At 42.5% G+C, this 144,179-nt stretch overlaps 3 protein-coding genes across 10 annotated transcripts; all 3 read right to left on the bottom strand.

Annotated features, from left to right (window-relative positions):
• Positions 1-29,395: 29,395 nt before the first annotated feature.
• LOC139366520 (potassium channel tetramerisation domain containing 12b) lies at positions 29,396-83,255 on the bottom strand. 2 transcript variants are annotated; one of them, XM_071104099.1, is made up of 2 exons: positions 82,292-83,255; positions 29,396-29,895 (listed from the first exon to the last, which is right to left on the bottom strand). In XM_071104099.1, the coding sequence occupies exons 1-2, from the start codon at positions 83,133-83,135 to the stop codon at positions 29,396-29,398; spliced, it is 1,344 nt and encodes a 447-aa protein (XP_070960200.1). In that variant the 5' UTR covers positions 83,136-83,255. The 2 variants fall into 2 exon arrangements, with proteins under 2 accessions (XP_070960200.1, XP_070960201.1); XM_071104100.1 differs by lacking the exon at positions 29,396-29,895 and adding an exon at positions 80,728-81,476.
• A 5,426-nt stretch (positions 83,256-88,681) lies between these two features.
• On the bottom strand, positions 88,682-110,407 carry LOC139366518 (zinc finger protein 711-like). 2 transcript variants are annotated; one of them, XM_071104098.1, is made up of 10 exons: positions 110,185-110,407; positions 108,881-108,960; positions 108,531-108,630; positions 107,643-108,290; positions 104,659-104,808; positions 100,303-100,446; positions 99,884-100,021; positions 96,388-96,528; positions 94,195-94,361; positions 88,682-91,742 (listed from the first exon to the last, which is right to left on the bottom strand). In XM_071104098.1, the coding sequence occupies exons 3-10, from the start codon at positions 108,607-108,609 to the stop codon at positions 90,591-90,593; spliced, it is 2,619 nt and encodes an 872-aa protein (XP_070960199.1). In that variant the 5' UTR covers positions 108,610-108,630; positions 108,881-108,960; positions 110,185-110,407; the 3' UTR covers positions 88,682-90,590. The 2 variants fall into 2 exon arrangements, with proteins under 2 accessions (XP_070960199.1, XP_070960197.1); XM_071104096.1 differs by having other exon boundaries at positions 108,531-108,618; positions 110,185-110,400.
• Positions 110,408-110,842: 435 nt separating this feature from the next.
• LOC139366517 (SLAIN motif-containing protein-like) lies at positions 110,843-129,115 on the bottom strand. 6 transcript variants are annotated; one of them, XM_071104090.1, is made up of 9 exons: positions 128,898-129,115; positions 127,639-128,324; positions 119,964-120,118; positions 116,848-116,979; positions 113,983-114,123; positions 113,337-113,666; positions 112,989-113,132; positions 112,170-112,437; positions 110,843-111,964 (listed from the first exon to the last, which is right to left on the bottom strand). In XM_071104090.1, the coding sequence occupies exons 2-9, from the start codon at positions 128,307-128,309 to the stop codon at positions 111,898-111,900; spliced, it is 1,908 nt and encodes a 635-aa protein (XP_070960191.1). In that variant the 5' UTR covers positions 128,310-128,324; positions 128,898-129,115; the 3' UTR covers positions 110,843-111,897. The 6 variants fall into 6 exon arrangements, with proteins under 6 accessions (XP_070960191.1, XP_070960193.1, XP_070960194.1 ...); XM_071104092.1 differs by having other exon boundaries at positions 112,989-113,129; XM_071104093.1 differs by having other exon boundaries at positions 119,979-120,118.
• Between the last annotated feature and the right edge of the window lie 15,064 nt (positions 129,116-144,179).

Here is a 144,179-nt window from a genome sequence, read left to right as displayed (position 1 = left end):
TTGGCTACATACGGACGGTTAGTGAAATTCCCACAAGAGAGTAACAGTTATTGTGATTGGATGTTCATTATTTGACTAGGCTACCTGTATTTGACATTGTGTTGTTATTTTGCTGAACACTAGATGATTTAATTTTGTTTTCGGCAGTGAAACGAGGCTACTCAGGCGAGAAAAAAACCTGACCCAAATGTATAGCTCAGTTGGAAAATATAAATGGACTGTTTGAAAATGTGAAGAAATGTTTTATATATAAAAAATAATGTGAATCACATCTTTATTTAGCGTACCACCGACTGCATTGTGCGTACCCCTGGGGGTACCTTCTATAAAGCATAAGATTACCTGGAAAGAGCACCGAAAATCACACAAAACCTCATTAAATCATTTGCATGCATGAAAATGTTGCTGCGTCAAAGATGATGTTATATAAGTGAGTGGTTTAAGTTGTACAGCTCCAAAACAGCTGTGATATTTAGAATTCCACATCATATGTTCCTTCTGTGTGAGAAACCACAGTCCTTGACTGAGAGAGACGGATTGGGATTATGTTCCAAATGGCAGTCCATTCCCTATATAGTGCACTACTTTTTTTTGTTGCTATAGTGTCCTGGTCAAACATAGTGCACGATAAAGGGAATAGTTTGCGACTTTAGATGTAGCCAGGGTCTCTTTCATTCTTTGTGTTGCCAGAGGAACCTCAGTGTGAAGATAAAGAAAAGGAATGCTGCATCAAAGTCTGGATCTCAGGTATAGTTTGATCATGCCAAGAAGAGACATTAGGGTTGGATCCTGCCAAGAAGAGACATTAGGGTTGGATCCTGCCAAGAGGAAACATTAGGGTTGGATCCTTCCAAGAGAAAACATTAGGGTTGGATCCTGCCAAGAGGAAACATTAGGGTTGGATCCTGCTAAGAGGAAACATTAGGGTTGGATCCTGCCAAGAGGAGACATTAGGGTTGGATCCTGCTAAGAGGAAACATTAGGGTTGGATCCTTCCAAGAGAAAACATTAGGGTTGGATCCTGCCAAGAGGAAACATTAGGGTTGGATCCTGCCAAGAGAAAACATTAGGGTTGGATCCTGCCAAGAGAAAACATTAGGGTTGGATCCTGCCAAGAGAAAACATTAGGGTTGGATCCTGCCAAGAAGAGACATTAGGGTTGGATCATGCCAAGAAGAGATATTAGGGTTGGATCCTGCCAAGAAGAGATATTAGGGTTGGATCCTGCCAAGAGAAAACATTAGGGTTGGATCCTCCCAAGAAGAGACATTAGGGTTGGATCCTGCCAAGAAGAGACATTAGGGTTGGATCCTGCCAATAAGAGACATTAGGGTTGGATCCTGCCAAGAAGAGACATTAGGGTTGGATCCTGTCAAGACATGACATTAGGGTTGGATCCTGCCAAGAAGAAACATTAGGGTTGGATCCTGCCAAGAAGAGACATTAGGGTTGGATCCTGCCAAGAGGAAACATTAGGGTTGGATCCTGCCAAGAAGAGACATTAGGGTTGGATCCTGCCAAGAAGAGACATTAGGGTTGGATCCTGCCAAGAAGAGATATTAGGGTTGGATCCTGCCAAGAGAAAACATTAGGGTTGGATCCTACCAAGAAGAGACATTAGGGTTGGATCCTGCCAAGAGGAAACATTAGGGTTGGATCATGCCAAGAAGAGACTTTAGGGTTGGATCCTGTCAAGACATGACATTAGGGTTGGATCCTGCCAAGAAGAGATATTAGGGTTGGATCCTGCCAAGAGAGGACATTAGGGTTGGATCCTGCCAAGAAGAGACATTAGGGTTGGATCCTGCCAAGAAGAGACTTTAGGGTTGGATCCTGTCAATACATGACATTAGGGTTGGATCCTGCCAAGAAGAAACATTAGGGTTGGATCCTGCCAAGAAGAGACATTAGGGTTGGATCCTGCCAAGAGGAAACATTAGGGTTGGATCCTGCCAAGAAGAGACATTAGGGTTGGATCCTGCCAAGAAGAGACATTAGGGTTGGATCCTGCCAAGAAGAGACTTTAGGGTTGGATCCTGTCAATACATGACATTAGGGTTGGATCCTGCCAAGACGAGACATTAGGGTTGGATCCTGCCAAGACGAGACATTAGGGTTGGATACTTTCATTAAGAAACATTAGGGTTGGATCCTGCCAAGACGAGACATTAGGGTTGGATCCTGCCAAGACGAGACATTAGGGTTGGATCCTGCCAAGACGAGACATTAGGGTTGGATCCTGCCAAGAAGAAACATTAGGGTTGGATCTTGCCAAGAAGAAACATTAGGGTTGGATCCTGCCAAGAAGAAACATTAGGGTTGGATCCTGCCAAGACGAGACATTAGGGTTGGATCCTGCCAAGACGAGACATTAGGGTTGGATCCTGCCAAGAGGAAACATTAGGGTTGGATCCTGCCAAGACGAGACATTAGGGTTGGATCCTGCCAAGAGGAAACATTAGGGTTGGATCCTGCCAAGAGGAAACATTAGGGTTGGATCCTGCCAAGAAGAAACACTTTTCATCAGATTTTCACTTTCTTTTTTCTTGTTCTGTTTTTCAGCTCATTAAAAACCCTGACTATGACGACACCTCCTATTCCTCAAGGTGATTTCTCTCAGACTTGATGATGGTGACGAATAGGGATGAGTCCCAAATGGCACCCTTTTCCCTTTATAGTGCACTAGTTTGACCAGGACCCATGGTGGTTTGGTAGGGAATAGGGTGCCATTTCAGATACAACACCTTCATGGTTTTCTTGTGATTCAGTCTACTGGGTGTGTTCTGTTGTCCTCTGGGTTTGTGGTTCTATTTCAGTTTCAACAACAACAACAACAACATTAATTACTGTGTTCTGGAGGGGAGTATATCTGGGGGTCATACAAGTCACATTTTAAACTGTTATTTACACTTTTACAGTATGCTTCAGCTAACAGGGGAATGGGATACGTGTTTAATACACCATAGAGGTGAGGCTTGTCTGAATAGGATTACAGGTTGCTTGATGTTTGAAAAGCAGCTTTGCTTCAGACCCTTGGAGGTTTCCCTCAATGGTGCTCTCAACCAGAGGTGTTTACAATACAACTAACAGATTTTAAATAGAGACGTAGGATCTTAATTTGATCACCCTGTTAGAAGATAACTCTCCTGAAATGTTAAACTTCTAGTGTATTTGAGGTTTTAAAAGGCTTCTGAAGTTTTTAATTTCCACTTAGAAATGTCAGACTCCATTACGAAAAATGTATCAACCCCTACAAAATGTCCATTAATTATAATTCACATAATAATGACAATTCACATTTTCTATTGTTGCAGGATTCTTTTCCTGCAGTAGCAAACTGGCTCAAATGAAGATCTTACATCTTTAAGGGCCTTTTGGCAAACTCCAAGAGGGCTGTCTTGTGCCTTTTACTGAGGAGTGGCTTCCGTCTGGCCACTCTACCATAAAGGCCTGATTGGTGGAGTGCTGCTGAGATGGTTGTCCTTCCGGAAGGTTCTCCCATCTCTGCAGAGGAATTCTGGACCTCTCTCAGACCATCGGAGTCACCTATCTGACCAAGGCCCTTCACCGCGAATGCATAGTTTGACTGGCCAGCCAGCTCTACGAAGAGCCTTGGTGGTTCCAAACTTCTTCCATTTAAGAATGCTGGAGGCCTCTTGGGGACCTTCAATGCTGCAGACATTTTTGGGTACCCTTCCCCAGATCTGTGCCTCTACACAATCCTGTCTTGGAGCTCTACGGACAATTCCTTCAACCTCATGGCTTGCTTTTTGCTCTGACATGCACTGTCAACTATGAGACCTTATATAGACAGGTGTGTGCCTTTCCAAATCATGTCCAATCAATTGAATTTACCACAGGTGGACTTCCATCAAGTTGTAGATACATCTCAAGGATGATCAACGGAAACAGGATGCACCTGAGCTCAATTTAGAGTCTTATGTCAAAGGGCCTGAATACTTATGTAAATACGTTTTTACTGTTTAACATTTTATACATTAGCAAACATTTCTAGAAGCCTGTTTCCGCTTTGTCATTATTGGATATTGTGTGTAGATTGCTGAGGATTTTTATTTATTCTATCCATTTAGAATAAGGCTATAACTCAACAACATGTGGAAGCAGTCAAGGGGTTTGAATACTTTCAAAGGCACTGTATGGGCCCTGGTCAACATTACTGCACTGTATGGGCTCTGGTCAACAGTAGTACACCATATAGAGAACGTCATTATGGACACTGTACATAATACAGTAAACACAGCTGGTTAGATTAAACTATTAAAACCCTCTCCCCCCCGTTCCCTCCCCTCACCTCCTCCCATCCTCTCCCCTCCCTGCCCTCCTCCTCGTCTCTTTTCCTCTCCTCCTCTCCTCCTCTCCCCTCCCTTCCTCTCCTCTCCTCTCCTCCCCTCTTCTCAACTCCTCCTCTCCTCTCCTCTCCCCCCATTTCCTCCCCTCACCTCCTCTCCTCCCCTCTTCTCCCCCATTCCCTCTCCTCACCTCCTCCCCGCTTCTCCTCCCATCCTCACCTCCTCTCCCCTCCCTGCCCTCCTCCTCGTCTCTTTTCCTCTCGTCCTCTCGTCCTCTCCCCTCCCTTCCTCTCCTCCCCTCTTCTCCCCCATTCCCTCTCCTCACCTCCTCCCCGCTTCTCCTTCCCTCCTTTCCTCCTGACCCCTCTCCTCCCCTCCTCTCCTCCTCTCCCCTCCCCTCCTTCCTGCCCTCCTCCTCGTCTCTTCTCCTCTCATCCTCTCCTCCTCTCCCCTCCCTTCCTCTCCTCCCCTCTTCTCATCTCCTCCTCTCCTCTCCTCTCCCCCATTCCCTCCCCTCACCTCCTCTCCTCCTCTCCCCTCCTCCCTGCCCTCCTCCTCGTCTCTTTTCCTCTCGTCCTCTCCTCCTCTCCCCTCCCTTCCTCTCCTCTCCTCCCCTCTTCTCAACTCCTCCTCTCCTCTCCTCTCCCCCCATTTCCTCCCCTCACCTCCTCTCCTCCCCTCTTCTCCCCCATTCCCTCTCCTCACCTCCTCCCCGCTTCTCCTTCCCTCCTTTCCTCCTGACCCCTCTCCTCCCCTCCTCTCCTCCTCTCCCCTCCCCTCCTCCCTGCCCTCCTCCTCGTCTCTTCTCCTCTCCCCTCCCTTCCTCTCCTCCCCTCTTCTCATCTCCTCATCTCCTCTCCTCTCCTCTCCCCCATTCCCTCCCCTCACCTCCTCTCCTCCCCTCTTCTCCCCCATTCCCTCTCCTCACCTCCTCCCCGTTTCTCCTTTCCTCCTGACCCCTCTCCTCCCCTCCTCTCTCCTCTCCTCCTCACCAGTCCTGTCCACAGACAGCAGATGGCTCAGAGAGCTACATGTATCAGCAGGGAATGAATTGTTGTTCAGAAAGAAAGAAAGTCTGCAAATGGCAGAGGGTACAATCAGATGTAGAGACACATTTTAACGGGAGACTTGGGAAGGGAAAGTATATTTCAGAGACACTTTTCTGTAGAAAATGTGTTGTTTATGACTGTGTGAATGGTGATAGGAGAATGGGAGTTATCCAGTTGGAGTTATATTACTATTGCATAAACAACTTCTGTCCAGCTCTGTCTCAAACTCCTATCATCCATCTTGAAGGACCATGTAGGAGTTTGAGGAAGAGCCAATATGGACCTAATACAGTTTACTGTCATTTTATATGTGTTTGTGTATCAGACCAGATGGTTGACTATAGCACTGATATCTGGCTCAAGGCTGTGTTTGTGTATCAGACCAGATGGTCGACTATAGCACTGATATCTGGCTCAAGGCTGTGTTTGTGTATCAGACCAGATGGTCGACTGTAGCACTGATATCTGGCTCAAGGCTGTGTTTGTGTATCAGACCAGATGGTCGACTATAGCACTGATATCTGGCTCAAGGCTGTGTTTGTGTATCAGACCAGATGGTCGACTATAGCACTGATATCTGGCTCAAGGCTGTGCTTGTGTATCAGACCAGATGGTCGACTATAGCACTGATATCTGGCTCAAGGCTGTGTTTGTGTATCAGACCAGATGGTCGACTATAGCACTGATATCTGGCTCAAGGCTGTGTTTGTCTATCAGACCAGATGGTCGACTATAGCACTGATATCTGGCTCAATGCTGTGTCTGTCTATCAGACCACATGGTCGACTATAGCACTGATATCTGGCTCAAGGCTGTGTTTGTGTATCAGACCAGATGGTCGACTATAGCACTGATATCTGTCTCAAGGCTGTGTTTGTCTATCAGACCAGATGGTCGACTATAGCACTGATATCTGGCTCAATGCTGTGTCTGTCTATCAGACCACATGGTCGACTATAGCACTGATATCTGGCTCAAGGCTGTGTTTGTGTATCAGACCAGATGGTCGACTATAGCACTGATATCTGGCTCAAGGCTGTGTTTGTGTATCAGACCAGATGGTCGACTATAGCACTGATATCTGGCTCAATGCTGTGTCTGTCTATCAGACCAGATGGCTGCACTATAGCACTGATATCTGCCTCAATGCTGTGTCTGTCTATCAGACCAGATGGTCGACTATCCCTTTTAATCTCCCTCACTCTGCACTGAAGTCCTAATGTTTCCATGTGTTCCTCAGTAAAACTAATCTCTGTTTGCCTGCTTTTCTGTCATTACTGTAATGGCCTTAAAGAATACATGCAGTAAACAGTATATTACACTATATATCAGGGTTGGAATCAATTAAGAATTTTGGAATTGACTCCTATTCAACTCATTGAGTTGAAATTCAAATTCAATTGGCCACACCCCACAGGATGTAGAATTTGAGTTTGATTGACACGAAGTAGAATTTATTTCAGTGCAATTCAATGAAATTCCACTCAGTCATAGAACCGAGTCTCATTGAATCTGACAGGTCACACTTCCAGATAACAAAGAATAAAGGAGGTTAGTGTTTTTCGTAATGGATATTGTTCTGGAGGCAGCTCTGCAGAGTGGTCACTAGCTGGCACACGCAAAAAGCCATACAAGCTGATTTTAAACCTAACTCTAACCTTAAATTAAGACCAAAAAGCAAATGCATGTTTTCATGAATTTTTACAATATAGCCAAGACTCGTAACAATTAACATCAACCTGCAAGAATATATAACTTTTTCTCTGGAAACGATGTTCATATACTCTTTAACCTTAGTGCTTAGATTAACCTTGGTGCTTAGATTAACCTTAGTGCTTAGATTAACCTTAGTGCTTAGACTAACCTTGGTGCTTAGATTAACTTTGGTGCTTAGATTAACCTTAGTGCTTAGATTAACCTTAGTGCTTAGATTAACCTTAGTGCTTAGATTAACCTTGGTGCTTAGATTAACCTTAGTGCTTAGATTAACCTTAGTGCTTAGATTAACCTTAGTGCTTAGATTAACCTTAGTGCTTAGATTAACCTTAGTGCTTAGATTAACCTTAGTGCTTAGATTAACCTTGGTGCTTAGATTAACCTTGGTGCTTAGATTAACCTTGGTGCTTAGATTAACTTTAGTGCTTAGATTAACCTTGGTGCTTAGATTAACCTTAGTGCTTAGATTAACCTTGGTGCTTAGATTAACTTTAGTGCTTAGATTAACCTTGGTGCTTAGATTAACCTTGGTGCTTAGATTAACTTTAGTGCTTAGATTAACCTTGGTGCTTAGATTAACCTTGGTGCTTAGATTAACTTTAGTGCTTAGATTAACCTTAGTGCTTAGATTAACCTTGGTGCTTAGATTAACCTTAGTGCTTAGATTAACCTTGGTGCTTAGATTAACCTTAGTGCTTAGATTAACCTTGGTGCTTAGATTAACCTTAGTGCTTAGATTAACCTTAGTGCTTAGATTAACCTTGGTGCTTAGATTAACCTTAGTGCTTAGATTAACCTTAGTGCTTAGATTAACCTTAGTGCTTAGATTAACCTTAGTGCTTAGATTAACCTTAGTGCTTAGATTAACCTTAGTGCTTAGATTAACCTTGGTGCTTAGATTAACCTTAGTGCTTAGATTAACCTTGGTGCTTAGATTAACCTTAGTGCTTAGATTAACCTTGGTGCTTAGATTAACCTTAGTGCTTAGATTAACCTTGGTGCTTAGATTAACCTTAGTGCTTAGATTAACCTTAGTGCTTAGATTAACCTTGGTGCTTAGATTAACCTTGGTGCTTAGATTAACCTTAGTGCTTAGATTAACCTTAGTGCTTAGATTAACCTTAGTGCTTAGATTAACCTTAGTGCTTAGATTAACCTTGTTGCTTAGATTAACCTTGGTGCTTAGATTAACCTTAGTGCTTAGATTAACCTTAGTGCTTAGATTAACCTTGGTGCTTAGATTAACCTTAGTGCTTAGATTAACCTTAGTGCTTAGATTAACCTTAGTGCTTAGATTAACCTTAGTGCTTAGATTAACTTTAGTGCTTAGATTAACCTTAGTGCTTAGATTAACCTTGGTGCTTAGATTAACCTTGGTGCTTAGATTAACCTTGGTGCTTAGATTAACCTTGGTGCTTAGATTAACCTTAGTGCTTAGATTAACCTTAGTGCTTAGATTAACTTAGATTAACCTTAGTGCTTGGTGCTTAGATTAACCTTAGTGCTTAGATTAACCTTAGTGCTTAGATTAACCTTAGTGCTTAGATTAACCTTAGTGCTTAGACTAACCTTAGTGCTTAGATTAACCTTAGTGCTTAGATTAACCTTAGTGCTTAGATTAACCTTAGTGCTTAGATTAACTTTAGTGCTTAGATTAACCTTAGTGCTTAGATTAACCAATTATAGTTCCAGCAACCATTTAATTTGTTTGTCTTCTTTTTGAAGGCCTCGGGGTCGACATGAGGGTTAAACCATCCGTGAAGCGAAACAGAATGTAAGTAGTGAGATCAGGATGGTTCATACTGGACATTGTCTCCATATTTAACTAAATGTACAGTACTTTACTCATAACAATATTCTTTTAAAGGTTATGTTTTCCTTTATCATTCCTTCATTTTCATTGATCATCCTGAAAATCTATTTTTTCAACCACATTTGACATACTGTATATAACGACATGTTTGATGTTTTGTGTAAAGATGTATATTTATATAGACTACACCTAATATAAAGTAGAATAAAATAGGCATTTTGAATTTAATTGAATTTCAGTTCCTTCAATTGCAAATGTGTATCCTGTTTAGTCCTGCAATTCAAATTCTGTAGTTGGATTGGAATTTATGCGTTCTCAATTCAAATTCGAATTCAATTCTCAATTCTGAATTTAGCCCAACCCTGCAATAAATAGCCTTATATACTCTTATATTCCAGTATACCGTACATAGCCGTATATCCTCTTATATTCCAGTGTATATATAGCCTACTGTATATCTGTAATGAACTCGTTGGGAGACAGAGAGCTGGTTTCAAGCGCAGGGTGCAGCAGGTGTTTATTTGTATAGGACCACAGGAGGAGGCAGGTAGCTGGTTCCAGGGGCAGGCAGAAAGTCATACACAAGGGATCCTAAAATACAACAGTACAGGCAGGGAAAAGGCAAAAGGCATCATTAGTGGGGCAGACAAAAACGATCATACACGGGAGGATTAAATCATGGGAAAATCAGAGCTCCGAATAGAAGTGTGCCACAAAACAAACAATGCCTCACAGTGATGAGGTGCAAAGAACCTATGTAAGAACTATGTTTTTAATCCATTTTGAATTCAGGCTACAAAATAAGTCAAGAGGTATGAAAACTTTCTGAAGGCACTAGACCTACAGAGTTGATCCTCTTATAATCCAGTGTAAATAGCCTTACTGTATATCCTCTTATATTCCAGTATATATAGCCTTATATCCTCTTATATTCTACTATATATAGCCTTATATCCTCTTATATTCCAGTATATACAGTTGAAGTCGAAAGTTTACATACACCTTAGCCAAAAACATTTAAACTCAGTGTTTCACAATTCCTGACATTTAATCATAGTAAAAATCACTTTATTCCAGTATATATAGCCTTATATCCTCTTATATTCCACTATATATAGCCTTATATCCTCTTATATTCCAGTATATACTGTATAGCCTTATATCCTCTTATATTCCAGAATATACTGTATAGCCTTATATCCTCTTATATTTCAATTATTCCAACATACAGTGCCTTCGGAAAGTATTCAGACCCCTTCACCTTTTCCACATTTTGTTACGTTACAGCCTTATTCTAAAATGATTTAAATAGTTTTTCCCCCCTCATCAATCTACACACTATACCCCAAAAAAGCAAAAACAGGTTTTTATAATTGTTTGCAAATGTCACATTTACATAAGTATTCAGACCCTTTACTCAGTACTTTGATGAATTTTTTTTTGACAGCGATTACAACCTCGAGTCTTCTTGGGTTTGATGCTAAAAACGTGGCACACCTGTATTTGGGGAATTCCTCCCATTCTTCTCTGCAGATCCTCTCAAGCTCTGTCAGGTTGGATGGGGAGCGTTGCAGCACAGCTATTTTCAGGTCTCTCCAGAGATGTTTGATCGGGTTAAAATGGGACACTCTGGCTGGGTCACTCAAGGACATTCTGAGACTTGTCCCGAAGCCACTCTTGCATTGTCTTGGCTGTGTGCTTAGGGTCATTATCCTGTTGGAAAGTGAACCTTCTCCATAGTCTGAGGTTTTCATAAACGATCTCTCTGTACTTTGCTCTGTTCATCTTTCCCTCGATCCTAACTAGTCTCCCAGTCCCTGGCGCTGAAAAACATCCCCACAACATGATGCTGCCACCACCATGCTTCACCATAGGGATAGTATTGACCAGGTGATGAGTGGTGCCTGGTTTCCTCCAGATGTGACGCTTGGCATTCAGGCCAGTCCAATAGGGCGCCTATTGGTAGATTGGTAAACCGTTAAAAAGCAGACATTGAATATCCCACGTTGAAGTTTTTAATGACCGTTTGGATGGTATATCAATAAACCCAGTCACTAGAAAGATACAGGCATCCTTCCTAACTCACTTGGCAGGAGGGAAAGGAGACCGCTCTGGGATTTCACTATGGGACCAATGGTGTCTTTAAAACAGTTACAGAGTTTAATAGCTGTTATAGGAGAAAACTGTGGATGGATCAACATTGTAGTTACTCCACAATACTAACCTAATTGACAAAGTGAAAAGATGTAAGATTGTACAGAATACAAATAGTTTAAAAAATGCATCCTGTTTGCAACAAAGCATTAAAGGAATACTGCAAAGAACTTGTCAAAGGAATTCACTTTTTTTCCTGAATACAAATTATTATATTTGGGGAAGATCCAATACAACACATTACTGAGTACCAATTTCCATATTTTCAGTCATAGTGGTGGCTGCATTATGTTACGGGTATGCTTGCAATGGTTAGTTAAGGACTGGGGAGTTTTTCAGGATAAAACAGAAACGGAATGGAGCTAAACACAGGCAAAATCCTAGAGAAAAACCTGGTTCAGTCTGCTTTCCACCAGACATTGGGAGATTAATTCACTTTTCAGCAGTACAATAATCTAAAACACAAGTCCAAATATACACTGGAGTTGCTTACCAAGAAGACTGTGAATGTTCCTGGCTGAGTCACAGTTTTGACATAAATCTACTTGAAAAACTATGGCAAGATCTGGAAATGATTGTCTAGCAATGATTAACAACCAAGCTGACAGAGCTTGAAGAATTTTGAAAATAATAGTGGGCTAATGTTGCACAAGATAAGTGTGGAAGGCTCTTAGAGACTTACCCAGAAAGACTCACAGCTGTAATCACTGCCAAAGGTGCTTCTACAAAGTATTGATACAGGGGTGTGAATACTTATGTAAATTATATATTTCTGTATTTCATTTTCACTAAACATGTTTAGATGGGTGAAAATATATATGTATTTAATCCATTTTGAATTCAGGCTGTAAAATAAGTCAAGAGGTATGAATACTGTCTGAAGGCACTTGACCTACAAGGTATATCTTCTTATATTCCAGTATATATAGCCTTATATCATATTATATTCCAATATATTGTATGTAGCCTTAAATCCTATTATATTCCAGTATACTGTATATAGCCTTACATAAATTCAAATCAAATCCAATCAAATTGTATTAGTCACATGCGCCAAATACAACAGGTATAGGTAGACCTTACAGTGAAATGATTACTTACAAGCCCCTAACAATGCAGTGCCTTGCGGTCGGAGGCCGAGCAGTTGCAATACCAGGCAGTGATGCAACCAGCATTAAAGCTCTCAGTGGTGCAGCTGTAGAACCTTTTGAGGATCTGAGGACCCATGCCAAATCGTTTCAGTCTCCTGAAACATAGCTTTTGTCGTGCCCGCTTCACTACTGTCTTGGTGTGCTTGGACCATGTTAGTTTGTTGGTGATGTGGACACCAAGGAACTTGAAGCCCTCAACCTGTTCCACTGCAGCCCCGTCGATGAGAATGGGGGCGTGCTCGGTCCTCTTTTTCCTGTAGTCCACAATCATCTCCTTTCTTGATCACATTGAGGGAGAGGTTGTTGTCCTGTCACCACACGGCCAGGTTTCTGACTTCCTCCCTTTAGGCTGTCTCGTTGTTGTCGGTGATCAGGCCTACCACTGTTGTGTTATCAGCAAATTTAATGATGGTGTTGGAATCGTACCTGTCCGTGCAGTCATGAGTGAACAGGGAGTATAGGAAGAGACTGAGCACGCAGCCCTGAGGGGCCCCTGTGTTGGGGATCAGCATGGCGGATGTGTTGTTACCTACCCTCACCACATGGGGTCAGCCCGTCAGGAAGTCCAGGACCCAATTGCAGAGTGTTTTGTCCAGGGTCCTTAGATTATTGATGAATTTTGAGCTCACTATGGTGCTGAACGCTGAGCTGTAGTCAATGAATAGCATTCTCACATAGGTGTTCCTTTTGTCCAGTTGGGAAAGGGCAGTGTGGAGTGCAATAGAGATGGCATCATCTGTGGATCTGTTGGGGTGGTATGCAAATTGGAATGGGTCTAGGGTTTCTGGGATAATGGTGTTGATTCCTTTAATGGAACTTTTTTGACTTTTCGTCTGGACTTAGTGCCCGCGCTTTGTGCATTTGGATAAGTGAACTAAACACGCAAACAAAAAGGAGGTATTTGGACATAAATATGGACTTTATCGAACAAAACTAACATTTATTGTGGAACTGGGATTCCTGGGAGTGCATTCCGATGAAGATCATAGGTAAATGAATATTTATAATGCTATTTCTTACTTTTGTTGACTCCACAACATGGCGGGTATCTGCATAAACTTTGGTGTCTGAGCGCTGTACTCAGATTATCGCATGGTGTGCTTTCGCCGTAAAGCTGTTTTGAAATCCGAAACAGCGGTTGCATTAAGGAGCAGTTTATCTTTAATCCTATGTATAACGCTTGTATCTTTCATCAACGTTTATGATGAGTATTTCTGTAAATTGATGTGACACTCTGCAAAATCACTGGATGTTTTGGAGGCAAAACATTACTTTCACCGTAATGCCTTTTTGAAATTAGACACTGTAGTTGGATTAACAAGAAGTTTATCTTTAAAATGGTGTGTAATACTTGTATGTTTGAGGAATTTTAATTATGAGATTTCTGTTGTTTGAATTTGGCGCCCTGCAATTTCACTGGATGTTGGTCAGGTGGGACGCTACCGTCCCACGCACTCTAGAGAGGTTTTAATGGTCTTACTCCCACCGGCTGCGGAGAGTGTGATCACACAGTCTTCCGGAAAAGCTGGTGCTCTCATGCATGTTTCAGTGTTATTTGCCTCGAAGCGAGCATAGAAGTAGTTTAGCTCGTCTGGTATACTGGTGTCACTGGGCCGCTTCGGCTGTTCTTCCCTTTGTGGTCTTTAATGGTTTGCCAGCAGCAAAGTCTTTAATGGTTTGCCAGCAGTTTGCCAGCAGCATACCACCCTGCATCCCACTGCTGGCTTGCTTCTGAAGATAAGTAGGGTTGGTCCAGGTTGGTCCTTGGATGGGAGACCAGATACTGCTGGAAGTGGTGTTGGAGGGCCAGTAGGAGGCACTCTTTCCTCTGGTCTAAAAAATATTCCAATGCCCCAGGGCAGTGATTGGGGACACTGCTCTGTGTAGGGTGCAGTCTTTTGGCTGGGACGTTAATCGGGTGTCCTGACTCTCTGAGGTCATTAAAGATTCCATGGCACTTATTGTAAGAGTAGGGGTGTTAACCCGGGTATCCTGGCTAAATTCCCAATCTGTCTCTTAAACCATCACGGTCACCTAATCATCCCCAGCTTACAATTGATTCATTCATTCCCCTCCTCTTCCGTGTAACTATTCCCCGGGTCGTTGCTGTAAATGAGAATGTGTTCTCAGTCAACCTACCTGGTAAAATAAAAAACATAAACATGTCAGGAATTATGAATGGTTTGCAAGCCCTGCCACATCTGACGAGTTTTTAGAGGCGGTGTAGCACGATTCAATCTTAGTCCTGTATTGACGCTTTGGCTGTTTTTTTAAACACATTTTTTTACCCCCAATTTTCTCCCCAAATGGTAGTAGTTACAGTCTTGTCTCATCACTGCAACTCCCGTATGGACTCGGGAGAGGCGAAGGTCGAGAGCCATGCGTCTTCCGAAACACAACCAAACCTAGCCGCACTGCTTCTTGACACAATGCACATCCAACCCGGAAGCCAGCTACACCAATGTGTCGGAGGAAACACCGTACACCTGGCGACCTGGTCAGCGTGCACTGCACTCGGCCCGACACAGGAGTCATTAGTGTGCAATGAGACAAGGATATCCCTACCGGCCAAACCCTCCCTAACCCGGACGACGCTAGGCCAATTGTGCGTCGTCCCATGGACCTCTCGGTCGCAGCCGGCAGCGACAGAGCCTGAGCTTGAACCCAGAATCTCTGGTGGCACAGCTAGCACTGCAATGCTGTGCCTTAGACCATTGCCCCACCAGGGAGGCCCCAACGCTTTGCCTGTTTGATGGTTCGTCGGAGGGCATAGTGGAATTTTATAAGCTTCCAGGTTAGAAGCTTATAAGAAAGCTATGGGGTGGGGACTATGGGGTGGGGACGACGCCATAGATGCACTTATTGATGAAGCCAATGACTGATGTGGTGTACAGGGTAGCCTAGTGGTTAGAGCATTGGCCTTGTAACCGAAAGGTTGCAAGCTCAAATCCCCGAGCTGACAAGGTACAAAATCTGTCGTTCTGCCCCTGAACAGGCAGTTAACCCACTGTTCCTAGGCCGTCATTGAAAATAAGAATTTGTTCTTAACTGACTTGCCTAGTAAAATAAAGGTAAAATAAAAATAAAAAAACTCCTCAATGCCATCGGAGGAATCCCGGAACATATTCTAGTCTGTGCTAGAAAAACAGTCCTGTAGTTTAGCATCTGCTTCATCTGACCACTTTTTTATTGATCTATTCACTGGTGCTTCCTGCTTTAATTTTGGCTTGTAAGCAGGAATCAGGAGGATAGAATTATGGACAGTTTTGCCAAATGGAGGGCGAGGGAGAGCTTTGTTCGCGTCTCTGTTTGTGGAGCAAAGGTTTTGCACATTTAACATCCTCTTATATTCCAGTAATATAGCCTTTACATCCTCTTATATTCCAGTATATATAGCCTTTACATCCTCTTATATTCCAGTATACTGTATATAGCCTTGTATCCTATTATATTCCAGTATATATAGCCTTAAATCCTCTTATATTCCAGTATATATAGCCTTATATCCTCTTATATTCCAGTATATTGTATATAGCCTTATATCCTCTGATATTTCAGTGTACTGTATATAGCCTTATATCCTCTGATATTCCAGTATACTGTATATAGCCTTAGCCTTGAAAATCTTTATACTCTCTTTGGATAATTCATTCCAATCATTTAAAAGTTAACAGCAGGTATTTTGCATGTAAGTTTAAGTATTTTGATAAGTTCACAAATCTACAAAACAGCCAATTTACATCCTGGCATCCTGATATTCCAGTATACTGTATATAGCCTAACATCCTCTGATATTCCAGTATACTGTATATAGCCTTATGTCCTCTGATATTCCAGTATACTGTATATAACCTTATATCCTCTGATATTCCAGTATACTGTATATAGCCTTATGTCCTCTGATATTCCAATATACTGTATATAGCCTTATATCCTCTGATGTTCCAGTATACTGTATATAACCTTATATCCTCTGATATTCCAGTATACTGTATATAGCTTTATGTCCTCTGATATTCCAGTATACTGTATATAGCTTTATGTCCTCTGTATATAGCTTTATATCCTATTATATGTTACTGCTTTGCTGTTAGAATGCATGTTACAGGAGATAAAGGACATTTGTGTCAGAGTTGGTGGAGTTATCATTCTGTCATGTGACTGCACATACTGTATAAAGGATTTTAAGGCAAGTGACTTTGGCCCTATATGTGTGTGTGTGTGGTTGCCGTGGGAGCGAGGCTGGTAATGGAGGGATTCTGAAGTGGTAATGATGGAGCTGTCTGAATAAATAGGCGTGAGAGAGAGAGAGAGAGACATAGAAAGAGATTTAGCAATGGGTCCTCAGATCCTCAAAAGGTTTTACAGCTGCACCATCGAGAGCATCCTGACGGGTTGCATCACTGCCTGGTATGGCAACTGCTCGGCCTCCGACCGCAAGGCACTACAGAGGCTAGTGCGTACGGCCCTAAATAGCTTCTACCCCCAAACCATAAGACTCCTAAACAGCTAATGAAATGGCTACCTAGACTGCTTGCATTGTCTATGTCTCTCTCTGTGTCTCTCTCTGTGTCTCTCTCTGTGTCTCTCTCTGTGTCTCTCTCTCTCTCTCTCTCTCTCTCTCTCTCTCTCTGTCTATATCAAATTTGATTTGTGGAGAGGTAGAGGTAGAGGGAGGGGAGAGGTAGAGACAGAGCTGCATTTCCTATTACACTGTGACAAATACTCAGACCTAAGAGAATATTTTTTCCCCAAAATTATAATTCAATACAAAGAATTTGAAACTATAAAAGATGAAGAAAAAATCTAATATTTATTGGGTGAAAAGCCAAAATGTGCAGTTTTGGCAGCCAAATATGTGTCCTCCTGCCACAACCTGAGGGACAGCCAGTGAAAAGTGCAAAGTAATGTCGATAATATTTCACATCTTGTTTTGTTTTGTCTTTCATACCAGGTCATGTGTCTTCTCAGTCATGTTAACACTGGTCCACTACCATTGCTTTAATGTATTGTTGTTCTCATTAATATTGTTGTTGAAGTTGTTGTTAATGGTAATCCCATGTCCACTACTACTATTATTATTGCTGTTGGTCCCACCATTTATTTATATATACATATATATATATATATTTGATATATAAATATATATTTTTTATTTTATTTTTATTTTTTCGATATGTATGCCTTGACAATTTAAGTAATAATGAACTTGCCATGTCAATAAAGTCAATTGAATTGAGAGAGAGAGAGAGAGAGAGAGAGAGAGAGAGAGAGAGAGAGAGAGAGAGAGAGAGAGAGAGAGAGAGAGAGAGAGTGGGAGGTTAGCAGAGAATGTAGCTCTTTTCTCTGCTTTTCCATTCCCATCATTAAAACCTGCTCTCTAATCCTGCAGATACTTTAATCTCCAAATTCTGCATCCCCCTCCCCTCGTACATGTGCTTTGCCTTCTCTCTCTCTCTCTCTCTCTCTCTCTCTCTCTCTCTCTCTCTCTCTCTCTCTCTCCCATGCACTGCCTCTCTCTGTTTCTCCTCTCTCTCTCATTCTCCATCTTCTTATTTCTTTCCTCTCCCTCTCTGTCTCCCTCTATTCTCCCTCCCATCTCTCTCTCATCCTCTCTTTGTCTGTCTTCCCACCCACCCCCCCACCCCCCACTCTCTCTCTCTCTCTCTCTCTCCAGCCCTCTCTCCTCCTCCTATTCACTGATTCTCTCTCTGAGTAGTAGTGTGTCCCCTGCTGTTTGTAGTTAGGTCCTCTGGCTACAGCTTGCTCTGCCAAATCAGTGTTACAGTTAAATAACTTACATTTGTTTAGGGAACATCCGTGTGGTGTGCATCTAGAACATGTTTGCAGAAAGCACCGGCTGCCCTGGTTTCTGGGTTCTCTACAAATGTGGATTAAGTCAGAATCCTCTGTGTTTTGCATCTGTGTGCGTGCCTGTTCCAATTTCACAGATACATGCATGTAAACACACACACACACACACACACACGCAAACACACACGCACACACACACACATAAGCACGTATGCAAGGAATCATGTGCGTGCACACACACACATAGTTGGAAGTCTTCAGGCCTTTGATGAGTACTGGTAATAATGAGGAACATCATAAAGTAGCACCAGAGAGAGAGAGCAATTAGTGAAACTGGGTTTAGGTCAGAACAGGATGGTTAAATAGACCAAGGAGGAGGAAGACCCCTCATTAAAAATTACTGGTGTGATGATCGCTCAGCCCTTGTTCTGAAAAGGTGGGTTTGTCAGACAAATTGAACATGAATGACTGAACTTCTCTGTCCTCATGTTCTGAGTAATGTATTACCAGGTCAAGTCTTCAAGAAAAAGGCATCGACCCCCCTCTGCTCCCAGCTGTGCCCTGGACACCATTTGTGAATTGATCGCCCCCCATCTAGCTTCAGAGTTCGTTCTGTTAGGTGACCTAAACTGGGATATGCTTAACACCCCGGCAATCCTACAATCTAAGCTAGATGCCTTCAATCTCACACAAATCATCAAGGAACCTGTAACAGTTTGGGTCCAGGGTGTCTCCCCCTTTGAAGAGGGGGATGACTGCGGCAGCTTTCCAATCCTTGGGGATCTCAGACAATATGAAAGAGAGGTTGAACAGGCTGGTAATAGGGGTTGCGACAATGGCGGCGGATAGTTTCAGAAATAGAGGGTCCAGATTGTCAAGACCAGCTGATTTGTACGGGTCCAGGTTTTGCAGATTTTTTAGAACATCTGCTATCTGGATTTGGGTAAAGGAGAAGCTGGGGAGGCTTGGGCGAGTAGCTGCAGGGGGGCGGAGCTGTTGGCCGAGGTTGGAGTAGCCAGGAGGAAGGCATGGCCAGCTGTTGAGAAATGCTTGTTGAAGTTTTCGATTATCATGGATTTATCAGTGGTGACCGTGTTACCTAGCCTCAGTGCAGTGGGCAGCTGGGAGGAGGTGCTCTTGTTCTCCATGGACTTTACAGTGTCCCAGAACTTTTTGGAGTTAGAGCTACAGGATGCAAATTTCTGCTTGAAAAAGCTGGCCTTTGCTTTCCTGACTGACTGCGTGTATTGGTTCCTGACTTCCCTGAACAGTTGCATATCGCGGGGACTATTCGATGTTATTGCAGTCCGACACAGGATGTTTTTGTGATGGTCGAGGGCAGTCAGGTCTGGAGTGAACCAATGGCTATATCTGTTCTTAGTTCTGCATTTTTTGAACGGAGCATGCTTATCTAAGATGGTGAGGAAGTTACTTTTAAAGAATGACCAGGCATCCTCAACTGACGGGATGAGGTCAATATCCTTCCAGGATACCCGGGTCAGGTCGATTAGAAAGGCCTGTTCGCAGAAGTGTTTTAGGGAGCGTTTGACAGTGATGAGGGGTGGTCGTTTGACTGCGGACCCGTAGCGGATACAGGCAACGAGGCAGTGATCGCTGAGATCCTGATTGAAGACAGCGGAGGTGTATTTGGAGGGCCAGTTGGTCAGGATAACGTCTATGAGGGTTGCCTTGTTTACAGATTTAGGGTTGTACCTGGTGGGTTCCTTGATGATTTGTGTGAGATTGAGGGCATATAGCTTAGATTGTAGGACTGCCGGGTTTTTAAGCATATCCCAGTTTAGGTCACCTAAGAGAACAAACTCTGAAGCTAGATGGGGGGCGATCAATTCACAAATGGTGTCCAGGGCACAGCTGGGAGCTGAGGGGGGTCGGTAGCAGGCGGCAACAGTGAGAGATTTATTTCTGGAGAGAGTCATTTTTAAAATTAGTAGTTCGAACTGTTTGGGTATGGACCTGGAAAGTATGACATTACTTTGCATGCTATCTCTGCAGTAGACAGCAACTCCACCCCCTTTGGCAGTTCTATCTTGACGAAAAATGTTATAGTTGGGTATGGAAATCTCAGAATTTTTGGTGGCCTTCCTAAGCCAGTATTCAGACACGGCAAGGACATCAGGGTTGGCAGAGTGTGCTAAAGCAGTGAGTAAAACAAACTTAGGGAGGAGGCTTCTGATGTTGACATGCATGAAACCAAGGCTTTGTCGATCACAGAAGTCAACAAATGAGGGTGTCTGGGGACATGCAGGGCCTGGGTTTACCTCCACATCACCCGTGGAACAAAGGAGGAGTAGTATAAGGGTGCGGCTGAAGGCTATCAAAACTGGTCGCCTAGAGCGTTGGGGACAAAGAATAAATGGAGCAGATTTCTGGGAATGGTAGAATATATTTAGGGCATAATGCGCAGACAGGGGTATGGTGGGGTGCGGGTACAGCGGAGGTAAGCCCAGGCACAAGGCATATTGACATTTGAGAGAGACATACAGCGAGGCATAAAGTAATCGAAGGTGTTGATTGGAAGAGCTAGCTAAAACAACAGGTGAGACAACAACAGCTAATCAGCTAACACAACAACAGAAGGTAAAATGGCGATGACTAGGCAGAGAGGGTCAGATTAACTACACACAGAGCCTGAGTTCGCGGCTGGGGCCGACAGATAAAAAATAAATAAACAGAATGGAGTACCGTGATTAATGGACAGTCCAGCAGGCATCAGCTATGTAGCCAAGTGATCATAGTGTCCAGGGGGCAGCAGTAGATGGAGCAGGGAACCCGCCACTACGCTAGCACTCGGGCGACACGGCGTTTAAAGTTAGCAGCCCTCCGACGGAGGCCGGTTGAAGGCACAGCGGATGGAGTATCCGTCGGCAGACCAGTCGTGGTGGTGCGGCGGGGGGCCGTGTCGACCGAGAATCCAAGCCAGATGGCGAAAGAGGTATTGTAGAATTTAGTTTGCTAGCCGGGAGATGCGCCTGGCTCATGGCTAACTGGTGCTAGCTTCGTGGCAGTGGCGTTAGCCACTATAGCCAATCGGTAGCTGCAAGCTACCTAACCCACTAAAAGAGCTTCAATGCCATACAACACTCCTTCCGTGGCCTCCAACTGCTCTTTAACGCTAGTAAAAACCAAATGCATGCTTTTCAACCGTTCGCTGCCCACACCCGCCCGCCCGACTAGCATCACCACCCTGGACGGTTCCGACCTAGAATATGTGGACAACTATAAATACCTAGGTGTCTGGCTAGACTGTAAACTTTCCTTCCAGACTCATATTAAACATCTCCAATCCAAAATCAAATCTAGAATCGGCTTTCTATTTCGCAACAAAGCCTTCTTCACTCACGCCTTCAAACTTACCCTAGTAAAACACACTATCCTACCGATCCTCGACTTCGCCGATGTCATCTATAAAATAGCTTCCAACACTCTACTCAGCAAACTGGATGCAATCTATCACATTGCCATCCGTTTTGTTACCAAATCACCTTATACCACCCACCACTGCGACCTGTATGCTCTAGTCGGCTGGCCCTCGCTACGTATTCATCGCCAGACCCACTGACTCCAGGTTATCTATAAGTCTATGCTAGGTAAAGCTCCGCCTTATCTCAGTTCACTGGTTACGATAACAACACCCACCCGTAGCACACGTTCCAGCAGGTATATCTCACAGATCATCCCCAAAGCCAACACCTCATTTGGCTGCCTTTCCTTACAGTTCTCTGCTGCCAGTGACTGGAACGAATTTCAAAACTCGCTGAAGTTGGAGACTTTTATTTCCCTCACCAACTTTAAACATCATCTATCTGAGCAACTAACCGATCGCTGCAGCTGTACATAGTCCATCTGTACATAGCCCACCCAATCTGCCTACCTCATCCCCATACTGTTTTATTTGATTTACTTTTCTGCTCTTTTGCACATCAGTATCTCTACTTGCACATCATCGTCTGCTCATTTATCACTCCAGTGTTAATCTGCTAAATTGTAACTATTCGCTCCTATGGCCTATTTATTGCATACCTCCTCATGCCTTTTGCACACACTGTATATAGACTTTCTTTTCTCTACTATGTCATTGACTTGTTTGTGTTATTGGCTTGTTTATTGTTTACTCCATGTGTAACTCTGTGTTGTTGTCTGTTCACACTGCTTTGCTTTATTCTTGGCCAGGTCGCAGTTGTAAATGAGAACTTGTTCTCAACTAGCCTACCTGGTTAAATAAAGGTAAAATAAAAATCAAATCAAATCATGGATAGACAGGAGGACTTGCTATTGCTTTATGAATACTGGCCCAGAATCCAATGTGATGGGAAACCTTGGACAAGTTATGCCTCAGATCTCTAATATATGTCATCATTTCTAGAGCTTTCGGTCCAGTTTTAATTGGATTCTCTAAATAGTGCGCTACACCCTTCAGCCATCAGATTTGCCACCAATGCTCCTTACAGGACGCATCACAGCACTCTATACTCTTCTGTAAACTGGTCATCTCTATATACCTGTCACAAGACGCACTGGTTGTTGCTTATTCATAAAATCCTCTTCACCCTATCTGAGAAATCTACTGCCGCCCTCATCCTCCACATACAACACCCGTTCACTCCCTCCTATCTGAGAAATCTACTGCAGCCCTCATCCTCCACATACAACACCCGTTCACTCCCTCCTATCTGAGAAATCTACTGCAGCCCTCATCCCACACATACAACACCCGTTCTGCCAGTCACAGCCAGCGACTGGAATGAGCGGCAACAAACACTCAGCAACAAACAACTGGACAGTTTTATTTCAATCTCTTCATTCAAAGACTCAATTATGGACACTCTTACTGACAGTTGTGGCTGCTTTGTGTGATCTATTGTTATCTCTACCTTCTTGCCCTTTGTGCTGTTGTCTGTGACCAATAATGTTTGTACCCTGTTTTGTACTGCTACCATGTTGTGCTGCTGTCATGTTGTGTTGCTACCATGCTGTGTTGCCATGTGTTGCTGCCATTCTATGTTGTTGTCTTAGGTCTCTCTTTATGTAGTGTTGTGTTGTGTGATGTGTGTTTTGTCCTATATTTTTATGTTTAATCCCAGCCCCCGTCTCCACAGGAGGCCTTTTGCCTTTTGGTAGGCCATCATTGTAAGTAAGAATTTGTTCTTAACTGACTTGCCTAGTTAAATAAAGTTTACATTTACAATAAATAAAAGGAGAACCCTTTTTGGTTCCAGGTAGAACATTTTTGGTTACAGTAGAACCTTTTTGGTTCCAGGAAGAATCTTTTTAGTTCCAGACAGAACCATTTTGGGTTCCATGTAGAACCCTCTGTGGAAAGGGGTTCTACATGGAACTCAAAATTATTCTACTTGGAACCGAAAGGGAACTCGAACCAACAAGGGATCTTCAAAGGGTTCTCCTATGGAGGCAGGTTCTCGATAGCACTTTTTTTTTTTACCAAAGCCTTATGGGGTCTTTTCAAAAGTAGTGTACTATATAGGTAAGGTGCCATTTGGGATGCAGTAATTGTCTAGGGATAGATTGTACGGGCACTCAGCCAGGGTAGGGTGCTAAAGGTGAAAGAATTACTCACGTCCCTCCTAGAGAAATGAGATGCTAATATATGTCAGACTAGTCTAACTCAATGTTCCAGTTGCTTTCTCATGGTAATGTTCTGCTATTCACCGTGTCAGCAGTTTCAGCAGGATAACCCTGTTTTAACGAGACAGGATCCTGGACGAGGCCTTGGGTCATTATTCTCAAATGAAAGCTAGATGGCTGAAATACCTTGGTTTTTAATAATGAATAAGAAACATGTTCATCATCCATTCCTCCTCCTCTCTGGGAAAATAGATTCACATTCTCTCTTAAAGGGTAGGTATTGTCTTTGTTGCAAAGTAGCCCCCTCCCTCCAGTAGAAAGACAACAAGACCTGGATGACACTCAGAGTCAAAAGACCAGAGAGAGAGAGGCATGAGACAGAATAAATCCCCAGTGTCATAAAATCCTGAGAATCTGAGGCTTTCCTTTTCCATTTGTGAACAGATTGACTCAGATGCACTCTACTGACGTAGCACAGCTTTGGGGCTAGGACGTGGGCCAGCATTCAGACTAATACAAGCCAGTCTGCGTGTGTGTGTTTGACTAATAACAAGCCAGGGCTGAGCGCCAATTATGAAGAAAATGAGCTGATAAGGCACTGATGAACCCAGTTTAGTGATTTCTCTCACACACACATAATTCTCAACTTCAGCCTGCCAGTATGAGATGAAGCATCCTCTGCTGGCTGTTGGTTGGACATTCAGGTCTTGGAAGGATAACAACCAGCCAGGTCTTGGAGGGACAACAGTCAGCCAGGTCTTGGAGGGACAACAGTCAGCCAGGTGTTGGAGGGACAACAGTCAGCCAGGTCTTGGAGGGACAACAGTCAGCCAGGTCTTGGAGGGACAACAGTCAGCCAGGTCTTGGAGGGACAACAGTCAGCCAGGTCTTGGAGGGACAACAGTCAGCCAGGTCTTGGAAGGACAACAGTCAGCCAGGTCTTGGAGGGACAACAGTCAGCCAGGTTCTGGAGGGACAACAATCAGCCAGGTGTTGGAGGGACAACAGTCAGCCAGGTGTTGGAGGGACAACAGTCAGCCAGGTCTTGGAAGGATAACAACCAGCCAGGTCTTGGAGGGACAACAGTCAGCCAGGTCTTGGCGGGACAACGGCCAGCCAGGTCTTGGAGGGACAACGGCCAGCCAGGTCTTGGAGGGACAACAGTCAGCCAGGTCTTTGAGGGACAACAGTCAGCCAGGTCTTTGAGGGACAACAGTCAGCCAGGTCTCGGAGAGACAACTCAAACCGCCTGCCAAGATGCAGAGGAGCAGGAGTTAGGGCTGGTGGGAGCAACGGCCTGCTCTCGATGGCCCTGGTCAGAAGTAGTGCAGTGTATAGGGAATAGTGTGTCACTTGAGACTCAGCGGTTTCCTTCAGGATCATGACAAAGTGTTCATCTGGAGTGAATCCTTCCACTCAGAGCAAAGAGGATGTTTCTATTCTCTCTAATGCTCCCTAATGCTCCCTAATGCTCCTTGATAGATATCATGACTCATAAGAATAAGAAACATTGCTCTGAATACAAACTTCCACTTAAGTGAAATATTCACTTAGTCACGCATTGATGTCAATGGGAGACTACACATTTAATCTGTCTGAGACGTCTGAAGAACTGATCTTGGATCAGTACCTAAACCCCATTTCATTAGAATAACCTGTATTAGTCAGACCTGTATTCAAATTCTATTTAAAATCTCTCTTAGGTTTATCCTTCCTTTTTTGAATCCAGGTCTGGGTAGCTGGAACTTCTGCCTGCTCAAACAAAAATGGCACAGTTTCCCCAGAAAATGTGAACCGTGTGAAAGACACTGCAGTTTGTCTGAGATCTGAGGACAACAGAAAGATGACAGTTAAAGACAGAGAGGTTGTTCTGCCAAAAAGGTATGTCAATTGGTATTGGTGTGTTATCCAGATCACATGTACCATCCTCCTCCCTTACCTCTCCAATGAAAATCCCATAGGCCTCTACATTATGGACCTGGTACTGTATGTATATGAAAACCATTATTAAAACATTTTTTTCAGCATTATCATTAAGAGCAGACTCAAACATTTTCTCAACAAAAACAATGTACTGAGCAAATGTCAAGTTGGCTTTTTAACAAATTACCATACGACAGACCACAAATTCACCCTGCACACCCTAATTGACAAACAAACAAATTAAAACAAAGGCAAAGTCTTCTCATACTTTGTTGATTTCAAAAAAGCTTTCTACTCAATTTGGCATGAGGGCCTGCAGTACAAATTCATGGAAAGTGGTGTTGGTGGAAAAACCTACGACATAATAAAATCCATGTAACAAACAACAAGTGTGCGGTTAAAATTGTCAAAAAACTCACATGTTTCTTTCCACAGGGTTAGGGGGTGAGACAGGGATGCAGCTTAAGCCCCACCATCTGCAACATATATATCAACAAATTGGCGAGGCACTAGAACAGTCTGTCATAAAAAATTAGGATCTGGCAAAAAATACTTGAATACTTGTGGTTGTGAGGTCTGGGGTCTGCTCTGCAATCAATAATTCACAAAATGGGACAAACACTAAATTGAGACTGCATGCAGAATTCTGTGTACAACGTAGAACACCAAATAGTACATGCAGAGCAGAATTAGGCCGATACCCAGTAATTATCAAAATACAGAAAAGAGACGTTAAATTCTACAACCACCTAAAAGGAAGCGATTCCCAAACCTTCTATAACAAAGCCATCATCTACAGAGAAATGAACCTGGAGAGAGTCCCCTAAGCAAGCTGGTCCTGAGGCTCGGTTCACAAACACAAACACACCCCACAAATCCTCAGGACGGCAAAACAATTAAACCCAACCAAATCATGAGAAAACAAAAAGATAATTACTTGACACATTGGAAAGAATTTATTTAAAAAACAGAGCAAACTAGAATGCTATTTGGCCCTAAACAGAGAGTACACAGTGGCAGAATACCTGACCACTGTGACTGACCACAAATTAAGAAAAGCTTTGACTATGTACAGACTTAGTGAGCATAGCCTTGCTATTGAAAAGACCGCAGAAGAAAGACCTGGTTCTCATGAGAAGAGAAGCTATGTGCACACTGCCCACAACATGAGGTAGAATCTGAGATTCCTAACCTCCTGCCAAATATATGACCATATTAGAGACACATATTTCCCTCAGATTACACAGACCCACAAATATTATTTAAAAAAATCTCATTTTAATAAACTCCCATATCTATTAGGTGAAATACCACAGTGTGCCATCACAGCAGGAAGATTTGTGACCTGTTGCCACAAGAAAAGGGAAACCAGTGACGAACAAACACCATTGTAAATACAACCCATATTTATGTTAATTTTCCCTTTTGTACTTTAACTATTTGCACATCATTGCAACACTGTATATATATATAATTGAAATGACTTTATTATTTTGGAACTTTGTGAGTAATGTTCACTGTTAACTTTTTATTGTTTAATTCACTTTTGTTTCTTTTCTATTTCACTTGCTTTCGACAATGTAAACATGCTTCCCATGGCAATAAAGCCCCTTAAATTGAAATGTAAATTGAATTGAGAGGTAGAGAGAGAATAGAATAGAGACATTTTTAAAATAAATAATCATCATCACGGTAGAGGAGACCAGGTCTGGCAGCGCACTGTTGTGCTTGTACAATTAAAACTCCTTCCTCAGGAGGAGAGGCTTTATAATATCCTATTTACAAAAATTAACTTACTGCTCTTCCTGATGTGAGGAGAGAGAGAGAGAGAGAGAGAGGGGGGGGGGAGAGGGAGGGAGAGGGAGAGAGAGAGAGAGAGAGAGAGAGAGAGGGGGAGAGGGAGAGGGAGGGAGAGGGAGAGGGGGAGAGAGAGAGAGAGAGGGGGGGGGGGAGAGGGAGGGAGGGAGAGGGAGAGGGATGGAGAGGGAGAGGGGGAGAGAGAGAGAGAGAGGGAGAGAGAGATGGGGGAGGGAGAGGGAGGGAGAGGGAGAGGGAGAGGGAGAGGGAGAGGGAGAAGGAGAGGGAGAGGGAGAGAGAGAGCGAGAGAGCGAGAGAGAGAGAGAGGTAAACACTCAGAGGCCATGCAGTGATTCATTAGGGCAGGCTGAGTGATGATGTCTATGCCCCAGCACAGATGGGAATAATAAGTATGTGATTGTGTTGGTCATGAAGTTGTTATTCAACTGTTCCCATTTTAGCTAATCACAATACCACAATTAGAATTCAATCACATTCACTATTATTCTGTCTTAGGCATGGACAATGGCACAATAATAAACCCAAAACCAAACTCGAAAAGCTTTTTTCAGGCTTTGTTATTGTGTGTGCATATTTGTGTGTGTGTGTACGTGTGTATTTATGTGTGTGCGCGCATGTGTGTGTGTGTGTGTGTGTGTGTGTGTGTGTGTGTGTGTGTGTGTGTGTGTGTGTGTGTGTGTGTGTGTGTGTGTGTGTGTGTGTGTGTGTGTGTGTGTGTGTGTGTGTGTGTGTGCGTGGACGAGGCTTTGAAGCTTGTGTTAATATTAATCAGTTGAAACACTTGACATTAATAGACCCAGGGATCACATTTCCTTTTCCTTTATTTTGCATCAGTGAGGTGAAGCTCCTCAGAACTAATATAACACTATTATTTTCTGTTAGCCTGATTCTTACTAGAGAGCAGCGCTAACGTCTATTCCAGAACATACTAAAATATTGATTTCGGCAAGGGTGAAAGTGGAATCACAGAACTGAAAGCCCTATTTTCAAATGTTCCTCTGTGGGTAAAAGACATGCCACTAACATTCCCTACATGGAAACTTTTCTCATATTAGCAAGAATATCAGTCCCATTTTAGTTTATAACCCTCTGGAGATTATACAGTATAGAGATGTTCAGTCTGATATCAGTCATAGTAGTCCTCTGTAGATTATATTATAGATGTCCAGTCTGATATCAGTCATAGTAGTCCTCTGTAGATTATATTATACATGTCCAGTCTGATATCAGTCATAGTAGTCCTCTGTAGATTATATTATAGATGTCCAGTCTGATATCAGTCATAGTAGTCCTCTGTAGATTATATTATAGATGTCCAGTCTGATATCAGTCATAGTAGTCCTCTGTAGATTATATTATAGATGTCCAGTCTGATATCAGTCATAGTAGTCCTCTGTATATTATATTATAGATGTCCAGTCTGATATCAGTCATAGTAGTCCTCTGTAGATTATATTATAGATGTCCAGTCTGATATCAGTCATAGTAGTCCTCTGTAGATTATATTATAGATGTCCAGTCTGATATCAGTCATAGTAGCCCTCTGTAGATTATATTATAGATGTCCAGTCTGATATCAGTCATAGTAGCCCTCTGTAGATTATATTATAGATGTCCAGTCCATCAACAAAGTATCCATTTGATGTGTTCCAGGTCAACTTCAACTCTATTGACGTGTAAAGTCCATGTTATCTTCATCATCAGCACTGTGAACGTAGCCGTTCCATGTGTTGTTGACACTTAATTGTGGTGTCCTCTTAGTTCCTGCTTCAGGTAAAGGTGAGTATATGGAACCATGAACCAGAAAGCATTATGTGATAATAGCCTTTATGTGATATTAAAACCACTGAAAAATGGTTCTACTGTGATCAATGTAGTCTAGTAGAGTTTGATTTCATGCCTGATTTCTCAAGTCCAATGCCATTTCAATGCCTATGCAAGCCAAGCATTGACATACACTGCTTACTACTGTAATCTGATATGCACAGAAACACTATCTTATTGTGTTGGGTCTGTTAGGTTGCCGTGGTAACGTCAATGCCCCTAGGCGTTGTATTTCTTCAGTAGGTCGCTCTGCCAATGCCTCTTCTTGTCAGGGAAGACTTTAGGAACTTTGATCTTCCTAAAATCCTCAATACACTTTTTTAGATCTTCCTCCATCACCTTCCTCTCCTCCTCTTCCTCATTAACGCCCGGTGGGGGTCCCCCGTTCTGCTTGACGGTGCTGGGGTGGGGCAGGGTCTTCAGGGCGAGGGTGGTGGGCCGCTGGGGGCTCATGTCTGGCAGGGGCGGAAAGGGGAGAGAAGAGAGAGGAAGGTCAGGGCTGACCGGGGCTGGGGCTGGAGCTGGAGGAAGGAGAGGTGGGGGAGTAGCAGGAGGAGGAGGGTCGAGGGGCCGGCCATTTCTTAGGTCCATAGTGGTGTTTGTTTCTGGTTGGCTGACGGCAGTGCTGGGGTGGCAGGGGTCGTTGACGGGCTGGTCTGCATGGCGACTGGTGTCTGGGAGGTCCAAGGGATGAGGTTTGGGAAAGGTTGATCGCCCACCTGTAGTAGAGTGAGCGAGAGAGAGTGAAAGACACAGAAAGGGGGAGAGAGAAAGGGGGAGAGAAAGGGGGAGAAAGGGGGAGAGAGCGAGGGAATAGAACTTTAAAGGTGCACTATGCAGAACTAGCTTCACCATTTCCTGGTTGCTAAATTTCTAATAGTTCGCCTAATTTCAGTTCATATGATAAAACAAGCAGGGACAGTGTAGAGAATCATTGTACCATCTAAACGGTTGTGAAATACATTTTCCATTATCAAAGATATAGTATTTTCAGCTGTTTGAAGCTGGTTTACAAAACCCAAAGTAAAAGAAGCAAAAACAAAACTTAAGAAAGGGAAGTATAGAAATGGCACACATAGAACAGATCTACCATTTCTTAGACATGCTTTCAATGAGAATTACAGATCTAAAACCCACATTCTATATGAATTTGGTTGTGTTGCCCCAAAAGTGATATAATTCAGCTTTAATAGTATGTTGTGCAGTTCCACTATTCTATTCGATCAACCTCAGAGCGTGAGGAAAGCTATAGATATAAAGATGTGGAGAGGGAGAAAAGAGTGGGATGAATAGAATAGAAAAACTGTGAGCGGTAGAGAGGTCCTTTAGTTGGTATACAGGAGAACAAAGAATATCTGATGATGTTCAGCCTTTAATGTTGGGATTTATCAAAGTGTGTCAGAACCCATACCACAGATAAAGCTTCCCACCTAGGATTAGATGTGAGTTCATGTTACCATGGGAACCAAGACAAATACACCCTGGAAGGAGAAATGCCACTAGTTACCACGGCCACAAGGTCAAAATGGGCTATATCATAAAAAATATGTACTTTTTGGTCTTAATTTAAGATTAGGGCACAAGGTTAGCAGTGTGATTGGGGTTAAGGTTAACGTGTGTGTGTGTGTGTGTGTGTGTGTGTGTGTGTGTGTGTGTGTGTGTGTGTGTGTGTGTGTGTGTGTGTGTGTGTGTGTGTGTGTGTGTGTGTGTGTGTGTGTGTGTGTGTGTGTGTGTGAGTGAGAAAATTACAGACACACAAATATCGTAGTAGACCTTACAGACCTTACAGTGAAATGCTGAATACAACAGGTGTAGTAGACCTCACAGTGAAATGCTGAATACAACAAGTGTAGTAGACCTTACAGTGAAATGCTGAATACAACAGGTGTAGTAGACCTCACAGTGAAATGCTGAATACAACAGGTGTAGTAGACCTTACGGTGAAATCCTGAATACAACAGGTGTAGTAGACCTTACAGTGAAATGCTGAATACAACAGGTGTAGTAGACCTTACAGTGAAATGCTGAATACAACAGGTGTAGTAGATCTTACAGTGAAATGATGACTCCAACAGGTGTAGTAGACCTTACAGTTAAATGCTGAATACAACAGGTGTAGTAGACCTTACAGTGAAATGCTGAATACAACAGGTGTAGTAGACCTCACAGTGAAATGCTGAATACAACAGGTGTAGGTAGACCTTACAGTGAAATGCTGAATACAACAGGTGTAGGTAGACCTTACAGTGAAATGCTGAATACAACCGGTGTAGTAGACCTTACAGTGAAATGCTGAATACAACAGGTGTAGTAGACCTTACAGTGAAATGCTGAATACAACAGGTGTAGGTAGACCTTACAGTGAAATGCTGAATACAACAGGTGTAGGTAGACCTTACAGTGAAATGCTGAATACAACCGGTGTAGTAGACCTTACAGTGAAATGCTGAATACAACAGGTGTAGTAGACCTTACAGTGAAATGCTGAATACAACCGGTGTAGTAGACCTTACAGTGAAATGCTGAATACAACAGGTGTAGTAGACCTTACAGTGAAATGCTGAATATAACAGGTGTATGTAGACCTTACAGTGAAATGCTGAATACAACAGGTGTAGTAGACCTTACAGTGAAATGCTGAATACAACAGGTGTAGTAGACCTTACAGTGAAATGCTGAATACAACAGGTGTAGTAGACCTTACAGTGAAATGCTGAATACAACAGGTGTAGTAGACCTTACAGTGAAATACTGAATACAACAGGTGTAGTAGACCTTACAGTGAAATGCTGAATACAACAGGTGTAGTAGACCTTACAGTGAAATACTGAATACAACAGGTGTAGTAGACCTTACAGTGAAATGCTTACTTACAAGCCCCTAACCAACAAGCAGTTTAAAAAGAAAACGGATAAGAATAAGAGATAAAAGTAACAAGTAATTAAAGAGCAGCAGTAAAATAACAATATCGAGACTATATACAGGGGATACCGATACAGAGTCAATGTGCTGGGGCACCGGTTAGTTGAGGTAATATGTACATGTAGGTAGAGATATTAAAGTGACTATGCACAGATGACAACAGAGAATAGCAGTGGTGTAAAGAGGGGGGGGGGGGGGGGGGCAATGCAAATAGTCTGGGTAGCCATTTGATTAGATGTTCAGGAGTCTTATGGCTTGGGGGTAGAAGCTGTTTAGAAGCCTCTTGGACTTAGACTTGGCGCTCTGGTACAGTCTATGACTAGCGTGGCTGAAGTCTTTGACAAATTTTAGGGCTTTCTTCTGACACTGCCTGGTATAGAGGTCCTGGAAGGCAGGAAGCTTGGCCCCAGTGATGTACTGGGCCGTGCGCACTAGCCTCTGTAGTGCCTTGTGGTTGGAGGCCGAGCAGTTGCCATACCAGGCAGTGATGCAACCCGTCAGGATGCTCTCGATGGTGCAGCTGTAAAACCTTTTGAGGATCTGAGGACCCATTGCTAAATCTCTTTCTATGTCTCTCTCTCTCTCTCTCACGCCTATTTATTCAGACAGCTCCATCATTACCACTTCAGAATCCCTCCATTACTAGCCTCGCTCTCACGGCAACCACACACACACACATATAGGGCCAAAGTCACTTGCCTTAAAATCCTTTATACAGTATGTGCAGTCACATGACCAGGCAGTGATGCAACCAGATGCTCTCGATGGTGCAGCTGTATGAGTGTGTGTGTGAGTTTCAGAATGTGTGTGTGGGTTTGAGAATTGTGTGTGGATTTAGGAGTGTTTTTGTGGGTTTACATGTGGGTGTGTGTGGGTTTAGAAATGTTTTTGTGGGTGTGTGTGGGTTTAGGAGTGTTTTGTGGGTTTAGATGTGGGTGTGTGTGGGTTTAGGAGTGTCACAGGAATAATCCACTGGGCGATGGACAGCATCTCTCTCTCCATCACAGAGACTTAGGAAGGAAAATAGAGAATCTCCCTCTCCCATGATCTTTCACTCACACTGCAGAGAAAAACAAAGGGACCATTCCAAATTTACTGGGGTAAGAGGGTAGTGTGTTTAATTGCATTGGGGAGGGTAGTGTGGTTTTACTGGGTTCGGGGGGAGGGTAGTGTAGTTTTATTGGGTTCAGGGGAGGGTAGTGTAGTTTTACTGGGTTCAGAGGAGGGTAGTGTAGTTTTACTGGGTTCAGGGGAGGGTAGTGTAGTTTTACCGGGTTTGGGGAAGGGTAGTGTAGTTTTACTGGGTTCAGAGGAGGGTAGTGTAGTTTTACTGGGTTCAGAGGAGGGTAGTGTAGTTTTACTGGGTTCTGGGGAGGGTAGTGTAGTTTTATTGGGTTCTGGGGAGGGTAGTGTAGTTTTATTGGGTTCAGGGGACGGTAGTGTAGTTTTACCGGGTTCAGGGGAGGGTAGTGTAGTTTTACTGGGTTCTGGGGAGGGTAGTGTAGTTTTACTGGGTTCAGAGGAGGGTAGTGTAGTTTTACTGGGTTCAGGGGAGGGTAGTGTAGTTTTATTGGGTTCAGGGGACGGTAGTGTAGTTTTACTGGGTTCAGAGGAGGGTAGTGTAGTTTTACTGGGTTCAGAGGAGGGTAGTGTAGTTTTACTGGGTTCAGAGGACGGTAGTGTAGTTTTATTGGGTTCAGGGGAGGGTAGGGTAGTTTTACTGGGTTCAGAGGAGGGTAGTGTAGTTTTACTGGGTTCAGAGGAGGGTAGTGTAGTTTTACTGGGTTCGGGGGGAGGGTAGGGTAGTTTTACCGGGTTCAGGGGAGGGTAGTGTAGTTTTACTGGGTTCAGGGGACGGTAGTGTAGTTTTACCGGGTTCAGGGGACGGTAGTGTAGTTTTACTGGGTTCGGAGGAGGGTAGTGTAGTTTTACCGGGTTCAGGGGACGGTAGTGTAGTTTTACCGGGTTCAGGGGAGGGTAGTGTAGTTTTACTGGGTTTGGGGAAGGGTAGTGTAGTTTTACTGGGTTCAGGGGAGGGTAGTGTAGTTTTACTGGGTTCAGGGGAGAGTAGTGTAGTTTTACTGGGTTCAGAGGAGGGTAGTGTAGTTTTACTGGGTTCAGGGGAGGGTAGTGTAGTTTTACTGGGTTCAGGGGATGGTAGTGTAGTTTTACTGGGTTCAGGGGAGGATAGTGTAGTTTTACTGGGTTCAGGGGAGGGTAGTGTAGTTTTACTGGGTTCAGGGGAGAGTAGTGTAGTTTTACTGGGTTCAGGGGAGGGTAGTGTAGTTTTACTGGGTTCAGGGGAGAGTAGTGTAGTTTTACTGGGTTCAGAGGAGGGTAGTGTAGTTTTACCGGGTTCAGGGGAGGGTAGTGTAGTTTTACTGGGTTTGGGGAAGGGTAGTGTAGTTTTACTGGGTTCAGGGGAGGGTAGTGTAGTTTTACTGGGTTCAGGGGAGAGTAGTGTAGTTTTACTGGGTTCGGGGGAGGGTAGTGTAGTTTTATTGGTTTATCTGCGTTTACTAGATGATAATTTCTTCCATTTTGGTCAGTTTGTCTCATCTGCTTGTATGCCCCTCCCCTAAATCAGGGGTTTTGGTGCTTCTCTTATGCACAACGCTTTTCCGCAGGCTAATTTTACTATACCACTGGTCAATATAGTGTTCCAGTTTAACTGTCTATCTTTCCCTCTATTCACCATCCATAGTGACAGTAGTGGTAAGTGGATTGTTTGTCCAGATTGGCAATAGGCAATCCTACCACACATAAAAGCATCAATTTTCAATATGAATCCCAAATAGGAATAGCTGATTGGCAGCAGAGAGGCCAGGTGCCTCACTGTACATCAAACACTCAAACTGGACAGTTTTATCTCAATCTCTTCATTCAAAGACTCAATCATGGACACTCTTACTGACAGTGTGGCTGCTTTGTGTGATCTATTGTTGTCTCTACCTTCTTGCCCTTTGTGCTGTTGTCTGTGCCCAACAATGTTTGTACCCTGTTTTGTGCTGCTACCATGTTGTTGCCATGTGTTGCTGCCATTCTATGTTGTTGTCTTAGGTCTCTCTTTATGTAGTGTTGTGTTGTGTGATGTGTGTTTTGTCCTATATTTTTATGTTTAATCCTAGCCCCCGTCTCCACAGGAGGCCGTTTTCTTTTTGGTAGGCCACCATTTTAATAAGAATTTGTTCTTAACTGACTTGCCTAGTTAAATAAAGGTTAAATAAAAAAGTCAAAATAAATGAAAGAACAGTGAAGACATGAGACATGCAGCTCAGAAAGCTTCCCTGTTTATCTTGTCAAGGGACAATACTAGTATCCCACCCAGCCTTCACCAGAATGCAATGAATAATTGCATCATTGCATTCAAGTGAGAACAAAATTCTACTTTAGATCTGGAGGGTAAATGTAATTTGAATAGTAGAGCAAAACAAAACTGCCTTGTGATTTGAATATTTCATTCCATTTGGATCCGTTGTGGGTCTACTCTGGTGTATGTTTACGTCTGACACTTAATGCGCTGTCTGTTGCAGATCATCGTTCTCCCAAGTCCTCCTATAATAATGTGACAACATATGTTCCCAGCAGCCCATGTTATTCAGAAAGCTCGAGCTCTGCCTCCTCTCCAATCTGAGCAGCTATTATTTGCGCAGCTAGAACCTAACGCTTCAACAGCTAGAACCTAACGCTTCAACAGCTAGAACCTAACGCTTCAAGAACCTAACGCTTCAACAGCTAGAACCTAACGCTTCAACAGCTAGAACCTACCGCTTCAACAGCTAGAACCTAACGCTTCACTATAACCTGAATATTTATTATTTAACTTTTAAAATGTATTCCCTTTTATATGTGGCATGAACACAACCAGTCACAATGTTTTAATGTGATAAGGCTCCTTCAAAAGTCTCTTGTAGGCATGGGCATGTTCGTCCAAGATATCTCAGAATCCTCAAAACAGCTTAACATTCGCTAGGTTTCCATCCAAACTTGCTATGCGAGTAAAGTATACTGTATGTAGGATAAAAAATGTCAAGACATCATGGGAGAGCATGAAGTGTATTGGGCTAGATGAAAGTTATAATGTTATAATGTTATGTTGCAGGGTGGTGAAAGAGCACGGTGATGAACTTGATGCTCTTTTCCAGTAAATACTGTGAATCTTATTCTGGTGACATGATGATCGATGCTTGGCTGCTGTTTGACAAATAGAAATAATATTAATCTCGCACTTTTGTCCATTATAATCTCATCATGTGGGCAAAACCCAGACTGTATCTGCGAGCTGTTGTCCATTATAATCTCACCATGTGGGCAAAACCCAGACTGTATCTGCGAGCTGTTGTCCATTATAATCTCACCATGTGGGCAATACCCAGACTGTATCTGCGAGCTGTTGTCCATTATAATCTCACCATGTGGGCAAAACCCAGACTGTATCTGCGAGCTGTTGTCCATTATAATCTCACCATGTGGGCAAAACCCAGACTTTATCTGCGAGCTGTTGTCCATTATAATCTCACCATGTGGGCAAAACCCAGACTGTATCTGCGAGCTGTTGTCCATTATAATCTCACCATGTGGGCAATACCCAGACTGTATCTGCGAGCTGTTGTCCATTCTAATCTCATCATGTGGGCAAAACCCAGACTTTATCTGCGAGCTGTTGTCCATTATAATCTCATCATGTGGGCAATACCCAGACTGTATCTGCGAGCTGTTGTCCATTATAATCTCATCATGTGGGCAATACCCAGACTGTATCTGCGAGCTGTTGGCTAGAGTGCTCTGCCAATACCAGAGTGGGCATATTCGCTATACCTTCGCAACATTTTTTTGTGACAAAATCATTGAGCCTATAGTTGAAAATTAGACGGAAAACCATTTTAAAAAACAAATGATATGCACTACGTATTCACAAACAGACTTTTATCCGCAACAAGTCAATTTAATGGAACACAACTCTGATAGTAAAATTCACCTATTGTTTTCCTGCAGATTTTACAATATCCGCATGAAAATCTTTTGCCAATTGGATGGACACCTAGCTAGAGACACCCTAAAGACTCCGGTACATGCGCTAGTCCAGAGGCACTTTAAATTATGGCTGCACATCACGGTTCCCCAGCAAACCCAAACATCTAAAGAATAAGTTACAGCTAAAAGAAGCTTGTAAGAATTGTATTTAAATTTCCCCCTCAAGCAATTTTAAGCAGCTAGGCTGGCTATCTGTGGAAAAAAAGAGTAGTGTTAATTCAACTTGGTATGGTCCACATAATTATCTTGGACTCATTCCTCAGGAGCCTATCCAACTATTTGTTACAGATGTTGTCCACCATCATAAAACCAGAGTCAGAGATTATAATATTCACTCTTTTAAATATAAGAGTCTATCTAGTAAGAACACATTTTTATATTCTGCCGCTTTTGAGTGGCCATACCAACCAGAAACACTTGTTAAAGGATGTCAAAAGCTGGCCAATGTGTGAACAGTCAACCCTTTCATTTGCCTGTGTCTCTGTAATGTGTCTGTATCTATGTAATGTGTCTGTATCTATGTAATGTGTTTGTATCTATGTAATGTGTCTGTATCTATGTAATGTGTCTCTATCTATATAATGTGTCTGTATCTATGTAATGTGTCTGTATCTATGTAATGTGTCTGCAATGTGTCTGTATCTATGTAATGTGTCTGTATCTATATAATGTGTCTGCAATGTGTCTGTATCTATGTAATGTGTCTGTATCTATATAATGTGTCTGTATCTATGTAATGTGTCTGTATCTATATAATGTGTCTGTATCTATGTAATGTGTCTGTATCTATGTAATGTGTCTCTATCTATATAATGTGTCTGTATCTATCTAATGTGTCTGTATCTATGTAATGTGTTTGTATGTATGTAATGTGTCTGTATCTATATAATGTGTCTGTATCTATGTAATGTGTCTGTATCTATATAATGTGTCTGTATCTATGTAATGTGTCTGTATCTATGTAATGTGTTTGTATGTATGTAATGTGTCTGTATCTATATAATGTGTCTGTATCTATATAATGTGTCTGTATCTATGTAATGTGTCTGTATCTATGTAATGCGTCTGTATCTATGTAATGTTTCTGTATCTATGTAATGTGTCTGTAATGTGTCTGTATCTATATAATGTGTCTGTATCTATATAATGAGTCTGTATCTATGTAATGTGTCTGTATCTATATAATGTGTCTGTATCTATATAATGTGTCTGTAATGTGTCTGTATCTCTGTAATGTGTCTGTATCTATGTAATGTGTCTGTATCTATGTAATGTGTCTGTATCTATGTAATGTGTCTGTAGCTATGTAATGTGTCTGTATCTATGTAATGTGTCTGTATCTATATAATGTGTCTGTATCTATGTAATGTGTCTGTATCTATGTAATGTGTCTGTATCTCTGTAATGTGTCTGTATCTGTGTAATGTGTCTGTATCTCTGTAATGTGTCTGTATCTATGTAATGTGTCTGTATCTATGTAATGTGTCTGTATCTATGTAATGTGTCTGTATCTATGTAATGTGTCTGTATCTATATAATGTGTCTGAATCTATGTAATGTGTCTGCATCTATGTAATGTGTCTGTAATGTGTCTGTATCTCTGTAATGTGTCTGTATCTATGTAATATGTCTGTATCTGTGTAATGTGTCTGTAATGTGTCTGTATCTCTGTAATGTGTCTGTATCTATATAATGTGTCTGTATCTCTGTAATGTGTCTGTATCTATACAATGTGTCTGTATCTATGTAATGTGGCTGTATCTCTGTAATGTGTCTGTAATGTGTCTGTATCTATATAATGTGTCTGTATCTGTGTAATGTGTCTGTATCTATATAATGTGTCTGTATCTATGTAATGTGTCTGTATCTATACAATGTGTCTGTATCTATGTAATGTGGCTGTATGTGTCTGTAATGTGTCTGTATCTCTGTAATGTGTCTGTAATGTGTCTGTATCTCTGTAATGTGTCTGTATCTGTGTAATGTGTCTGCAATGTGTCTGTATCTCTGTAATGTGTCTGTATCTATATAATGTGTCTGTATCTCTGTAATGTGTCTGTATCTATACAATGTGTCTGTATCTATGTAATGTGGCTGTATCTCTGTAATGTGTCTGTAATGTGTCTGTATCTATATAATGTGTCTGTATCTGTGTAATGTGTCTGTATCTATATAATGTGTCTGTATCTATGTAATGTGTCTGTATCTATATAATGTGTCTGTATCTCTGTAATGTGTCTGTATCTATATAATGTGTCTCTATCTCTGTAATGTGTCTGTATCTATATAATGTGTCTGCATCTATGTAATGTGTCTGTATCTGTGTAATGTGTCTGTATCTGTGTAATGTGTCTGTATCTCTGTAATGTGTCTGTATCTATGTAATGCGTCTGTATCTATGTAATGTGTCTGTATCTATGTAATGTGCCTGTATCTCTGTAATGTGTCTGTATCTATGTAATGTGTCTGTATCTATGTAATGTGTCTGTATCTATATAATGTGTCTGTATCTATGTAATGTGTCTGCATCTATGTAATGTGTCTGTAATGTGTCTGTATCTCTGTAATGTGTCTGTATCTATATAATGTGTCTGTAGCTATGTAATGTGTCTGTATCTCTGTAATGTGTCTGTATCTGTGTAATGTGTCTGTATCTCTGTAATGTGTCTGTATCTATGTAATGTGTCTGTATCTATGTAATGTGTCTGTATCTATGTAATGTGTCTGTATCTATGTAATGTGTCTGTATCTATGTAATGTGTCTGTATCTATATAATGTGTCTGTATCTATGTAATGTGTCTGCATCTATGTAATGTGTCTGTAATGTGTCTGTATCTCTGTAATGTGTCTGTATCTATGTAATGTGTCTGTATCTATATAATGTGTCTGTAATGTGTCTGTATCTATGTAATGTGTTTGTATGTATGTAATGTGTCTGTATCTATATAATGTGTCTGTATCTATATAATGTGTCTGTATCTATGTAATGTGTCTGTATCTATGTAATGCGTCTGTATCTATGTAATGTTTCTGTATCTATGTAATGTGTCTGTAATGTGTCTGTATCTATATAATGTGTCTGTATCTATATAATGAGTCTGTATCTATGTAATGTGTCTGTATCTATATAATGTGTCTGTATCTATATAATGTGTCTGTAATGTGTCTGTATCTCTGTAATGTGTCTGTATCTATGTAATGTGTCTGTATCTATGTAATGTGTCTGTATCTATGTAATGTGTCTGTAGCTATGTAATGTGTCTGTATCTATGTAATGTGTCTGTATCTATATAATGTGTCTGTATCTATGTAATGTGTCTGTATCTATGTAATGTGTCTGTATCTCTGTAATGTGTCTGTATCTGTGTAATGTGTCTGTATCTCTGTAATGTGTCTGTATCTATGTAATGTGTCTGTATCTATGTAATGTGTCTGTATCTATGTAATGTGTCTGTATCTATGTAATGTGTCTGTATCTATATAATGTGTCTGAATCTATGTAATGTGTCTGCATCTATGTAATGTGTCTGTAATGTGTCTGTATCTCTGTAATGTGTCTGTATCTATGTAATATGTCTGTATCTGTGTAATGTGTCTGTAATGTGTCTGTATCTCTGTAATGTGTCTGTATCTATATAATGTGTCTGTATCTCTGTAATGTGTCTGTATCTATACAATGTGTCTGTATCTATGTAATGTGGCTGTATCTCTGTAATGTGTCTGTAATGTGTCTGTATCTATATAATGTGTCTGTATCTGTGTAATGTGTCTGTATCTATATAATGTGTCTGTATCTATGTAATGTGTCTGTATCTATACAATGTGTCTGTATCTATGTAATGTGGCTGTATGTGTCTGTAATGTGTCTGTATCTCTGTAATGTGTCTGTAATGTGTCTGTATCTCTGTAATGTGTCTGTATCTGTGTAATGTGTCTGCAATGTGTCTGTATCTCTGTAATGTGTCTGTATCTATATAATGTGTCTGTATCTCTGTAATGTGTCTGTATCTATACAATGTGTCTGTATCTATGTAATGTGGCTGTATCTCTGTAATGTGTCTGTAATGTGTCTGTATCTATATAATGTGTCTGTATCTGTGTAATGTGTCTGTATCTATATAATGTGTCTGTATCTATGTAATGTGTCTGTATCTATATAATGTGTCTGTATCTCTGTAATGTGTCTGTATCTATATAATGTGTCTCTATCTCTGTAATGTGTCTGTATCTATATAATGTGTCTGCATCTATGTAATGTGTCTGTATCTGTGTAATGTGTCTGTATCTGTGTAATGTGTCTGTATCTCTGTAATGTGTCTGTATCTATGTAATGCGTCTGTATCTATGTAATGTGTCTGTATCTATGTAATGTGCCTGTATCTCTGTAATGTGTCTGTATCTATGTAATGTGTCTGTATCTATGTAATGTGTCTGTATCTATATAATGTGTCTGTATCTATGTAATGTGTCTGCATCTATGTAATGTGTCTGTAATGTGTCTGTATCTCTGTAATGTGTCTGTATCTATATAATGTGTCTGTAGCTATGTAATGTGTCTGTATCTCTGTAATGTGTCTGTATCTGTGTAATGTGTCTGTATCTCTGTAATGTGTCTGTATCTATGTAATGTGTCTGTATCTATGTAATGTGTCTGTATCTATGTAATGTGTCTGTATCTATGTAATGTGTCTGTATCTATGTAATGTGTCTGTATCTATATAATGTGTCTGTATCTATGTAATGTGTCTGCATCTATGTAATGTGTCTGTAATGTGTCTGTATCTCTGTAATGTGTCTGTATCTATGTAATGTGTCTGTATCTATATAATGTGTCTGTAATGTGTCTGTATCTATATAATGTGTCTGTATCTATGTAATATGTCTGTATCTGTGTAATGTGTGTGTAATGTGTCTGTATCTCTGTAATGTGTCTGTATCTATGTAATATGTCTGTATCTGTGTAATGTGTCTGTAATGTGTCTGTATCTCTGTAATGTGTCTGTAATGTGTCTGTATCTCTGTAATGTGTCTTTATCTGTGTAATGTGTCTGTAATGTGTCTGTATCTATGTAATATGTCTGTAATGTGTCTGTATCTATATAATGTGTCTGTATCTATGTAATGTGTCTCTATCTATATAATGTGTCTGTATCTATGTAATGTACTGTATCTATGTACTGTATCTATGTAATGTGCCTGTATCTATGTAATGTGTCTGTATCTATGTAATGTGTCTCTATCTATATAATGTGTCTGTATCTATGTAATGTGTCTGTATCTATGTAATGTGTCTGTATCTATATAATGTGTCTGTATCTATGTAATGTGTCTGTATCTATGTACTGTATCTATGTAATGTGCCTGTATCTATGTAATGTGTCTGTATCTATGTAATGTGTCTCTATCTATATAATGTGTCTGTATCTATGTAATGTGTCTGTATCTATGTACTGTATCTATGTAATGTGTCTGTATCTATGTAATGTGTCTGTATCTATGTAATGTGTCTGTATCTATATAATGTGTCTGTATCTATGTAATGTACTGTATCTATGTAATGTGTCTGTATCTATGTAATGTGTCTGTATCTATATAATGTGTCTGTATCTATATAATGTGTCTGTATCTATGAACTGTATCTATGTAATGTGTCTGTATCTATGTACTGTATCTATGTAATGTGTCTGTATCTATGTAATGTGTCTGTATCTATGTCACGTGTCTGTATCTATATAATGTGTCTGTATCTATGTAATGTTTCAGTATCTATGTACTGTATCTATGTAATGTGTCTGTAATGTGTCTGTATCTATGTAATGTGTCTGTATCTATATAATGTGTCTGTATCTATATAATGTGTCTGTATCTATGAACTGTATCTATGTAATGTGTCTGTATCTATGTACTGTATCTATGTAATGTGTCTGTATCTATGTAATGTGTCTGTATCTATGTAATGTGTCTGTATCTATATAATGTGTCTGTATCTATCTAATGTACTGTATCTATGTAATGTGTCTGTAACTATGTAATGTGTCTGTATCTATATAATGTGTCTGTATCTATATAATGTGTCTGTATCTATGAACTGTATCTATGTAATGTGTCTGTATCTATGTACTGTATCTATGTAATGTGTCTGTATCTATGTAATGTGTCTGTATCTATGTCACGTGTCTGTATCTATATAATGTGTCTGTATCTATGTAATGTGTCAGTATCTATGTACTGTATCTATGTAATGTGTCTGTAATGTGTCTGTATCTATGTAATATGTCTGTAATGTGTCTGTATCTATATAATGTGTCTGTATCTATGTAATGTGTCTCTATCTATATAATGTGTCTGTATCTATGTACTGTATCTATGTAATGTGTCTGTATCTATGTAATGTGTCTGTATCTATGTAATGTGTCTGTATATATGTACTGTATCTATATAATGTGTCTGTATCTATGTAATGTGTCTCTATCTATGTACTGTATATATGTAATGTGTCTGTATCTATGTACTGTATCTATGTAATGTGTCTGTATCTATGTAATGTGTCTCTATCTATATAATGTGTCTGTATCTATGTACTGTATCTATGTAATGTGTCTGTATCTATGTAATGTGTCTGTATCTATGTAATGTGTCTGTATCTATGTACTGTATCTATATAATGTGTCTGTATCTATGTAATGTGTCTCTATCTATGTACTGTATATATGTAATGTGTCTGTATCTATGTACTGTATCTATGTAATGTGTCTGTATCTATGTAATGTGTCTGTAATGTGTCTGTATCTCTGTAATGTGTCTGTATCTCTGTAATGTGTCTGTATCTATGTAATGTGTCTGTTCCTATGTAATGTGTTTGTATGTATGTAATGTGTCTGTATCTCTGTAATGTGTCTGTATCTATGTAATGTGTCTGTATCTATATAATGTGTCTGTATCTATATAATGTGTCTGTATCTATGTAATGTGTCTGTATCTATATAATGTGTCTGTATCTATGTAATGTGTCTGTATCTATGTACTGTATCTATGTAATGTGCCTGTATCTATGTAATGTGTCTGTATCTATGAAATGTGTCTGTATCTATGTAATGTGTCTGTATCTATATAATGTGTCTGTATCTATATAATGTGTCTGTATCTATGTACTGTATCTATTTAATGTGTCTGTATCTATGTAATGTGTCTGTATCTATGTCACGTGTCTGTATCTATATAATGTGTCTGTATCTATGTAATGTGTCTGTATCTATGTACTGTATCTATGTAATGTGTCTGTAATGTGTCTGTATCTATGTAATATGTCTGTAATGTGTCTGTATCTATATAATGTGTCTGTATCTATGTAATGTGTCTCTATCTATATAATGTGTCTGTATCTATGTAATGTACTGTATCTATGTAATGTGTCTGTATCTATGTAATGTGTCTGTATCTATATAATGTGTCTGTATCTATATAATGTGTCTGTATCTATGAACTGTATCTATGTAATGTGTCTGTATCTATGTACTGTATCTATGTAATGTGTCTGTATCTATGTAATGTGTCTGTATCTATGTCACGTGTCTGTATCTATATAATGTGTCTGTATCTATGTAATGTGTCAGTATCTATGTACTGTATCTATTTAATGTGTCTGTAATGTGTCTGTATCTATGTAATGTGTCTGTATCTATATAATGTGTCTGTATCTATATAATGTGTCTGTATCTATGAACTGTATCTATGTAATGTGTCTGTATCTATGTACTGTATCTATGTAATGTGTCTGTATCTATGTAATGTGTCTGTATCTATGTAATGTGTCTGTATCTATATAATGTGTCTGTATCTATGTAATGTACTGTATCTATGTAATGTGTCTGTATCTATGTAATGTGTCTGTATCTATATAATGTGTCTGTATCTATATAATGTGTCTGTATCTATGAACTGTATCTATGTAATGTGTCTGTATCTATGTACTGTATCTATGTAATGTGTCTGTATCTATGTAATGTGTCTGTATCTATGTCACGTGTCTGTATCTATATAATGTGTCTGTATCTATGTAATGTGTCAGTATCTATGTACTGTATCTATGTAATGTGTCTGTAATGTGTCTGTATCTATGTAATATGTCTGTAATGTGTCTGTATCTATATAATGTGTCTGTATCTATGTAATGTGTCTCTATCTATATAATGTGTCTGTATCTATGTACTGTATCTATGTAATGTGTCTGTATCTATGTAATGTGTCTGTATCTATGTAATGTGTCTGTATATATGTACTGTATCTATATAATGTGTCTGTATCTATGTAATGTGTCTCTATCTATGTACTGTATATATGTAATGTGTCTGTATCTATGTACTGTATCTATGTAATGTGTCTGTATCTATGTAATGTGTCTCTATCTATATAATGTGTCTGTATCTATGTACTGTATCTATGTAATGTGTCTGTATCTATGTAATGTGTCTGTATCTATGTAATGTGTCTGTATCTATGTACTGTATCTATATAATGTGTCTGTATATATGTAATGTGTCTCTATCTATGTACTGTATATCTGTAATGTGTCTGTATCTCTGTAATGTGTCTGTATCTATGTAATGTGTCTGTTCCTATGTAATGTGTTTGTATGTATGTAATGTGTCTGTATCTCTGTAATGTGTCTGTATCTATGTAATGTGTCTGTATCTATATAATGTGTCTGTATCTATATAATGTGTCTGTATCTATGTAATGTGTCTGTATCTATATAATGTGTCTGTATCTATGTAATGTGTCTGTATCTATGTACTGTATCTATGTAATGTGCCTGTATCTATGTAATGTGTCTGTATCTATGAAATGTGTCTGTATCTATGTAATGTGTCTGTATCTATGTAATGTGTCTGTATCTATATAATGTGTCTGTATCTATATAATGTGTCTGTATCTATGTACTGTATCTATTTAATGTGTCTGTATCTATGTAATGTGTCTGTATCTATGTCACGTGTCTGTATCTATATAATGTGTCTGTATCTATGTAATGTGTCTGTATCTATGTACTGTATCTATGTAATGTGTCTGTAATGTGTCTGTATCTATGTAATATGTCTGTAATGTGTCTGTATCTATATAATGTGTCTGTATCTATGTAATGTGTCTCTATCTATATAATGTGTCTGTATCTATGTAATGTGTTTGTATGTATGTAATGTGTCTGTATCTATGTAATGTGTCTCTATCTATATAATGTGTCTGTATCTATGTAATGTGTCTGTATCTATGTACTGTGTCTGTATCTATATAATGTGTCTGTATCTATATAATGTGTCTGTCTATGTAACATGTCTGTATCTATGTAATCTGTTTGTATCTATGTAATGTGTCTGTATCTATGTAATGTGTCTGTATCTATGTAATTTTATATATATATTAATGGGAAAAAATAGGGACCGCAATGGAAATAAGACTTGATTGTGCAATCCTGGTCACTTTATTAAATCTTTGTACTGGTTGCTCAGAGGAGGACGGGGAGGACCATCCTCCTCAGTGAATTCCAGAAAAATTAATTGTGAAATATTAAAACATTTCCTTTTCTAGATAAAACTATATGAAATATATTCATGTCTTCAAATAATTGATTAAAACACACTGTTTTAGGGCCTCCCGGGTGGCGCAGTGGTCTAGGGCACTGCATTGCACACTAGCAACCCCAGTGGTGGGCCGGGCGCAGTGCACGCTAACCAGGTCGCCAGGTACACAGTGTTTCCTCCGACACATTGGTGCGGCTGGCTTCCGGGTTGGATGCGCGCTGTGTTAAGAAGCAGTGCAGCTTGGTTGGGTTGTGTTTCGGAGGACGCATGGCTTTCGACCTTCGTCTCTCCCGAGCACGTACAGGAGTTGTAGCGATGAGACAGCTAGCTTCCGTCCTCCTCTGGGTACATTGACTTCAATACAAAACCTAGGAGGATCATGGTTCTCACCCCATTCCATAGACTTACACAGTAATTATGACATCTTCTGGAGGACGTCCTCCAACCTATCAGTGCTCTTGCAGCATGAACTGACATGTCATCCACCCAGTCAAAGAATCAGATAATTAATCTAGTACTGAAAGCATAAACTACAGCTAGCTAGCACTGCAGTGCATAAAATGTGGTGAGTAGTTGATTCAAAGAGAGAGAAAGACAATAGTTGAACAGTTTTGAACAATTTCTTCAAAAATGAAGGCAATGAGAGAAAGAGGGAGAGAGAGAGAGAGAGAGAGAAAGAGAGAGAGAAGAGAGAGATCCGTGGTGGTCGGCGAACCCTCAACTCAACCTCCTTGCCCGTAGTGCTGCGTGCCATCGATTGTACCACAAAAGCAGGATGAAGTGGTAAAGTCCATATCCACCTTTCTAAACACAAGGTCTCTACAGTTATTTTAATTTACGAGGGGGAGGGTGTGCAAAAAAAATGTACAGTAAAGGGGAGAGTCATGAAAATATTTTTAACGTTGAGGAGGTGGAATTTGGGAGGGGATGACACCTTGAGTCTTTCTCCCTCTGTTTCCATCTCCTTCCCCCTCTGTTTACATCTCCTTCTCCCTCTGTTTCCATCTCTGTTTCCATCTCCTTCCCTCTCTGTTTCCATCTCCTTCGCTCTCTGTTTCCATCTCATTCTCTCTCTGTTTCCATCTCTCCTTCTCTCTCTGTTTCCATCTATCCTTCTCTTCTCTGTTTTCATATCTCTGTAATGTGTCTGTATCTGTGTAATGTGTCTGTATCTCTGTAATGTGTCTGTATCTATGTAATGTGTCTGTATCTATATAATGTGTCTGTATCTATATAATGTGTCTGTATCTATGTAATGTGTCTGTATCTATGTAATGTGTCTGTATCTATATAATGTGTCTGTATCTATGTAATGTGTCTGTATCTATGTACTGTATCTATGTAATGTGCCTGTATCTATGTAATGTGTCTGTATCTATGTAATGTGTCTCTATCTATATAATGTGTCTGTATCTATGTAATGTGTCTGTATCTATGTACTGTATCTATGTAATGTGTCTGTATCTATGTAATGTGTCTGTATCTATGTAATGTGTCTGTATCTATATAATGTGTCTGTATCTATGTAATGTGTCTGTATCTATATAATGTGTCTGTATCTATATAATGTGTCTGTATCTATGAACTGTATCTATGTAATGTGTCTGTATCTATGTACTGTATCTATGTAATGTGTCTGTATCTATGTAATGTGTCTGTATCTATGTCACGTGTCTGTATCTATATAATGTGTCTGTATCTATGTAATGTGTCAGTATCTATGTACTGTATCTATGTAATGTGTCTGTAATGTGTCTGTATCTATGTAATATGTCTGTAATGTGTCTGTATCTATATAATGTGTCTGTATCTATGTAATGTGTCTCTATCTATATAATGTGTCTGTATCTATGTACTGTATCTATGTAATGTGTCTGTATCTATGTAATGTGTCTGTATCTATGTAATGTGTCTGTATATATGTACTGTATCTATATAATGTGTCTGTATCTATGTAATGTGTCTCTATCTATGTACTGTATATATGTAATGTGTCTGTATCTATGTACTGTATCTATGTAATGTGTCTGTATCTATGTAATGTGTCTCTATCTATATAATGTGTCTGTATCTATGTACTGTATCTATGTAATGTGTCTGTATCTATGTAATGTGTCTGTATCTATGTAATGTGTCTGTATCTATGTACTGTATCTATATAATGTGTCTGTATCTATGTAATGTGTCTCTATCTATGTACTGTATATATGTAATGTGTCTGTATCTATGTACTGTATCTATGTAATGTGTCTGTATCTATGTAATGTGTCTGTAATGTGTCTGTTCCTATGTAATGTGTTTGTATGTATGTAATGTGTCTGTATCTCTGTAATGTGTCTGTATCTATGTAATGTGTCTGTATCTATATAATGTGTCTGTATCTATATAATGTGTCTGTATCTATGTAATGTGTCTGTATCTATATAATGTGTCTGTATCTATGTAATGTGTCTGTATCTATGTACTGTATCTATGTAATGTGCCTGTATCTATGTAATGTGTCTGTATCTATGAAATGTGTCTGTATCTATGTAATGTGTCTGTATCTATGTAATGTGTCTGTATCTATATAATGTGTCTGTATCTATATAATGTGTCTGTATCTATGTACTGTATCTATTTAATGTGTCTGTATCTATGTAATGTGTTTGTATCTATGCCACGTGTCTGTATCTATATAATGTGTCTGTATCTATGTAATGTGTCTGTATCTATGTACTGTATCTATGTAATGTGTCTGTAATGTGTCTGTATCTATGTAATATGTCTGTAATGTTTCTGTATCTATATAATGTGTCTGTATCTATATAATGTGTCTCTATCTATATAATGTGTCTGTATCTATGTAATGTGTTTGTATGTATGTAATGTGTCTGTATCTATGTAATGTGTCTCTATCTATATAATGTGTCTGTATCTATGTAATGTGTCTGTATCTATGTACTGTATCTATGTAATGTGTCTGTATCTATGTAATGTGTCTGTATCTATATAATGTGTCTGTATCTATATAATGTGTCTGTCTATGTAACGTGTCTGTATCTATGTAATCTGTTTGTATCTATGTAATGTGTCTGTATCTATGTAATGTGTCTGTATCTATGTAATTTTATATATATATTAATGGGAAAAAATAGGGACCGCAATGGAAATAAGACTTGATTGTGCAATCCTGGTCACTTTATTAAATCTTTGTACTGGTTGCTCAGAGGAGGACGGGGAGGACCATCCTCCTCAGTGAATTCCAGAAAAATTAATTGTGAAATATTAAAACATTTCCTTTTCTAGATAAAACTATATGAAATATATTCATGTCTTCAAATAATTGATTAAAACACACTGTTTTAGGGCCTCCCGGGTGGCGCAGTGGTCTAGGGCACTGCATTGCACACTAGCAACCCCAGTGGTGGGCCGGGCGCAGTGCACGCTAACCAGGTCGCCAGGTACACAGTGTTTCCTCCGACACATTGGTGCGGCTGGCTTCCGGGTTGGATGCGCGCTGTGTTAAGAAGCAGTGCAGCTTGGTTGGGTTGTGTTTCGGAGGACGCATGGCTTTCGACCTTCGTCTCTCCCGAGCACGTACAGGAGTTGTAGCGATGAGACAGCTAGCTTCCGTCCTCCTCTGGGTACATTGACTTCAATACAAAACCTAGGAGGATCATGGTTCTCACCCCATTCCATAGACTTACACAGTAATTATGACATCTTCTGGAGGACGTCCTCCAACCTATCAGTGCTCTTGCAGCATGAACTGACATGTCATCCACCCAGTCAAAGAATCAGATAATTAATCTAGTACTGAAAGCATAAACTACAGCTAGCTAGCACTGCAGTGCATAAAATGTGGTGAGTAGTTGATTCAAAGAGAGAGAAAGACAATAGTTGAACAGTTTTGAACAATTTCTTCAAAAATGAAGGCAATGAGAGAAAGAGGGAGAGAGAGAGAGAGAGAGAGAAAGAGAGAGAGAAGAGAGAGATCCGTGGTGGTCGGCGAACCCTCAACTCAACCTCCTTGCCCGTAGTGCTGCGTGCCATCGATTGTACCACAAAAGCAGGATGAAGTGGTAAAGTCCATATCCACCTTTCTAAACACAAGGTCTCTACAGTTATTTTAATTTACGAGGGGGAGGGTGTGCAAAAAAAATGTACAGTAAAGGGGAGAGTCATGAAAATATTTTTAACGTTGAGGAGGTGGAATTTGGGAGGGGATGACACCTTGAGTCTTTCTCCCTCTGTTTCCATCTCCTTCCCCCTCTGTTTACATCTCCTTCTCCCTCTGTTTCCATCTCTGTTTCCATCTCCTTCCCTCTCTGTTTCCATCTCCTTCGCTCTCTGTTTCCATCTCATTCTCTCTCTGTTTCCATCTCTCCTTCTCTCTCTGTTTCCATCTATCCTTCTCTTCTCTGTTTTCATATCTCTGTAATGTGTCTGTATCTGTGTAATGTGTCTGTATCTCTGTAATGTGTCTGTATCTATGTAATGTGTCTGTATCTATATAATGTGTCTGTATCTATATAATGTGTCTGTATCTATGTAATGTGTCTGTATCTATGTAATGTGTCTGTATCTATATAATGTGTCTGTATCTATGTAATGTGTCTGTATCTATGTACTGTATCTATGTAATGTGCCTGTATCTATGTAATGTGTCTGTATCTATGTAATGTGTCTCTATCTATATAATGTGTCTGTATCTATGTAATGTGTCTGTATCTATGTACTGTATCTATGTAATGTGTCTGTATCTATGTAATGTGTCTGTATCTATGTAATGTGTCTGTATCTATATAATGTGTCTGTATCTATGTAATGTACTGTATCTATGTAATGTGTCTGTATCTATGTAATGTGTCTGTATCTATATAATGTGTCTGTATCTATATAATGTGTCTGTATCTATGAACTGTATCTATGTAATGTGTCTGTATCTATGTACTGTATCTATGTAATGTGTCTGTATCTATGTAATGTGTCTGTATCTATGTCACGTGTCTGTATCTATATAATGTGTCTGTATCTATGTAATGTGTCAGTATCTATGTACTGTATCTATGTAATGTGTCTGTAATGTGTCTGTATCTATGTAATATGTCTGTAATGTGTCTGTATCTATATAATGTGTCTGTATCTATGTAATGTGTCTCTATCTATATAATGTGTCTGTATCTATGTACTGTATCTATGTAATGTGTCTGTATCTATGTAATGTGTCTGTATCTATGTAATGTGTCTGTATATATGTACTGTATCTATATAATGTGTCTGTATCTATGTAATGTGTCTCTATCTATGTACTGTATATATGTAATGTGTCTGTATCTATGTACTGTATCTATGTAATGTGTCTGTATCTATGTAATGTGTCTGTAATGTGTCTGTATCTCTGTAATGTGTCTGTATCTCTGTAATGTGTCTGTATCTATGTAATGTGTCTGTTCCTATGTAATGTGTTTGTATGTATGTAATGTGTCTGTATCTCTGTAATGTGTCTGTATCTATGTAATGTGTCTGTATCTATATAATGTGTCTGTATCTATATAATGTGTCTGTATCTATGTAATGTGTCTGTATCTATATAATGTGTCTGTATCTATGTAATGTGTCTGTATCTATGTACTGTATCTATGTAATGTGCCTGTATCTATGTAATGTGTCTGTATCTATGAAATGTGTCTGTATCTATGTAATGTGTCTGTATCTATGTAATGTGTCTGTATCTATATAATGTGTCTGTATCTATATAATGTGTCTGTATCTATGTACTGTATCTATTTAATGTGTCTGTATCTATGTAATGTGTCTGTATCTATGTCACGTGTCTGTATCTATATAATGTGTCTGTATCTATGTAATGTGTCTGTATCTATGTACTGTATCTATGTAATGTGTCTGTAATGTGTCTGTATCTATGTAATATGTCTGTAATGTGTCTGTATCTATATAATGTGTCTGTATCTATGTAATGTGTCTCTATCTATATAATGTGTCTGTATCTATGTAATGTGTTTGTATGTATGTAATGTGTCTGTATCTATGTAATGTGTCTCTATCTATATAATGTGTCTGTATCTATGTAATGTGTCTGTATCTATGTACTGTATCTATGTAATGTGTCTGTATCTATGTAATGTGTCTGTATCTATATAATGTGTCTGTATCTATATAATGTGTCTGTCTATGTAACGTGTCTGTATCTATGTAATCTGTTTGTATCTATGTAATGTGTCTGTATCTATGTAATGTGTCTGTATCTATGTAATTTTATATATATATTAATGGGAAAAAATAGGGACCGCAATGGAAATAAGACTTGATTGTGCAATCCTGGTCACTTTATTAAATCTTTGTACTGGTTGCTCAGAGGAGGACGGGGAGGACCATCCTCCTCAGTGAATTCCAGAAAAATTAATTGTGAAATATTAAAACATTTCCTTTTCTAGATAAAACTATATGAAATATATTCATGTCTTCAAATAATTGATTAAAACACACTGTTTTAGGGCCTCCCGGGTGGCGCAGTGGTCTAGGGCACTGCATTGCACACTAGCAACCCCAGTGGTGGGCCGGGCGCAGTGCACGCTAACCAGGTCGCCAGGTACACAGTGTTTCCTCCGACACATTGGTGCGGCTGGCTTCCGGGTTGGATGCGCGCTGTGTTAAGAAGCAGTGCAGCTTGGTTGGGTTGTGTTTCGGAGGACGCATGGCTTTCGACCTTCGTCTCTCCCGAGCACGTACAGGAGTTGTAGCGATGAGACAGCTAGCTTCCGTCCTCCTCTGGGTACATTGACTTCAATACAAAACCTAGGAGGATCATGGTTCTCACCCCATTCCATAGACTTACACAGTAATTATGACATCTTCTGGAGGACGTCCTCCAACCTATCAGTGCTCTTGCAGCATGAACTGACATGTCATCCACCCAGTCAAAGAATCAGATAATTAATCTAGTACTGAAAGCATAAACTACAGCTAGCTAGCACTGCAGTGCATAAAATGTGGTGAGTAGTTGATTCAAAGAGAGAGAAAGACAATAGTTGAACAGTTTTGAACAATTTCTTCAAAATGAAGGCAATGAGAGAAAGAGGGAGAGAGAGAGAGAGAGAGAGAGAGAGAGAAGAGAGAGATCCGTGGTGGTCGGCGAACCCTCAACTCAACCTCCTTGCCCGTAGTGCTGCGTGCCATCGATTGTACCACAAAAGCAGGATGAAGTGGTAAAGTCCATATCCACCTTTCTAAACACAAGGTCTCTACAGTTATTTTAATTTACGAGGGGGAGGGTGTGCAAAAAAAATGTACAGTAGAGGGGAGAGTCATGAAAATATTTTTAGCGTTGAGGAGGTGGAATTTGGGAGGGAATGACACCTTGAGTCTTTCTCCCTCTGTTTCCATCTCCTTCCCCCTCTGTTTCCATCTCCTTCTCCCTCTGTTTCCATCTCTGTTTCCATCTCCTTCCCTCTCTGTTTCCATCTCCTTCTCCCTCTGTTTCCATCTATGTTTCCATCTCCTTCCCTCTCTATTTCTATCTCCTTCGCTCTCTGTTTCCATCTCATTCTCTCTCTGTTTCCATCTCTCCTTCTCTCTCTGTTTCCATCTATCCTTCTCTTCTCTGTTTTCATCTCTCCTTCTCCCTCTGTTTCCATCTCTCATTCTCTCTCTGTTTCCATCTCTCCTTCTCTTCTCTGTTTCCATCTCATTCTCTCTCTGTTTCCATCTCTCCTCTCTCTGTTTCCATCTCTCCTTCTCTTCTCTGTTTCCATCTCTCCTTCTCATCTCTGTTTCCATCTCTCCTTCTCTCTCTGTTTCCATCTCTCCTTCTCTTCTCTGTTTCCATCTCTCCTTCTCTTCTCTGTTTCCATCTCTCCTTCTCCCTCTGTTTCCATCTCCTTCTCTCTCTGTTTCCATCTCCTTCACTCTCTGTTTCCATCTCTCCTTCTCTCTCTGTTTCCATCTCTCCTTCTCTCTCTGTTTCCATCTCTCATTCCCCTTCTGTTTCCATCTCTCCTTCTCTCTCTGTTTCCATCTCTCCTTCTCTCTCTGTTTCCATCTCTCCTTCTCTCTCTGTTTCCATCTCTCTGTTTCTATTTTGTCCCGACCCCCTTTCTTTTACACCTTGTCTTTCTCTATATAGATATTTCTCTGTTTTCATCTCTCTCTCCCCCTCTCTCTCTCCCTCCCTCTCTCTCTCCCTTTCCCTCCCTCCCCCCTCTCCCTCCCTCCCCCTACCCGCCCCTCTCTCTCCCTCTCCCCCCCTCTCTCTCTCCCTCCCTATCTCTCTCCCTCTCTCCCTCTCTCCCTCCCCCCTCTTCCCCCCCTCTCTCTCTCTCTCCCTCTCCCCCTCTCCCCCCTCTCTCTTTCTCGCTCCTCTCTCTCTCCCTCCCTCCCCCCCCTCCCTCTCTCTCCCTCACCCATCTGCTCGCTGTTACACCTCTCTGTGTTTCCACCACCGGAGCCATTAGCAGCTCTAATGTGACATCATTGCCAGGGCTTAGCACCTCATGTCAACTAATGTCTACTGCACCCAGCACATATTTCATATTAATCCTTCATCATCCTCCTCTTCAACTCCAGCTGTACATAACACGTCTTTAGCTACAGTCTAATAATCTGTAGAAAGAGGGATACTTTGCCAACAGTACACAGTCCATGGATCTATAGATCCTGAGTATGGTGAATTAAATGAATATATTCAGATGATGGTGAATTTGAGTAATGTGACTGTGGTTGTTTCATCTGCTGTCATTCTGTAATGGTGAACTGGCCCATTTTGTATTCATGGTAACACCATGGGGAGAGATATTGCATAGTAACAAGTAGCTCTTTAGATTGACTAGTGTTTTATTCACATCCTGCTCATTTGAGTTAATTACCCATAATTCAGTTCAGATATGAAGCATCTGTCATGTGAAATGAACCATAAACTAGCTAAGCGATCATTACCAATCCAATATGCTCCATCCATCCATAAACCTTCAGGTTATCCATACATCCATCTATTCATTCATTCATTCATTCATCCAGTCTGTCCAAACATCCATCCATCCATAATCTATATAATCTTTCTGCCCACCTCTCAGACTGTTTGAAGACTCATGTAAAAATCTAAATCTAACCTGCTATTACATTTTACACAGTACAGAACTAATAGGCCACTCCTGCATATTATGCACCCTTGAAATGCAGTGACAACCCTCTAAGCAATTACAAAGCTGTCAACCCTCATGTCACGCTGAGGGAGAATATGTGAGATATGTAGGAGAGGAGGGGATAGCTACAGTACAGCAGGAGAGAGAGAGAGAGACAGAGACAGGGGGAGAGACAGGGAGAGAGAGAGAGAGAGAGAGAGACACAGAGAGAGAGACAGTGAGAGAGAGACAAGGAGAGAGAGAGAGAGAGAGAGAGAGAGAGAGAGAGAGAGAGAGAGAGAGAGAGAGAGAGAATGATGAGGGAGAGCTACAGCAGAGGAGAAAAGAGTGGGAGAGGGAGAGAAAGTCAGAGGGGGAGAGAGATAAGAGAGGACTGATTTGAATCAGGTGTGTAGTGCTCGAGGAAAAATAAAAGTGTGCACCCCTTTGGGTCCCTAGGACCAGGATTGAGAACCACTGATCTACTACTACAGTATAACTACTGTTCTACTACTACAGTATAACTACTGTTCTACTACTACAGTATAACTACTGTTCTACTACTACAATATAATAACTACTGTTCTACTACTACAGTATAACTACTGTTCTACTACTACAGTATAACTACTGATCTACTACTACAGTATAACTACTGTTCTACTACTACAGTATAACTACTGTTCTACTACTACAGTATAACTACTGTTCTACTACTACAGTATAACTACTGTTCTACTACTACAGTATAACTCTACTGTTCTACTACTACAGTATAACTCTACTGTTCTACTACTACAGTATAACTACTGTTCTACTACTACAGTATAACTACTGTTCTACTACTACAGTATAACTACTGTTCTACTACTACAGTATAACTACTGATCTACTACTACAGTATAACTACTGATCTACTACTACAGTATAACTACTGTTCTACTACTACAGTATAACTCTACTGTTCTACTACTACAGTATAACTCTACTGATCTACTACTATAGTTTAGAGATGGAAACAGAGAGAGAAGGAGACGGAAACAGAGAGAGAAGGAGATGGAAACAAAGATAGAGAAGGAGATATGGAAACAGAGGGAGAAGGAGATGGAAACAGAGAGAGAAGGAGAGGGAAACAGAGAGAGAAGGAGATGTAAACAGAGAGAGAAGGAGATGGAAACAAAGCGAGAAGGAGATGGAAACAGAGAGAGAAGGAGATGGAAACAGAGAGAGAAGGAGATGGAAACAGAAAGAGAAGGAGATGGAAACAGAGAGAGAAGGATATGAAAACAGAGATTGAAAGAGAGATGGAAACAGAGAAAGAAAGAGAGATGGAAACAGAGAGAGAAGGAGATGGAAACAGAGAGAGAAAGAGAGATGGAAACAGAGAGAGAAGGAGAGATGGTAACAGAGAGAGAAGGAGAGATGGAAACAGAGAGAGAAGGAGAGATGGAAACAGAGAGAGAAGGAGATGGAAACAGAGAGAGAAAGAGAGATGGAAACAGAGAGAGAAGGAGAGATGGTAACAGAGAGAGAAGGAGAGATGGAAACAGAGAGAGAAGATAGAGATGGAAACAGAGAGAGAAGGAGAGATGGAAACAGAGCGAGAAGGAGATGGAAACAGAGAGAGAAAGAGAGATGGAAACAGAGAGAGAAGGAGAGATGGAAACAGAGAGAGAAGAAGAGATGGAAACAGAGAGAGAAGGAGAGATGGAAACAGAGAGAGAAAGAGAGATGGAAACAGAGAGAGAAGGAGAGATGGTAACAGCAGAGATGTGAGTCTGTGTGAAGAAACAGAGATGTGAGTCTGTGTGAGGAAACAGCAGAGATATGAGTCTGTGTGAGGAAACAGCAGAGATGTGAGTCTGTGTGAGGAAACAGCAGAGATATGAGTCTGTGTGAGGAAACAGAGATGTGAGTCTGTGTGAGGAAACAGAGATGTGAGTCTGTGTGAGGAAACAGCAGAGATATGAGTCTGTGTGAGGAAACAGCAGAGATATGAGTCTGTGTGAGGAAACAGAGATGTGAGTTTATGTGAAGAAACAGAGATGTGAGTCTGTGTGAAGAAACAGAGATGTGAGTTTATGTGAAGAAACAGAGATGTGAGTCTGTGTGAGGAAACAGCAGAGATATGAGTCTGTGTGAAGAAACAGAGATATGAGTCTGTGTGAGGAAACAGCAGAGATATGAGTCTGTGTGAGGAAACAGCAGAGATATGAGTCTGTGTGAAGAAACAGAGATGTGAGTCTGTGTGAGGAAACAGAGATGTGAGTCTGTGTGAAGAAACAGAGATATGAGTCTGTGTGAGGAAACAGAGAGGTGAGTTTATGTGAAGAAACAGAGATGTGAGTCTGTGTGAGGAAACAGAGATATGAGTCTGTGTGAGGAAACAGAGATATGAGTCTGTGTGAGGAAACAGCAGAGATATGAGTCTGTGTGAGGAAACAGAGATGTGAGTCTGTGTGAAGAAACAGAGATATGAGTCTGTGTGAGGAAACAGCAGAGATATGAGTCTGTGTGAGGAAACATCAGAGATGTGAGTCTGTGTGAGGAAACAGAGATGTGAGTTTATGTGAAGAAACAGAGATATGAGTCTGTGTGAGGAAACAGCAGAGATATGAGTCTGTGTGAAGAAACAGAGATGTGAGTCTGTGTGAGGAAACAGCAGAGATATGAGTCTGTGTGAGGAAACAGCAGAGATATGAGTCTGTGTGAGGAAACAGCAGAGATGTGAGTCTGTGTGAAGAAACAGAGATGTGAGTCTGTGTGAAGAAACAGAGATGTGAGTCTGTGTGAAGAAACAGAGATATGAGTCTGTGTGAAGAAACAGAGATGTGAGTCTGTGTGAGGAAACAGAGATGTGAGTCTGTGTGAAGAAACAGAGATATGAGTTTATGTGAGGAAACAGAGATGTGAGTCTGTGTGAGGAAACAGAGATGTGAGTCTGTGTGAAGAAACAGAGATGTGAGTCTGTGTGAGGAAACAGCAGAGATGTGAGTCTGTGTGAGGAAACAGCAGAGATGTGAGTCTGTGTGAGGAAACAGCAGAGATGTGAGTCTGTGTGAAGAAACAGAGATATGAGTCTGTGTGAAGAAACAGAGATGTGAGTCTGTGTGAAGAAACAGAGATGTGAGTCTGTGTGAGGAAACAGCAGAGATGTGAGTCTGTGTGAAGAAACAGAGATATGAGTCTGTGTGAGGAAACAGCAGAGATGTGAGTCTGTGTGAAGAAACAGAGATGTGAGTCTGTGTGAAGAAACAGAGATGTGAGTCTGTGTGAGGAAACAGCAGAGATGTGAGTCTGTGTGAGGAAACAGAGATGTGAGTCTGTGTGAGGAAACAGCAGAGATGTGAGTCTGTGTGAGGAAACAGCAAAGATATGAGTCTGTGTGAGGAAACAGCAGAGATATGAGTCTGTGTGAGGAAACAGAGATGTGAGTCTGTGTGAGGAAACAGCAGAGATATGAGTCTGTGTGAGGAAACAGCAGAGATGTGAGTCTGTGTGAGGAAACAGAGATATGAGTCTGTGTGAGGAAACAGCAGAGATATGAGTCTGTGTGAGGAAACAGAGATGTGAGTCTGTGTGAGGAAACAGCAGAGATATGAGTCTGTGTGAGGAAACAGCAGAGATGTGAGTCTGTGTGAGGAAACAGAGATATGAGTCTGTGTGAGGAAACAGAGATGTGAGTCTGTGTGAAGAAACAGAGATATGAGTCTGTGTGAGGAAACAGAGATATGAGTCTGTGTGAGGAAACAGAGATGTGAGTCTGTGTGAGGAAACAGAGATGTGAGTCTGTGTGAGGAAACAGCAGAGATGTGAGTCTGTGTGAAGAAACAGAGATGTGAGTCTGTGTGAGGAAACAGCAGAGATGTGAGTCTGTGTGAGGAAACAGCAAAGATTTGAGGTTGTGTCCGTGCTGGTGCTACAGCAACACAGTAAGGTACACATCTGGCCCTGAGCCTGCCTCCATATAAATAACTCAACATACAATGCGACAAGGAAGCCCCAAGCCTTTGCTACTGTACTATAGAGTAGAGGTAGATCAGACTACACATCTACTGTACTGTAGAGTAGAGGAGGTAGATCAGACTACACAGCTACTGTACTATAGAGTAGAGGAGGTAGATCAGACTACACATCTACTGTACTGTAGAGTAGAGGAGGTAGATCAGACTACACAGCTACTGTACTATAGAGTAGAGGAGGTAGATCAGACTACACAGCTACTGTACTGTAGAGTAGAGGTAGATCAGACTACACAGCTACTGTACTGTAGAGTAGAGGAGGTAGATCAGACTACACATCTACTGTACTGTAGAGTAGAGGAGGTAGATCAGACTACACAGCTACTGTACTATAGAGTAGAGGTAGATCAGACTACACAGCTACTGTACTGTAGAGTAGAGGTAGATCAGACTACACATCTACTGTACTGTAGAGTAGAGGAGGTAGATCAGACTACACAGCTACTGTACTATAGAGTAGAGGTAGATCAGACTACACAGCTACTGTACTGTAGAGTAGAGGTAGATCAGACTACACATCTACTGTACTGTAGAGTAGAGGAGGTAGATCAGACTACACATCTACTGTACTGTAGAGTAGAGGAGGTAGATCAGACTACACAGCTACTGTACTATAGAGTAGAGGTAGATCAGACTACACAGCTACTGTACTGTAGAGTAGAGGAGGTTGATCAGACTACACAGCTACTGTACTGTAGAGTAGAGGAGGTAGATCAGACTACACAGCTACTGTACTGTAGAGTAGAGGTAGATCAGACTACACAGCTACTGTACTGTAGAGTAGAGGAGGTAGATCAGACTACACAGCTACTGTACTGTAGAGTAGAGGTAGATCAGACTACACAGCTACTGTCCTGTAGAGTAGAGGTATATCAGACTACACGTCTACTGTACTGTAGAGTAGAGGAGGTAGATCAGACTACACAGCTCCTGTACTGTAGAGTAGAGGTAGATCAGACTACACAGCTACTGTACTGTAGAGTAGAGGTAGATCAGACTACACAGCTACTGTACTGTAGAGTAGAGGTAGATCAGACTACACATCTACTGTACTGTAGAGTAGAGGAGGTAGATCAGACTACACAGCTACTGTACTGTAGAGTAGAGGTAGATCAGACTACACAGCTACTGTACTGTAGAGTAGAGGAGGTAGATCAGACTACACATCTACTGTACTGTAGAGTAGAGGAGGTAGATCAGACTACACAGCTACTGTACTATAGAGTAGAGGTAGATCAGACTACACAGCTACTGTACTGTAGAGTAGAGGTAGATCAGACTACACATCTACTGTACTGTAGAGTAGAGGAGGTAGATCAGACTACACAGCTACTGTACTATAGAGTAGAGGTAGATCAGACTACACAGCTACTGTACTGTAGAGTAGAGGTAGATCAGACTACACATCTACTGTACTGTAGAGTAGAGGAGGTAGATCAGACTACACATCTACTGTACTGTAGAGTAGAGGAGGTAGATCAGACTACACAGCTACTGTACTATAGAGTAGAGGTAGATCAGACTACACAGCTACTGTACTGTAGAGTAGAGGAGGTTGATCAGACTACACAGCTACTGTACTGTAGAGTAGAGGAGGTAGATCAGACTACACAGCTACTGTACTGTAGAGTAGAGGTAGATCAGACTACACAGCTACTGTACTGTAGAGTAGAGGAGGTAGATCAGACTACACAGCTACTGTACTGTAGAGTAGAGGTAGATCAGACTACACAGCTACTGTCCTGTAGAGTAGAGGTATATCAGACTACACGTCTACTGTACTGTAGAGTAGAGGAGGTAGATCAGACTACACAGCTCCTGTACTGTAGAGTAGAGGTAGATCAGACTACACAGCTACTGTACTGTAGAGTAGAGGTAGATCAGACTACACAGCTACTGTACTGTAGAGTAGAGGTAGATCAGACTACACATCTACTGTACTGTAGAGTAGAGGAGGTAGATCAGACTACACAGCTACTGTACTGTAGAGTAGAGGTAGATCAGACTACACAGCTACTGTACTGTAGAGTAGAGGTAGATCAGACTACACATCTACTGTACTGTAGAGTAGAGGAGGTAGATCAGACTACACAGCTACTGTACTGTAGAGTAGAGGTAGATCAGACTACACAGCTACTGTACTGTAGAGTAGAGGAGGTAGATCAGACTACACAGCTACTGTACTGTAGAGTAGAGGAGGTAGATCAGACTACACAGCTACTGTACTGTAGAGTAGAGGAGGTAGATCAGTCTACACATCTACTGTACTGTAGAGTAGAGGTAGATCAGACAACGCAGCTACTGTACTGTAGAGTAGAGGAGGTAGATCAGACTACACATCTACTGTACTGTAGAGTAGAGGAGGTAGATCAGACTACACAGCTACTGTACTGTAGAGTAGAGGAGGTAGATCAGACTACACAGCTACTGTACTGTAGAGTAGAGGTAGATCAGACTACACAGCTACTGTACTGTAGAGTAGAGGAGGTAGATCAGACTACACATCTACTGTACTGTAGAGTAGAGGAGGTAGATCAGACTACACAGCTACTGTACTGTAGAGTAGAGGTAGATCAGACTACACAGCTACTGTACTGTAGAGTAGAGGTAGATCAGACTACACAGCTACTGTACTGTAGAGTAGAGGTAGATCAGACTACACAGCTACTGTACTGTAGAGTAGAGGAGGTAGATCAGACTACACAGCTACTGTACTGTAGAGTAGAGGTAGATCAGACTACACAGCTACTGTACTGTAGAGTAGAGGAGGTAGATCAGACTACACAGCTACTGTACTGTAGAGTAGAGGAGGTAGATCAGACTACACAGCTACTGTACTGTAGAGTAGAGGAGGTAGATCAGTCTACACATCTACTGTACTGTAGAGTAGAGGAGGTAGATCAGACTACACAGCTACTGTACTGTAGAGTAGAGGTAGATCAGACTACACAGCTACTGTACTGTAGAGTAGAGGTAGATCAGACTACACAGCTACTGTACTGTAGAGTAGAGGTAGATCAGACTACACAGCTACTGTACTGTAGAGTAGAGGAGGTAGATCAGACTACACAGCTACTGTACTGTAGAGTAGAGGTAGATCAGACTACACAGCTACTGTACTGTAGAGTAGAGGTAGATCAGACTACACAGCTACTCAAATAGACATGCACACAGGCTGACATTCACACACTCACAAATACAGTACATGCACTAAAACACACATGTAGGCATGCAAACACATGCAGAGGTGCATGTCAGCTCACACACACACACTGTGGGCTGAAGCAGATTCTGGTAATTAGCCACCATGAAGCTTCTCGTTATTAGCTGTTTTCAACTCGTTTCCCGGTTTACTGCTGTCAGAGAGAGAGAGAGGGATGGAAGTAAGGGAGGAGGCAAATAGCTTGTTTGTTTGCTAATGCATTTATAACTGGTCTGTTCTGGAAAAAATGAAATGAAAGAGAAAGAGAGAGAGAAGAGAGAGAGAAGGAGAGAATAGAGAGAGGAGAGAATAAAGAGAGAGAGAGGGGGAGAGAAGAAAGAGAGAGAGAGTAGAGGAGAGAAGAGAGAGAGGAGAGAAAAGAGAGAGAAGAGAGAAGATAGAGGAGTGAAGGGAAAGAGAGAGAGAGGAGAGAAGAGAGAGAGAAGAGAGAGAGGAGAGAGGAGAGATAAGAGAGAGAGGAGAGAGAGAAGAGAGGAGAGAAGCGGGAAAATAGAGAGAGGAGAGAGAAGATAGAGGAGTGAAGGGAAAGAGAGAGGGAGAGAGAGAGGAGAGAAGAGAGAGAGGAGAGAAGAGAGAGAGGAGATAAGAGAGAGAGCAGAGAGGAGAGAGAAGATAGAGGAGTGAAGGGAAAGAGAGAGAGAGAGGAGAGAAGAGAGAGAGGAGAGAAGAGAGAGAAGAGAGAGAGGAGAGAGGAGAGAGAAGATAGAGGAGTGAAGGGAAAGAGAGAGAGAGAGAGAAGAGAGAGAGGAGAGAAGAGAGAGATACAATAAGCCACCAATTAGATGAGATTAGCCTTGGAGCTTGAAGCTTCATTAACCTTAAATGCAGTCCTCAGTCTTTATCCACTGATGCTATTCCTGACCACTACTGGTGTAAATGTATGTTGACTGAGGTGTGTGTGTGTGTGTGTGTGTGTGTGTGTGTGTGTGTGTGTGTGTGTGTGTGTGTGTGTGTGTGTGTGTGTGTAGCACAGTGCTACACAAAGCTTCACAGCACAGAGCTGCACAGCACAGAGCTACACAGAGCTACACAGAGCTACACAGCACAGTGCTACACAGCACAGAGCTACACAGCACAGATTTACACAGCACAGAGCTACACAGCATAGAGCTACAGAGAGCTACACATCACAGAGCTACACAGAGCTACACATCACAGAGCTACACAGCACAGAGCTACATAGCACAGAGCTACGAATCCCACAGCTACACAAAGCTACACAGCACAGAGCTACACAGTACAGAGGTACACAGCACAGAGCTACACAGCACAGAGCTACATAGAGCTACAAAGCACAGAGCTACATAGTGCTACACAGCACTAGAGCTACACAGTGCTTAACAGCACAGATCTATGTGTGTGTGTGTGTGTGTAGCACAGTGCTACACAAAGCTTCACAGCACAGAGCTACACAGCACAGAGCTACAGAGAGCTACACAGCATAGAGCTACACAGAGCTACACATAACTACACAGAGCTACACTGTGCAGAGCTATACAGCACAGAGCTACACAGCACAGTGCTACACAGATCTTCACAGCACAGAACTATCTAGAGCTACATAGCACAGAGCTACACAGCACAGAGCTACATAGCACAGAGCTACGAATCCCACAGCTACACAAAGCTACACAGCACAGAGCTACACAGTACAGAGGTACACAGCACAGAGCTACACAGCACAGAGCTACATAGAGCTACAAAGCACAGAGCTACATAGTGCTACACAGCACTAGAGCTACACAGTGCTTAACAGCACAGATCTATGTGTGTGTGTGTGTGTGTGTGTAGCACAGTGCTACACAAAGCTTCACAGCACAGAGCTACACAGCACAGAGCTACAGAGAGCTACACAGCATAGAGCTACACAGAGCTACACAGAGCTACACAGAGCTAAACAGAGCTACACAGCACAGTGCTACACAGTACAGTGCTACACAGCACAGAGCTACACAGCACAGTGCTTCACAGCACAGATTTACACAGCACAGAGCTACACAGCATAGAGCTACAGAGAGCTACACAGCACAGAGCTACACAGAGCTACACATCACAGAGCTACACAGCACATAACTACACAGAACTACACAGAGCTACACAGCACAGTGCTACACAGATCTTCACAGCACAGAACTATCTAGAGCTACATAGCACAGAGCTACACAGCACAGAGCTACACAGCACTGGGCTACAGAGAGCTACACAGCATAGAGCTACACAGAGCTACACATCACAGAGCTGCACAGCACAGAACTACACAGAGCTACACAGAGCTACACAGTGCTACACAGCACAGTGCTACACGGATCTTCACAGCACAGAGCTATCTAGAGCTACATAGCACAGAGATACACAGCACAGAGCTACACAGCACTGAGCTACAGAGAGCTACACAACATAGAGCTACACAGAGCTACGCAGCACTGAGCTACACAGCACTGAGCTACACAGCACAGAGCTACATAGCACAGAGCTACATAGCACAGAGGTACACAGAGCTACTCAGCGCAGAGGTGCACAGCACAGAGCTACACAGCACAGAGCTACATAGAGCTACACAGCGCAGAGCTACATAGTGCTACACAGCACTAGAGCTACACAGTGCTTAACAGCACAGATCTACACAGCACAGAGCTACATAGAGCTACACAGCATAGAGATACACAGCACAGAGCTACACAGCACTGATCTACACAGCACAGAGCTACATAGCACAGAGCTACGAATCACAGAGCTACACAGTACAGAGGTACACAGCACAGAGCTACACAGCACAGAGCTACATAGAGCTACACAGCACAGAGCTACATAGTGCTACACAACACAGCACAGAATTACACAGTGCTACACAGCACAGAGCTACACAGCACAGAGCTACACAGAGCTACACAGTGGTACACAGCACAGAGCTACTCAGCACAGATCTACACAGCACAGAGCTACTCAGCACAGATCTACACAGCACAGAGCTACACAGCACAGATCTACACAGCACAGAGCTACTCAGCACAGATCTACACAGCACAGAGCTACTCAGCACAGATCTACACAGCACAGAGCTACACAGCACAGATCTACACAGCACAGAGCTACACAGCACAGAGCTACACAGCACAGAGCTACACAGCACAGCAGAGTGCAGTGTATTGTAAGACAACAGAATACAGCAGAATCTTAATAGATGACAACAGGAAAGATTAATCCAAGATGCTCAGCGGAAGATGAGATTAGATTAGAAACCAAAACACTGTTGTTGATATTCTCTCTCCCTCGCTCTCCCTCTCTCTCGCTCTCCCTCTCTCTCCCTCTCTCTCCCTCTCCCTCTCTCTCCTTCTCTCTCCCTTTCTCTCCCTCTCTCTCCTTCTCTCTCCCTCTCTCTCCCTCTCTCTCCTTCTCTCCCTCTCTCTCCTTCTCTCTCCCTCTCTCTCCCTCTCTCTCCTTCTCTCTCCCTCTCTCTCCCTCTCTCTCCTTCTCTCTCCCTTTCTCTCCCTCTCTCTCCTTCTCTCTCCCTCTCTCTCCTTCTCTCTCCCTCTCTCTCCTTCTCTCTCCCTCTCTCTCCCTCTCTCTCCCTCTCTCTAAATCTCTCTCTCTCTCTCCCTCTCTCCTTCTCTCTCCCTCTCTCTCCCTCTCTCTCGCTCTCTCTCTCCCTCTCTCTAACTCTCTCTCTCCCCCCCCTCTCTCTCTCCCTCTCTCTCTCTCCCTCTCTCTCCCCCTCTCTAACTCTCTCTCCCAAATTCAAATTCATATTCAAGCTGCTTTATTGGTATGAAAACCAATATTGCCAAAGCAAGAATGTAAACAATATACATTGTAATAAAGAATAATAATAACAACAATAAAATGTTAACAGTCAGTAGAATTAATATAACAAATCACTCTCTCTCTCTAAATGTTATGTAATTAAATTAGCTTTATTGGCATGACGTAACAATGTACATATTGCCAAAGCTTACTTTGGACATTTTAAATATTACCATAATTAATAACAATTATCAATATAGTCAACGGGACAACAGTAACAACAATAACCAAGTGTCAAAATAACCATACATTCAACAATAACAATAAGTATACAGTAGAGGACATGTGCAGGTTGATTGGTCTGTCAGACACTGTCCCTCATCTTATGTCATGCTGCAATGGAGTGTGCTGCCAACCCACAGCTCTCTGCGTCCTCTCCCAACAGGACGGGTAGCCTATTCTTGAAACCTTGAATAAGGGATTCAAATTTGAGGAAATTACACTAACTGTTTAATTTAAAAAAAACATATTGTCAGGAAATGCAGCTCTGTCTCAGGTTCTGCTGTTGTGCAGTGGTTGAACAGCCTTTCCTCTACAGGGAGCCAGGTTCTGCTGTTCTGCAGTGGTTGGACAGCCTTTCCTCTACAGGGAGCCAGGTGCTGCTGTTGTGCAGTGGTTGAACAGCCTTTCCCCTAGAGAGCCATGTTTTCCTGTGTCTACCCTTCTCAATGGCAAGGCTGTGCTCACTGAGCCTGTACATTGTCAAGGTTTTTCTAAGGTTTTGATCAGTAACCATGGTGAAATAGTTTGTCACGGTGTACTGTCGATTTAGGGCCAGATAGCACTGCATTTTGCTTTGTGTTTGTGCTTGTATTTCCCAATAAGCAATGTAGTTTTGTTTTGACTGTGTTGTAATTGGGTTTATTCTGATTGATTGGATGTTCTGGTCCCGAGGCTTCGGTGTGTTAGTAGAACAGGTTTGTAGAACAGGATTGTGAACAGGTTAGTAGAACAGGTTTGTGAAGAGGTTTGTAGAACAGGTTTGTAGAACAGGTTTGTAGAACAGGTTTGTGAAGAGGTTTGTAGAACAGGTTTGTGAACAGGTTTGTAGAACAGGTTTGTGAACAGGTTTGTAGAACAGGTTTGTATAACAGGTTTGTAGAACAGGTTTGTATAACAGGTTTGTAGAACAGGTTTGTAGAACAGGTTTGTAGAACAGGTTTGTAGAACAGGTTTGTGAAGAGGTTTGTAGAACAGGTTTGTAGAACAGGTTTGTAGAACAGGTTTGTGAAGAGGTTTGTAGAACAGGTTTGTAGAACAGGTTTGTAGAACAGGTTTATGAAGAGGTTTGTAGAACAGGTTTGTAGAACAGGTTTGTAGAACAGGTTTGTGAAGAGGTTTGTAGAACAGGTTTGTGAAGAGGTTTGTAGAACAGGTTTGTGAACAGGTTTGTAGAACAGGTTTGTGAACAGGTTTGTAGAACAGGTTTGTAGAACAGGTTTGTAGAACAGGTTTGTAGAACAGGTTTGTAGAACAGGTTTGTGAAGAGGTTTGTAGAACAGGTTTGTGAACAGGTTTGTGAACAGGTTTGTGAACAGGTTTGTAGAACAGGTTTGTAGAACATGTTTGTGAAAAGGTTTGTAGAACAGGTTTGTAGAACAGGTTTGTGAAGAGGTTTGTAGAACAGGTTTGTGAACAGGTTTGTAGAACAGGTTTGTAGAACAGGTTTGTAGAACAGGTTTGTAGAACAGGTTTGTGAACAGGTTTGTAGAACAGGTTTGTAGAACAGGTTTGTGAAGAGGTTTGTGAAGAGGTTTGTAGAACAGGTTTGTAGAACAGGTTTGTGAAGAGGTTTGTAGAACAGGTTTGTGAACAGGTTTGTAGAACAGGTTTGTAGAACAGGTTTGTGAAGAGGTTTGTAGAACAGGTTTGTGAACAGGTTTGTAGAACAGGTTTGTGAAGAGGTTTGTAGAACAGGTTTGTAGAACAGGTTTGTGAAGAGGTTTGTAGAACAGGTTTGTGAACAGGTTTGTAGAACAGGTTTGTAGAACAGGTTTGTGAAGAGGTTTGTAGAACAGGTTTGTGAACAGGTTTGTGAAGAGGTTTGTAGAACAGGTTTGTGAACAGGTTTGTAGAACAGGTTTGTAGAACAGGTTTGTGAAGAGGTTTGTAGAACAGGTTTGTGAACAGGTTTGTAGAACAGGTTTGTAGAACAGGTTTGTGAAGAGGTTTGTAGAACAGGTTTGTGAAGAGGTTTGTAGAACAGGTTTGTGAACAGGTTTGTAGAACAGGTTTGTAGAACAGGTTTGTGAAGAGGTTTGTAGAACAGGTTTGTGAAGAGGTTTGTGATCAGGTTTGTGAAGAGGTTTGTAGAACAGGAAAGAGGAAACTCTTCTCTTTGCTCAGCTCTTGGTATTGCAGGGATTGGTAATGATATGAGAGGGGGTCACTGTATTTGACATGTTTCCTAAATGTAATTGCTCTTTTTTGAGTTTTTATTATTTGTGGATATTGGCCTAATTCTGCCATAATTCTGACCTGCATGTGTTGTTTGGATTTTTCTTCTGGACATGTAGGAGAATCGTACAAAACTCCACATGCAGGGTTTCAATCGGGTGTTTGGCCCATTCTGTGAAATATTGTTTTGCAAGTGGACCCCACACCACGGTGCCATGAAGTGCAAATTGGTTCAATGACACATTCAATTATTTTATCCAAATTTGAATAGGTATTTTTATTTGAATTACTTTTTTAATGGTGTAGAATACCCTGCCTGCTTTCTCTCTCAGCTCATTCACTGCCTCATTAAGGTGTCCAGTTGAGTTTATTTTTAAACCTAAATAATTGTATTGTGTGCAGTATCAATTGAGAACTTAGATCTAATTCCCTGAGACAAGAGAGACAACACAACACCACATAAAGAGAGACAACAAAATTATATCACACAAAGCAGCCACACTGTCAGTAAGAGTGTCCATTATTGAGTGTTAAAGAATTTTGTTATTTTCTTGTTAAATTTGATGCTGCACGTATTGCAGTGTACATTTTGGTATTATTTTGGTTGACATGTTTAACCATTTTCACTGTAGTGTCCAACAGTCTTTCAAGCTGTCAGGCATTCCTTTGGCAGCAAGAGCCTCTCGGTGGATGCTGCAGTGTACCCAAGTGGCGTCGAGAGCAACTGCTTGCACGCGTGTTACCACTCCACTATGTCTCCCTGTCATGGCTTTTGTGCCACCAGTACAGAAACCAACATGAGCAGCAGCCAAAGTTTGGCTACATACGGACGGACCGTTAGTGCAATTCCCACAAGAGAGTAACGGTTAATGTGATTGGATGTTCATTATTTGACTAGGCTACCTGTATTTGACATTGTGTTGTTATTTCGCTGAACACTAGATGGTTTAATTTTATTTTTGGCATTGAAACGAGGCTACTCAGGCAAGAGAAAAAGACTCACCCAAATGTATAGCCCCGTTGGAAAATATAAATAGACTTTTTTTAAATGTGAAAAAAAAGTTAAACGCATTTTTATTTGGCGTACCCCCGAAGGTATTGCCTGCTTCACTGGATCAATCTGAAACTTTGCACACACACTGCTGCCATCTAGTGGCCAAAATCGAAATTGTACCTAAACTGCAATATTATATTATGGCCTTTCTCTTGCAATTCAAAGATGATGGAACAAAACAAAAAATAGAAAATTAACGTTTTTATGTTTGTATTATCTTCTACCAGATATAATGTGTAATATTCTCGGACATTAATTTCACATTTCCACAAACTTCAAAGTGTTTCCTTTCAAATGGTATCAAGAATATGCATATCCTTGTTTCAGGTCCTGAGCTACAGGCAGTTAGATTTGGGTATGTCATTTTAGACGAAAATTGAAAAAAGGGGACCGATCCTTAAGAGGGTAACTTTGTAAAAGCAAGGCTTCTGACCTCTGGTGTATTGTCTGCACTATGCGATGATATGGGCAGCGGCCATGTAACGCTTTTACAACATACAGAAGTGCGCTGGTTATCAAGGGGCAAAGTATTGACACGTTTTTTTTTAATTGGGAGATGAGCTTCAAATTTTCTTTACTGACCAACATGTTCACTTGTCTGACAGCTTATATGATGACGAGCTTCTCACACGACTGGCCTATCTGGGGGATGCTTTTTTTCGCCTGAATGATCTGAATCCAGGATTACAGGGACTCTCCACAACTATATTCAAGGTGCAGGACAAAATTGAGGCTATGATTAAGAAGTTGGAGCTCTTCACTGTCTGCATTAACAAGGACAACACTCAGGTCTTTCCATCGTTGTATGATCGTTATCCCTTTCATGCCCTGCCTCCAGTCCACTTACCGATACCTGAACAAGAGAGCCTCATCGAAATTGCAACAAGCGGTTCATGAAAATGTAATTTAATCAGAAGCCACTGCCAGATTTCTGGATAGGGCTGCGGTCAGAGTATCTTGCCTTGGTAAATCGTGCTGTTAAGACACTGAGGCCCTTTATAACCACGGACCTATGTGAGAGTGGATTCTCGGCCCTCACTAACATGAAAACTAAATGCATGTATGTGTGGAAAATGATTTAAGACTGAGACTCTCTCCAATACAACCCAACATTGCAGAGTTATGTGCATCCTTTCAAGCACACCCTTCTCATTAACCTGTGGTGAGTTATTCACAATTTACGATGAACAAATAAGGTTTTATATGTAAGACGGTTAAATAAAGATCTATATCATTTATTATTATTATATTATTATTTGTGCCCTGGTCCTGTAAGAGCTCTTTTCACAACCCACGAGCCGGGTTGTGACAAAAACTCACACTCATTCTTTTGTTTAATAAATGTATTGTATAGTGTGTGTGTGGCAGGCTTACAATGATGGCAAAAAAACAACATTTGAGAGTGCGCAGACCCTGGTGCTAGAGGGGGTACGCAGCTGGAGGTTGAATGTTTGAAGGGGTACGGGACTATCAAAAGTTTGGGAACCACTGCAGTGGTCTCTCCCTCCCTCTGTATTTTCCTACCCCTCTCCGTAAGTGTGTGTATCTCTCTCTCTCTCTGAACATGTCTCTCTGTATATTTATGTCTGTGCATTCCTTTTTCCTTCTCTTTCCCTTTCTCCTAACAGTGTGTATATCCCAAATGGCTCCCTATTCACTATTTAGTTCACTACTTTTGAGCAGAACCCTATGGGCACAACATAGGGAATAGGGTGCCATTAGTTACAGAAACACTGAGCGATTGAAGCTGACTGCTGAAGGCATGTTGTCCTGAACATGCATGGGGCCTTATCTCTCTCTGGCTCAGGGACTTTCAAGGCTAAGCTATAGTATAAGGCCTACTGTGTCCCTGGCTCTCTCTACTCCATTCTCCAGTCCACACAGAGCACCAATCCTAATGCTGCCTGGTGACAGAGGGCTCCAGTAGCAACACTCTAGATTCTAGAACACTCTATAGCTACATTCCAGTAGATTCCGGAACACTCTACAATACTGCAGTCCTAATGCTGCCTGGTGACAGAGGGCTCCAGTAGCAACACTCTAGATTCTAGAACACTATATAGCTACATTCCAGTAGATTCCGGAAAACTCTACAATACTCCCTCTCTTGCATGCTGTGTACTAGAGGACATGTGAAGACCGAGAGGGTGAGAAATACAATAACAGCAAGAGGAGGTAGATGACACAGTGCTGCAAAATAATCAGAAACCATCTGTTTATAATAGCAATGTCAGAGATTCATTTCTATGTGCTGTGAATGCTTGCTTAGTGTCATTATCTTGCAGTACAAATGCAGACACTGTATTCTCGACAGCATATTAAAAAAGGCAGGTAAGAACCATTCATGATAAAAATGTCTTTATTGTAACACGTTCCTGGTATGATCAGACATAGTTCACACCTGCTCACTATATGGCTCACAACCAAACATGCTCGACTTTCACACCAGTTTTAGATGACCATCTGGGATAGCTTCAGCGTATCTAAGTGACCCTCTTACACCAACGGTGTTGAATGCTGAGCCTCATAGTTAACCACAGAGGTATAGACCTGTAGCACGGACACTACCTTCTGATATTCCCTCAATGTGCTTCGACACCTCCCAGCTAGTGGCTTGCTTTGGCGTTTTACACTACGATGTGGATGTGCACAGTCAGTCACTGACGAGACTTTACACTACGATGTGGATGTGATTCTACACTACGATGTGGATGTGACTTTACACTACGATGTGGATGTGATTCTACACTACGATGTGGATGTGACTTTACACTACGATGTGGATGTGATTCTACACTACGATGTGGATGTGACTCTACACTACGATGTGGATGTGACTTTACACTACGATGTGGATGTGACACTACAATACGATGTGGATGTGACTCTACACTACGATGTGGATGTGACTTTACACTACGATTTGGATGAGACTTTACACTACGATGTGGATGTGACTTTACACTACGATGTGGATGTGACTTTACACTACGATGTGGATGAGACTTTAAACTACGATGTGGATGTGACTTTACACTACGATGTGGATGTGACTCTACACTACAATGTCGATGTGACTTTACACTACGATGTGGATGTGACTCTACACTACGATGTGGATGTGACTCTACACTACGATGTGGATGTGACTCTACATTACGATGTGGATGTGACTTTACACTACGATGTGGATGTGAATTTACACTACGATGTGGATGTGACTTTACACTACGATGTGGATGTGACTTTACACTACGATGTGGATGTAACTTTACACTACGATGTCGATGTGCAGAGTCCCTCACTGATGAGACTTTACACTACGATGTGGATGTGACTTTACACTACGATGTGGATGTGACTTTACACTACGATGTCGATGTGCAGAGTCACTCACTGACGAGACTCTACACTACGATGTGGATGTGACTCTACACTACGATGTGGATGTGACTCTACATTACGATGTGGATGTGACTTTACACTACGATGTGGATGTGACTTTACACTACGATGTGGATGTGACTTTACACTACGATGTGGATGTGACTTTACACTACGATGTCGATGTGCAGAGTCCCTCACTGATGAGACTTTACACTACGATGTGGATGTGACTTTACACTACGATGTGGATGTGACTTTACAATACGATGTGGATGTGACTTTACACTACGATGTCGATGTGCAGAGTCACTCACTGACGAGACTCTACACTACGATGTCGATGTGCAGAGTCACTCACTGATGAGACTTTACACTACGATGTGGATGTGACTTCACACTACGATGTGGATGTGACTTTACACTACGATGTGGATGTGACTTTACACTACAATGTGGATGTGCACAGTCACTCACTGATGAGACTTTACACTACGATGTGGATGTGACTTTACACTACGATGTGGATGTGACTTTACACTACGATGTGGATGTGACTTTACACTACGATGTGGATGTGACTTTACACTACGATGTCGATGTGACTTTACACTACGATGTTGATGTGCACAGTCACTCACTGACGAGACTTTACACTACGATGTCGATGTGCACAGTCACTCACTGACGAGACTTTACACTACAATGTGGATGTGACTTTACACTACGATGTGGGTGTGACTTTACACTACGATGTGGATGTGACTTTACACTACGATGTGGATGTGACTTTACACTATGATGTGGATGTAACTTTACACTACGATGTCGATGTGCAGAGTCCCTCACTGATGAGACTTTACACTACGATGTGGATGTGACTTTACACTACGATGTGGATGTGACTTTACAATACGATGTGGATGTGACTTTACACTACGATGTCGATGTGCAGAGTCACTCACTGACGAGACTCTACACTACGATGTCGATGTGCAGAGTCACTCACTGATGAGACTTTACACTACGATGTGGATGTGACTTCACACTACGATGTGGATGTGACTTTACACTACGATGTGGATGTGACTTTACACTACAATGTGGATGTGCACAGTCACTCACTGATGAGACTTTACACTACGATGTGGATGTGACTTTACACTACGATGTGGATGTGACTTTACACTACGATGTCGATGTGACTTTACACTACGATGTGGATGTGACTTTACACTACGATGTCGATGTGACTTTACACTACGATGTTGATGTGCACAGTCACTCACTGACGAGACTTTACACTACGATGTCGATGTGCACAGTCACTCACTGACGAGACTTTACACTACAATGTGGATGTGACTTTACACTACGATGTGGATGTGACTTTACACTACGATGTGGATGTGACTTTACACTATGATGTGGATGTGACTTTACACTACGATGTCGATGTGCACAGTCACTCACTGACGCGACAAAACCCACACTCATATCACCGTCTCAATCACTCCAGACTCAGTTTGGATTGGTCGGAAAAACATTCCAGGCACTGTGACATCACACTCTGGAGGATTCCAACACCATCATGCATTCCGAAACAACGACCGAAAAATAGACGGATCTAGATTGGAAGAGGTGGCACACAAAGATTTTAACGTGTTTGTGTGTGTGCGCCAGATAGAGGATATTTTGAGAACCTCTGACATCTAAGCCATTTAAAACATTTATGACTTGACTCACTCACTTTACATAAGGTCATGACGCATTAACTTGATTCATACTTAATAGACTCACGTCACTTTAAATAACAAGGTCATGACGCATTGACTTGATTCATACTTAATAGACTCACGTCACTTTAAATAACAAGGTCATGATGCATTGAATTGATTCATACTTAATAGACTCACGTCACTTTAAATAACAAGGTCATGATGCATTGAATTGATTCATACTTAATAGACTCACGTCACTTTAAATAACAAGGTCATAACGCATTGAATTGATTCATACTTAATAGACTCACGTCACTTTAAATAACAAGGTCATGATGCATTGAATTGATTCATACTTAATAGACTCACGTCACTTTAAATAACAAGGTCATGATGCATTGACTTGATTCATACATAATAGACTCACGTCACTTTAAATAACAAGGTCTTGATGCATTGACTTGATTCATACATAATAGACTCACGTCACTTTAAATAACAAGGTCTTGATGCATTGACTTGATTCATACTTAATAGACTCACGTCACTTTAAATAACAAGGTCTTGATGCATTGACTTGATTCATACTTAATTGTGAGAAAATGTTTTACATATTTTTTCACATCAGACAAGTCAACACCTTCCAACAAGCTCTCACAGTCTCTTTGAAAAATTTGACGTTCAGCCAGGTTCTCCAAACTTCAACTTTTGAAGTTAAGGGTTAGGTTTAGTCACTCATTCTGAATGGTTATGGTAAGGGTTAAGGTTTGGGATAGGGTTAAAACCAGAAATAACAAAACAGTGTTCACGACTGGGATCAAACACCCAACCTTCTGATCCTGGGTTAAGGGATTTCCCAAGCCACCCCAGTCCACAACACCATAGCAAAACCCAAGCCTACTTGATGGTAATAATGCTCCCTGTTGCCCCTAGTGGCCAGTTTTGAAGGCATTTCAAAACGTCCTCAGGATATGGATAGACGTCCAAATTTGACGTCAATCTTTAACAACCTGGCTGCACCAGCGCCCTATCTCACCACGGAGGGGACGCAAATGGTGCAAAACTCCTTTGGCTAAAAACAGAGACTACATTGACTACGTTCTCTGATTCTATGGCAAAGATCAGAGACTCAGTTTACTTTATTTTGATGGCAAATATCAGAGACTTAGTTATCTCTGTTTTCATGGTAAAGATCAGATACTTAGTTCTCTGTTTCAATGGCAAAGATCAGAGACCTAACTTTCTCTGTTTTGATAGCAAGAATCAGATAACTAGTTTTCTGTTTCAATGGCAAAGATCAAAGACGTACTTTTCTCTGTTTTGATCGCAAAGATCATACTTAGTTTTCTCTGTTTCAATGGCAAAGATCAAAGACTTAGCTTACTCTATTTTGATGGCAAAGATCAGAGTTAACTTTCTCTGTTTTGATGACAAAGATCAGAGACCTAGTTTTCTCTGTTTCAATGGCAAAGATCAGAGACCTAGTTCTCTCTGTTTTGATGAAAACCAGGGTTCCCTGTTTGCGGTCTACCTGACCTGGCTGTTACTCAACAACAACTATGTTTATTAATGTCTTGTGTCTGACTGATACTAGGTTGCTACAGTATACTCAGGTCTAATTAATGGATTAGAGGCAGAGACACACAGAGGTTCTGTAATCTGCTTTGACAGAGCCACTTACCTACCGTTGCTATTCCAGATCCGCTCTGTCACTGACTCTGGCCTGCCTTTTCACTGCGAGAGAGTGAGAAAGATAGAGAGAGAGAGAGAGAAAGAAAGAAAGAGAGAGAGAGAGAGAGAGAGAGAGAGAGAGAGAGAGAGAGAGAGAGAGAGAGAGAGAGAGAGAGAGAGAGAGAGAGAGAGAGAGAGAGAGAGAGAGAGAGAGAGAGAGAGAACAGAGAGAGAGAGAGAGAGAGAGAGAAAGATAGAGAGAGAGAGACAGAGAGAGAGAGAGATACAGAGAGAGAGACAGAGAGAGAGAGAGAGAGAGACAGAGATACAGAGAGAGAGACAGAGAGAGAGAGAGAGACAGAGAGAGAGACAGATAGACAGAGAGAGAGAGAGAGAGAGAGAGAAAGAGCAGAGAGAGACAGAGATAGAGAGACAGAGACAGAGAAAGAGCAGAGAGAGAAAGAGAGCAGAGAGAGAGAGAGAGAGAGAGAGAGAGAGAGGGATATGGCTATCCAACAGAGAGACAGAGAAAGAGCAGAGCGAGAGAGAGAGACAGAGACAGAGAGACAGAGAGAGCGAGAGAGAGAGACACAGACAGAGAGACAGAGACAGAGAAAGAACAGAGAGAAAGAGAGCAGAGAGAGGTGGAAAGTCTTGGAAGTATACAGTTACTTTTATAGACTTGTGGTGTCTTCAGTAAAAAAAATGAAGAGTTTACTTGTGAAATATTTGTATGTTCTTTTAACAATTTTAGGTTACAATAATAACATAAATGAGAGCGTACACAACTCTCCTGTAGTATGTCACCCTACTTTACCAGGTTAGTTAATAAATCATTCATAATGGACGTACAATGCAACTGTAGCAGACGATAAAAAACACATTTGAATTGACAGGTGACATTTTCCTTTCGTCTGCTGTATAACAAAAGACATAAGCTGACGCCCAAAATGTCTTGAAGAGGTTCTGACTAACGGAGAGTAGAAATAAAAGCAAAAAGAAAGAAAGTCTCACACTAATCATGTTCCCACAACATGTAATAGGTATAGCAACCAGTGTTTTCTTCAGGGTGTACGGTGTACCTACTGAACGACTAAGATGTTTTCTCCATTGATGTTTGGTCTATGTTTGACTTGTGACATTGATACTGAAGCTGACAATGACATTGGCTCCCGAGTGGCGTAGTGGTCTAAGACATTGCATCTCAGTGCTAGAGGTGTCACTACAGAACCTGGTTTGATCCCGGGCTGTATCCCAACCGGCTGTGATTTGGAGTCCCATAGGGACTCACACAATTGGCCCAGCGTCGTCTGGGTTTGGCAGAGGTAGGCCGCCGTTGTAAAATAAGAATTTGTTCTTTACTGACTTGCCTGGTCACATGTTTTTTTTTTTGACGACTCATTGCTCCTGTCAACACTGTGCTATCATACTCGAAGAATGTGCTATCATACTCGAAGAATGTGCTATCATACTCGAAGAATGTGCTATCATACTCGAAGAATGTGCTATCATACTCGAAGAATGTGCTATCGTCCTCGAAGAATGTGCTATCATACTCGAAGAATGTGCTATCATACTCGAAGAATGTGCTATCATACTCGAAGAATGTGCTATCATACTCGAAGAATGTGCTATCATACTCGAAGAATGTGCTATCATACTCGAAGAATGTGCTATCATACTCGAAGAATGTGCTATCATACTCAAAGAATGTGCTATCATACTCGAAGAATGTGCTATCATACTCGAAGAATGTGCTATCATACTCGAAGAATGTGCTATCATACTCGAATGTGCTATCATACTCGAAGAATGTGCTATCATACTCGAATGTGCTATCATACTCAAAGAATGTGCTATCATACTCGAAGAATGTGCTATCATACTCGAATGTGCTATCGTCCTCAAAGAATGTGCTATCATACTCGAAGAATGTGCTATCATACTCGAAGAATGTGCTATCATACTCGAATGTGCTATCATACTCAAAGAATGTGCTATCATACTCGAAGAATGTGCTATCATACTCGAAGAATGTGCTATCATACTCGAAGAATGTGCTATCATACTCTAGCGATATCCAAGAAAACATTTATCATCCGTCAGGCATTCAGAATGCCTTCTTTACACCTTCACTCAAATTAAAATCACTCTGTCTACCGAACCGCAAAGAAAGTTTATTTATCAGGGAGAATATTCTGTCATTTACGAGTCACATTACTAGTTGATCCATTGATTATTACTAGTACAAGTTTAGCCTTTTCAGATCATTTGTGTTCATTGGTATTTGGAAATGATTCTAAGCTTTATTTTACCTACTGAGGCACTGAAAGTTCAAATTGTAAAGTTGTTGTTGATATGCAGACTTGCCCTGAGGGTATACCTTAAAATGACCCTTACCACTTAACCCCTCTTAACCTTTAACCCTGTCTTAACCCCTCTTAACTTTTAACCATGCTTAACTCCTCTGAACATTTAACCCCTCTTAACCTTTAACCATTCACACACTGTCTCCTGTTACTGTGGTTATAGTTGCTGTGGTTACAATTACTGTTTAGTCCAACTACATTCAACTCCTGATATACAACTGTTATAACTGTGTGATTTTGCACTTATAAGAGGTGTACTTATCAGGAATCGACTGTATTACAACATTCCCCCAAAAACATCTTTGTCCTGTACTGTTGTTTAGCTGCTACAGTTTTGAGAGAATGTCGTTCTTTGGTTGGCTATGGCGTAATCCTTTCTCCTTCTCACGGGTATACACATTACAGTCAATGAGAGCTATCGTCAAATATGAAAGAGCTTAAAACTGGAATACTGATCTGAATACAAGAGCTTGGGATAGATAGCTGAATAAAAACACACTCCAATGAGAAAAATAAACCAGTTTCAGAAGAGGGCTAAGAGCCAAACGCTGTGGGCATTCAATAACAATCGTATCCCTGTAAAATGTTCTTCAATGAAGAAAGTAAAAACAGAATGGCAGTGTAAAAAACAAGATGAGAGGAGGAGGAAGAAGAGGGGGAAGAGGAGGAGGAGGAGGAGGAAGAGGGGGAAGAGGAGGAGGAGGAAGGAGGAGGAAGGGGAAGAGGAGGAGGAGGAGGAGGAGGAAGAGGGGGAAGAGGAGGAGGAGGAAGGAGGAGGAAGAAGAAGGGGAAGAGGAGGAGGAGGAGGAGGAGGAAGAGGGGGAAGAGGAGGAGGAGGAAGGAGGAGGAAGAAGAGGGGGAAGAGGAGGAGGAGGAAGAAGAGGGGGAAGAGGAGGAGGAGGAGGAGGAGGAGGAAGAGGGGGAAGAGGAGGAGGAGGAGGAGGAAGAAGAGGGGGAAGAGGAGGAGGAGGAAGAGGGGGAAGAGGAGGAGGAAGAAGGAGGAGGAAGAAGAGGGGGAAGAGGAGGAGGAGGAGGAGGAAGAAGAGGGGGAAGAGGAGGAGGAGGAGGAAGAAGAGGGGGAAGAGGAGGAGGAGGAGGAGGAAGAAGAGGGGGAAGAGGAGGAGGAGGAAGGAGGAGGAAGAAGAGGGGGAAGAGGAGGGGGAGGAGGAGGAAGAAGAGGGGGAAGAGGAGGTGGAAGAAGGAGAGGTTTTGTGGACATTGTGATGTAACACTTCACATCTCCTCTGGTCTTCCAGGCATGGGCGATTAGAATAGTCAACACTCCGTCACACAATCAATAAACACACTTCATCAAGCACCCCTATTCCTTATGTAGCGCACTCTTTTTGAGCAGGGCCCACAGAGGACTTTGGTCAATGTAGTGCACTACATAGAGGATAGGGTGCCATTTCAGACAAACCCTCACCCTGTACTAAAACCCCTTCTCTTTCTGCAGTCAAATACACAACTTGATCTTCTTTTCTCAACGTTTTCTTTCCTTGTTTGTTGGTTTTTCACTCTCGGACAAGACTAGCGTTGTTTTTCTAGAATGCAAAGAACTGGTTTGTCCTGAAGAAGACACACATAAACAACATGAGAGGATGCTATTGGTCCATATAGGCGCTCTTTTCCCTTATAAGGAGTACAATGTGCTTTTTGTGAGACAAGATAGCATCATGTTAGCTAGTTGTCTTCACAAGCAGAGACTTAAAAGCTAAGGTATTATTCCCTTTCCACGAAATGGGGGGGGAAATATGTTAAATCATTTGAATAGTAGAACTGAACGGTCCTTTCCCAACAGTTTGGTCACAGACATATCATAATGGAAATGAGAAGGGGGAGAAGGAGAAATGGAAGCGAAAGACTTTCGTTTGTGTAACACTTTGTTCTTGCTTGTTCGGGCTGGCCACTCTCTCGCTCATTCCTCTAGGCTGCTTAGATGTCACATTAATCGGCCATTTTTTGTTCGGAGGAGTAGGAGGGAGAAGAGAGGAGTCTGATCTGCTGGAGTAAGCAACAGCAGAGGCTTGATTCAGAACAAAATAGTACCGACCAGGGGCCACTTCAGGCTAAGCTCTTTTCCAATAGGCCCCTCCAGCCTACTCTCTGAGTTCTGCAATTAGTTAAACACAGACCAGGAAGGGCTTGAACTGGACTAAATAAGCTATTTTACACACAGCATTGTGCTTCACTGAGGCAGATACTATATACAGGAGAAGGAGACAGTACATGGAGGGTGGAGGGGGAGGCAGTTGGGTCTCTGGGGCTTGGTGCGGAGGCTTGGGGGGTGCGATGGTCCGTTTATAGAATGATCAGAAGAGGGGACAGCAGAGGCGGTAAGGAAGGCAGCTGATGGGTCAGAAAGAAATATGGAGGAGGGGGGTTTGAAGCAGGGGGCCGTGGCCCATGGGGTCCAGGGGGCTTGAGGCAGGGGCCCATGGGGCTGGGGTCCAGGAGGCTTGAGGCAGGGGCTCATGGGGCTGGGGGCCAGGGGGCTTGAGGCAGGGGCCCATGGGGCTGGGGGCCAGGGGGCTTGAGGCAGGGGCCCATGGGGCTGGGGGCCAGGGGGGCTTGAGGCAGGAATCCAAGTGCTGGAGGCTGGGAGAGTGGGGGGGGGCACATGGTGGTTGGAGCCAAGGGCTGGAGGCTAGGGAGCACAAGGGGGGGTCAAAGAACTAGGGGGGGCAGGGGCTGGAGGCTGGGGTCCAGGAGGCAAGAGGACCCAGGGCTGGATCCAGGGAGGCAACGGGAGAGGGGCTGGAGGCTGGGGAGCACTTGGGGGCCCGGGGACCAGGGCTGATGATGGTCTCACTCACGGTAGAACACGTATTCAGTGTAGCTGGTCCAGATCTTGTCGTCCGTCTGCTCGTGAGCGAAGGCGCAGGTCCCCGTGGAGTTACAGGCCACCATGTGAAACCCAGCGTCTGCCAGCTTGTCAAAGGCCTGCTCCAGGAAGGTGAATTTGAGGTAGTAGCGTGACGTGTAGCGCTCTGGGGGTCGGTCCGGGTCACGGCTCTCGTTCAGCGTCTCCCCAAACACCTCTTTAGCCAGCGACGTCTTGCCACAGACCATAATGCGAGCAACACGTCTGAACTTGGCGTCGGACTGACTGTCGCGCCCCAAAGTATAGGAGCCGCGATAACCGATGGTGATGAATCCTGAGCGTTTACCGTCTCCGCTGGGGACCAGACTGGCGCAGGCGGCAGTGCCCAGCGAGGCCAGGTTGCGCCCGGGGTCGATGCCCGGCGAGGAGTCCTCCGGGTCGCTCTGACACCCCTCGTCACCCAGCGAGTTCTGCTTGCTGAGTTTGGGCGCCAGGATCTTTATGAGCTCAGGTAGGTTGAAGAACTCAGCTTCCCGCTGCAGGCGACCCCGCTCTGGGAAGTGGTCAGGGAGCACCAGCTGCTGATCTCTCATGTAGTCCAGAATATACCGGAACAGGAAACCATCTCGGTCCAGGAAGAAACGGCCCTTGGTGTCCCTCGCCAGCCCTTTGGTGGTTTTCCTGCTAAACATCTCCCACAGGAGAGAGTCTGGTACACTGATGAGTGTTGAGTAGCGGGTGATGTACACCTGCCCGCCCACGTTCAGCTCTACTATCTCAGGGAAGATGACTTCCTCCACTACGGGAATGCCTGGGGTGTTATCTGGCAGAGCCATGGTTGTTGTCCTTCTGTCACAGAGAACTCCGCTCACACTGCAACCCTACTCTACTGTCACCTTGCTAGTGTAGTGGGCAGATGATTCCACCTTATAGCCTACAACTGTACACTGCAGCTCAGAATAGGTTACTTGCGTTTATATGAATTACATTTGATTTTGTATATATATATATCGGTTTGTTGTCAAAATGAACAAAAGGGTATTTCTGAAAGCCTATAGGCGATCTGCGTAGCGTCTATCCCGACAGGCCTTTCTCTGTTAAAAAGAGCTTAACTACAGCAGAGCACTATTCCTACCAGCGCAAAGCAATCCTCTAAACTGCAGTTATATCATCCCAGGCCGTTAATTGCCGTTAAGAGAGCACGTTAAGAGAGCACGTTAAGAGAGCACGAAGACATATATTCTAACTACAGGGATAATTTATGGTAGCTAAAACATAACTTGCGTAGACAGTTGATAATAAACATTGTGTCCATGCCCTTTACACGTCAACCAATGGAATATCCTGAATATTGCAGCCGAGGATTGAAACAAAATAGTCTATCAAAATCTATTTCGGATAAAAATCCGTTGACTTCTGCATTTCTCAATGACCCGCTTTATAGATGGGGATCAGTCCGGAATGGAGAATAACCCACAGTCGTCCGTGATGGTTTCCTCTTACTTCTTATTGTCTTGACGCAGAAACACACAAGGTGGAACTTCAGTGCAATCCATAGTTTGAGGTGTCGGTTGATGTACCGGTCAGGATTAGCCAATAAAGGAAGCAGATTTCCCAGACGAAATGCGAGCTAGAGCCGTGAACAAAAACACCTCTAGCTGTGCCATCGCTGATGGAACGAGTCCACGAGGCTCTGTCTTTTGTTTGGTCGGTAGGCTTTCTCCTCCCGTAGTAATAGCCACTCTTATGCCATCCCGGAGAGCTCTGCTGCTACAAAAAGTACCGTAAATAATCAGCCCCGTTAAACCCCACCTACCTGCCAGAGTCAGCGTTTATATTATGCAAAACTAACAGTTCCCCATACAGCTATAAAAACAGAGGCAAGACTTTGATTGTTTAGATGATTGATCAAAGGGAATTATGGACATGATTCATAATTTGGTGTCATGTCATTGCTGTCATGAGCCACATAGCAAAGCAATTGAGATATCTATTTGATTTGCAATGTCAATTTCAATTAATTTGTCTTTGTTGTTAACATCAATTGTGAATATAGCTAGGAGTGTAAATTACCAACTAGAGTTAGAATTAAAATTTTAACGGTCCTTATAATAAAACTCATGTTCTTATAATAAAACAGAGGACAACAGCGACACCTAGCGGAAGAACTAGAACTATGATAATGGCAAATTCCCAAGAGTAAATACAAAAAATGCAACACTAAAACGTTACATATCATTTGAATTCCAAATAAAAATATATATAATTTCAAAATCGCATTGTAATCAATATCACTTTATCAGTCAATTGCACACAAGATCTAACCGAAATTTGACTTCTGCTTTTAACCCAACCCCTCTGAAAAACACATATGCACAAAGTTTTTTGGGGAGAAGCGCAGGGGGCTGCCACACTGGATGCTCCCGAGAGCAGTTGTTGTGGGGGGTTAAGTGCCTTGCTCAAGGGCACAACGGCAGACAATGGCATCTAGGATTTGATACCAGAAACCCTTTGGTTGCCAGGTCACTTCCAGCCAGACTTTTCCCGTCAGAGCCGGGATTAGAGCAGGCAGCCCTCCTGGAGAGGTAGCCGTGGCAGGTAGCCTAGCGGTTAGAACAACACAACATTTGAGCCACATCCACCTGCCTTGTGTATAAGATATTTGATTTGCAATGCATCCTGTACCTTAGAATAAACTGAAGGTCAATAAAATGTTGTCTGGTTGATTATTTCTTTGTTAGAACAGGGAGTATTCCAATCACTCCTACAGGAGTCCCTCCTGACACAGCAGTGTTCCAGCTCCTACAGGAATCCCTCCTGACACACCAGTGTTCCAGCTCCTACAGGAGTACCTTCTGACACAGCAGTGTTCCAGCTCCTACAGGAGTCCCTTCTGACACACCAGTGTTCCAGCTCCTACAGGAGTCCCTCCTGACACAGCAGTGTTCCAGCTCCTACAGGAGTCCATCCTGACACACCAGTGTTCCAGCTCCTACAGGAGTCCATCCTGACACAGCAGTGTTCCAGCTCCTACAGGAGTCCATCCTGACACACCAGTGTTCCAGCTCCTACAGGAGTCCATCCTGACACACCAGTGTTCCAGATCCTACAGGAGTCCCTCCTGACACACCAGTGTTCCAGCTCCTACAGGAGTCCATCCTGACACACCAGTGTTCCAGCTCCTACAGGAGTCCCTCCTGACACACCAGTGTTCCAGCTTACAGGAGTCCCTCCTGACACAGCAGTGTTCCAGCTCCTACAGGAATCCCTCCTGACACACCAGTGTTCCAGCTCCTACAGGAGTCCCTTCTGACACACCAGTGTTCCAGCTTACAGGAGTCCCTTCTGACACACCAGTGTTCCAGCTCCTACAGGAGTCCCTCCTGACACACCAGTGTTCCAGCTCCTACAGGAGTCCCTCCTGACACAGCAGTGTTCCAGCTCCTACAGGAGTCCCTCCTGACACACCAGTGTTCCAGCTCCTACAGGAGTCCCTCCTGACACAGCAGTGTTCCAGCTCCTACAGGAGTCCCTCCTGACACACCAGTGTTCCAGCTCCTACAGGAGTCCCTCCTGACACACCAGTGTTCCAGCTCCTACAGGAGTCCATCCTGACACACCAGTGTTCCAGCTCCTACAGGAGTCCCTCCTGACACAGCAGTGTTCCAGCTCCTACAGGAGTCCCTCCTGACACAGCAGTGTTCCAGCTCCTACAGGAGTCCCTCCTGACACAGCAGTGTTCCAGCTCCTACAGGAGTCCCTCCTGACACAGCAGTGTTCCAGCTCCTACAGGAGTCCCTCCTGACACAGCAGTGTTCCAGCTCCTACAAGAGTCCCTCCTGACACACCAGTGTTCCAGCTCCTACAGGAGTCCCTCCTGACACACCAGTGTTCCAGCTCCTACAGGAGTCCCTCCTGACACACCAGTGTTCCAGCTCCTACAGGAGTCCCTCCTGACACAGCAGTGTTCCAGCTCCTACAGGAGTCCCTCCTGACACAGCCGTGTTCCAGCTCCTACAGGAGTCCCTCCTGACACAGCAGTGTTCCAGCTCCTACAGGAGTCCCTCCTGACACACCAGTGTTCCAGCTCCTACAGGAGTCCCTCCTGACACAGCAGTGTTCCAGCTCCTACAGGAGTCCCTCCTGACACACCAGTGTTCCAGCTCCTACAGGAGTCCCTCCTGACACACCAGTGTTCCAGCTCCTACAGGAGTCCCTCCTGACACACCAGTGTTCCAGCTCCTACAGGAGTACCTTCTGACACAGCAGTGTTCCAGCTCCTACAGGAGTACCTCCTGACACAGCAGTGTTCCAGCTCCTACAGGAGTCCCTCCTGACACACCAGTGTTCCTTTTGGGGAGAGATTTCATCAGGAGGGTAGTGGAAGTGGAAAGCTGAATCCTCTCTCTAACACATACACTCATGCACACACAGTGTGTGTCTGACTGGCACACACAGTCCCTGTATGACTCATTGGTTCTCTCTCACACCAATCTGTTCCCTGATTTCCCAGAGGACCTCCCTCTTTGGGTCCAATACGGTCCCTGTCCCTTCAACACCTAGATCTGCCCGTTGTTAAAATAAAACAGTGTGTGTGTGTGTCAGTGGGTATAGTCTAATGTAGCCTGTTATCCATATTATAGTCTAATGTAGCCTGTTATCCATATTATAGTCTAATGTAGCCTGTTATCCATATTATAGTCTAATGTAGCCTGTTATCCATATTATAGTCTAATGTAGCCTGTTATCCATATTATAGTCTAATGTAGCCTGTTATCCATATTATAGTCTAATGTAGCCTGCTATCCATATTATAGTCTAATGTAGCCTGCTATCCATATTATAGTCTAATGTAGCCTGCTATCCATATTATAGTCTAATGTAGCCTGTTATCCATATTATAGTCTAATGTAGCCTGTTATCCATATTATAGTCTAATGTAGCCTGTTATCCATATTATAGTCTAATGTAGCCTGTTATCCATATTATAGTCTAATGTAGCCTGTTATCCATATTATAGTCTAATGTAGCCTGTTATCCATATTATAGTCTAATGTAGCCTGTTATCCATATTATAGTCTAATGTAGCCTGTTATCCATATTATAGTCTAATGTAGCCTGTTATCCATATTATAGTCTAATGTAGCCTGCTATCCATATTATAGTCTAATGTAGCCTGCTATCCATATTATAGTCTAATGTAGCCTGTTATCCATATTATAGTCTAATGTAGCCTGTTATCCATATTATAGTCTAATGTAGCCTGTTATCCATATTATAGTCTAATGTAGCCTGTTATCCATATTATAGTCTAATGTAGCCTGTTATCCATATTATAGTCTAATGTAGCCTGTTATCCATATTATAGTCTAATGTAGCCTGTTATCCATATTATAGTCTAATGTAGCCGGTTATCCATATTATAGTCTAATGTAGCCTGCTATCCATATTATATAATGTAGCCTGTTATCCATATTATAGTCTAATGTAGCCTGCTATCCATATTATAGTCTAATGTAGCCTGTTATCCATATTATAGTCTAATGTAGCCTGTTATCCATATTATAGTCTAATGTAGCCTGTTATCCATATTATAGTCTAATGTAGCCTGTTATCCATATTATAGTCTAATGTAGCCTGTTATCCATATTATAGTCTAATGTAGCCTGGTATCCATATTATAGTCTAATGTAGCCTGTTATCCATATTATAGTCTAATGTAGCCTGGTATCCATATTATAGTCTAATGTAGCCTGTTATCCATATATAGTCGAATGTTATCCAGCTGTAGGGAATATGGTGCCTTTTGGAATACCAGCCAGGGTGAGCGCTCCGTCTCAGGGTTCATTTAAACGGTCTTGCCTGGAGAATCAATCCTGATGTATGAAGGAGGAGCACAGAAGTGCTGACATCACGTCATCACAGTTCGATAAGTTCTGTCTCTTAGAGGGAGCAGTATGGTAGTGTCACATATAGTCTGTCCCAAATGGAACCATATTCCCCATGTAGTGCACTACTTTTTAACAAGGCCCTTAGAGCTCTAGTCAAAAGTAGTGCACTATATGGAGAATAGGGTGCCATTCGGGACATATATTGGATAAGTACTCCTTTCCCATTTTCAATATGGTAACCCACCCTTAACCTAAGTTATTCACTAGGTATTTTATATGATCATTTAAGTGAGTTGTCATACTATTCAACTGAGTAATACATTATCGGTAAAGCTTAAAATAACGTTTTAATTTTCCTACATTTCCATGGAGTTAGACCGCCATCTTGTGGTGATGATTGAGCAAGAGGAGACATTCTATTCCCTAGTCGTGCACTACTCACTAGAGCCTTTGAGGCTCTAAATGCACCCCAAAAAGGACAGAAAAAACTAAAAAGATAATTGTTTATTTTGGTTGCTCCTCACCAGTAGTTTCTGAACAATCAGACAAAAAAAAAAAAAAAACATACATTTTTTTTTTAAACACAATTCATTTCATGGCCAGCCTACTATGTGCATTCTTTAAGACACCAACGACAATCTCTCCACCATTGTACTTAAGGTGTGTGTAGCCAACTGACTGTGGGGTTGCTGGACACCAGTGAGCAGAAATCTCAACAGAATGACCAACCAATTACCTAGCAGATATCAAAACAGAAGAGTTCATTAGACAGCTCTCTATTGATAATACATTTGGATGAACACTGGTCGCTACCGTCCCACTCCAGGCCCTGAAATACCCACAACACTCATATTGTCTCATTCAGGGAATATACATTATACACCTTTGCGTACATGTAAAATTAACAAAATAATAGTTAAAGTGCTTTCTACTGACTCAAAACACACAATCTCTTTACACGGCATATGTTTGAGACTTAAAATCACTTTACTTTTCAGATGTCTGTTTTAGCAGAGCTCAGTGCATGAGGAGAAACAGAACATAAGACATGACCATCGGATGGTTGGCTTGTGTGTGACCACATCTGTGTTCTATGTGATGACACATACACAACTTACAGTGGCATTCACAAAGTCATATACACAACTTACAGTGGCATTCACAAGGTCAAAAAACTGTGGTGACAACAGCTGAAGTTTTTACCAAACATACAGAACCATCTGTCCACCAAACACCAAAACATTAAAGTTGAATTAATAATAAATTGGCACTGTTAAGAAGAAACAAAACAAAGTTCTGTTTGTTTTTTTTTTTTAAAAACGAGTTGGTTTCGTAGCTCGTAGGTTAAGGTGCTTGTGTAAACATTGTTCCACTCGGACCTCACAGGTGGACCACCCAAACAGGGCCCACAGGCTCATAATGACATGATTGTGATTCAGATTGCCTTTAAAACAAATGGTATTAGGGTATAAACCAGGTTATTGGGAGGATACCTAGACCTGGGTTCAAAAACTATTGGTAATCATTTCAAATACATACCTTTGTTGGGCTTGCCAGGCAAAACAGAACCAACCGATTCGCAAAAGTCCACTCTAGGCAGGATAAAGGAAATGCTAAACGTATAAGAAATATTTCAAACATGATTTGAACCCAGGTTTGAAGATACAAGTTGTTAGCAGAGCATTGCAGCTCTCCAGTATGCACTAGTTTGATCCAGATACAGTATGCACTAGTTTGATCCAGATACAGTATGCACTAGTTTGATCCAGATACAGTATGCACTAGTTTGATCCAGATACAGTATGCACTAGTTTGATCCAGATACAGTATGCACTAGTTTGATCCAGATACAGTATGCACTAGTTTGATCCAGATACAGTATGCACTAGTTTGATCCAGATACAGTCTGGTGAGATAGAGAAGAACAGGCCTGAATGATGTTCTCAAATAACCACTTCCCATATTAGAGGACTTCTGTCCATTTCTTTCTTCCAGATATTCAACAGGAATACACACAGACATATTTTGAGACCCTGAAAAAAAATGTTCATCATATGGTGAATCCTCTCTCTGCAGATAAATAAATACAGAAAGAGTGACAGGCGCCCCACTGACAACATATACACTGGTTTTAAACTTCACCAACTTCCACCACATGCTTAGTTTGATTACACCTGGGGGAGAGAGAATGGGGTCTGGTGAGACCTCTTCCTACTCTATACAAGCAGTAGAAAAAGAGAAACAGTCAGAATGTTATTGTCGCTAGCAGTCTAAATGTACCATTCCATCCTTATCAACTGCCTAAACGTGTTCCCCCTTTGTCGTGCGAATCAGGTCTACGTAGACTGAGGAGTGAGTGTGCCAGTCTGTCTGTCCGGGTAACGTTGTGTCAACATTGTATTAACAACGCTCCATCAACATATCTTTGTGATGCCTGGCTATGTGCTGGCTCTTCTCCGAGGGCCTTCGGAAGCCTTTACAACAGTAGTCACAGCAGTGGGGGTATTCCTTGGTGTGGATCGAGATCACGTGGCGTTTGAATCCTGAAGCGTCCGGGCTGTTGTACTCGCAGTACTGACACTGGTACACCTTCCTCCCGCTGTGGGTCTTCATGTGTTTCTTCAGCTCCGTGGACTGGCGGAACCCTCGCCGGCAGCGTTTACACTTAAAGGGGAGGTCCTTGGTGTGAACGGACAGGATGTGTCTGCTGAGGGTGAAAGGGTCAGAGGTCGTGAAGTTACAGTGCCTGCACTGGTGCACCTTGCTGCCCTTGTGCGTCTCTGAGTGTTTCTTCAGCTCAGAGGGCCGGTGGAAGCCCTTCTCACACACGTCACACTGGTGAGGGAAGTCTTTGGTGTGAACAGATATGACGTGTCGCTTTAGATCAGAGGAGTTGGTGCTCTTGTGTTCGCAGTGGGGACACTGGTGGGTCTTGTGGCCCTGCACCATCTCTGTGTGCCGCTGCAGCTCCCCTTCGTCAGCGTAGGCCTGGGGGCAGTGGCCACACTTAAAAGGCAGATCGGCACCGTGCTTGCTCTTGATGTGAGTCTTTAGGTTGGACTGGTCTGCACAGCGAAAGTCACAGTGCGGGCAGCAGTACGGCTTCTCCCCCGTGTGGGTCCGCATGTGCTTCTTGAGCTCTGACGGGTGACGGAAGCCTTTAGTGCACTCCACGCACACGTGGGCGAAGTTCCTGCTGTGAACGGCCAATAGGTGGCGATTGAGGAGCCCCTGCTCTGCAGTCTCATAGTCACAGTACTTACAGTGGTGCAGTTTGGACTCCTTGTCCCTCAGGATCAGCTTGTTAGACCCTAGCTGGCTGTCTTCGTGGTAACGCCGGGTGTACTCTGTGTACTCTGGGGTGGTCCTGCTGTATTCTGGGTACTCTGGGGCGGTCCTGTTGTATTCTGGGTACTCTGGGGTGGTCCTGTTGTATTCTGGGTACTCTGGGGTGGTCCTGTTGTATTCTGGGTACTCTGGGGAAGATGTTCTGTCTCGGTCACTGCGATGGACCAGTAGCTTGTGGGACTCCAGGTGGTTGTGGAAGTTGACCTTCAAAAACAAAACAGAATATATTTATAGTGCATTTTACAGACATGTCACAAGAGCAAAATACCATGATGTATGAATCTCATAATTCCACTGTCCAGCAGACCAAGCAGGAAATTCATCAACTTAATTTCCCTCTGGGGAAAAAAAAAACATCACACAATTTTTTCCATGCTACTATTTGGTTTGCAACAGTAGGGGGGGGGGGATCTCTCCCATGCCAATAGGCTAGCTAGCCCAAGAATGAACCCAAAACTAATAATTCACCATGGAAACCATAAACACTCAGAAATCCATGAATTCTATTGGACATTTATTGAATGATTATTTATTGAAGTGCTTGTCTCTCATCATTATTGACTCTGCTAGCTAGCTACATGCCAATGATTTGTTTAGCATAGCAAGGTCAAATGGCATAGCAACATCGAATGATTAGCATGATTAGCATTGACAACAGGGTCAAAACATAAGAAAATAACTAATGACCAGTACACTTGGGTAGAAACTTCAGAATGCAAAAATAAAATGTACTCGTTAAAATAATATTTTTAATTCTAAAATGTCCGTCATATTTTAATGAATAAACATACAGTGGGGCAAAAAAGTATTTAGTCAGCCACCAATTGTGCAAGTTCTCCCACTTAAAAAGATGAGGCCTGTAATGTTCATCATAGGTACACTTCAACTATGACAGACAAAATGAGAGAAAAAAAAAATCCCGAAAATCACATTGTAGGATTTATAATGAATTTATTTGCAAATTATGGTGGAAAATAAGTATTTGGTCACCTACAAACAAGCAAGATTTCTGGCTCTCACAGACCTGTAACTTCTTCTTTAAGAGGCTCCTCTGTCCTCCACTTGTTACCTGTATTAATGGCACCTGTTTGAACTTGTTATCAGTATAAAAGACACCTGTCCACAACCTCAAACAGTCACACTCCAAACTCCACTATGGTCAAGACCAAAGAGCTGTCAAAGGACAACAGAAACAAAATTGTAGACCTGCACCAGGCTGAGAAGACTGAATCTGCAATAGGTAAGCAGCTTGGTTTGAAGAAATCAACTGTGGGAGCAATTATTAGGAAATGGAAGACATACAAGACCACTGATAATCTCCCTCGATCTGGGGATCCACGCAAGATCTCAACGCCGTGGGGTCAAAATGATCACAAGAACGGTGAGCAAAAATCCCAGAACCACACAGGGGGACCTAGTGAATGACCTGCAGAGAGCTGGGATTAAAGTAACAAAGCCTACCATCAGTAACACACTACGTCGCCAGGGACTCAAATCCTGCAGTGCCAGACGTGTCCCCCTGCTTAAACCAGTACATGTCCAGGCCCGTCTGAAGTTTGCTAGAGAGCATTTGGATGATCCAGAAGAAGATTGGGAGAATGTCATATGGTCAGATGAAACCAAAATAGAACTTTTTGGTAAAAACTCAACTCGTCGTGTTTGGAGTACAAAGAATGCTGAGTTGCATCCAAAGAACACCATACCTACTGTGAAGCATATGGGTGGAAACATCATGCTTTGGGGCTGTTTTTCTGCAAAGGGACCAGGACGACTGATCCGTGTAAAGGAAAGAATGAATGGGGCCATGTATCATGAGATTTTGAGTGAAAACCTCCTTCCATCAGCAAGGGCATTGAAGATGAAACGTGGCTGGGTCTTTCAGCATGACAATGATCCCAAACACACCTCCCGGGCAACGAAGGAGTGGCTTCGTAAGAAGCATTTCAAGGTCCTGGAGTGGCCTAGCCAGTCTCCAGATCTCAACCCCATAGAAAATCTTTGGAGGGAGTTGAAAGTCCGTGTTGCCCAGCAACAGCCCCAAAACATCACTGCTCTAGAGGAGGTCTGCATGGAAGAATGGGCCAAAATACCAGCAACAGTATGTGAAAACCTTGAAGACTTTCAGAAAACGTTTGACCTCGGTCATTGCCAACAAAGGGTATATAACAAAGTATTGAGATAAACTTTTGTTTATTGACTACATACTTATTTTCCACCATAATTTGCAAATCATTTCATAAAAAATCCTACAATGTGATTTTCTGGATTTTTTTCTCTCATTTTGTCTGTCATAGTTGAAGTGTACCTATGATGAAAATTACAGGCCTCTCATCTTTTTAAGTGGGAGAACTTGCACAATTGGTGGCTGACTAAATACTTTTTTGCCTCACTGTATGTCTGCAAAGATTATACAAAAAGTTATAATGCCCTCGAACCAGGGAATTATCGAGGGACAACTCCCTCCAAGGCAGTAATCCTGGCCCTTGGCTGCGCCTTGGGCCTCAGAACAGCCCTTGTCTGATAATTCCCGGGTTCTCGGGCATTATTGCTTAAATAACATAAAAGAATAGAGAAAATGAAGGGGAGAAGAAAAGAGGAGTAATAACAGATAAGGTCCAATGACGTGAACATCAGAGATATGAGAGACGACAGAGACCTTCTTGTTGGTGGTGAAGTCACAGTCGGTACATTGGTACTTCTTAAGGTGGTGGTCAGGATGGTTCTTCATGTGGCACTTGAGGAAGCCTTGTGACCTGAACTTCTTACCGCAGATGTGACAGGGGTAGACGGTCAGGGGCATGCCGTCTGGACCGATGATCACAGCTGAGAGGAGACAGAGGGGAAATGTATTTAGCCTTTAATTATCCAGGTGAGCCAATTGAGAACGTATGACCACAGCTGACGAGACAGACAAAGAGGAGAGATGCACAACATGGCCAAAAGTATGTGGACACCGCTTCAAATTAGTGGATTCATCTATTTCAGCCACACCCATTGCTGACAAGTGTATAAATTCAAGCACACAGCCAAGCAATCTCCATAGACAAACACTGGCAGTAGAACAGCCGTATTGAAGAGCTCAGTGACTTTCAACGTGGCACCATCGTAGGATGCCACCTTCCGAAAAGTAATTTCGTCCTGGTAGAACTGCCCCAACTTCAACTGGAAGTGCGGTTATTTTGAAATGGAAACATTTAGGAGCAACAATGGCTCGATCGCGACTTGGTAGGCCACACAAGCTCACAGAAATGAGACTTACTCTCCATCTCTCCATCTTTAAGCATCAGCTGTCAGAGCAGCTTACCAATGTACCTATACACAGCCCATCTGTAAATAGCACACCAAACTACCTCATCCCCATATTGTTATATATCATTTTTTTGCTCTTTTGCACCCCAGTATCTCTACTTGCACATCATCATCTGCACATCTATCACTCCAGTGTTTTGTTAAATAGTAACTATTTCGCCTCCATTCCCTATTTACTGCCTTACCTCCCTAATCTTACTACATTTGCACACACTGTACATAGAAAAAAAAGTATTGTGTTATTGACTGTACGTTTGTTTATCCTATGTTTAACTGTGTTGTTTTTGTCGCACTGCTTTGCTTTTTCTTGGCCAGGTCGCAGTTGTAAAGGAGAACTTGTCCTCAACTGGCCAACCTGGTTAAATAAAGGTGAAATAAATAATAATAATAATAATAATAAAACTGCCTCTGGAAGCAACGTCAGCACAAGAACTGTTCGTTGGGAGCTTCATGTCCGAGCAGCCACACACATGCCTAAGATCACCATACGCAATGCCAAGCGTCGGAGCGGTGTAAAGCTCGCCGCCATTGGACTCTGGAGCAGTGGAAACGTTCTCTGGAGTGATGAATCACGCTTCATCATCTGTCAGTCCAACAAACTAATATGGCGGAAGCCAGGAAAACGCTACCTACCCGAGAACGCTACCATTGCCGTGCACAAAGCGAGGTCCATACAGAAATGGATTGTCGAGATCAGTGTGGAAAAACTTGACTGGCCTGCACAGAGCCCTGACCTTGACCCCATCTAACACCTTTGGGATGAATTGGAACGTCGACTTAGAGCCAGGCCTAATCGCCCAGCACCAGTGCCCGATCTCACCAATGCTCGTGGTTGAATGAAAGCAAGTCCCCACAGCAATGTTCCAACATCTAGGGGAAAACCTTCCCAGACGAGTGGAGGCTGTTACAGCAGCAAAGGGGGGACCAACACCATATTAATGCCCATGATTTTAGAATGAGATGTTTGTCTAGCAGGTGTCCACATACTTTTTCTGTCTGGAAATGACGTGATAATGTAATGTCTGTCACTGCTGTGATAATGTAATGTCTGGCACTGCCATAATAATGTAATGTCTGTCTGTACCGGTCTGGCACTGCCATGATAATGTAATGTCTGGCACTGCCGTGATAATGTAATGTCTGTCTGTACGGGTCTAGCACCTCCGTGATAATGTAATGTCTGTACGGGTCTAGCACTGCTGTGATAATGTAATGTCTGGCACTGCCGTAATAATGTAATGTCTGTCTGTACCGGTCTGGCACTGCCGTGATAATGTAATGTCTGGCACTGCCGTAATAATGTAATGTCTGTACCGGTCTGGCACTGCCGTGATAATGTAATGTCTGGCACTGCCGTGATAATGTAATGCCTGTACGGGTCTGGCACTGCCGTGATAATGTAATGTCTGGCACTGCCGTGATAATTTAATGTCTGTCTGTACCGGTCTGGCACTGCCGTGATAATGTAATGTCTGGCACTGCCGTAATAATGTAATGTCTGTACCGGTCTGGCACTGCCGTGATAATGTAATGTCTTTACCGGTCTGGCACTGCCGTGTCTCGCCATTCCTCTTCTTCTTCTTGATCTTCTGTTTGAGGGCTCTGTTGGTGCCCTGACCGTCTCTGATCTGAAGGTATGGCCTGGTCCCTCCATTCCTCACCATGTCCACACTGTTGTTATCTACATTTAAAACAGCAGGAGAAACAGACTTATCTACATATAAAACACATTAAGCCCCACCCTCTTCAACATATATATCAAGAAATTGGCGAGGGCACTAGAACAGTCTGCAACATCCAGCCTCAACCTACTAGAATCTGAAGTTAAATGTCTACCGTTTGCTGATGATCTGGTGCTTCTGACCCCAACCAAGGAGGGACTACAGCAGCACCTAGATCTTCTGCACAGATTCTGTCGGACCTGGGCCGTGACAGTGAATCTCAGTAAGACAAAAATAATGGTGTTCCATAAAAAGTCCAGTTGCCAGGACCACAAATACAAATTCCATCTAGACACCGTTGACCTAGAGCACACAAACAACTATACATACCTCGGCTTAAACATCAGCGCCACAGGTAACTTCCACAAAGCTGTGAACAATCTGAGAGACAAGAAGGGCCTTCTATGCCATCAAAAGGAACATAAAATTCAACATACCAAAAAAATACTTTGAATCAGTTATAGAACCTATTGCCCTTTATGGTTGTGAGGTCTGGGGTCCGCTCACCATCCAAGACTTCACTAAACGAGAGAACCACCAAATTCAGACTCTGCATGCAGAATTTTGCAAAAATATCCTGTGTGTACAACGTAAAACACCAAATAATGCATGCAGAGCAGATTTAGGACGATACCTGCTCATTATCAAAATGAACAAAAGAGCAGTTAAATTCTACAACCACCTAAAAGGAAGGGGACTCCCAAACCTTCCATTAAAAAGCCTACAGAGAGATGAACCTGGAGACCAGCAACACAATTAGACCCAACCAAATCATGAGAAAACAAAAAGATAATTACTTGACACATTGGAAAGAATTTACAAAAAACTGAGCAAATTAGAATGCTATTTAGCCCTAAACAGAGAGTACACAGTGGCAGAATACCTGACCACTGTGACTGACCCAAACTTAAAGAAATCTTTGACTATGTACAGACTCAGTGAGCATAGCCTTGCTATTGAGAAAGGCCTCCGTAGGCAGACATGGCTCTCAAGAGAAGACAGGCTATGTGCACACTGCCCACAAAATGAGGTGGAAACTGAGCTGCTCTTCCTAACCTCCTGCACCACCATATTAGAGACACATATTTCCTAAAGATAACAGACCTATAAAAAATGTGAAAACAAACCCAATTTGATCAACTCCCATATCTACTGGGTGAAATACCACTGTGTGCCATCACAAAGGCAACCCATATTTAGATGCATTTTCCCTTTTGTACTTTAACAATTTGCACATCGTTACAACACTGTATACAGCCATAATGACATCTAAAATGGGTCTATTCCTCTGAAACTTCTGTGAGTGTAAAAGGAATTGAGAGGAAGAGAGGAATAGACCCATGTCATTATTGTTTATTTCACTTTAGTTTATTTTCTATTTCACTTGCTTTGGCAATGTTAACATGCCAATAAAGCGGGTCTAGCACTGGGGCTAGAAGGGTAGCCTAGTGGTTAGTGCGTTGGACTAGTAACCGGAAGGTTGTAAGTTCAAATCCCCGAGCTAACAAGCTTGTCGTTCTGCCCCTGAACAGGCAGTTAACCCACTGTTCCTAGTCCATCATTGAAAATAAGAATTTGTTCTTAACTGACTTGCTTAGTTAAATAAAGGTAAAATACATTTTAAAAGCCCTTTAAATTGAATTACACAGCAGGGGAGGAGAAAGACTTATGAACAAAAACAAAACATGAAACAATTTCAAAGATTTTACTGAGTTACAGTTCATAAGGAGATCTGTTAATTAAATTAGGCCCTAATCTATGGATCACATGACTGGGAATACAGATATACAGATACCTTAAAACAAAAAGGTAGGACCTTGGATCACAAAACCAGTCAGTATCTGGTGTGACCACCACCTGCCTCATGCAGCGTGACACATCTCCTTCAGCCTGATCAACTCTATGTGTTGATTGTGGCCTGTGGAATGTTGTCCCACTCCTCTTCAATGGCTGTATGAAATTGCTGGATACTGGGAATACGCTGTTGTATACGTCAATCCAAAGCATCCCAAACATGCTCAATGGGTGACATGTCTGGTGAGTATGCAGGCCATGAAAGAACTGGGACACTTTCAGCTTCCACGATTTGTGTACATATCCTTGTGACATGGGGACGTGTATCATCATGCTGAAACATCAGGGGATGGAGACGGATGACGTAGACCTCCCGGAGACTGTTTCTGACAGTTTGTGCAGACATTCTTCGGCTGTGCAAACCCACAGTTTCATCAGTTGGTCTGAAACGAGCCACCCAGACAATCTACAGGTGAAGAAGCCGGATGTGGAAATTGCTTATTAGAATAATTCCAAGGCCTGGTTTAATGGTGAGAACGTCTGTGGCGCTCATGCATTGCACTTCTGGAAAAGTGTGACTGCGATTTGTAAGATGGTTCCAATATGTATATAAAACATATTTTGAAGCAGTATAACAGGAGGGGACATTCTCCCTTTCTCTTTACATTGGATCTTTGTCCAGCTGCTGTAAACAGTTTGGATGGGCGTAAAACCAGAGCCTGCGTTGTTTAAAAATGATATGCCCACAGGAAGCAATTATGGTGCCTGTAAGTGTATTTAGACATTTAGCTCATTTTAAAAACACGTTTTCTTTAGAATTGTATTACAATTATTCACTCTCTTTTTAAGCCTAAAATAATAATGAATTTAATCATGCTTATTGGCAACGTTTGGCATGTCCATGCTCAGTCCTAATGCAAGGCCTCGCCCCTATTTCAGTGCTGTGTGTGTGTGTGTGTATATATATATATATATATATATATATATATATATATATATATATATATATATATATATCTATCTATCTATCTATCTATCTCTCTCTCTCTCTCTTTCCACATTAAAGCCATGCAATTACTTAGAACAATGTGGACTACAAGCAGGTTCAAGCAGGTTCGAGCAGGTTCAAGCAGGTTCAAGCAGGTTCGAGCCAACATATTTAGCAAAGACAGGAAAGGTCTATATTTTGTAATTTTGTTTCTGTAAACTGTTTTAACAAACTATAAAACAAACATTGGAATTGATTCCAAGGCAATACATAAAATATAGTAAATACACAACCACATATTTAGCCATGGAGCATGTTACGATTGGCAAGTGAGGGGCCAAGCCTCGACAAAAGCCACAATTTGTTAATTCATCAAACCTATAGCGCTACCTCCGGGGGCTACCTCCGGGGGCTTGGACATACCATTGCGTTTGTTAAAATAGAGCCCATAGTTGTGTGTGTTATATCCAGATGAAGGAATACTGTTATTAATGAATATAAAACCAGTTGATCACACAAATCTTATTTCTTACCGTAGGCTGCAGCCCAGGAGACAGGGACTAACATCTTGCTGTTTGGAGAGTCATCTAGCTGGTTCTCCTGGACTGCAGAGGTCTCCTCCTCTCCAACAATCACCTCCATGTACACCTGCTCTGCCATGTCTGACACATCTGTAAACACACAGACAGATTCAGTAACAACCCTTACCCTCCTCCTCAACCAACTACACCTCGGCCAGGTCTGAAAAACAGAACGAAACAGAACACTGTTGATTTGCACAACTCCATCTTCAAATCCTTCTGAACGGCACCTGTGAAAGCTATTTGTTGAAAAATAAAAAATAATGAACCTGTTTGATCACATGACTGGACAGGTAAAATGAAGGGTTCCACTAACAAACCTTCACAGATGGAGAGTTTATTTTTTTATTTTTTTAAGAGTGTTTACTCACTGATATCTTCCTCTGGCTGGGCGTGGTCCTTCACAGCCATGTAGACCATCCTCTCCCCCCGGCCATGTCTGCCTCCTCCCCCAGACTCCGACCCAGCATGGTGACCGTTATGGCAGTCACTTTCAGACACCACCTCGGTCCCACCTACAGACAGAGACAGTAACCACACTTCAATACACAGTTTAATGCTAGTAGAGTTTCACAGTGTTCAATACACAGTTTAATGCTAGTAGAGTTTCACAGTGTTCAGACAGTTTAATGCTAGTAGAGTTTCAGTGTTCAATAGACAGTTTAATGCTAGTAGAGTTTCACAGTGTTCAATACACAGTTTAATGCTAGTAGAGTTTGACAGTGTTCAATACACAGTTTAATGCTAGTAGAGTTTGACAGTGTTCAATACACAGTTTAATGCTAGTAGAGTTTCACAGTGTTCAGACAGTTTAATGCTAGTAGAGTTTCACAGTGTTCAATAGACAGTTTAATGCTAGTAGAGTTTCACAGTGTTCAATAGACAGTTTAATGCTAGTAGAGTTTGACAGTGTTCAGACAGTTTAATGCTAGTAGAGTTTGACAGTGTTCAGACAGTTTAATGCTAGTAGAGTTTGACAGTGTTCAATAGACAGTTTAATGCTAGTAGAGTTTGACAGTGTTCAATAGACAGTTTAATGCTAGTAGAGTTTCAGTGTTCAATAGACAGTTCAATGCTAGTAGAGTTTGACAGTGTTCAATAGACAGTTCAATGCTAGTAGAGTTTCAGTGTTCAGACAGTTTAATGCTAGTAGAGTTTCACAGTGTTCAGACAGTTTAATGCTAGTAGAGTTTGACAGTGTTCAGACAGTTTAATGCTAGTAGAGTTTGACAGTGTTCAGACAGTTTAATGCTAGTAGAGTTTGACAGTGTTCAGACAGTTTAATGCTAGTAGAGTTTGACAGTGTTCAGACAGTTTAATGCTAGTAGAGTTTGACAGTGTTCAGACAGTTTAATGCTAGTAGAGTTTGACAGTGTTCAGACAGTTTAATGCTAGTAGAGTTTCAATGTTCAGACAGTTTAATGCTAGTAGAGTTTCAATGTTCAGACAGTTTAATGCTAGTAGAGTTTGACAGTGTTCAGACAGTTTAATGCTAGATTTTGACAGTGTTCAGACAGTTTAATGCTAGAGTTTGACAGTGTTCAGACAGTTTAATGCTAGTAGAGTTTCACAGTGTTCAATACACAGTTTAATGCTAGTAGAGTTTCACAGTGTTCAACAGACAGTTTAATGCTAGTAGAGTTTCAGTGTTTAATGGTCATATGCACAGGGTTGCAGGTGTGATTGCAGGTACATTAAAAACCTTAGGCTTCGAGCCCCAACATGCAGGACTAGTGAAATATAATAAAAACAATAGAAATAGCATTATAACTGTTTTGAATAAATAATGTTATACCATATATATACATACATATATATACACATACACACACACTGCTTAAAAAAATAAAGGGAACACTAAAATAACATCCTAGATCTGAATGAAATATTCTTATTAAAATACTTTTTTATTTACATAGTTTCACATGTGCTGACAACAAAATCATACATTATCAATGGAAATCAAATTTATCAACCCATGGAGGTCTGGATTTGGAGTGACACTCAAAATTAAAGTGGAAAACCACACTACAGGCTGATCCAACTTTGATGTAATGTCCTTAAAACAAGTCAAAATGAGGCTCAATAGTGTGTGTGGCCTCCATGTGCCTGTATGACCTCCCTACAACGCCTGGGCATGCTCCCGATGAGGTGGCGGATGGTCTCCTGAGGGATCTCCTCCCAGACCTGGACTAAAGCATCCGCCAACTCCTGGACAGTCTGTGGTGCAACGTGGCGTTGGTGGATGGAGCGAGACATGATGTCCCAGATGTGCTCAATTGGATTCAGGTCCGGGGAACGGGCGGGCCAGTCCATAGCATCAATGCCTTCCTCTTTCAGGAACTGCTGACACACTCCAGCCACATGAGGTCTATCATTGTCTTGCAGGGTAGCCTAGTGGTTAGAGCGTTGGACTAGTAACCGGAAGGCTGCAAGTTCAAATCCCTGAGCTGACAAGGTACAAATCTGTCGTTCTGCCCCTAAACAGGCAGTTAACCCACTGTTCCTAGGCCGTCATTGAAAATAAGAATTTGTTCTTAACTGACTTGCCTAGTAAAATAAAAAATTAGGAGGAACCCAGGACCAACCCCACCAGCATATGGTCTCACAAGGGGTCTGAGGATCTCATCTCGGTATCGAATGGCAGTCAGGTTACCTCTGGCGAGCACATGGAGGGCTGTGCAGCCCCCCAAAGAAATGCCACCCCACACCATGACTGACCCACCGCCAAACCGGTCATGCTGGAGGATGTTGCAGGCAGCAGAACGTTCTCCACGGCGTCTCCAGACTCTGTCACGTCTGTCACATGGCCTCAGTGTGAACCTGCTTTCATCTGTGAAGAGCAGTGGCGAATTTGCCGATCTTGGTGTTCTCTGGCAAATGCCAAACGTCCTGCACGGTGTTGGGCTGTAAGCAGGTGGGACCTGTGGACGGCGGGCCCTCATACCACCCTCATGGAGTCTGTTTCCTCATGGAGTCTGTTTGAGCAGACACATGCACATTTGTGCCCTGCTGGAGGTCATTTTGCAGGGCTCTGGCAGTGCTCCTCCTGCTCCTCCTTGCACAAAGGCAGAGGTAGCGGTCCTGCTGCTGGGTTGTTGCCCTCCTACGGCCTCCTCCACGTCTCCTGATGTACTGGCCTGTCTCCTGGTAGCGCCTCCATGCTCTGGACACTACACTGACAGACACAGCAAACCTTCTTGCCACAGCTCGCATTGATGTCCCATCCTGGATGAGCTGCACTACCTGAGCCACTTGTGTGGGTTGTAGACTCCGTCTCATGCTACCACTAGAGTGAAAGCACCGCCAGCATTCAAAAGTGACCAAAGGAAGCATAGGAACTGAGAAGTGGTCTGTGGTCACCACCTGCAGAACCACTCCTTTATTGGGGGTGTCTTGCTAATTGCCTATAATTTCCACCTGTTGTCTATTCAATTTGCACAACAGCATGTGACATTTATTGTAAATCAGTGTTGCTTCCTAAGTGGACAGTTTGATTTCACAGAAGTGTGATGGACTTGGAGTTACATTGTGTTGTTTAAGTGTTCCCTTTATTTTTTTTGAGCAGTATATATATATATATATAGCGACAGCTGTGATGGAAACGGGAAGTTTAGGTACAATTTTATAGATGCTGACAGATCATTTGTTAATTATTCAACATGGTGAGATCGTTGTATGACGGTGAAATTAATTATGCGAGAAAACGCCTTTATGCGCAAATATTGATATATAATAACCAAATTGAAGTATACTTGGGAGTCACGCGATGTGTGGTCCTCCCAATACAACTGGGGAAACTTTGCAGTTTATTAGGCTACAGATGAAATAAGTTGCGATGAACTTCACAAGGTGCTGAAAGTGCACTGTGACATTGATGCTCTTTTCAATAAAATATTGAGGGTCTTATTCTGGTGAGATGATGACGCTTGACTGCTGTTTGACAAATAAACTACATCTGGCTCTTCTCCATAATAATGTCATTATGTAGACTAGCCTCCCCTCACTGTATCCGAGAGCTGTTGTACCCAGACCAGAGTAGACACATTTAAAACACAACAGTTTGTGACAAAACTATCAGTTGAGTTGAAAATGATGCAAACACATTGAACTTTTCATTTTTATTCCGTACATGAAAAAGTACATTTTGTGTTGCACTACGTCATCACGCACTGATTTTATGAACAAAAAGTACTTTTTTGGAAATAGCACTGGTGGGAAAATGCACATATTTTCTTATGCAGATTTTTGAATATTTGCATAGAAATCTGTCACCAATTGGAAGGAAACCTAGCTAGTCACACACTAGCACACTTATGTTCTCTCTACTCCTCCAGGGAACACTTCCCATCTAAACTATCATTTCCATGTATGTAGCTGATACTTCACATTAGAAGATAATAGTTTGATGCCATTCAGAATATGAAAATTCTGCTTTACTTTTCAATTGACACGTGGCTCTTGAAATGTTGGCCTCGTTGATGAAAGAATGGCGCTTTCAAGACAAGTGGGAACTCTGAAATAACCAAGGTCAAATCATGACGTCGGTAATCTTCAGGTCGGAAAGTTGGAGCTCTAGAAAGATGCCAGAGTTTCCGAGTTGGATGACCATTCAAACCGATTATTCCCTAGTCGGAGCTCATTTTTTTCTGCGTTCCCAGTGGTCTTGAACGCACTAAAGTCGGAGAGTTCCCAGTTGTTTTGAACGAGATAGAAGTATCACTCACCTATCTCCACATCATCATCAGCCTCTGCTTTGAAGATGTAGACCTTGATGACCTCGGACCCCTCCTTGTTGGAGTCTTCATCATGCATCACCTCAGTAGTGATCTCTAGAGGAGTGTCTCCTCTGTCCAGCTTCTCACCAACGTCATCCACTGGATGGACGGACACACACACACACACACACAAAGATTACAGTAGTGATCTTTAGAGGAGTGTCTCCACTGTCCAGCTTCTCACCAACGTCATCCACTGGATGGACGGACACACACACTAAGATTACAGTAGTGATCTCTAGAGGAGTGCCTCCTCTCTTCTCAACAACGTCATCCACTGGATGGACACAAACAACACATGACAGTAAGCTTTTACCCAGCAGCAGGGTAGGACAACACCAAGGACTTGCAAGGCAAAAATGATCAGAAGAGTTCATGAAATATGCTCTCAAAACAGACTTCAGAAATAGTCTACAAACAATCCTTCAGATATATTCTAGCCTATTAATTTGCAGTGGTTGTAAATATTGATTCAAACTAGGGCTGTCCCCAATTAGGCTGTTGGTCGACCGAGATGGTTTTAGGTCGAGCAGTAACACACTAATAAAAAAATATATATATATATATATATATATATATATACACACACACACATACACACACACAGTACCAGACAGTTTGGACACCCCTATTCATTAAAGGGTTTTTCTTTATTTTTTTACTATTTTCTACATTGTAGAATAGTGACGACATCAACACTATGAAATAACACATATGGACTCATGTAGTAACCAAAAAAGGTGTTAAACAAATAAAAATATTTTATATATGATACTTCAAAGTAGCCACCCTTCGCCTTGATGACATCTTTGCACACTCTTGGCATTCTCTCAACCAGCTTCATGAGGTAGTCACCTGGAATGCTTTTCCAACAGTCTTGAAGGGGTTCCCACATATGCTGAACACTTGTTGGATGCTTTTCCTTCACTCTGCGGTCCAACTCATCCTAGACTCTAGACTGAAAGACAATTTATGCTTGATTCTAAAATGTGGTCGGAGGCTCATTATCGAAGGTGTTTGGCAATTGCGTAGCCTCCAAAGGCCAAATCGAGCTCTGTACCACAGTCAATGAGCCCCCTAAATTTTGTAACAATGAAGAAGGGCTCTGAATAGCTCCGCATTGACATGATTGGTTGACGGTAGGGGAAAACGGTACACGCTGTATAAATACAAACTCATTTCCATGACAACAGCGCTGCACTGCTCCGCGAAGTGCAAGAAGTATGAATGCCCTGACTTCTGCTGAGGCCAAATCACGGTAAATGCTGACTTCGGCATTCGTCTCTCTACCGCCAATTTGTGCACATTCATTGTCTCATAACTTCATCGTGTGAATTGGTTGCGTTTGATTGTTAGTCTCTATCAATTCCCCTTTACATATATCACCACTAGTACATTTACCCATCATTCCTAATCTACAACGTGTTACTTTGGTTATGGTCATTTTATTATCCATTCAATACTTTTCCAGTCTTCCTGTTGTCAGTGTCACAGTGGACATGTTGTTTGCAGAGTGCACAACCTATACCTGGTACACTTGTGAGAAACAACTTTTGGTTTATGTAATTTTATTTACGAGTTCTGTCAAATTAGTCATTGTCTTTTGTTTGGAGCACCCCTTTCAAATGTTGAGTAAGGACACACACACATGGAAGTAGGCCCATAGGCTACCTGTCATGCGCGCAAATGTAGACATAAATGTGCCCATTTGGGCATCTGATAGTATTTCTGATTGGCTTAACTCACCACCTGTGGAGCTTCTCAAAGTAATGTTTTCTTTACCTCAAACAGCAAGCAAACAAATTCTGTTTTTACATCCATTGAGAATGACAATAGTTCCTCAATGTATTTGAAAAGATCTTTCCAGCACTCTCCCTTTTGATAACCACTCAGCGTGAAAGGGGAAAATGTGATTCTCTGATCCAGTGAAAACATCATAGAATATGTTTCTTATCAGTGCTCGACTTGAACTGTAATAGGTTCCGGTACTCATTTTGGGTGCTGGTACTGTTTACATTTAGGTGCAGGAGCTCCAAAATACTTTTTAGCTAATTTTCTATAAGAGGAACAGGAGCTCAAGAGGTAGAACATTTGAGGTACCCGTTTTCAGCTCCGGTGAGCTCCTGCCCAAGTCAAGCACGGGTTCTTATCCCTTGTGTATGTCCTGAGCTCACTGGCAGAAACTGAAGGCCCAGAATAATGTTATACAAATGTTGTAAGTTCGATAGTGCTAGCTTCAGGCTGAACACAAGTTAATAGTTGATACAATGTTTCAAGTTTGTTGCAGACAGGCCATGTGTAGCCAATGTGATTCATAGGATTTGTTTTTAAATCAGGATATTTTCTACCTGCAGGCTGCAATGTTTTGATTTGTTTTTACATAGTTGGCAATGGAAGTAACGTTTTAGGTATGTATCATGTTCATTTAGAATGATATAATTTTTATCAACCACATGACACTGATTGAGATATGAAGACGTTATTATTAATTCAATTAAACTTTCACGAAAATGTGAATATGAAAACCATAACTGTCACGTAGATCTGTAGAAATGGTAAGATAAATTGGCATTCCACATGAGAAAGTTTAGCGACTCTTCGTGTAGCCTATTACCGGAAACTTCAGGAGAATAATGGCAGAAAGCCAGCAGGAGCTGGAGGGGGGTAGTTGGGACAGGTTTTTTTTCTTCTGATTATCTAGATCTCTGGCACCCTATTAAGGCATCAAACCGTAAACTTTAAGCATCAGACAAGCTCAAAGCACATATATGATTTTATTAAAACACATAGGGTGTGTCTATATGGAAAAATACATGTTTAAAAAAATGTACCAATCCATTGGTCGAAAGAAGGGACAGCCCTAATATTACTGATCATAGCAAATAATTCAATGAAATCAAGCCTCAGTCTGTTTCTAGGTGTAGTTGACTCACAGGAGATCATGAGGTAGTCCTCCTCATCAGTCTGCAGAGAGACAGCCTCCACGTCCACCGGCAGCTCCTCGTGGGCCTGGATCACTGTCTCCTCCTCCCCCACCAACACCTCCTGGTCCAAGCCCTCCTCCTCCTCCTCCTCCTCCTGGTGCTCCACAAAAAGCTGGTCTGGCATGTGGTGGTGGTGATGGTGGACTGAGCCCTGGATGAGGTCTGAGGTTAGAACATGGTGATGGTGAGAGTCTATAGCCTCCTCGATGGCCACTTCGGAACCCAGCAAGTGTTCGTGTCCGATGTCAGGGCCTTCAATCACCTCAGTCTCTAGATATTCCTCTAGGACCTCTACCTCTGCTTCAAGGCCCTCGACTTCCACCTCCGCCTCCAGAGCCTCGACCTCCAGGCCTTCAACCACCCCCGTCTCGAGGCCCTCAACCATCTGTGTCTCTAGCTCCACCACCTCCGCTCCAAAGCCTTCAACTTCCGTCTCTAGGCCTTCCACCTCCACCTCCGTCTCGAGGCCCTGCACCTCCAGGCCGTGCCCTAGCAGGATGCCTTCGTCTGTCATGACGTCAGACAGGAGCATGCCCTCAGGCACAGACACCAAAATGTGATCCCCGTCGATGTGGGCCAGGCCCCTCATTCCTGCCACTGCACAGGGAAACAGTAAGAGGGGGAAGATTATTACAGGAATGTTTTTCCACTGCAGCCCTGGTTTGGCCTGAGGCATTTCCAGTCTTTCCTCTTTGTGGAAAAGCACTAAAAAAAGGTACAGCTACACAAGACTTTGCTGTAGTGTGTTCAGCCTCTAACTTTGCATGAGGCATTGGGCTATCAAGTGAAGGCTAATGAACCCAAAGTATACATTATCACAGGGCTATATTGACCTACCAAAGTCTTGCATGATCATGGTGTGAGGCATCTTTAACTCCTGTGTGTGTAGCTCCAGGATCCCTCCACCGTGGTCCATCTCTTTGATCTTAAAAAAAAGCTTAAATAAAATTATTCATGTTAAGCCTACACATCCTTTCAAGAGGTTCAATACTCGTTACACACTATGTGAATTCAGGAATGTCAGATGATTAGGGCCGGTATCCACAAAATATATCAGAGTAGGAGTGCCGAACTGGGATCAGTTTGGCTTTTAGATCATAATGAATAATATTATATGGACAGATCTTAGAGCAGCACTCCTACTCAGAGAAAGGCTGTGGATATTAATTACTGTCAGTGTGTATTACCTTCACATTTGATGACAATGCACTCTAAAATAAGAACAGTGTGTTGCTGGTGTTTCTTCCTTCCATTGGGAGAGAGAACCCTGCAAAGAATGGACAACAAACTGAGATAGATGCCACTGAAAACATTGATCTTTCATCCAGGGAACACAAAAGGAAGTGTGGGAAAAACTGATGACATCACATATCCAGTAGATATCCTCCGCGTATGCTATTTTATGATAAGGATGCTGAAACTGCAGTATTCTAGCTACTGGCATTGCTGTGTCTGCCTTGACAAAATTAATGTCTGGAAAAATATGACCACATAGTTAATTGGTGCTACTGTGGAAACTGTTGATTGGTTAACACTTGTTGATGCCATTTGAGTCAGTCCTAGCTCATATGGAATATGACTGAATAATGAGATATTCGGTCATATTTCTATTATGCGACGGTCGAAAGAGACCTAGAACGGATAAATAACGGTTGTTTTTCCTGCTTCTCAAAACCAATGATTTGAGTTGTCCCACACACGCCCACCATTCATTGCCCAATTTCATGGCTGCCTGGATTATGCAACTGTAGGGCATGCTAGCGAGTACTCGCTATAAATTTTTTTACAAAAATGAACAGAACCAACTAGTTAGTGTTACTAATTCCACCTGATTACCAAATGTTCGTGTTAACACTTGCAAACATCCACATTCATTGGGTGGCGGTGGCGTAGAGGGCTATCTGTAGCGGGCTAGCCCGCTAGCTAATAACGAACTAAGCAAACTTGTTCGGAGTTGTGCAGACGTTTTGCGGCAGATGTCGACATCTGGGGGGGGGAATTCCACAAACGCAACGTTGAGCAATACTGCAAAGAAAGGGATGTATATAACAATAAGTCATTGAACAGGGTGTATAGTGCTTGGTGGCTGTTACTTACGGTATATTTATATATAAACCGTTGCGCCCACAACAACCGTAGCTAGTTAGCCTCGATTCCGCCATTTTGGTTAGCTAGTTTGATAGCGTGTTTTAAAACTCCATAAAACCTCCATACATCAACGATTGGTGCTAAATGAACACCATGACACGCGATCGATACCACAAAATAAATACAATCGTCCTGTACATTCACAACATTGCTAGTAGCTAAACATTTATCGATGCATTTGTAATTGCGAAGGGACATTAGCTAGCTAGCCTAGCATGTTAGCTAGAGCATGCGGCATTATCAACCATGTTGTTTTTCGACGGGCTGTAGAAGGCCCGTAACGGCCGACTGGGCCCTAGTCATATATTTGATATGCAATTTCAATCGTTTCGAAGTGTTTTACCTTATTATGGACTCCTTCAAATGGATCGTCGATATGTTTCCTTTCTCGGTTGTGTCTGTTATTGTTTGGGTTTATTTTTCGACACTAAGATAAATGCGGCCTGTACATTTGGATCCCCGGGCACTCTTTCCGAGGCCTGGGCCAATCACGTTGCTCACTCGCAACGGAGGGCGGGAGGGCCAGACAATGCGTGGCCTCGTTTAGCGCCGATCCCTGTCTGTTTGCGTCACGCAGGCGAGAGCTTTGAGTACACATCGATATTGTCAAATTGACACAAATATAATTGACTTACCTACTGATCAGGATTGTTACAGCAGTTAATGAAATAAGAATATACACGTGTGTTAGTTAATGTGTTTGATTATCGGGCAGGGTTCAACATTGGAGGACAGTTGTGCATTGAAGTTACTATTAATCATATGCATACACTCATTCATGTTCCCTAATAAAGTTGTCCCCTATTATGACAGCTACACATGTTGGAATAGACACATTGCCTTGTTCAATAGGATATAACAGTTGGATTATTCATAGGTTCTGAGTTTTAATCACAATGTATATATATTTTTTAGCATGTGTTCCAGCCTACGGCACATCGATCTATGATCCATGCATGCTGAAAAGAGGAAGAGCATCTGCACAATAAACAAAGTAAACGTTCAAGTTCTGGGTAGGTTTTATTGTTCGTTTTCATTACAGTTCCTGGTTTTCAGAGGCACTCCGCATGAGGGTGCATAGCTGGTGGTCTAAGAAAAGGCATAAGGCCTTTGCTTCGTGCATAAAACAGTTCATTTTATTAGTACAGTGGTATTCAAAAACCAAAACAGATGAACCTACCGATATGCAGTAAAAACAACTGTGGTAAATCAACCCATACAGTATCTCAACTACAAGTAGTACTTTATTGGATTTTAGAAACAGTGCTGCAGCATCAGAAATGCACCTTGGCACAAAGAATTTAACCCAACAATAACATGTTTTATTTTCTTAAGGGGGTCTTGATGGAAGGGCAGTGTGGTCCAGAGATGTTGCGATGTGTCAGACTTGGCAAAACACAAATAGACAACACTTATAGGAGGAATCACAACCAATCAATCACTCACAAACATTCAGAAAACCTTCCCACACGCATCAACATGGGGTTTGTTCCTTGGAAGAACAGACTTACTATTGATAAGGCTATTATGCAACAAACTAATTTCTTTGTCCTCAGAGGAAAGAAAACTAAACAGAAACATCATGCAACACCCAAGAGGAGATCACCTTCATATCAGTTAGGAGTTCAACTTCACACACAATAGAACAGTCCACCCAAAGTATTCAATAACAACCGTTCTGTACATCCACAGAACATACATCAAAAACAACCCGTAGTCTTCTCTCAACAACTATCATAAAATATAGACTGGAATTGACTAGTTAAAAACAACATTTTGTGGAAGCTTTGTCTAGATCCCTAGAGGGAAAGAATGGTGTGTTTGTGCGCACAGTCACTTTCTATCCGGTCTCTCTCCAGTATATCCGTGGTGTGAGAGGGTTCTTCATGCCAAGGAAGGTCTGTTCATCTACAGTGGTCCAGCCTACAGAGGTATGTTCAGAGGCAAGTAAGCTGGTGTTGCCCACAGGGGTATGTTAAGAGTCAGTACGCAATGTTGGTGTTGTTTATACTAAAATGTGAGGTACAGGAGAGGTGGAGGAAGTTTCCTTGTTGCCTCAGTAACAGCCGTCTCTCCACGACTCATTTGAGACTGGGCCATTTGTTCTAGTCATCCCCATAGACCTAACAAACAAAGACAACAATGACATGAGTCTTGATAGCTGTAAGACTGCCATTCTAAAGGTTTGTGGCCACCACTGATAAGGAGTAATCACGTTTAACCAACGGAGTGACTGTACTGAAAAATCACACTCCTATCAACTCACTTTACTTTTTATAATCATCCCAAGTCCTAATGCTGAATGTGTATTTCTAAATAATCAATCACCTTCTAGGTGTCTGGGCCAGTCTTCCCCTGGAGGATGGGGCTGCTGCTTGCCTCCCACCCCCAGTAGAGGCTCTCCCAGCTGGGTAGGCTCCCCCATTGGCAGGCCCTGGGGACTGGACCCTCCGTACCCCTCCATTGGGTCCACTCTGGACTACAGGCAGGACCCTGGAGGGCTGGCGGGCCCCTGGCATGGAGCCCATGGCTTTGACAGGGACCCGCATGGACAGAGGGGACTGGCCACTGCCTCGCATCCGACTAGATGACATACCTGGGGAGGGGGTGATGGGCATGATGAGATGGGTTTAGTAGAGTGCCATCTACACTGCAAAGTAGTACACATGTGGTCTTCTCACTTATTTCATGTTCATATGCCAATGCTCTGATGACAGTACAATTCAGGTAATGAGAGAGAAGAGCACATTCTCTGTATACATGACATCAGGATTTGTGGCAGAAAAGAGTTGTAGACTAGATGCCTGTACCCAGAGGAATATTAGGGGGGGGGGGGGGGGTAGTTGTGAGACAGGCGAGGTACCAGTAAGGGTTACCTGAGGGGAGTAGGGGACATGTAAGAGGCTCCCTCTGAGTCTCTCAGGATAGGGTACGCAGTATCAAGTTCTACTTGAGAGAGTGGGGCAGGTTTACAGGCCAGGTGAGGGTTACCTGAGGAAGGGGCAGGTGTACAGGCCAGGTGAGGGTTACCTGAGGAAGGGGCAGGTGTACAGGCCAGGTGAGGGTTACCTGAGGAAGGGGCAGGTGTACAGGCCAGGTGAGGGTTACCTGAGGAAGAGGCAGGTGTACAGGCCAGGTGAGGGTTACCTGAGGAAGGGGAGTGGGGCAGGTGAGATATGCGGTTGCCAGAGCTCTGGAGGTTAGCCTCCATGCTGCGGCTGTTCCTGACCGCCTCCAGGGAACGCAGGCTGGTGCGGGGGGCCAGGTTAGGCATGCTGTGCCTCACCTCTTCTGGAACCACACACACGGTTTGAGTTGGAGAAAGACTGAACTGAAACAGTGTTCTATAGAACTAATCGATTTATAAGTCATGTACTCTGTATCATTTGAAGACATCTGACTGACAATTCCATGTAGTTCTGACTGTGTACTGATACTGCTATGTTTTCGGGTTAGTGTGTGATGCATGAACACTCCTCTCCGGTCTCTACCTACCCTCGGTCTTGGCGAACTTTAGCAGCTCGGGCCCGGGTCCCTGTAGCGATCGACGTGGAGCGCGTTGCCGGGGGGCCCCCAACCTGCTGTACTCTGCCTGGCCCTGGGAGCCTGGTGAGGGGGAGAGGCAGCGGGGCGAGCCCAGGGGAGAGGGGGAGTAGCGGAGGCGTCGCTGGGGCAGAGAGCAACACTCATCCTCCTCATCCTCCAAGCTGTAGGTATCAAACTCCTGGTCGCTGTAGGTCCCACCCCGACGTAGAGACTGGAGAGAGGCAGAGGAACTACGACGAGACACTGAGGCAGAGCTGGAGGCATAGTCCTGTCTCAGACCTGAGAGGGGAGAGCGTTACAGAGCCTGGACGCTGTCACAGACATACACATGAACGAACAAGCGTCTACGGGCTTGTGTAGTTAGTATCTACATGGACAAGAACTTTGAAAGACATTCACACCCAACACAGTCCTGCCCTAAGCACACACTACCACAGAGTGAGCATATTCACGGTCTTCTTCTTTATCAGTTATCTGTGGCATATTGACAAGCACAATGTAACCCTTTAGAGACTTTTACCAGTATTCTACACACCATTCACCCTCTTCCTGAAATACATTATCACCAGTCCTTATTCTACACAACACCACTCACTCTCTTCCTGTAGGCGGGCCATGATCTGGACGTCAGTGAGGTCCTGTAGCTTGTAACCCATGGTGATGGAGTCGTCTGAGGTACTCAGCTCACTGTCTACAGAAGACTGGGAACTCAGAGCAGAGTACATACTCATGTAGCCTGGAAAAACAGTAACACCATGATTTAGATATAATCCACAACAGCCCCTTGAGGGATAAAAATAAGGACTATAATACCACCTGAAAACCAAGGACATGCAACTATACATTATCCATACAGTAGTCAATTATCTTTATTAGTCTAATCAGAGACTGGTCCAGTAATAATCTCTGCGTATGGAGACCTGAGAACACTATAGAGCTAGGAAATTGTTTCTGGACCAGGTCTGCATTATGAGAAGAGATATTTAGAAATCCTGACTTCCCTGTCTGTCCTACTGTATTAGTATAGACAGCGCTGAGGACAGCTAGAAGCATGATGTTTCTACTAGGCATCAGCAAGGCCATCGTCTGACACACACAACCACCCACCCTTCATTCAAACTGAAAAAGAGTCAACATAATCCAGGGTGTTTGGTTATATAACAGATGGGATTATAGGAGGGGTCACCAGCAAGCAAAGCATTTACATACTTCATGCAAAGAGTGTTATTTACAGTCTGTGTTCATGATAACATAAGCATTGTGTTGGTTTACATAACGCCACCCACACCGTGAGAAGATAAAACGTTTGTTTTCCCAGCATCGCTAAGGGCCAAAGTATTTGATATCCACACCACTCTGCAAAACATGCCTGTAAATGCCATTAGTTGTGAAATTATCATCAATGCATAACATAAGATACCATTCAGCATCGTTGCTGTAGAAGGCCAATATACACAATAGATCCAACCTTTGACCCTTTACGTGGAGTTGAAGAGAACAACCCTTTGAAAACTTTCCAGAAAAAACAGCAAACATTATAAAACAAACATTTAAAACAAAACACTTGTTACAAACCTGTTACTTTAAAGTCCTACTCCAGTCTCCCTTTCAACTCATTCATCACCTGATTTACTTAACAAAAGGAACATCTCAAAAGCTGGTCCAGGTGTCCAGATGACTCGATTTATACATGGAATATTGTGTTTCAACATGAAAAGTTCCAAAATCGCTTGGGTGCGTCTTAAACATATCAAAATATATATTTTAGATTCTTTAAAGTAGCCACCCTTTACCTTGAAGACAGCTTTGCACACTTGGCATTCTCTCAACCAGCTTCACCTGGAATGCTTTTCCAACAGCCTTGAAGGAGTTCCCACATATGCTGAGCACTTGTTGGCTGCTTTCCCTTCACTCTGCGGTCCAACTCATCCCAGACCATCAATTGGGTTGAGGTCGGGTGATTGTGGAGGCGAGGTCATCTGATGCAGCACTACATCACTCTCCTTCTTGGTCAAATAGCCCTTACACAGCCTGGAGGTGTGTTTTGAATCATTGTCCTGTGGAAAAACAAATGATAGTCCCACTAAGCCCAAACCAGATGGGATGGTGTATCACTGCAGAATGCTGTGGTAGCCATGCTGGTTAAGTGTTCTAAATAAGTCACAGACAGTGTTACCAGCAAAGCACCCCCACATCTCTTCCATCCTTCACAGTGGGAACCACACATGCAGAGATCATCCATTCACCTACTCTGCGTCTCAAAGACTTGCGTGGGCCAAGAAACACACACAATCTGTCCTATGTTCTGATGAGTCCAAATTTGAGATTTTTGGTTCCAACCGCCGTGTCTTTCTGAGACGCAGAGTAGGTGAATGGATGTTCTCCGCATGTGTGGTTCCCACTGTGAAGCATGGAGGAGGTGTGATGGTGCTTTGCTGGTGACACTGTCAGTGATTTATTTAGAATTCAAGGTACACTTAACCAGCATGGCTACCACAGCATTCTGCAGCGATACACCATCCCATTTGGTTTGGGCTTAGTGGGACTATCATTTGTTTTTCCACAGGACAATGACCCAACACACCTCCAGGCTGTGTAAGGGCTATTTGACCAAGAAGGAGAGTGATGGAGTGCTGCATCAAATGACCTGGCCTCCACAATCACCGCAGAGTGAAGGAAAAGCAGCCGACAAGTGCTCAGCATGTGGGAACTCCTTCAAGACTGCTAGAAAAGCCTTCCACATGAAGCTGGTTGAGAGAATGCAAAGAGTGTGCAAAGCTGTCATCAATGCAAAGGGTGGCTACTTTGAAGAATCTAAAATACATTTTGATTTGTTTAACACTTTTTTGGTTACTACATGATTCCATGTGTTATTTCATAGTTTTGATGTCTTCACTATTATTCTACAATGTAGAAAATAGTAAAAATAAAGAAAAACTCTTGAATGAGTACGTGTCCAAACTGTTGACGGGTACTATTTTTTATTTTTTTTACCCGCTTTTCGTGGTATCCAATTGGTAGTTACAGTCTTGTCCCGTCGCTGCAACTCCCGTACAGACTCTTTACACACTGCTCACTTAACCTGGAAGCCAGCCACACCAATGTGTCGGAGGAAACACAGTACAACTGGCGACCGTGTCAGCGTTCATGCACCCGTCTCGCCACAGGAGTCGCTAGAGCGCAATGGGACAAGGACATCCCTGGCCGGCCAAACCCTCCCCTACCCGGACAACGGGTCTCCCAGTTGAGGTCGGCTGCTATTGAACCCGGATCTGTAGTGACGCCTCAAGTGCTGCAGTGCCTTAGACTACCCTCCCGAGTGGCACAGCGGTCTAAGAACTTAAGTTATTTTTAATCTGATACTACTTTAATCTTGAGTTCCACCAACACTGTTAAACACACTGGAGAGAGAGAGCAGCTGAAAGTAAAGCAGCACGTGGTGTATTAATATCATGCGTACCTGAGCCACCACTGGTTAGTAGGATTTTGTTAGTGGATTTGTTGTGGTACCCAGGAGAGAGGAGGCCAGAGCCAGAGGAGCCAGCCTCCCCCGTCTGACCAGAGCTGCTGTAGATGTTCCTCCAGCGAGACGCTAAAGGCACACAGGAGGAGACAGGAGAGGACACACACAGTTACATTAACAGGAGTCAGGGCACCGTTTAAAAGGCAACCTGTATCGTGACCTTGTAGACCAATAAAACACAGTCGGGTGGAAGTGTGCGCTCAGGATTCCTTTACCAGTTCTTTAGGTACCGATTCTGAAGTGTACAAAAACTTTAAAAATAATTCCTGATCAAAAGAGAAATGACAACTTTCATCATTGTTTCAAAATGGTCGGCCGTGGCTGGTTCATTTTTAAAAACTGCTGCAAAAGAGCGAGTCGAAACTAAAGGCATTGATTTTGTATTTGGTAGGACAGATGATGTTTCCAAGAGCTTAAGGTGGGACCATGTCTGTACCTGCACAAAAAGTTTTAGAACTTAGTGTCTTATAGCAATACTTATGAAGAGCCAACAATGGTGTCTATATTATTTACCAACTTCACACAGCGTCATTGTTGGCCACTACCTTCATTCCGACTCATTGCTGGAGCCAATGGGCCAAAACACAAGTTTGGGAGGGTGAAACTGTTCTCGTAGCCTAGAAGGGTGATCTAGAGGTAGCAACGAGGCTATGGTAGGTCATTATTCCTAAGGAACTGGTTCCTATATTTTTAATTTACTTCCTCCAGGAAGCAGTATTGTTTGCCATTGGCTACATCAAGTGTGGCAGGATGAAACTCTCCAATATCACACTTATATAACATAACTCATATCTATGGGGTAGGTTATAGCCTAGTGAATGATTTCCTATATTTGCCGGCTGCCTGTGCCAGTGGGTAGCTGATGTAATACATTGAGCGCAGGAGTTCTCTTTGATCTTTTCTACAATGAAGTCAACTCTGGGGCTGTATTCTTCTGTACCACACAATGAGCAGCACGGTGGTGTGCATGTCAACGTTTCACTTCTAAAGTGGGTAGTTTCATGACCTGACAGAGGTATTTGCACCAGAACACAGCTATCCGTCACAGGGCAAGGTAATCCAACCCAACAGCCAGCCTCTACACCGTGACATCACGTGGTCATTGAGCCAGGCCCTGGTCAGGTGTGAATGGCTTGGTTGTTCAGTAGCTGCAAGAAGTACCAGACGCACACTGGATAAATAAATAATGAATGGGGGTGTGCTGCTGGATCTAACACTGGTAAAACTACTGGTGGTGGCGGAGTTGCCGGGATTCTCTACATTAGGAGCACCAGATAACATTTTTTGGGGGATTGAGAAGCAGCATATAAATGGGGCCTATATAGAATCTAGCTACTTTTGAAGCACACGTGCATTAGACAATAACATGTAACACTTAAGACAGTTTATTATAAAAGCAAAACATGTCCATAGGAATTCATGTCATTGAAATTACAAAGTCATTTTTGTAGATTATTAGGTTTCTACATTGTGTAAAATCACAATTTCCCTATTGAGATGCATTACATTGACAATTGTACACTGTCTCTAAAAACATCAGGTTTCTTCATTGCTATGATCATTGATCCCCTTTCTTTCCTTTCCCCCAGATGTATACTAGCAAAGTAACCAGGTTGTTAGCTAGCTAACTAACGAGGTAAGATGTACTAGCAAATTAACCCGGTTGTTAGCTAGCTAACGAGGTAAGATGTACTAGCAAAGTAACCAGGTTGTTAGCTAGCTATCGAGGTAACATGTACTAGCAAAGTAACCAGGTTGTTAGCTAGCTAACGAGGTAACATGGCTGAACGAAGTGCAAACAAATAGTTAACTGCACGCAAGTACTTTTAGAATGGCCCAGGACATGGTTTATGAACGTTAAATGCGGTCCCGGCGATCCGCTATAGGAAGATTCAAATGTGGCGGCGGTAATATGGGGTCCGACCTTTTTGACCTGGTTGGGGTAGAAGCCATTTTCACTGTAGTAACGGCGCAACCATGACGCGAATAAATCTGCACTCACAAAAATTAGGTCCAGAGAAGACGCGTGAATAAAACCATTCCCTCGTTATGCCAAGATCATACATTTTCTCATAATCACGACAAGTTGTTTTGTGGAGATTGAGAGAAACTCTATACATACAGTAGGTGTGGACATATTGATGATCGGTTGACAGTAGTGTCATACTGCCTCCGAGGCACTAAGACTCTACAATGACCAATCAATCAATATGTCCACTCCTATTTATAGAATTTCTCATGATTGACAAAACTTTTGTTAAGTCATTATCACCAGAAAATTGTCTTGTGATCTCGCCATAACGTTGGGGTGTGATTATATTTTCCCATAGTATGTTGTACCAAAGATGACTGACAAAGGGAACATAACGTTATGACTATAACTACTGTTCCCTGAAGGACGGGAAACGAGATACAACCGTTTGGCCTCACACTGCCTGTTCCTGGGCTCAGTGAACAGCGGTATATAAATCAAGGACTGAATCCAAGCCTCACGCTTATAACCTGTGGAACAGGGGGCTTCCAGAGGGGTGCAGATTTCATTGGCCATGTCAGGCGTGTTTGTAGATCCTGCAACTGAAGTCGCTGGAGTGAGACTCCCAATAGTATGTTGTAACTTGTTTACCTCCTTCAGGGAACAATAGTTATAGTCATAACATTATATGTTATTGGATAGGAGGCTGTACTGGTTATTGCCTCAGGTAATGTGTTATGACTGCATTCACTGTTGGTCAGTGGTAAACTCATCTTGTTTTATTTGTTTATTGCTTGTTATGAGGTTATTGGGTGTTGGACAGGAGCGTTAATTTGCAACGGTACTGTTGGTATAGGGTTACTGGGCACAAGGAGGAAGCAATGTTATTGTAGAAGGGTTCCTACAGGGTTGTTATAATGTTAATGTAAGGTTATCAAAAGGTTGTATATGGTTATTATAGGATTACTATAAGGTTATTGTATATGGTTATTACATGGTTAGTATAAGGTGACTGTGGTTACTATAGTATAGTTACTTTAGAGTTGGTATTTGATCATTATAAGGTTATTATCAAGGTTACTAGGTAGGTGTGTACTCTGGTCGAGACGGTTGAGCAGGGTCCGACAGGCCACCTCCGTCTCTGGGCTGGGGTGGTCCAGAACCTTCCGACACCACTTCAGAGGAGACTCAGGTCTGGGCTCAGCAACTACCTGCTTCTTAGGGGAGACATACAACCTGCAGAGAGATGAAGGAGAGATATATATATATATATATATATATATATATATATATATATATATATATATATATATATATATATATATATATAAAAGCGATAGATAGAGAGAGGGTGGGGAGGAGAAAGGAGATCAGGCCGAGAGAAAGGAGAGATGTGGTGGATAATGAGGCAGGCAGCAATGAAAGGAAGAGGATGAGAAAGGAGGTGGTGGATGGAGAGAGCGAGAGAGCAAGAGGGAGGGACAGAAAGAGAAAAAGAGGCAATTTACATTTTGCAAAGCCTCAAAGCCAGTTCATCCAGACTGCAGTCAAGCGAACAGCAGAACAGTGGGATAAGAAAACCGCATTAATGGTTCTCTGGCTTGCGAGTTACGCATTTAATAACTTGTACTATGTGGGAATGTTTGCAGGAGGCCTGTCTTCTAGTCTTACGCATTGGTGGAACAACCACACACAAACTCGTTATCCTTCATACCACTAATCACCTAATACTAGAAATAGACTCCACTTGTTTCAACACTCCACTTTGTTACATTACATAAGGCATTGCCATAAGGCTAAACCATCCTTTTATCCAATCCTAGAAGGTCACCACTCCATCAACCCATTCTAGCCTATCCCGGATTCCCGGGCAATAACCACAGTCCACAGCCGTGCGGTTTGTGCTCAGCCCACACCTGGCAGTGTTACCTCTTCCTTCCACAGTAGCAATATCAGCAGCACTGTGGCCTGTGTATGACCCCATCTCCTAATGAGGGCTCTACTGTACTGTCCTCTCCCAGCAATCACTATGCATTACCTTCTACTGCATGAGTTGTCTGAAATAGGCACATCTACAGCACGTCTAGCCTACTGTAGACAATGTGCCTAGTCTACTACACAATAAGGTGATGATCTCAACTGACACCAGTGCTGGGCCTGATCGTCTTGAACACCAGCGCTGGGCCTGATCGTCTTGAACACCAGCGCTGGGCCTGATCGTCTTGAACACCAGCGCTGGGCCTGATCGTCTTGAACACCAGCGCTGGGCCTGATCGTCTTGAACATCAGCGCTGGGCCTGATCGTCTTGAACACCAGCGCTGGGCCTGATCGTCTTGAACACCAGCGCTGGGCCTGATCATCTTGCATTGCTTTAACTGTTTGAGTACATGTGAAGTAAAGCCAAGTAGAAGTGAGTGTTTAAGTCCCTCTCCTTGAAAAAAGTGCAGCGCAAACTGCCAAGTTCGTTAGGACGTTTGATCCGGGTCACATGGGGGAATGCTTTGAGCCACAAAACACACACAAAAGAGGCCTGGCTGTGCAAACTGGTTTTCGAGTAATCAACTTGGGCTAATCTTCCCATTGGACAAACACAAAAGACAAGCCCTCTATCCCACTGGGACCAGCAACAATGAAGACAGTAGTCAGGTCCCTCACTACAGATGTTTCAGCAGTCAGTCAGGTCCCTCACTACAGATGTTTCAGCAGTCAGTCAGGTCTCTCACTACAGATGTTTCAGCAGTCAGTCAGGTCCCTCACTACAGATGTTTCAGCAGTCAGTCAGGTCCCTCACTACAGATGTTTCAGCAGTCAGTCAGGTCTCTCACTACAGATGTTTCAGCAGTCAGTCAGGTCCCTCACTACAGATGTTTCAGCAGTCAGTCAGGTCCCTCACTACAGATGTTTCAGCAGTCAGTCAGGTCTCTCACTACAGATGTTTCAGTAGTCAGTCAGGTCTCTCACTACAGATGTTTCAGTAGTCAGTCAGGTCCCTCACTACAGATGTTTCAGCAGTCAGTCAGGTCTCTCACTACAGATGTTTCAGCAGTCAGTCAGGTCCCTCACTACAGATGTTTCAGCAGTTAGTCAGGTCCCTCACTACAGATGTTTCAGCAGTCAGTCAGGTCTCTCACTACAGATGTTTCAGTAGTCAGTCAGGTCTCTCACTACAGATGTTTCAGTAGTCAGTCAGGCCTCTAAAGTCAGAACTTGATCCTGGAACAGTTTCGTTCTAGTAATTGGAGAGCTGACCAGCGGTGGCCGATGCTAAGTAGTAGGCCTAGTTACCTAGGCCAGTTGTTTAACAGTCAGATCATTTGATACACAGAGCTACAGTTGAAGTGCTGAGTGACTAAGGGCAGATCTTTTGGTAAATGGACCATTTGTTGTTGTTTTTATACATAGAGCTAAATATAAATACTGGTAGGTACGCCATCATCTGCACACAAAACAAAGCGCTCATGCATGGACATTGGACACTTTTGTTCACCTTAGCTAGTGTCCCATTTCTTGGCTTGTTCCCTACACAGCCGGGTTACTTCTAGGCTCAGCCCCCACAGATTCCCAGAATTCTCCATACCTCTCAGTAAATGTTTTTAGAAGCAGAAGGTCCATGATGGATCACATGCACCCTAAGCCCCCCCAAAGAAGTTTAGGCCCCAGCAGCAGCCATCCAGCCTGTAGCCCAAATGGCACCCTATTCACTATGTAATCCACTACAACCATAGGGTTCTGGTCGAAAGTAGTGCATCATAAAGGGAACAGGGTGCCACTTACGACTCAGTCCTGAGCCCTAGCCACCAGCCCAAAGCAGCTTAGGGGTCCATGCCTGGGCAGATTATTTATTTAATGTTGTAGTAGTGATAATCACCTGGGGCTCATACAGACTGGTTAATAATGTGGTAGAGAGAACAAGGCCTTGCTGCTTTGGGTTGTTAATCCACAGATCAGCTGCTAAAGTAGCTACCAGGAATACAATATGGTGCCCGTTTGTATCGGACAACACTGTACAAAATGGTACAGCTAAAACAAACGCATAATAGTTCAAAACATCCTGAACTTGGCAAACACACACAAGCCTCATGTCCAGATGAACATTGTGGTGTACAGAGGGGAAATTAAATGAAGATGGACTCACTTGGAATTAGCAGTCTGCCATTACAAACATATGGAGGTAATCCAATCCTGTTAATTTGATTCTGGTAAACAAGCCAAGCTCCTCCTTCACCACAGAAGAACCCAGACTAGACAGCAACAGCAGTACAGGGTTGACATTCATTTGAAGAGAGTGAGATGATCATTTGAATGATGCAAATCATGACTGAGCCAGCAGTAGTAGAAGCCCTGAGCAGCGACTGAGATAGCAGTAGTAGAAGCCCTGAGCAGCGACTGAGACAGCAGTAGTAGAAGCCCTGAGCAGCGACTGAGACAGCAGTAGGAGAAGCCCTGAGCAGCGACTGAGACAGCAGTAGGAGAAGCCCTGAGCAGCGACTGAGACAGCAGTAGTAGAAGCCCTGAGCAGCGACTGAGACAGCAGTAGTAGAAGCCCTGAGCAGCGACTGAGACAGCAGTAGTAGAAGCCCTGAGCAGCGACTGAGACAGCAGTAGTAGAAGCCCTGAGCAGCGACTGAGACAGCAGTAGTAGAAGCCCTGAGCAGCGACTGAGACAGCAGTAGTAGAAGCCCTGAGCAGCGACTGAGACAGCAGTAGGAGAAGCCCTGAGCAGCGACTGAGACAGCAGTAGGAGAAGCCCTGAGCAGCGACTGAGACAGCAGTAGGAGAAGCCCTGAGCAGCGACTGAGTCACCAGTAGTAGAAGCCCTGAGCAACGACTGAGTCACCAGTAGTAGAAGCCTTGAGCAGCGACTGAGACAGCAGTAGTAGAAGCCCTGAGCAGCGACTGAGACAGCAGTAGTAGAAGCCCTGAGCAGCGACTGAGACAGCAGTAGTAGAAGCCCTGAGCAGCGACTGAGACAGCAGTAGTAGAAGCCCTGAGCAGCGACTGAGATAGCAGTAGTAGAAGCCTTGAGCAGCGACTGAGACAGCAGTAGGAGAAGCCCTGAGCAGCGACTGAGACAGCAGTAGGAGAAGCCCTGAGCAGCGACTGAGACAGCAGTAGGAGAAGCCCTGAGCAGCGACTGAGACAGCAGTAGGAGAAGCCCTGAGCAGCGACTGAGACAGCAGTAGTAGAAGCCCTGAGCAACGACTGAGTCACCAGTAGTAGAAGCCTTGAGCAGCGACTGAGACAGCAGTAGTAGAAGCCCTGAGCAGCGACTGAGACAGCAGTAGTAGAAGCCCTGAGCAGCGACTGAGACAGCAGTAGTAGAAGCCCTGAGCAGCGACTGAGACAGCAGTAGTAGAAGCCCTGAGCAGCGATTTGTTCTTAACTGATTTGCCTAGTTAAATAAAAGTTAAAAAAATATATATAATAATAACAATAATAATAATAATAATGTGGGATAAACAAAGGACCACTAATGCCTTGTTTCCACTTCTCCCTTTGTGGAAAATGCTGCAGCCTTGGCTCGTCTCACACACACTCTTTTGAACTTTGCCAAGTATGAAGCAATAAGTCAAGTCATGCTATTGGACTACCTATGGCTGTGTGTATTAGGGCCCAAAGGCTGTATGTATTAGGGCTAGAGGTCGACCGATTAGATAGGGCCCATTTCAAGTTTTCATAACAAATCGGTAATCGTCATTTTTGGATGCCGATTATGGCCGATTATATTGCACTCCACGAGGAAACTGCTTGGCAGGCTGACCACCTGTTACGCGAGTGCAGCAAGGAGCCATAAGTTGCTAGCTAACATTAAACTTATCTTATAAAAAACAATCAATCTTAACCTAATCACTAGTTAACCACACATGGTTGATGATATTACTAGTTTAACTAGCTTGTCCTGCAGTGCACATAATCAATAAGGTGCCCTGAAATTGTGTCACTTCTCTTGCGTTCAGTATAAGCAGAGTCAGGGTATATGCAGCAGTTTGGGCCGCCTGGCTCGTCGTGAACTGCGTGAAGACAATTTCTTCCTAACAAAGACCATAATTAATTTGCCAGAATTTTACTTATGACAGAACATTGAAGGTTGTGCAATGTAACAGGAATATTTAGACTTAGGGATGCCACCCGTTAGATAAAATACAGAACGGTTCCGTATTTCACTGAAAGAATAAACTTTTTGTTTTCGAAATGATCGACCTAAGGCTCGTATTTCTGTGTGTTATTATATTATAATTAAGTCTATGATTTGATAGAGCAGTCTGACTGAGTGGTGGTAGCAGGCTCGTAAGCATTCATTCAAACAGCACTTTCCTGCATTTGCCAGCAGCTTTTCGCAATGCTTGAAGCACAGCGCTGTTTATGACTTCAAGCCTATCAACTCCCGAGATTAGGCTGGCAATATAATAGTGCCTATAAGAACACACAATAGTCAAAGGTATATGAAATACAAATGGTATAGAGAGAAATAGTCCTATAATAATTATAACCTAAAACTTCTTAACTGGGAATATTGAAGACTCATGTTAAAAGGAACCACCAGCTTTCATATATTCTCATGTTCAAAGCAAGGAACAAACGTTAGCTTTCTTACATGGCACATATTGCACTTTTACTTTCTTCTCCAACACTTTGTTTTTGCATTATTTAAACCAAATTGAACATGTTTCATTATTTATTCGAGACTAAATGTGTGTATTAGGGCCCAAAGGTCCGTGTGTATTAGGGCCCAAAGGTCCGTGTGTATTAGGGCCCAAAGGGCCGTGTGTATTAGGGCCCAAAGGGCCGTGTGTATTAGGGCCCAAAGGGCCGTGTGTATTAGGGCCCAAAGGCTGTGTGTATTAGGGACAGCAGTAGCCCAAGGGCCGTGTGTATTAGGGCCCAAGGGCCGTGTGTATTAGGGCCCAAGGGCCGTGTGTATTAGGGCCCAAGGGCCGTGTGTATTAGGGCCCAAGGGCCGTGTGTATTAGGGCCCAAGGGCCGTGTGTATTAGGGCCCAAGGGCCGTGTGTATTAGGGCCCAAGGGCCGTGTGTATTAGGGCCCAAAGGGCCGTGTGTATTAGGGCCCAAAGGCCGTATGTATTAGGGCCAAGGGCCGTGTGTATTAGGGCCCAAAGGCCGTATGTATTAGGGCCAAGGGCCGTGTGTATTAGGGCCCAAAGGCCGTATGTATTAGGGCCCAAAGGCCGTATGTATTATGGCCAAGGGCCGTGTGTATTAGGGCCAAGGGCCGTGTGTATTAGGGCCCAAAGGCCGTATGTATTAGGGCCAAGGGCCGTGTGTATTAGGGCCAAGGGCCGTGTGTATTAGGGCCCAAAGGCCGTGTGTATTAGGGCCCAAAGGCCGTATGTATTAGGGCCAAGGGCCGTGTGTATTAGGGCCAAGGGCCGTGTGTATTAGGGCCAAGGGCCGTGTGTATTAGGGCCAAGGGCCGTGTGTATTAGGGCCAAGGGCCGTGTGTATTAGGGCCAAGGGCCGTGTGTATTAGGGCCAAAGGCCGTGTGTATTAGGGCCAAAGGCCGTGTGTATTAGGGCCAAAGGTCGTGTGTATTAAAAAATGGAAAACAAGCGCCTTTCTTATTGGACAAGTTTCAGTCCATTTTCTTCAGTTGGGAACCTAGTGAATAGGACCCATGTCTCCTCGGCCGTTGAGAGGCCCAGCTGTGCTGCAATAGTTGTTGCTCAAGCCTCCTCCCTCTCTGGGTATTCATGTCAGAGGAGAAAATCACTACTGCTGCTGAGCGCACACATAGTGCCCAGAGTAAATCACGTTGGCTGGCTGCCCCTCGCCCAGCGACAACAGTGGCCCCTCTCCCTCTAGAGCAAGGCACTTCCTCTCTCTGTCCATTTCAGTCTCCCTCCCAGTCACTACCCATCCTCTCTCCACACTAACCCCTCTTTTCTCTCTCCCAGTCACATAGATTCAGTGATCAGAGGCACTGCCTGTCAGTGCCCATTTTATCCAGCCCACAAAGCAGAGCATTTCCAAGGCAGAAGCAGCGCGCAGATATTTCCATCTAAAGGCCTGCTAGCTCAGCTGCATCAAATCAGCATGTATTTTCTGCATGTTTTCCTCTGGTTGTTGCGTATCACGGAAACCAGACCAACTGCCACAGCAGAGACCCACCTCCAACCCAGGGCCACGTCCCAAACAGTACATTTTTCCCTACATAGTGCACTAGGGCCCTGGTCAAAAGTAGTGCACTAGAACAGGAATAGGGTGCCATTTGGGATGTTGGTATGACTAAAGGTGGCAGTCATAGTCCCTATACTTATGAGAGTGAAAGGTTCAACAGAACAGTAACATAATGACTAATCTGGCTATAGGGTCTTCCATCATCCTGAGTGTGAACACAAACTCATCCCACACACAGTAGGACATCACGCTGACCCCTGGAGACAGTGGTAAACAGATGTCTCCACGGCAACGTGGGGTGGAGACTAGTGAAAGTACATCTACATGTGTTCCTCTCCTTCATCTGCAGCAATCAGAATGTGTCCTAGTGTCTACTGGGAAGAAGCTTAATCTGAACAGAGCAGAATCTGCAGATACACAGCAGATGAGGAAGGGACCGTAGACTAAGACCCTTTATGATCGGAGCATAGAAAATAAATATATATTCCCTATATAGTGCACTCCTTTTGAGCAGAGCCTTATGCAGGCCCCAGTTTAAAGTACTGCATTAGCTTTATAGGAAATAGGTTGGAATTTCAGATGCTTCCTTTGTCTCGCTCCTATCCCCATGGTACCTACCAGCTGTCCTCGTCATCCACCTCTGCAAGGTCCTCCCATAGGTCCAGAACATCAACCTCATCCAGGGCCAACGGGTCCACCCCTGAGTCGCTCTCCGCCAGGGTCTCAGACTCATAACTGTCCAGAGAGGGACTCTCTGGGGTTGTACTTAGCCCCTGGGTCGGTGCCGGTCCTGGTCCATTCCCGCACGGCAGGGTCAGAAAGCCTGCACACAATCCACCATCCGCATCCTCTATCCGGTTAGCTGCAGGGAGAGGGGACATATCCTCACTGCTACTACTGTCCTGAGGAGGGGACAGCTCCAAGTCACTGCTGCTGCCTAGTTCCGTTCCACAGCTTCCACTGCTCCCCAACCTGAGAGGGGAGTTGGTGTTGGTAACCTCTTCGCTGGAAGAGATTCTCTCATTGATGTTGGTACTGGTTGTGAGGTTACTGTTTGTGGTGGTCGCTCCTCTGAGATGTAGATTCTTAGTAGAGTCTCCCCTGTTGCGGAGTGTTTGATTCTGGACCTCGAGTCTTCGAATGAGCTCCTGGAGCTTACGTACCTCCTCCAACTCCACCCCTGCTAGCTCCTGCTCCTCCTCGTAGCTTTGCTGGGACGTCTTCATGAGACCCCCGGTACAGTCATTGCCTGCCGGTTGGACCTCACCGGCGCTGTCCGGAACTACCATGTCGCCGCTGTTCTGCTAGGGGAAGATAAACGAATGTGTCGATCAGCAGCTCGTGTAAGAAACAAACAATTGAAATCACTGTTTTGAGATAAGCAATCATCCGAACAAAACACCCAAACTGCAAGCTCATCGTGGTGCGATAACTAATCAATTTGATCAGAGCTAGTTACTTCGTTACGTTTACATGCCAATAAAAGCCATAGACGGCAGTTTAATATATTTTCTGGCTACATCAACTAACAAACTCCCACGTTTATAATTAATAACGCTGCCATGACGAGTAAAGAAATAACGGCCGAAGCTACGAAGGCTGACAAATTGTAGGCTAACAGCCGGCACAAACCGCATCTCCCCCCACTCACATTCAGTTTCATTGAATGCCGCCAACATTTGCAGCTAAAGATAAGTGCAGCGTCTAGTTGCCATTTGTTACTAGCTAATTAGATCAAACTGACGTTAAAACACATGCTTTTATATAATTTATCATGCAAGCCAATAGATCATTGTCCTTACATCGATGTATTTCCAAGAGAACTGTTGATTAGCCAGCCACCAAGCTAAAGCGCTAGCTAAACATAACAAACCTACCTTGGCTTCACCGGTTGAGATGAGCCGTGTTCTCAAGAAATGCTCGAATTAGCCCGATAAATCCAATGCACGAGTTTGCATTAATCAAGTACGTTTACAAGGAATACATTTTTTTTTAAAGTAAATGAGATGTATGTAAGAAAAATATATGATTATCGATGTAATAGCTCGAAGCGCGCTAAGCCATGTCCCTGTTAGCCTGTAACTGGCTAGTTAGTAAAGATAGGTAACTAAGCAGCTATGTTTTGCCAGCTTTGAGGGACTCGAGTTGACCCAATCAGAGCATTGATCCCGCCCCCTAACTGACATTAACACGGTATTTGCTGCCACCTACAGGCTACTCCAGGTATTGCCTGTCGTTCTCTTCTCGTGCGCTAGAGGTCGCCGAATAAAAGGGGTAAGAAAAACTAACCCAATGTCACAGCTGAGGTGCATCGAGTTCGCTTCAACGTTTTCTACGTTGCGTGACGATTTGAAATGAAACGACACGTTTCCCCAAAACGATGAGAACCGTTCTTCAACAGCATTTGAGGTACGTTTGCTCCCGTTTGGTGGGTGTGGCGAGGTGTGGCCTGATCAATATGGGCATGACCAGAGCCATGTATTTAGAATAAATAAATAAAAACGTCGCTCTGGGTGTGAATATTTCAAATTGCAGAACACTTGCAGCACACTATAGAGTAATCGCCCTCTGAGCCACCATAATCACAGCGTTTGTCAACTGGTCATTCAGTACAGTACAGTTTCCTTTCTGGCATACTTAACGCAGCCCTGTCATCAGTACTATACACTCTTTGGCCACAAAATTGTCAGTCAACATGAGACTAAATTACATACCTAGTACAACACCAAACATTCCAAGACATCTCATTTACTCTCATGGTAGATTGCATACCTAGTACAACACCAAACATTCCAAGACATCTAATCTACCACAATACTTAATTAATAATTATCCAAATAACCTGTCTTCAACATAACAAACTACATGAGCTGTGAATGGGGAACATAAACTAACTGAATAAAATAACTCCTCTGTAGTATTGTGATGCAACACCTCTCTTTATCTGTGCCAAGACCCACACATACCATCATTGCTCAAGTTCTGCAGAACCCTTACTTCTGTTGCAACAGTGATTCTCATGGTAATAAACATGCTTCACTTATTGAATTGTACCTGTAGATAATAGAGCTATATGAGTTAGTAGCCTACGACCAGAAACAAGCCCTGGGCAGAGACCTGATGTTGATCTAGTGGAAGAATACTGGGTTGGGTTCCTAAAGTGAAGGCAGAGAGAGAGGGTGAAACCTGTGAGAACATGTACTAATAAGTAGGCTTCAGCACATGTTACTGTGTGTGTACCCAAATCAAATCAAATCAAATTTTATTTGTCACATACACATGGTTAGCAGATGTTAATGCGAGTGTAGCGAAATGCTTGTGCTTCTAGTTCCGACAATGCAGTAATAACCAACAAGTAATCTAACTAACAATTCCAAAACTACTGTCTTATACACAGTGTAAGGGGATAAAGAATATGTACATAAGGATATATGAATGAGTGATGGTACAGAGCAGCATAGGCAGGATACAGTAGATGGTATCGAGTACAGTATATACATGAGGTGAGTATGTAAACAAAGTGGCATAGTTAAAGTGGCTAGTGATACATGTATTACATAAGGATGCAGTCGATGATATAGAGTACAGTATATACGTATGCATATGAGATGAATAATGTAGGGTAAGTAACATTATATAAGGTAGCATTGTTTAAAGTGGCTAGTGATATATTTACATCATTTCCCATCAATTCCCATTATTAAAGTGGCTGGAGTTGAGTCAGTGTCAGTGTCAGTGTGTTGGCAGCAGCCACTCAATGTTAGTGGTGGCTGTTTAACAGTCTGATGGCCTTGAGATAGAAGCTGTTTTTCAGTCTCTCGGTCCCAGCTTTGATGCACCTGTACTGACCTCGCCTTCTGGATGATAGCGGGGAGAACAGGCAGTTTACCCCATCCTATTCTTCACTATATGAGCTGTTATGGTCTGGATTCAAAGTAAAGATGAGAGGGGGGACTTTTCTGTTCAAAAGTAAAGAACCTGTCTTAATGTGGCTAGATAACCCCCATAAATATGGGATCATGAAATACAGAAATATCAAGTTTACAGAAGTATTCACACCCCTGAGTAAATACATGTTAGAATCACCTTTGGCAGTGATTACAGCTGTGAGTGTCTCTGGGTAAGTCTCGAAGAGCTTTGCACACCTGGATTGTACAATATTTGCACATTATTCTTTTTTAAAATTCTTCAAGCTCTGTCAAGTTGGTTGTTGATCATTGCTAGACAGACATTTTCAAGTATTGCCATAGATTTTAAAGACAATTTAATTCAAAACTGTAAATAGGCCACTCGAGAACATCCAATGTCACCTTGGTAAGCAACTCCAGTGTATATTTGACCTTGTGTTTTAGGCTATGGTCCTGCTAAAAGGGGTTGTCTCCCAGTGTCTGTTGGAAAGCAGACTGAAACAGGTTTTGCTCTAGAATTTTGCCTGTGCTTAACTCTTTTCCGTTTCTTTTTATCCTAAACAACTCCTTTGTCCCCACCGATGACAAGCATACCCATAACATGATGCAGCCACCACCATGCTTGAAAATATGAAGAGTGGTACTCAATGATGTGTTGTATTGGATTAGCTCCAATTTAGCACGCACCGCTAACTAAGCTAGCCGTTTCACATCCGTTACACTCACCCCCCTTTTGACCTTCCTCCTTTTCCGCAGCAACCAGTGATCCGGGTCAACAGCATCAATGTAACAGTATAACTTTAGACCGTCCCCTCGCCCATACCCGGGCGAACCAGGGACCCTCTGCACACATCAACAACAGTCACCCACGAAGCGTCGTTACCCATCGCTCCACAAAAGCCGCGGCCCTTGCAGAGCAAGGGGAACTACTACTTCAAGGTCTCAGAGCAAGTGACGTCACCGATTGAAATGCTATTTAGCGCGCACCGCTAACTAAGCTAGCCGTTTCACATCCGTTACACAAACATAACGCTTTGTATTCAGGACATAAAGTTAATTTCGTTGCCACATTTTTTGCAGTTTAACTTTAGTGCCTTATTGCATGTTTTTGATTATTTGTATTCTGTACAGGCTTCCTTCTTTTCACTCTTTCAATTAGGTTAGTATTGTGGAGTAATTACAACTTTCTAGTTACTCATCATTTTCCTCCTATCACAAGCACTAAACTCTGTAATTGTTTTAAAGTCACCATTGGCCTCATGGTGAAATCCCTGAGCAGTTTCCTTCCTCTCCGGCAACTGAGTTAGGAAGGAAGCCTGAATCTTTGTAGTGACGGGGAGTATTGATACACCATCCAAAGTGTAATTAATAACTTCACCATCCTCAAAGGGATAGTCAATGTCTGAATTATTTTATATTTACCCATCTACCAATATGTGCCCTTCTTTGTGAGGCATTGGAAAACCTCCCTTGTCTTTGTAGTTGAATTTGTGTTTGAAATTCACTGCTGGACTGAGGGGCCTTATAGATAATTGTATGTGTAGGGTACAGAGATTAAAAAGGTTAAAAAAAAATCATGTTCAACACTAATATTGCACACAGAGTGAGTCCATGCAACTTATTATCTGACTTATGCAAATATTTCCTCCTGAATTTATTTAGGCTTGGCATAACAAAGGGGTTGGGTCCTTATTGACTCGACATTTCAGCTTTTCATTTTTAATTCATTTGTAAAAATGTAATTACACTTTGACATTATGGAGTATAGTGTGTAGGCCAGTGATACAACATCTCAATTTTATTTTAATTAAAATTTTATTTTAAATTCAGGCCGCAACACAACAACATTTGGATGAAGTCAAGGGGTGTGAATACCTTTTAAGGCACTTTCACAATAGGAGAGATTTGTAAAATCTGGCAAGTGGAGGCATGATCCATGATCAATTGTGGAACGCAGTTGTTTTAAATCTCCTCTGCTAAATTCATAGACACGATTCCTTCCTTTCTCACCCAAAAGAACAGGCAGAGAGAGCTGTTAGTAACACGATCTTGTGTAATTGTGTTGTGTAATTGTGCAGAAGAAGACCCCAGAAAATTCAACTGAGCTAATGAATTTATAATCTCACGAGTGGCGCAGCTGTCTAGGGCACTGCATCTCAGTTCTTGAGGTTTCACTACAGACACCCTGGTTCAATTCCAGGCTGTATCACAACCGGCTGTGATTGGGAGTCCCATAGGGCAGTTGTAAATAAGGTCATTGTAAATAAGAATTTGTTCTTAACTGACTTGCCTAGTTATATATATATCTATTAAATAACCAGGGTTGGGGAGTAACGGTTTACATGTAAGGGATTAAAAAAACTAACTGTAATTCATTATGTTACCAGCAAAAAAATTGTAATCAGATTAAAGATACTTTTGAAAAACTAGATGATTACTTCGAGGATTACTTTTAAATTCAGAAAGGATGTTTGCGAAAAAAATATTTGACACTTCTCTGTTTTCCCAATGACAGTTCAAATCACAATTGAAAAAAGGCGCACGTATAAATTTGTTCCACCTGAGCGAGTCTGACCACGTTTGATGGATCGCGGGAAAAGAGCAGGAATCGGCTTTTGTAGGCTACAGTCCAAGTTGTGTCTTTCAGTGGTACGACTGCTGTCGGCATCCAAAGAAAATCCAATTTGAATAAACTCTTGGAGGTAAGGATGACAGCAGTCCATAGTTGTGTAGTCTACGGCGACACGGATATCACTTATTATTGATATCTACATAGCACACTGAAGTAAATCAAACTGCTGCTCTCTCATTTAGCTATTTGCGCCTTACGTATTGTGGTTGTTTTGGATGGCAGTTTATGAATAGACGTGTATTTGTTAATCAAAGGGATACCCAGACCCCTCTCTTTATGCTGCTGATACTCTCTGTTTATTATCTATGCATAGATAGTCCCTTTAACTCTACCTACATGTACATATTGCTATTGTTATTTTACTGCTGCTGCTGTTTAATTATTTGTTACTTTAATTTTTTTTATTTTATTTTTTTATTTAACCCTTATTTTTCTTAACTTCTTAATTAAAGCATTGTTGGTTAAGGGCTTGTAAGCATTTCACATTTCACTGTTGTATTCGGCGCATGTGACAAATACAATTTGATTTTGATTTGAACCCAATAATGTTTGAATTCAAGAAGTTGAAGCTGCCTGTCAATCATTGTTTTTGAAACTAGTGGACAGCCAGTGGAAAATGCGCTCTTGCAACAGCTGCATAGTGCGGATCCCAGCCTGTGGAACAACAGATGCATAGTGTGGATCCCAGCCTGTGGAACAACAGATGCATAGTGTGGATCCCAGCCGGTGGAACAACAGATGCATAGTGTGGATCCCAGCCGGTGGAAAAACAGATGCATAGTGTGGATCCCAGCCGGTGGAACAACAGATGCATAGTGTGGATCCCAGCCTGTGGAACAACAGATGCATAGTCTGCATAGTCTGTCATAGTCATAGTCATAGCTACCCAGTCTGTGGAACAACAGATGCATAGTGTGGATCCCAGCCTGTGGAACAACAGATGCATAGTGTGGATCCCAGCCGGTGGAACAACAGATGCATAGTGTGGATCCCAGCCTGTGGAACAACAGATGCATAGTGTGGATCCCAGCCTGTGGAACAACAGATGCATAGTCTGCATAGTCTGTCATAGTCATAGTCATAGCTACCCAGTCTGTGGAACAACAGATGCATAGTGTGAATTCCAGCCTGTGGAACAACAGATGCATAGTGTGGATCCCAGCCGGTGGAACAACAGATGCATAGTGTGGATCCCAGCCTGTGGAACAACAGATGCATAGTGTGGATCCCAGCCGGTGGAACAACAGATGCATAGTGTGGATCCCAGCCGGTGGAACAACAGATGCATAGTGTGGATCCCAGCCGGTGGAACAACAGATGCATAGTGTGGATCCCAGCCTGTGGAACAACAGATGCATAGTGTGGATCCCAGCCGGTGGAACAACAGATGCATAGTGTGGATCCCAGCCGGTGGAACAACAGATGCATAGTGTGGATCCCAGCCTGTGGAACAACAGATGCATAGTGTGGATCCCAGCCGGTGGAACAACAGATGCATAGTGTGGATCCCAGCCTGTGGAACAACAGATGCTTTTATTGCTCAATCTAATTCATGCCTAATGGACACATGCTCAAACTTGCACACTTCTGATAGACTTAAAGGGGCAATCTGTTGTTGCTTCATCCATTTTTGGAATTATATATATATTATATATATTAATGTAAAGATATAATTGAATTGTATTATTATATGTAGTAGAAACGATGGGTTAGAAGAAGCTTACATAATCAACACATAAAATAAAATGTAACATCCAATAATGGTCAGCTATGTAAACTTTAACATTGATTTATCCTGCAATAGATGTCATTCAATTGGTAACATACATTTTATCTTCTTCTAATGACTCTTAAAGCGAAAGTCATCTAAAAGTAACTGAATGTGATCAGATTACGTTACTAAATTTGGGTAATCCGTAAATTACATTACTGATTATAATTTTGGACAGGTAACTAACTAGTAACTGTAACAGCAACCTGTGGCGGCAGGTAGCCTAGTGGTTAGAGCGTTGGGCCAGTAACTGAAAGGTTGCTAGATCAAATCCCTGAGTTGACAAGTTAAAGATCTGTTGTTCTGAACAAGGCAGTGAATCCACTATTTATAGGCCATTATTGTAAGTAAGAATTTGTTCTTAACTGACTTGTATAGTTAAATAAAGTTAAAGAAACATTTAGAAAGTAACCTACCCAACCCTGATCATAACTTGTACATTCTATTGTTTTATGAACCTAAACCACACCTCTCTGTTGGCATGCTGGGTCCTGTTGCAGGGGCAGAGGGAGGAGTACGGATATGTCCTAAATGGCATGTTATTCCTTTTGTAGTGCACTACTTTTGACCTTGGCTCATAGAGCTCTGGTCAAAAGGAGTGCACTATATAGGGAATAGGGTGCAATTTGGGACTGAGACTGGCACTACACCTGGCTGGCTATAGTAAAATCATCAAAGGGAAACAGAACACAAGCAATACAGAACTGGTGGGGAAAAAACCTTGGTAGTGCCTGCATTTCAATATCCAAGGGAAACACGCAACTAAATGTTGTACAGCTCAATATACAACAGCCCTGTGTTGTGCTGCAATGCTGTTCCTATGGAAACATCTCCTGGTAACATTTGTTTTGAAAGTGTAATAGTTTGATCATAATAAAGGGGGTTTCGTGTTTGACTCATCAGATTTGCTTGAGTTTGTAGTTAGAGTTGGAGGCATCAGTTGGCATCCACAGCTGATTAGCTACGTATTGTGCAACACCAGCACCTTACAGTAGCATCCACAGCTGATTAGCTACGTATTGTGCAACACCAGCACCTTACAGTAGCATCCACAGCTGATTAGCTACGTATTGTGCAACACCAGCACCTTACAGTAGCATCCACAGCTGATTAGCTACGTATTGTGCAACACCAGCACCTTACAGTAGCATCCACAGCTGATTAGCTACGTATTGTGCAACACCAGCACCTTACAGTAGCATCCACAGCTGATTAGCTACGTATTGTGCAACACCAGCACCTTACAGTAGCATCCACAGCTGATTAGCTACGTATTGTGCAACACCAGCACCTTACAGTAGCATCCACAGCTGATTAGCTACGTATTGTGCAACACCAGCACCTTACAGTAGCATCCACAGCTGATTAGCTACGTATTGTGCAACACCAGCACCTTACAGTAGCATCCACAGCTGATTAGCTACGTATTGTGCAACACCAGCACCTTACAGTAGCATCCACAGCTACGGTACACTTGGTTGAGACTCTGACAAGAAAAATGTGTTGCAATACCTGTGTAGCACACAATGAAATGGAAATATTTTCATTTTAATGGCTGACTGTGGTACTGTATCAGGGGAGAACGACAGGCCTTTCTCATTGAAGCCATGGGAGTTCAAGGCTGACTGTGGTACTGCAGGCATTGTTTGCAGTAAACAGGATCCCCCATGATTATAGTGAATGGAAAATTTTAAATTTTCGTGGTCAATCTTTGTGTAAATAAAATCAGGTTTAGAAGACAATCATGGTCCAAATAATTGCTTCTAATACACCAGATGTATGTCCTTGAACTGATTATTTAAAAATTGAACACAGAACAAGTTATAAGGATAATTTAGTTACTAATGACAATCTGCAGTCCCCCGGTCGGCCTTCAACTTGAGTTACTCAATGAGAGGGGGGCTAGCCTGCAAAGTCACTTCCTGGAGTAGCTCAAACTGCGCATGTTATGTCTCCATGAGACGCCATCTTAACAGACTTAATTTTGTTTCAATGCGCTATTGATTCTTCACATAGGAACGAATAGTGCCACGTGATCAATGGCTTTGTCCATTCATATGTCATTCACAGTCACCGGTTGGTATGTGCCTCAGATTACACTTCAACCTGTCCTGAATGAGCTCTGCCAGTACATGAAACTAGCTAATAATCACTCATACATAAGTCTTTAAAATAATGTTCTTAAATAGGATTGTATACTCAATATAATGACAAAAATATCACAAGATTACACTTATCTTATTGCTTAAGTTTAAAAAAAAATAAGACAAGACTAAAACACTCATTTTATTAAAACAAAAATATCTTCTCTCATGTTATTGTTACAGAACTTATCCAGAATGGCACTGTGTACAGGCAGAACATTGGGCATAGTTGACAGTGGAACTAACTGTTGATGGTGACAGTATTATATGTCATTGACACAAACACAACATGCTCAGTTCTTCCTTTTTTTCAACAAACACCATATCTTATCCATCTTGATCTTAGTTTACCCCTTTCCAACCAAGACTGCATGAAACAGCATAATTCAAAAACATTGACGGTTAAAATCGTACTGGCCTTCCCTTTACTAATCATGCACCCCTAACCCCACAGCATCAGAGTCAATGCCATTGTGATTCATTAACATGGTGAAACGCAAAGAAGCAGAAGAAGAGATGATAGACTTGTTTCTTAAAAGGAGGAGAAGAGAGAACGACGACTGGAGGAGAGGAACCCTGGTGTTTCATTTGGAGCCTCCTTCAGCTTTCTTCTCCTGCTCGATATCTGTGAGAGAAAGAGAGACACGTTAGTGATTAGTCTATGTCTTGAACACTGTTGTGATGGATATCTGGCATATTGAGTAATCAAACTATCAGATATTTGTTCATCACCTAATCTATTACAAAACGCTCAAAACAGGACACCACAACCAATCCAAAATGGAAGATACTGTATCCTAAAATGTCAGTACATCATCATACTGAACGTTAAAATAATGAGCTATCACTGGGCAATAGAAGAGGATAAAAACACTCAGACGGAGCAATAGAAAGAGGATGAATCCACTATCAGGAGGGGCGCAGGCTGAAAGGCAGCTTGTGAGACAGATGGTTCCTCTCCTGTCATAGGCTTGTTATCAGCCTGGATAGCTAAACCTCCTGTCATTGGCTTGTTATCAGCCTGGCTAGCTAAACCTCCTGTCATTGGCTTGTTATCAGCCTGGCTAGCTCAACCTCTTGTCATTGGCTTGTTATCAGCCTGGCTAGCTAAACCTCCTGTCATTGGCTTGTTATCAGCCTGGCTAGCTAAACCTCCTGTCATTGGCTTGTTATCAGCCTGGCTAGCTAAACCTCCTGTCATTGGCTTGTTATCAGCCTGGCTAGCTCAACCTCCTGTCATTGGCTTGTTATCAGCCTGGCTAGCTCAACTTCCTGTCATTGGCTTGTTATCAGCCTGGCTAGCTCAACCTCCTGTCATTGGCTTGTTATCAGCCTGGATAGCTCAACCTCCTGTCATTGGCTTGTTATCAGCCTGGCTGGCTCAACTTCCTGTCATTGGCTTGTTATCAGCCTGGCTAGCTCAACCTCCTGTCATTGGCTTGTTATCAGCCTGGCTAGCTAAACCTCCTGTCATTGGCTTGTTATCAGCCTGGCTAGCTCAACTTCCTGTCATTGGCTTGTTATCAGCCTGGCTAGCTAAACCTCCTGTCATTGGCTTGTTATCAGCCTGGCTGGCTCAACTTCCTGTCATTGGCTTGTTATCAGCCTGGATAGCTCAACCTCCTGTCATTGGCTTGTTATCAGCCTGGCTGGCTCAACTTCCTGTCATTGGCTTGTTATCAGCCTGGCTGACTCAACTTCCTGTCATTGGCTTGTTATCAGCCTGGCTAGCTCAACCTCCTGTCATTGGCTTGTTATCAGCCTGGCTGGCTCAACCTCCTGTCAAGGTCAAGTGTCTTTTATCCTGTTATCAATAACCCTCTCCTTTATACAGTAAATCTTCAAAATGTGTGTGACGCTTTATGGTATACCTGCTGGTAATACCGCACTGTACAGTCCTGTCTGATATTTGCAAGGTATTTATGGGGAAATGGTGCTTTAAGAAATAAAATAGAAGACTACACAATAGAAAACAGTAACAGAGTAATTGTCATATCATTTGAATAATGCCATGTAATACTGATGTAAATACCTGGTAATTAGATAACTGAAAATAGAAAGCCTAACCAACCAAATTCAATGGGGGTCTAGATTTCTTTACTAGAGGTTCCTCCCTGCATTGCAGTATTCTCTGTCCTGGGGTGGGGGTTATTGCAGTATTCTCTGTCCTGGGGTGGGGGTTATTGCAGTATTCTCTGTCCTGGGGTGGGGGTTATTGCAGTATTCTCTGTCCTGGGGTGGGGGTTATTGCAGTATTCTCTGTCCTGGGGTGGGGGTTATTGCAGTATTCTCTGTCCTGGGGTGGGGGTTATCGCAGTATTCTCTGTCCTGGGGTGGGGGTTATCGCAGTATTCTCTGTCCTGGGGTGGGGGTTATCGCAGTATTCTCTGTCCTGGGGTGGGGGTTATTGCAGTATTCTCTGTCCTGGGGTGGGGGTTATTGCAGTATTCTCTGTCCTGGGGTGGGGGTTATTGCAGTATTCTCTGTCCTGGGGTGGGGGTTATTGCAGTATTCTCTGTCCTGGGGTGGGGGTTATTGCAGTATTCTCTGTCCTGGGGTGGGGGTTATTGCAGTATTCTCTGTCCTGGGGTGGGGGTTATTGCAGTATTCTCTGTCCTGGGGTGGGGGTTATTGCAGTATTCTCTGTCCTGGGGTGGGGGTTATTGCAGTATTCTCTGTCCTGGGGTGGGGGTTATTGCAGTATTCTCTGTCCTGGGGTGGGGATGTTTCTAGAGCAGTGAACATGCATGATGCTTACTACTGCACTCCCAATCACACCTCCTACCACACTGCTACTGACAGAGAACATCTTGATATCTACCCAAATCACACCTCCTACCACACTGCTACTGACAGAGAACATCTTGATATCTACCCAAATCACACCTCCTACCACACTGCTACTGACAGAGAACATCTAGAATATCCAACCAAATCACACCTCCTACCACACTGCTACTGACAGAGAACATCTTGATATCTACCCAGATCACACCTCCTACCACACTGCTACTGACAGAGAACAACTAGAATATCCACCCAGATCACACCTCCTACCACATGCTACTGACAGAGAACAACTAGAATATCCACCCAGATCACACCTCCTACCACACTGCTACTGACAGAGAACAACTAGAATATCCACCCAAATCACACTGCTACTGACAGAGAACAACTAGAATATCGACCCAAATCACACCTCCTACCACACTGCTACTGACAGAGAACAACTAGAATATCCACCCAGATCACACCTCCTACCACACTGCTACTGACAGAGAACAACTAGAATATCCACCCAGATCACACCTCCTACCACACTGCTACTGACAGAGAACAACTAGAATATCCACCCAAATCACACCTCCTACCACACTGCTACTGACAAAGAACATCTTGATATCTACCCAAATCACACCTCTAATCACACTGCTACTGACAGAGAACAACTAGAATATCCACCCAGATCACACCTCCTACCACACTGCTACTGACAGAGAACATCTTGATATCTACCCAAATCACACCTCTAATCACACTGCTACTGACAAACAATGTGTATATATTTCCAAACTATGAGGTTGGGATAATACTGTGAAATTGTGAAAATTATGATAATGCCATTTTAGGGTAGGAGCTGTTTGAAAAGAACACCTGAAATGCCAGCGTGTTTTGGTGGGATGGAGTATTGGCCTTCCGTGGTGAACCACGGCTTCAGTCTAGTCCATCCTGTCCGAACTACTGCTTCAGTCTAGTCCATCCTGTCTTAACCACGGCTTCAGTCTAGTCCATCCTGTCTGAACCACGGCTTAAGTCTAGTCCATCCTGTCTTAACCACGGCTTCAGTCTAGTCCATCCTGTCTGAACTACGGCTTCAGTCTAGTCCACCCTGTCCGAACTATGGCTTCAGTATAGTTAATCTTGTCTGAATTAAGGTTTCAGTCTAGTCCATCCTGTCTGAGCTACGGCTTCAGTCTAGTCCATCCTGTCTGAACTACGGCTTCAGTCTAGTCCATCCTGTCTGAACCACGGCTTCAGTCTAGTCCATCCTGTCTGAACTACAGCTTCAGTCTAGTCCATCCTCTCTGAACCACGTCTTAAGTCTAGTCCACCCTGTCTGAATTAACGTTTCAGTTTAGTCCATCCTGTCTGAACCACGGCTTCAGTCTAGTCCATCCTGTCTGAACTATGGCTTCAGTCTAGTCCATCCTGTCTAAACTACGGCTTCAGTCTAGTCCATCCTGTCTGAACTACGGCTTCAGTCTAGTTCATCCTGTCTGAACTACGGCTTCAGTCTAGTCCATCCTGTCTGAAGTACGGCTTCAGTCTAGTCCATCCTGTCTGAAGTACGGCTTCAGTCTAGTCCATCCTGTCTGAACTACGGCTTCAGTCTAGTCCATCCTGTCTGAAGTACGGCTTCAGTCTAGTTCATCCTGTCTAAACTACGGCTTCAGTCTAGTTCATCCTGTCTGAAGTACGGCTTCAGTCTAGTCCATCCTGTCTAAACTACGGCTTCAGTCTAGTTCATCCTGTCTGAAGTACGGCTTCAGTCTAGTCCATCCTGTCTGAACTACGGCTTCAGTCTAGTTCATCCTGTCTGAACTAAGGCCTCTCTAGATCTGCACTAAACCCCTCGCTAGTACAGTCCCTGTCTGCACTAAAAATCTCCCTCTACACACCCTCTCTGACTGCACTAAAAATCTCCCTCTCCACACCCTCTCTGACTGCACTTAACCCTCTTTAGTCCACACCCTTTCTGCACCAAAAGGCATCTTCTCCCCCCCTAACTGCACTGCCTCTCCACGGCAGCTGGACTGCAAAGCTCAATGTCCAGGCCAAGACAGCCCAGATCTATATGTTAATGTTCTATACTATAATGTTATCAATACCAGATCTATATGTTAATGTTCTATACTATAATGTTATCAATACCAGTTCTATAGGACTACTATAATGTTATCAATACCAGATCTATATGTTAATGTTCTATACTATAATGTTATCAATACCAGTTCTATATGTTAATGTTCTATACTATAATGTTATCAATACCAGATCTATATGACTACTACAATGTTATCAATACCAGTTCTTTAGGACTACTATAATGTTATCAATACCAGATCTATATGTTAATGTTCTATACTATAATGTTATCAATACCAGTTCTATATGACTACTATAATGTTATCAATACCAGTTCTATATGACTACTATAATGTTATCAATACCAGTTCTATAGGACTACTATAATGTTATCAATACCAGTTCTATAGGACTACTATAATGTTATCAATACCAGATCTATATGTTAATGTTCTATACTATAATGTTATCAATACCAGATCTATATGTTAATGTTCTATACTATAATGTTATCAATACCAGTTCTATAGGACTACTATAATGTTATCAATACCAGTTCTATAGGACTACTATAATGTTATCAATACCAGATCTATATGTTAATGTTCTATACTATAATGTTATCAATACCAGATCTATATGTTAATGTTCTATACTATAATGTTATCAATACCAGTTCTATATGACTACTATAATGTTATCAATACCAGTTCTATAGGACTACTATAATGTTATGAATACCAGTTCTATAGGACTACTATAATGTTATCAATACCAGATCTATATGTTAATGTTCTATACTATAATGTTATCAATACCAGATCTATATGTTAATGTTCTATACTATAATGTTATCAATACCAGTTCTATATGACTACTATAATGTTATCAATACCAGTTCTATAGGACTACTATAATGTTATGAATACCAGATCTGTATGTTAATGTTCTATACTATAATGTTATGAATACCAGATCTATATGTTAATGTTCTATACTATAATGTTATCAATACCAGTTCTATAGGACTACTATAATGTTATGAATACCAGTTCTATAGGACTACTATAATGTTATCAATACCAGATCTATACAGTGCCTTGCGAAAGTATTCGGCCCCCTTGAACTTTGCGACCTTTTGCCACATTTCAGGCTTCAAACATAAAGATACAAAACTGTATTTTTTGTGAAGAATCAACAACAAGTGGGACACAATCATGAAGTGGAACGACATTTATTGGATATTTCAAACTTTTTTAACAAATCAAAAACTGAAAAATTGGGCGTGCAAAATTATTCAGCCCCTTTACTTTCAGTGCAGCAAACTCTCTCCAGAAGTTCAGTGAGGATCTCTGAATGATCCAATGTTGACCTAAATGACTAATGATGATAAATACAATCCACCTGTGTGTAATCAAGTCTCCGTATAAATGCACCTGCACTGTGATAGTCTCAGAGGTCCGTTAAAAGCGCAGAGAGCATCATGAAGAACAAGGAACACACCAGGCAGGTCCGAGATACTGCTGTGAAGAAGTTTAAAGCCGGATTTGGATACAAAAAGATTTCCCAAGCTTTAAACATCCCAAGGAGCACTGTGCAAGCGATAATATTGAAATGGAAGGAGTATCAGACCACTGCAAATCTACCAAGACCTGGCCGTCCCTCTAAACTTTCAGCTCATACAAGGAGAAGACTGATCAGAGATGCAGCCAAGAGGCCCATGATCACTCTGGATGAACTGCAGAGATCTACAGCTGAGGTGGGAGACTCTGTCCATAGGACAACAATCAGTCGTATATTGTGGCAAGAAGAAAGCCATTTCTTAAAGATATCCA

Source organism: Oncorhynchus clarkii, chromosome 14 (genome assembly GCF_045791955.1).
Source record: "Oncorhynchus clarkii lewisi isolate Uvic-CL-2024 chromosome 14, UVic_Ocla_1.0, whole genome shotgun sequence".
NCBI lineage: Eukaryota > Metazoa > Chordata > Actinopteri > Salmoniformes > Salmonidae > Oncorhynchus > Oncorhynchus clarkii.
The sequence above is the reverse complement of the archived record's forward strand: the minus strand, read 5'-3'. Positions and strand labels throughout refer to the sequence as shown.

Excerpts from the sequence above, each read along its gene's own strand:
- LOC139366520 (XM_071104099.1), bottom strand. The coding sequence starts at position 83,135 with ATGGCTCTGCCAGATAACACCCCAGGCATTCCCGTAGTGGAGGAAGTC. Across the intron at positions 29,896-82,291 it reads CACTGAATACGTGTTCTACC|GTGGGCGATCAACCTTTCCC; the intron begins GTGAGTGAGACC and ends ACTCTACTACAG.
- LOC139366518 (XM_071104098.1), bottom strand. The coding sequence starts at position 108,609 with ATGGACCACGGTGGAGGGATCCTGGAGCTACACACACAGGAGTTAAAG. Across the intron at positions 104,809-107,642 it reads GGACTACCTCATGATCTCCT|TGGATGACGTTGGTGAGAAG; the intron begins GTGAGTCAACTA and ends CCGTCCATCCAG. Across the intron at positions 100,447-104,658 it reads TGATGATGATGTGGAGATAG|GTGGGACCGAGGTGGTGTCT; the intron begins GTGAGTGATACT and ends CTCTGTCTGTAG.
- LOC139366517 (XM_071104090.1), bottom strand. The coding sequence starts at position 128,309 with ATGGTAGTTCCGGACAGCGCCGGTGAGGTCCAACCGGCAGGCAATGAC. Across the intron at positions 114,124-116,847 it reads ACTAACCAGTGGTGGCTCAG|GCTACATGAGTATGTACTCT; the intron begins GTACGCATGATA and ends CTGTTTTTCCAG. Across the intron at positions 113,133-113,336 it reads AAAGTTCGCCAAGACCGAGG|AAGAGGTGAGGCACAGCATG; the intron begins GTAGGTAGAGAC and ends GTGTGGTTCCAG.